Here is a 119,028-nt window from a genome sequence, read left to right as displayed (position 1 = left end):
AGTAGTCGGAATGATGAATGACATGTGAAATAACACATTGGGTTTTACACATTTTCATTGTCACAAGATGTCAAACTCAAGGCCCGGGGGCCAATTCCAAATAGAAAATTAGAGCAAAAATCATTGTGTAAATCACAGTGTAAATTGTGTTGAAATAACTCTAATTTCTTTCCAAAATTCTGCAATTTTTTCTCAAATTATTCCACAAAATCTCCCCAAATTAAATAAAAATTGGTCAAGGAATAAATATATCAAAGTACATTTAAGTATCTGTAACTTATTGCTTGAATATCGTTTATTATGTCTCATTTATAACTGGAAGTGTAAACTTGTGCACATAAATGCAGAAATAGTTTTTCCACTTAAAACCTGCAGCCCACTTGTAATTGAACTGGTCTGTATTCGGCCCTTGAACTAAAATGACTTTGACACCCCTTCTATAGAAGTTCTTGGGTTCAAACCTCACACTTTTGGTTCACTGATTTGTTTTTTTCTGAAGTTATCCTGCTCGTTTTGGGTTTGAAGTACCAATAAATTCTAAATCAGGGCAATGTGTTTGATACATACATTTACTCCTATTCACTGTAAAATAATCTGTATTTCAGCAGTTGTTGAAATCACTCAAAGTTCTGAGTGAGTTTCATTCTAATACGTGCTTTAGTGAAGCCAGTCTACAACCTGCTATTCTCATTTAAGTCAACCTGCATCAATGAGGTTGTTTGTGATGCTGTGCGTCACATCGTCTCCGCCTTCTGTAGAACTTCTCTATTAAAATCGCAAGAAAAAAATATTTTATATTTTGTTTTATATTTTCTGTAAACTTAAAGTGTAACAAACCCCCCTGGTTTTGGCTGACCTGCCACTAAGGGGTAGGGGGGAAATTTAAAAAATGCCTTGATTATGGGCGGAGCTCCTGGAGCAGTTAAGACACACATGGGCTGCGTCAGAATATTCCCTCCTATCTCCTTTCCTAACCACCTTCCCTTAACCCTGTGTATGACGTCACAGGGTTAAGGAAAGGTGTTGGGAAAGGCCATCACATTGTTTTGGCAATCAGACGCACTTCCACTAGGTGACGTAATAATCAGATGGCGGTGAAGGTTAGTGACGTCTGCCATGGTAAAAAAAATTCTGACAATGAACTACTAAAAGCACATTATAACACTTTCCCCTGTGCCTCTAACCGCTGATATAATCTCAAATATCACAATGTAAATCAAAGGAAAAGAGGCTACGAGGAAAAAAAGTGAAATTAAAAGAACGTCACATTGAGAATGGTTGCTCACACTCACCTTCCACTCACTAATCAACATTAATTCAAAATAAGTATGGGTTTATGAAATTGTTACATTTGTGCAAGATATAGGCCGACATAACGTTGTAGGAATACACATGTACAACCGCACAAAGCATTCCAAGGTGAATTAACTATGTTGAATAAAATATAATGTGGCTAAAAATGTCTCTGATACCTTTTTCTTGAACAACAGAGTGCTCTGTTTTATGTCATTCTGAGTTTCCGTGAACGCTTGGCTGATTGTGTCCCTTTAAATGTTATCGCCGCAAGGAATTGTGGGGCAGCGTTATCTGGTCTCCTTTGGTAAAGGATGCATCAGTGTTTCCTAGGCTAAAGGAGGTTATAAAGTAAGCATTGAGCCTCTTTTCCTTAGCTTTTAAAGAATTGGAACGCTCCTTATCATGGCCGCCACTTAAACACTTTTGGAGGTTGAAGAAAAGTGGATAGGAAAGGAGATAGGAAGGATTATTCAGATGCACCGCTAGTCTGTACTATAAAATCTCCAGAGGACAATCTATGCTATGCTAACTAACTATTTAAAACTCAATATACCACTCTATTTACAATTCTCTCAGTCCAACCACTCACCACAGATTGTAGAGCCCACAGGTGCTCGTTTTTACAGGAGGGGCGGAGCTAACAGTGAGGCACAGGGTCCAATGACATCACATAATCTTGCTCTATTGCATATTCCACCTATAGCCAGAAATGCCTAAGAAACATTAGAAGTAATAATATTCAGTTTTCCTTTGTGCTCTTTTGCAAAGTTTATATTGACAGTCTATCAAAATGAACCACTCGTTAACATGAAGATGTTAAGAAGAAATTTGTTTGAGCTCAACACAATATTTTTTCTGTTTCTGTTTTCATCTCTGTGGGATAAAATCCCTGCAGGCGTGACGTTCCCATTATAAAAGGCTTTGCACACTTGGGGAGGGGGGGGTGTAGGAGTCTCACACAGAAAGTTTCCCTCTGCAGCCAGCTGTGATGATGAGAGTGTCCATTCTCCTTGGTAGGTGGCGCAGTCATGCAGGACTCCCTTCAATGGATAACAAGCTGTTTTACTTTTATTCCTGAAAATACAGTGTGCTGCTCCCCTGAACAAAGACACAGAGAAAAGAGCCTGGGAAGAGGAGGGAAAAGCCTGTTTAACATGGATTTGCTTTGCTCTGGTTTGCATTTATCACATTGGTTCATTCATAAACATGGTTTAAAAAATAGAGTATCTAACCTTAGGTGAATAAAACAATACATTACGTATATGGGGCGCCGATTCTAAAGTTGTGCATGTTAAAATAAACAGCAACTTTTTGAAACAACTACGTTTAAAAATAATGTATGAATTTTACTTTGACCAGATTTACAGCAATATTTGTGAAATTTGTGATATATTTTCTCTCGTAGAAATACAAAGTCAATGTTAATTCTAAATGTTGAATCTAAATCTAAATGTTCAATTTCAAATCTAAAAATAAATGTTTGATTTAAATCTTAATGTTAGATTTTAATCTAAATGTTAAATATAAATGTTTCATTCAAATGTGTCTGAAATGATCACGGATAGCGTTCGTTTGTGTCAGTGAGCTTTTATTCTGGTACTTCCGGTGAATTTGCATATTGGCTAAATATTTCGTTTCACCCGTGACATTCAGATTTCACATTTAGATTTAACAATTAGATTTAACATTTAGATTTAGATATATTTAACTTTTAGGTTTAGATTTTTTTTTTTTTTCACTTGTCTGTACCTACTGTCAAAGGTCAACACTACAAGAAGTGCAATCATTATGAGATTTAGATTTAACTTTTAGATTTAATCACAAATTTCACAAATATTACTGTAAATATATTTAAAAGTAACCTAAAATCTGAGCATACATGAGCTGGCAGTGAAAAACTTACATAAAACCAACTCATTCATGGCTTCTCCTATCAATGTGTTTCTGTGGCCTCTTTGTTTTAGATCTTTAGAATTGATTCATCAGGGTTGACGAGAAATAATAATTTTACTTGTAGCCGCCATGTGCTTGTGCAGTCAATCCAAGCTTTCATCATAAAATTCCCATCTCCCTATTTGGATGTACAATATGGAAAAATTATCTCTTCACTCAGGCATGAAAGGAGTTGCAATTCCCAGCCTTGACTCCTTTTTTCTCAGGTTTCCACAATAAAACCCCTCCCTGAAGTTCCTAAGAACACATACTCCATCTGTTTCTGTAACATTGGTTCTAGGGAAGTCGAGGTGAGTTGAAATTAATCATGACATTAAGCATCATGTGAGCTTATATTGTGCTCACATGGCAGGTTGAGTATTATTTATGGGTTACATATTAGCTAATTAAGCTAAATTTAAAAAGCAGTGTAAAACAGCTAATAACCTTTTTTCAGGAAGTTTGCTTTGATATCCTGACAGTTCTGTCAGGCTGGCCAAGCCCAGAAAAAACTCACAAGGACATGTCAAAATTATCAGTTGACGCCTCTGAGGAAGACTGACAGTTCACAGTCAAAACATGTCAGGAGATCAAAGTAAACCTCCTTAAAAAGTTGTCTAAATAAATGAAACCTTGAACTTGCTGGAATTATTACGCGAAAGTCATGGACAAAACTGTTTCCAAGCATTTCGCCGAATGGAAAGGATGAAAAAAACACAAGCACGCTACAAGAATCACCTGGAATTCAACCTCCGATTCAGAGACGAGGGTATCACTCCACCAAAGCCTCAACATCACATCGAGATCAGGAGGCGGAGCTTCAACATCAACAGGGAGGAGGGATCATCTCCTACAACTGGGACTACAGGGGGCGTGGCTCGCCTTACAGAACTGTCAAGTTGGCTACGCCCATAAACAACTCATTAGGACACATCAACGTGATCAGCAGACACCTCTGAGGAAGACTGACAGTTGACAGTTGAAACATGTCAGGAGATCAAAGTAAACATCCTTAAAAAACAATGAAACCATGACATAATAACCATAATTATTCAGTGTTTTGTCATTACTGACAAGAGCCTGAAGGACAAACTATCACTAGAATAATTAGACGTTGTTAATTTGTATGAACATCAGAATCAATAGCTTTGATGCAAGAGAACATCTGGACATTTAGAGTTTATCAGAGATTTACTGCATTTATTATATTGGGTGACAAACTAGAACCAAATGCTATCAATCTTTGAGTTGGCTCAGAGAGATAATAATGGCTCACTTCAGTTTGAAATATTAGACAAGTTGGGTAATCAGAAGCCTGCCTGAATGTTATTTTCTCTACTGAAATAAAATTATTGATACAGCTGTGGATGAATGGATGATGCCAAGAATCCATCAGTACAACCAACACATCTGCTTTATTTTGGAAGTATTCAGATCTTGAAATGGTGCAGTGAAACAATCTTTCACAGGTGGAATTATTATCGTCACGCTGTGGAATTACTGTAATAAAAACCCAAGGAAAGCAAGTTTGGGTTCACGTGTTTGTCAGTTCGTTCTTAAGATAATCCACTTCCTTTTAAATGTTATCTTATTTCTAAAGAAACTGGAAACATGAGCTAGTATTATATATATATATATATATATATATATACTATATACTATATATACTATATATATACACACATACATATATATGTGTGTGTGTGTATATATTTCACAAATATAATATCAAAACATTCAAAAAGTTCCCGAGATTAATGCTTGTAGTTTTATAATTTGTTATTTTTAAACTTTTAAAGTAATAATTTTTTTTGTGAAACTGCATTGACTTTTTTATAGTTGACAGTTGGTTAAAGTAGAGTAAAGTAGAGATGCTCCACTTTTTACCTTCAAATCTTTGCAAACAAATTACAAACCATTCACCCTTTAACATGTTCAGCTAATACGTTCAACCCATTTCAACCTTATTTCTAATGTTAAGCTATTGCTAGGTTAAAGCCTAACTAATGCTAGGTTAATGCTATTGCGTGGCTAATGCTAAGTTAGTGCTAATGCTACGTTAATGCTAATGCTAGGTAAATGCTATTGCTCGGCTAATGCTAAGTTAGTGCTAATGCTTCGTTAATGCTACTGCTTGGTTAATGCTAAGTTAGTGCTAAGCTATGTTAATGCTATTGCTAGGTGAATGCTAATGTTAGGTTAATGCTTTTGTTAGGCTAATGTTAATGCTACAGCTTGGCAAATGCTAATGCTAGGTCAGTGTTAATGCTGGGTTAATGCTAATGCTAGGCAAATGCTAGTTTAGTGCTAATGCTATTGTTAGGCTAATGATATTGTTATGCTAATACTAATGCTAAGCTAATGCTAAGCTAAAGCTAAGCGAAACGGGCCAGCACCTGTATCCTCACTAGCATTTTCTTCAGGAAAAGCAAATACTCTAGTTAGAAATTAATTGATTTTTGGTGTAAGATCTTACAGCGGTACATTACAATAACAGGAACAGCCAATAAATACCTGAAAAGCATGGTTTTTGTTAACATTAGAATAAACAGATTCATACAATAAAGCCCCAGCAGAGTTGACAAAACTTCAAGGATCAAAAAAATACATAAAGTATAGTTTTTCTGCTTGAGTAATGTAATCAAATAGTGGGAAACACACAGTGATTATAACACACACTGTACATAAATCTTCTTGAACCTGTGCTTGCATACTCTGTAGATTTTGGAGCCGTTTACCTTAACAACTGAGTCTTATACACACAAACACACACACTCCTTCTCTTCTTCCACACCCTCCATGTTCCTTCCTGTTTCCTGCTTTGCTGTCCGCTCTACAGGAAACCTGCTTATGCTGCACGGCTGTGACAAAAAAACCTGTGAGTCACCAAAACTATAAACTTTGTCTTCAGGCCAAAGAAAAAAGAAAGTAGAGTCTTTCTTTCCCTGATCTCCATCTCCTACTATTCACTCTTGCATTGTTTCTCTAACTAATAACTCACGGGGTCTTTAACCTCATTACGGTAACAAAGCACATTTCTCCTCCAGACACACCCACCTGTTGACTCCGTATGTGAATAAACTCTTTCTAAGACTGTGTGCACCTGTTAACCATAACTAAACTCTGAGAAATCTATTCTTATTTTAGGAATCCTCCTCAAACTGTTCATAAATTTACTCCAGGACAATTTGTTGGCCCCTGTAGAAGCTCAGGGATCTGACCCCCACCCAAAGCAGGGAGGTTTCTGTTTCGAAGCGATCAGGCCAGGACGAGGGAGGGATGTGACTTTTGACTTCTTTGACCCGACACCAGCTTCAGGGGTCAAAGTTCACATCATGTGAAACAACACTATGGTGCACAGCTGACCTCTGCATAGATGCACGACTCTCAATGGTGACGGCACAGATCTGATAACATTGTGACACCTGAGGTGACCTTAGCTGATGGTCCAAAGCAGGTCAAGGTCACTCTTTCTTTTTGACGTATTACATCATTTTTGTGGTTTATTGTTCATTTGTGAAGGTTTTGGCACCAGACGAGGCTTTGCTGTCTATGTTTGGAGGTTTCATGTTCTCCCTGAGCATGCACGGAATTAGATAGATAGATAGATAGATAGATAGATAGATAGAGTAAAACAGTAGATAGATGGATAGATAGATAGATAGATAGATAGATAGATAGATAGATAGATAGATAGATAGATAGAGTAAAACAGTAGATAGATAGATAGATAGATAGAGTAAAACAGTAGATAGATGGATAGATAGATAGATAGATAGATAGATAGAGTAAAACAGTAGATAGATAGATAGATAGATAGAGTAAAACAGTAGATAGATAGATAGATAGATAGATAGAGTAAAACAGTAGATAGATAGATAGATAGAGTAAAACAGTAGATAGATAGATAGATAGATAGATAGATAGATAGAGTAAAACAGTAGATAGATAGATATAGATAGATGATAGATAGATAGATATAGATAGAATAAAACAGTAGATAGCTAGATAGAGTAAAACAGTAGATAGATAGATAGAGTAAAACAGTAGATAGATAGATAGATAGATAGATAGATAGATAGATAGATAGATAGATAGATAGATAGATAAAAAAATATTTCACTAGTGAAAATCACGATTCCTCTTTTATTCGTGAATGGATCGGGCTGTAATTTGGTAGTTATAATCTATGTATGTCTACGAAAAAAACGAAAGTCCATTTCTCAGTTATTTGTCAGTCTAATATTACGACAGTTGGCGGTCCTGAACCATTGGCACATACCAATATGTAAATGGGGCCCATTACTCCACGGGATCGTCAGGGGGCCCCATTTTTCAAATGGCTACTCCTCCATTAGTTCTCTTTAGATCAGAATGCAGTTTGGTATGAACACTCTATGAATTCATATGATGAGATGCTCAGAGCCCTTTTTTAAAATGGGGCCCAGGGGCCCACCCCCCATTTCCGGTAATTTCCAAATTTATGGGAAAAATAGTTGTGTGATATATCGTTTCAAAGGTAATTCAACTTAAATTACAATTATGCATCACACAATTTGACAATTTCCATTAAAGTCGTTTCCTCATTTATTTGTGAGTCAAATATTGCGACAGTTGGTGGTACCGAATCATTGAGACGTACCAATATATGAATGGGGCCCATTACTCCGTATGCGCCACGGGGCCCCATTTTTTTACTTGGTGGAAACGAGTCATTTGACTGAATTCTCGAGAATGTGGTTCGTGCTATTCGGCGCGGAGACGCTCTGCGGGCCTGGCTGTAGTTCATCCGATTTTATTACAACAAAACACGACGAATAGAAACTTTGACTAAAGTGTTAAGAGTTGGAAATGAATCAATCAACAACTACTTCATACCAAAATACATTTGTTTCCAGCAACAAATAAACCTGTATTAGGGGTTTAGTTACAGTCGTTTGTCTCCAAACTCACAGTGGGACAACAGCCAACAGCTAATGGGAATGATTGACAGGTAGCCATGATTCACTACTTTGTGAGCTAATTAAAGGTTTAGGAAACTCTCCATGTATATAAGTGGTAACTCAATGATTCAAATAAAAAACTTTAATCTGATTTCTGGTTTGGAAATAATAACACATTAGATTACTCGTTACTGAAAAAAAGTGGTCATATTAGAACACTAAGCACATAAGTTACCAGCATCTATGAGCTACGTAGGAAAAGTGATTTTTTTTTAGAAAATAGCCGAGAAGATTTAAAAATCCAGTGAATAACACCACCAGCTGTGAGGGGGTCCCGGGGGCCAAAGGTGACAAAGGTCAGAGGTCATTAAGGAGTTCTGCTGACAGGCTGAAATAAAGGCAGACCAACCTATACGTCAATGATCACGATGCGAGGTGAAGATGTGGAGTTTGGTGCCACTGTTGACGTGCAGGGATCGTGCGATGGTGGAGGAGAGAGATCGTGATCTCACAGCGTGATGGAGAGTCAGCTGGACTTCTTTGTCTCTGTGAAGCTAATCCGATCAGGAATCTGGGATTGTTAGAGGGAAGAGGGATGGAAACAGCTGCTACTGTTTTAGTAAAGTAGTAAAATGTGAAGTTTATCAATTGAAGGACGAAAAATCCTGTATATTCACTTTAAAACTGAAGAAAAGTTAAGTAATTAAGTAACGTGAACAGAGGTGAAAGTAACAGATTACTCACGTTACTGTAATTGAGTCACTTTTAAGGGTTCTAGTAGGTTTTTTTTAGTGTATGTTTCTAAATCAGTCATTTTACTTCTGCTTAAGTACATTTTAAAAGAAGTAATTTGCTACATTCCTACACAGATAATGGTTACTGTGTACATTTATTTTACTTTTTTCAAATGATTAACGGACATTCTGAAACAACAAAAAATTAAATGACCAGATAACAATCAGATGTATCACATCATAGCCGACCAATCAGATTAAACGTAATGCATTGCACCAAAACAGCATTGAATGCTGCTTATTTTCTCAGTTTTAGAGTTCATAAATGTAGCTATACTTAGAACATGAGAATTTTATTTTTTAATTTTGAATTGTATTCATTGGTGTTATATTATTTTTAAACAGAATTGTACATTTTGACAAATCTTTTATTTTATACAGATGTCTTTGTGGGAAATAAATTAAGTTTAAATTGTGAAAGATTAGTTTTTTTTTTTTTCCTTTTTAAGTTAATACATGAGATGTTTACTGTATGCAAGGGAACTGTGGGAATTTTTATTACCAAAAATAAACATGGGGGGGGTCAAAGTAACTAGTAACTTTTACTTTCAGTACTATTTAAATGAGCTAATTTTACTTGTACTTGAGTACAATTTCAATCACTTAACATTACTTGTACTTGAGTAGGATATATCAGTACTATTTACACCTCTGCGTGTGCAATATTGAATTGATAGATGTTTCTTTGTAGTGACCATGAATCAGCATCTTTAATGATCCTTTATTGGTTGCGTTTATGAAGCTAAAAGTAACAAAGGATGAACTGTTGGTAAGAAACTGTATCAGTTCTCGTCTCAAATCCTCACTGAGCTGCTCAGTGTTGAGGCAACACAATGACAGCAGGAGCCTGCCTTTGGGGAGATGTTTCTCTCTCTCTGTGTGTGTGTGTGTGTGTGTGTTACGGGCCTGCAGCATGCCACATTCCTCAGAAGCAGCGCCGCGTAAGGGCCCAGTGGCCCCACACCACCAGAGGTGCAGGCGGGGGGATGGAGAGCAGGTGGATGATGCACCACAGAGACACTGACGCTTTCTGCTCACTGACAACATGTCGTCATCAGGAAGGTGTGAAAGTGACTAAACGTACACACTGACATTCCTTAGTAGGCGTGTGCATTGCCATGAATCAGATAATACTATACACGATTTGCACGATACGATATATCCCGATACTAAACAATATGATATACATTGTGATATATGGCGATATCAACAATTACAAATTTCACCTTTAAAAGTAAAAAATGGTGTTAAGGTAAATATAATTTCTTTCTTTTTTTTTTACTTGCGAGAACAAGTAAATGGTAACTAAGTGTAATTCAAGTACAAATATCAAAAAGCAGTGGTATGTTTATCAAATTGTCAAATTACATTTAAAGAAAAAGTTTAACTTTTGCTCCTTCTGATTAGGGATGCCCCGATATCGGTCTGATATCAGCAAGAAAACGAATATCGGATTTTATCGGACTGCATCTGAAATCTCCAATAAATATTATATTATATTTATTCAATTGTAGAATACTGTAGATGTTATGTTACGTAATATAATAAATGGGTCAGTTTTTCTCATCTCTACTGTTGCTGACTATTGTTCTGTGTTAGAGTAACATCACTTGATCAAGTCTTTTCTAACATTCCACACTATAAAATAAGTAATACAAGTATGTATGATTCATGCTGATATCGCTATTGGATCGATATCGGTATCGGTCAATACTCAAGGCTGCAACATCGGTGTCGTATCAGAAGTTGTATCGGGACATCCCTACTTCTGATTCTGTTAAGTTCTTAATTTTCATTTATTTTTAAAGTAACCACCTACATCTATAAAAGATCCCAGTATGTTTTATGAAAATAAAGTACAATCAACTTCCAGCTAAAATGCATTAAGGAGTGAGATAGTTTAACAAGGTCTGATGTGGATGTGTCTCCCTCCAAGAAGGAGACCTGGAGGAAGACCCAGGACACGCTGGAGAGACTCTCAGCAGGCCTGGGAATGCCTCGGAAAGAGCTGAATAAAACTCTTCCCGGCAGAATAAAATCGACAGACTCAACGAAAAGGCCTGTGAAATATTTTTAAAAGTACAGCAAAAGTACAACAAACTACATCAGCTGTTCTTTCAGTCAGAGGAGATGCAAACTTTACTCATTAGAGTAAAACTACCCTGTCTAACAACAGTCTAAACCTAGGTCACCCAGCGGCCGGGCAGAGGGAAGTCTGGGCGTTCCTTGCTAAGGATGTTGCCCCCGCGACCCTACCGTGGATAAATGGTAGAATATGTATAGATGTTTGTTCATATTGAAAAAAATCCCAGCGTTTGGGTCACAACTTGTTTTCAGAGTTAAAATCAGTGAATAATTAATATACATTATTTTGTTGTGTAGCTTTATGATAAGAAGCTGGAAAAAAGATGGGATTGTCGGCTGAAGATGGTTGAACTTGAAAAGCACTCGTGTGTCAACTTGCAGCATTTCTTCTACACACACAAGGTTACTATGAGACACTTAAGGATATCAGAGTGTAATTGTCTGTTGATCCTGAAGGTCACCATCTCCTCCTGATCCAAATGTGATAAGAATCTCCTTTAGTCCACAGACTAAAGCCACTCCCTGTGGTGTCAGTAAATCACCACCTGGAGGCCTGGCCTACTTTCTATAATTTAAGTCAAGGTCTTCCCCTTTGGCCCATATGAGCTCAGGGGAGGATGTTATGATCATCAGCGCTGAGTGCTTTGATTACAATTAAGAAATGAGCAGGAAAAACAGCTGCTTGAGCAGAAACACAAGGATGTGCGTCAGGAAAGCAAAACATTAGATCAGCATTGCATAAGTAACATGCAATAACACAGTGTTCTCAAACTTTTGAATTTAAGTACTGTACACCCTTTGTCCGACCACATTTTACACAGAATTCTGTGAAAAAAAACAAACAACTATAGAGCATAATGATAAAACCATTTAGTTAAAAAGTGGAATAAAACAGTATTTAGTGCCTCCTGAATAGATTTATTTCTATAGTTTTCATCATGTATTGTCATCTCCCACATGACGTGGGACCAAGACTGACTTGTATTATCAGTTAAAAATCATATCTATCATCATTTTGTGTGGGTTTTGTGTCATTTTGTGTGTTTTTGATGTAATTTTGTGTATTCTGTTGTTTTTATTATTCAGTATACTTTTCTCTTATTTTGAGTGTTGTTGGTGTTATTTAAATTATTCTCTCTTTGTGTGTATTTTTGTTGTCGTTTGGTTGATTCTTATGTCGTTTTGTATGTTTCTTCGTTATTTTTTGTTGCGATCTTGTTTATTTTTCTCATATTTAGTGTGTCTTTGTTGTCGTTTTTGTGCGTTGCTGGTAATAGTAAGTATTTTTCTCTCTTAGTGTGTGTGTGTTTTTGGTGTTATCGTTTGTCTGTTCCTTTTATTATTCAATATATTTTCCTCTCATTTTGTGTGTTTTTGTTCTTGTTTTTTTGTGTTGTTGGTATTATCTAAATTATTCTCTCTTTGTGTGTGTATTTTTGTTGTCGTTTGGTTGTTTCTTAGGTTTTTTTTGTGTTTCTATGTTATTTTTGTGTATTTTGTTGCGATCTTGTTTTGTGTGTTGCTGGTAGTAGTATTTTTCTCTCTTAGTGTGTGTGTTTTTGGTGTTATTTTGTTGTTGTTTGTCTGTTCTTTTTTTTTTACCCAGTATATTTTTCTATTATTTTGAGTGTTTTTTGTTGTCATTTAGTGTGATTATAATTTTAAACTGAAAATAATCATTATAAAACTCCATATTTTTAATGCTTTCATTTGCCATTGCGTACACCCATTTGAGAAACACTGCAATAACATATTAAAATGAAAAATAAATAAATAAATAAAAATAGCATAGATTTAAAATGTATTTATTACGGAGGTTTAAATATGCGTAAGGCCCTTCTAATGAATACATGAACAGGGATAAAACACACATTTAAAAGCCAAACGTTCACACAGACTGTACAATGTACACATAAAAAAAATAAAATAAAAATAAAATAAAAACAAAAATAAAAGACCTGTTGATTCATTTCATATGTGAAGAGCAGAAGGCGTGAGCTGCAGTCCACTGATGTGTTTAGGACAGGAGTGTGATGAGTGCATCCAGAAACTTACTTCTGTCCTCTGTCTTCAGTTCAATAACTGTAGGGAAATAAACAGTTATATTATCAAAGGAGTCATTTCAACTAAAAGCTTCCAAAGCACGTGTTTAAGGCTAAATGTTTGGAAACAGTTGGAAAAAGAACTGAAGTAAGAAAACATTACCAGCTTCTTAAATGCAGACTTGAATGTAAAATGCCTACACTGCCATCTAGTGGCCACACACAAGTGGTCATCTGAACAAAGAAAACTATTTGATGCATTTTACTTTAGGGCAGTGTTTTTCAACCTTGGGGTCGTGACCCCATCTGGAGTCACCTAAAAATGTCTAGTAATTGGTTAAAAAGAATTACTGATTAAGCCCTTATTTTACCCTTGGGGTCAATTTGATTTTGAATTTCCTTTCAATTTTTATTCAACGTTTATTAGGGTGTCCCGATCCGATATCAATATCGGTCTGATATTAGCCTGAAAACAAATATCAAATTCAAATTTCCGGATTTTCCAATTATTTTTCTCTCTGTTTTTTATTTCCCAATTCATTTTTTATTTTAAGTTATTTAAATTATTACGTAACCATTTGGTTAATAATAAAAGGGTCAGTTTTTCTCATCCCTACTGTTGCTGACTATTGTTCTGTGTTAGAGTGACATCACTTGATCAAGTCTTTTCTAACATTCCACACTACAAAATAAGTCATTATTCTTATTTTTTATTAAAGAAAAGAGAGAGAGATTAAAAAAGAGAATTCTGTATGATTCATGCTGATATTGGATCAATATCGGCCGATACGCAAGGCTGCAATATCGGTATGATATCGGAAATAAAAAGTTGTATCGGGACATCTCTAATGTTTATCATTCAAAAAATAATAGTTTACTTTTTTCTTCATATTTCATGACTTTTCCTAATTTGATGAGTACAATTAATAAAGCATAACATTATCATGATGATATTTAATAACATTCAATTTACTTATCAAGGGGTTATTTATGTATTCAACAAATAAACACTTGGTTAACAATTTTGAGAAAATAATTTTCTGGAGACAAATATTCCTGGGGTCAGATTGACCCCGAGGGTTAAATGTGTTTGTAATATTTGAGTTAAATCATCAAATTATTATTGTTTTTTTATTCAAACACAACACACATTCTTAAACAACTGTATTCGACACTTTCACTTTTTCAGATATAATTCTAGTAAAAAAAAACTATACAATAAAACAATAAATCAGATATCAGCAGAAATCATAAAAACTTAAAAAATATATATTTTAAAGTGTGGAATATTAGAAAAAGGCTTAATCATGAATGAATGGATTACATACATTTCAACCTTAAACATAAGAATAATCTACAATAAAAAAAAATAATTTGGGGAAAAAACCCTCAATAAATCCATAAAAACAAAATGCAAAATAACCACTTGTTTGAGTACATGAGCTTATTCTCCATATAAATAGAATGAATAAATAAATAAATGAATGAATGAATGAATGAATAAAAAGACCCAGGAAAAAAAAGAACCTCAACAGATCCAATTAAAATAACATTTTCATTAAATGAAAACAATAAATAGATAATAATTAAATGAGGAAAAACCTGAAAAATTTAAACAAATCAAAAAAAAAAAAAAAAAATATATATATATATATATATATATATATATATATAAATTATATCAGATTTTAGATACATGCCAATATAATCCAAAATTGTTTTTTTTGTGTGTGTGTGTATTTTTGCTGATATCAGACCAATATTTAATATCAATATCAGATGGTTAGAGCGTTATTTAACTTACTTGACGTGTCAAAGTTGTCGTGGAGGGTCCTGGAGCTGGTGCTCTCAGCAGCTTTCTCAAACGCTCGGCCGAAGAAACTTAATGATAAAAAATGAAAAATTTATAAAAATAAATAAATAAATTACAATAATAATAATAATAATAGGAAGAAATGATGTTAGCCATTGAACTCTAAACAGACGATTTCACCAAACAGACAATGTGAGATGATCCATTTAAATGACAGAAGCTGTTGATAGTTAAAAACCTACTTCTTCTTGTCAGACGTCTCAGACTCCGGCGGGATTCCCACAACAATGACGGTTCCCTTTTCCACGTCTTTGGGAGCCGCCATGATGAGCGGGAGCAGCTTGCAGCGTTTATTTCTCGTCTAAGGTTACGATACAAAGAAGGAAAAACACTCAGCAAAAACCTTGATTTCAGCCCACATCTGGATTTACATCTGGTCGTTCTCAGTGCGTTGAGGTACTGACAGAATGGACGAAAGCCTTCAGCAGGTATTTAGAGAGAAGAATCAAAGCCATGGGTTTAGAAAAGAGCTTCACATCAGGCGTTCCCTGCATCGATAAAGAACACAGAGAGAATTCATGTACGTGAGATAGACGGAGGAGAACCTGACATATGTGCAGGGTTGGGGTTAATTATAATTAACTGATCATTGTAATTCAGTTCAGATAATTGACTTTGTAAATATAATTGGCATAAAAATTCTATAAAAACTGTTAATTACAATTTAATTGAATTAAATGCAAACCTGTGGAACCATGTTACACTTCTATGGCTTACACACAATCATTAAAATGTGCTTCATATCAACTTTTCCCACAACCTGTCAGTTTTTTTGAGGATAAATTGAAATAAATGTGAATCTTGGGGTATACGACAGAAAAAAGGCTCAAATGCTCACACCAAAAATAAGAATACTAATATTTACATGATAAGGAAGCTTAACAAAGGTAACCAAGAGATGAGAAACATATAATGGATATGATTTTTTTAGTGTATTTTACAGCTGATTTACATCATATCATAAGAGATGCTAACAAAAAGCTAAAAAAAAAACAAAAAAGTTTTATTTCGTGATTTATTTCAGGCTTAATTGGGATTAATTGAATTTGTACTTTAGTAATTGAGAACACAATTGTAATTGAATTTAGTGTTAGAGTTAAACAAATTAGATGATACATAATATATATTGTTAGTGTATTTTACAGCTGATTTAATAAGACATGGGTCAAAAAAAAAGATAAGATCTTTGAACAGTATCTGGGAATTTCTGCACATTTGTTGAAAATCAGAAATGTTTTTAATGGCCATGTACAGTTTTAAGGAAAATGCACATCATCTGACATTTTGTTAGAAATCTGTCCTTTTGTTTTTATCCTTTATATTCTGTATATATTTTAAAATCTTTCTACGGTGAGTTTACACCGTGGCTCAGAGAGAAACGTGTCATTTCCCTGATTTTTCTGTATGTTCAGCACATGTTGAAAAATTGACAATAAAGATGATAAGCTTTTTTTGTCCCACAAAGGGGACGTTTGTAGTGTTTCAGCATCAATAGATAAATAAACAGATTAACAAAAACAGCGTAATAAAATAAAAAAAATTAAAAAATGGAAGATATAAACACAAAACTCACCCGTTATCATAAGAGATGCTAACGGAAAGCTAACACAAGAGGAAGGTTAAGTTGTATGGGGTTATTTATTTCAGGTTCTGTAATTGTGATTAGTTGTAATTGAACTTGAGTCGTTGTAATTGACTTTCAGGGAGAAAATAATCATTTTAATTATAATCGGAAAACAAATGCCAGTAATTGTAATCATAAATGAGTTGTAATTGAACATTGATAATTTAAGACGTAAGTTGTAATTGACCCCACCCCTGCACACGTGTGCACCCCACCCAGGTACCTCCATGAGGTAGCAGTAGAGGAAGGGTCCCTGAGACAGGATGAGGTTGGTACAGATGCAGCTGGCCACCGTCTGCTGGATGGCCATCAGCTTCCGTTTGGCCAGGTCGATGCCTGAGTGCAGCCCGTCCAGGTTACTCCTTTAAAAACAGCAGCATTTTGCAATTACAATTACCGGTAATTCTTCATCCATGTTCAATTACACGTCAATTCTCATTACGGTGGCAGGCATTTTTTCCCCCCTGAAAGTAACTTACAATTACTGACGTTCAATTTAAAACAATCACAATTACTAAGCCTGAAATAAATAATCCATAACACTTTACTTTAAGTTTTATACATAAGGCTGACACTACGCTGTCATTAGCATGAATAAGGTGTCATGAAGGCTGTCATTAAGTGTCGTTTTCTAAATGATGACACCTATGGAGCTATGTTGGCATGTTTTGGGTTAGGTGGAGGGACTTAGTGGTGTTTGGTAGGGGTTAAGGTAAAGAAGGGTTGGGGTATAGGATGACAGACGACACTTAATGACATCATATTCATGCTAATGACAGCGTAATGTCAGCCTTTATGTATAAAACTTCAAGTAAAGTGTTGCCAAATAACCTCATAAAAACGTAACCTTCCTCTTGTGTTAGCTTTCTGTTAGCATCTCTTCTTATGATAATGGTTTTTTTTTTTTAGCTCTGTCATAAATCAACTGTAAAATACACTAAAAAATATGATCTATTTCTTAATTCAGTGGTTTTTAAACCCCCTTTCTCTTATTTCTGAATCAAGTATCCCCTTTGTTCGACTACAACATTTTGCTCAGAATATTATTAAAAACAACAACAATAGAGCATAATGATGGAATGAAATCTTAGTTTGTAAATAAGTGAATGAAACAGTATTTAGTGTCTCATGAATAGATTTATTTTTATAGTTTTTATCATTTCTGGTCATCTCCGTCCTGGTGTGGAACCAAGAGACTGACCTTTGTGTTTTAAGTATTTAAAATAATTTCAGTGATTATTTTGTGTGTTTTTCGTGTCATGTTCTGTATTTTCTTGTTGTCTGTTTTTATTTTTCAATATATTTTTCTCTTATTTTGTGTGTTTTTGTTGTCGTTTTTTGTGTTTTGTTGGTATTATTTAAATTATTCTATCTCTCTAATGTAAATATTGGTATTAATATTTTTGGTGTAGGCGTCTGAACCTTTTTTCTGTCAGTATACACCGAGATTTCAACTTTTTTTAAATGGTAAAATGATCCTCATGAGAACAGGTTTGCATTTAATTAAATTGTAATTAACAATTTTTGTAGAATTTCACTGAAATTCCATCAAAATGTCCATAGAATTTCGATTACAAAGTCAATTATCTAAAATGAATTGCATTTAATTAACGATTACGACAGCAACATATTCTTTAACTTACAATTTCAATTATAATTACACCATATTTGTAATTAATTACACGATTACAATTACACTTCTTTATTCATACGCTCACATCAACGCCTTCCAGACTGAAATGGGATCAAAAACGTCCCCCCACACACCTGGAGAGCGAGTCCAGAGCTTTGATGAAGTTGTCACCACCGCTATCATCCTTCTCCGTGCTCTCGAGCAAGGCAGCGGTCGCGTGGACCATGTCGGCGGCGAGGAAGCGATTCTTGAATCCAAAGTGGACGCCGAACGTCTGCACACGGATGTCTTTCATGCTGCAGATCAAAGGAAATAAAAATAAGGAACTGATGAAAGCCTTTTTAGGACAAAGTCTAATAAATCCTGCTTTGGTTTCGTACCCGTATTTATTGGAGGACTCTTCGATGACCTCCCTCAGGTTCTCTTTGATCGTCAAGTCCATGGAATTAAATTTCTGCCGCACTTGTTTAAGTGGCAGCCTGTTTTAAATCCCAAGCAAAAAAGGAAATAATAATATTTACAAGAAATGATTAGCAAAAAACAGCCTGTGAATTATTGTAGGTGAGAGCTGATTAATAAAGGTCTGTTTGGATTCATATAGCATGTTTAGAGACACCAATAACACTACAGTGACAACTAGGGGTGTCCCGATCCGATATCGGTCTGAAAACGAATATCGGATTCAAATTCCCAATTTTGATTTTTTTTTCCAATTCATTTTTTATTTATTTTATTCATTTGTAGAATACTGTAGATATTATGTTGAATGTTAAAATGTATGTAACCAATTGGTTAATAATAAATGGGTCAGGTTTTCTCATCCCTACTGTTGCTGACTATTGTTCTCTGTTTCTCACTTGATCAGGTATTTTCTAACATTCCACACTACAAAATAAGTCATTATTATTATTTTATTAAAGAAGAAAAAAAAAGAAAAGAATGCATGATTCATGCTGATATCAAATCAAAATCAGTATCGGCTGATACGCATGGTTGCAATATCAATATCACATTGGAAATAAAAAAAAAAAGTTGTATCGGGACATCCCTAGTGACAACAGTACAGATTTCATCAGTCACACTGATGGAGGTAAACTACATCTAAAGTTACAACTGCGTAGTGTCCGTAGAGTCTGACCTACACAGAACTAAAGTAAAATATTATTGCTATGAAACGTACTGTTTTACAGTATGAGATGATCAGAATCAGAAGGGTTTATTTTGCCGAGTACAGTTTAAAAAAAAAAAAACAGCAAAGGGGATTTGACTTGATAGTCGGTGCGTGGAACAAAAACACAAGCTAGCAGCAATAATACTAATAGTGCAGTGATAAATATAAGAATGAGGGACAAACAAAGGATAGAGGATAAAGAAAAAATAATAATAAATGATGCATCTATTGTTGTTGGTATATCTATATCAGAATATTAATTATAAATAAATTTTTTATGCATCTGGATTAAATGCTCTATTCTAGTATTTACCTTTTGATTAACAATAACCACAACTGTATTTCTAAACGTAAAGCACTTTTTTCATATTTAAAGGACTTGTCAATTGTTAAAAGTGTTCAATTAAAAAAATATTGAAGATGATTTTAAGAAGTCTGAATAATTGTGAGCTTTACAACGATTTTTACATTAATTTATTAAAATTTTCACATTTTAATAGATAGATATTGTTTATTGTTCCCCTAATGGTAAATTCAGGATTTAACTTTTCATTAACTTTGTTCTGTCAGTGTTTTTTTGTTATTATTGGGCTACTAAATCAAAGCAGTTTAATAAATACATATAACAAACAACTTCGTAATGTCCAAAATTATACAATTTCTTTTAACCCTATCTTGGTGCAAAGATACATTAACAGTAGATGCTTTGATCTTCCTATTAAAAAATTACACATTTTTAGTTTTGTTTCATCATTTCCCTGTTTATATGACTTTACTGGTCAATAAACTTCCCAAAATCATACCAGACATGCACAATATGGTTAATGGAGTCATCCACTGTTATTAATTATTATTTATATGCTTAGATAACTTACAAAAGTTACAATAAAATCACTACATTGAGAGAAATTTGACACCCGGTCTAAGAGAAAATTCCCAAGGAATGTGTGAATATGTCTATAATACAAATGAAGAAGAAGCCTATTAATTTAAATTCTGGTTATATAGTAAACAATGCAAAACTGAAAAACAGTTCTTTTTTTTTTTTTTAAAGTGCAACTAAAAATGTATTTTGTGCCTTAACAATTGGACTTTAAAAAAACAGCCCTTGCACTGTATTTACGTCAGATATTTGTTTGGACCAGCAGAGCGCGCTGGTAACTCAGTGGTCGGTTGGCATGCAGAAATGATTGCAGTGAAGAAGAGATGCTATGTGTTAGCAGACAGAGCTAATAGAAAAATGTGAGTTTTACAGATATTCACGTAATATTACAGATATTCTTTCGGTGCTAAAGGGGTAAGGAATCATTTATGAACATGTTTAAGAGTAGAAGGCGATTCTTCCCACCGCCAGCTCTTCTGGACAAGAAAAGGATAAATATATAGCACCATCTGCTGTTTAAAAAAAGTACTGCGATTCAATTTTCAGAGTATCGATATGAACCGTGATACCTATGAATTGATTTTTAACTGCCTTACGATTAATCGTTACATCCCTAGTAATATACTATAACTTTATACATTTATTTTTGTAAGAGGTCTCGTGCAGCTGTGTGATTTAGTAGTGAGATTTTGAGCGTAAACATGAGTAAAATTTGACATTTTTGTCTGTTTGTCACAATTTCTAGACATTTGATCACCTGTTTTAAAGGGGAAAAAAGCTGTAAATGTGTGTTATTGTCCAAAAACATGTATTTTGTGTCATATCGAGAGCTGATTTTTTTAAAAAAAAAAAAGAAAAAAAAAAAAAAACCTGGTTCAGATTGCTTTTTCCATTTCAGAATGTGAATTCTGCATTTTCCATCCATTTTCTGCGATCACAGAAAATCCGAGTCCCTAGAAAAGTTTTTAACACGCGTGGCAACAGTTGTCTCCCTGCGAACAACAAACGTACCCCATGTCAGCCAGAAACTCCTGAAGCTTCTTCTGACCGTTGAGCGTCCACAACTTGAAGCTGCAGGACGTGTAGCAGGAGTTACAGATGCTCTCGTACAGAGACCAGTGCTGGTAGAGCGTTAGCCGCAGACTGGAGCGCAACGTTAAAGTTAAAGAACCGCAACGACCCCACAGAGAGACAGAAAGCATGTTCACCTCCTGCTCTGAGAGGGAAAACCTGAAGGATACTCGTATTCAAAGCTGATCCTCATGCAGTCGATGGACAGAGAGTTTTCCTCGTCCTCGTTCTTGTGGTTGTGTCGGGAAACGTGTCGTTGCATCGTAGCGATGTCTGTCACGTATTTCATACTGAACAAAAAAAAAAAAAAAACAACAGCAATTCAACAACTTGTGCAAAAAAAAACCTAAATATATTCAGATCAGGGTTTGGGTCATTTATGTGGTAGTTAATCACATTATTATTAAAATGACAATTATTATTTTCCCGCTGAAAGGCAATTACAATTACGTTCTCAATTACTAAAGTACAAATTCAATTAATCACGATTACTGAGCCTGAAATAAATCACCAAATAAAACTCAACTTCTTTTGTTAGTTTTCTGATCAGGCTGTTCAATTTATCGAAATTTGATTACAATTTTTATTATTACACTCAACGATTACAAAAATAACATAATCAGGAAAAAACAATTTTGTTTTTCAATTATATATGTTTTATTCGCTAAATATTTTAAATTATACACATTTATTTATTTGAATTCAAATAATAATATATATATATATATTTTTTTTTTTGTTTTTTTTTATTTTATATATTTTTTGTTTTATGCAAAAGTGAACACACTTGATTTTACTATTTGAATGATTTTATTCAAGTTTAAAGAATGTTTTTCATTGTTTTGAACAAAAAATAGATAATTTTTTGGTTGACAAATAATCGTGATGTCAATTACGACTAAAATAATCGTGATTATTAACTTTTTTTTTTTTTTTTAATCGAGCAGCCATACTTTCTGTTGAAGTTAAATCAGCTTTAAAATACAATAAAAAAAAATAAAAAAAATCTATCATCTCATTTATTTTTCATTTCTTGGTTACCTTGTTAGGATTCCTAATCAATGGAAATATTGGTATTATATATATATATATATATATATATATATATATATATGTATGGTAAAATGATCCTGAAGAGAAGTGACGAGTAGTGGGAAAACTTGATCTGATAAACCTAATTAACTGATGAACTGATGTGTGTCAGCTATAGAACTGTACGATGATTATCCAGTTTTGCATTTAATTAAATTGTAATTGATTGTTTTTATAGAATTTCCATTAAAAAGTCAATTATCTGAACTCAATTACAATTCAATTATGATTACAACAGATCATGTAATTGGTAACTAAATGCAATTATAATTGTTAATGAAAAAGATGTTTCTGTTGTAATTTCATTGTAATTGAGTTCAGATAATTGGCTTTCTAATTGTAATTGGAATGTACATTCTATAAAAACTGTCAATTACACGGTAATTTAATGAAACGCAAACGTTACAGTTCTATGGCTTATACATACGCAGTTTTTAATTATTAAAATATGTTTCAGATCAAGTTTACCTGTCAGTTCTTTTGAGGATCATTTTACCATTTAAAAAAAAATGTAAATCTAGGGGTAAAAATGCTCAGATGCCCTTACCAAAAATATTAATACCACTATTTTCATTGATTAGGAAGCGTAACAAGGAAATCAAAAGATAAGAAATAAATTAGATGATGGATAATATTTTTAGTGTATTTTACATCTGATTTAAGACATGGGTCAAAACTGACCCGTTATCATAAGTGATGCTAACAGAAAGCTAACACAAGAGGAAGGTTACATTTTATGGGCTTATTTATTAAAGGCTCAGTAATTATTGATTAATTACATTTTAACTTTAGTTTTACTTTTTAATTGGGAAAAAAAGCCATTCACCGTAATCATAAATTAATTGTAATTGAACATGTATAATTAAAGACATACATAATTGTAATTTAAAAATGAAATTTAACCCCCAACCCTGCCCTGATTCATATATTTAAATAAAGGAGCTTTTATTCTTACTGTGTGATTTTATCGTGAACCCACTGGTCAGTCAGTCCGATGATGGCCCACCTGAGGAGAACAAGTGTGAAACTCTGCACATAGCATCTCAATGTCGTAACTAACACACACAAAAAAAAAAACCAGTCTCACCATAACATGTCCTTGGTGTCCTTGGTTAAAATCCACGCCAGCTCAAAAAACATCATCGCAGCCTGAAAGAGACACAACACGCATAAATAGAGTGAGAAAGGTCAGTGATTGGCTGTGATGGAAGGAGGAGGTTATGAATGGAGCTCACAGAGGTTCCGTGGTATTCGTACTGCTCGTAGTCAAACAGAATCTCCCTCCTGTGAACAGAACAGATGTGACGCAGGCGTTTCTCGCTAAAACAAACAAACATCTAAAAGTTCACCTGCGAGCTTCCCACTCTCTCCTCGCTCGCTGCCTCTCGATTCTCCTCTCCACTTCTCCCTGTCGCGACATGACAAAAAACACGTTAAAAACACCTGAAACACTCCTCCCTCCCTCCCTCCAGACTTCACTACTGACCCACATAGAGTCACACAAACAAATATTCATTTGACCTGGAAATGTTCCCGATTAATAGATATTTGAAATACAGATTATCTTTGCGTATCCCAGTAAAGTAAAAACTGTCTAGATCAGAGATTGGTGACTTTTATTACAGCGGGGCCACAAGAGGGTCACATTATCAACATTCATATCAGCATTTAGAATAATGAGCAATGTGAGCGTTAATATATGAAAGCACAATGGGCGACCGTGGCTCAGGTGGTAGTGGGTCGTCTTCTGATCGAGAGGTCGGGGGTTCGATCCCAGTACCTGACTATGTGTCGAAATGTCCTTGGGCAAGACACTGTTGTTCCCAGTGGTCGACTAGCGCCTTGCATGGCAGTCCTGTCCCACTGGTGTGTGAATGTGAGAGTGATTGGGTGAATGAGCTGATATGCAAAGCGCTTTGAGACTGCTTCAGTGTGGTGATAAAGCGCTATATAAATCAAGTCCATTTAAAATAGGTTTTGTAGTCAATTTGTGTATTTTTCTTGTTATTTTGTGCATTTTTCTGTTGTTTGTTGCTGTTTTGTATATTGAGCTGTTATTTTTGTTGTCACTTTCAATATATATATATATATATATATATATATATATATAAATAAATTTGCTGTAATTATGAAGACATTTTTGAATAATTGTTTTGTCATTTTGTATTTTTTTTTTGTCATTCTATGTATTTCTGTAGTAGTTTAATGTATTTTCTTCTAATTTTGTGCATTTGTTGTTGTTGTTTTGTGTAGTGATCTGTTGTTTTGGGTGTCAATTTCTGTATCTATGTGTTGTGATTTTGTGTTTTTAAGCCATTTTTGTCTCATTTCTTTGTCATTTTGTATATGTTTCTGTCATTCTGTGCATTTCTATTTTAATTTGTATATTTGTTTCTCATTTTGTGTGTTTTTTTAGTCAATTTGAGTATTTTTCTTGTGTGTTTGTTGTCGTTATGTATATTGGTTTGTTGTTTTGTGTGTTTTTGGTGTCATTTTCTGTATCTACAGTATGTGTTGTGATTATGAAGCCATTTTTGTGTCATTTTGTATATTTTTCCGTCATTCTGTGTATTTCTGTTGCAGTTTTGTAGATCTGTATATTTCTTCTCATTTTGTGTAGCTTTGGAGTCAATTTGTGTATTTTCCTTGTTATTTTGCATATTGATCGGTTTTGTGTATATGTTTATTGTCATTCTGTGTTTCTAAGTCAGGTTTTGTCATTTTGGATATTTTTTCTGTGTATTTTTGTTGTAGTTTTGAGTATTTCTTCTCATTTTGTGTGTTTTGGGAGTAAATTAGTGTTCATTTTCTGTGATTTAGTTTTTTTAAGAGTCATTTTTGTGTATTTTTAGTGTTGTTTTCAATTTTCTTCTGTGTTTCTTGAAACACAAACACTGACAGACCACTTGATCTTTGTCTCTTTTCAACACGCACCTCATCGAATCTTCTGCGTTTGCCTGATGGCTCCGAACCCTCCTCGCTCTCGTTTCCGGAGTCTCCTCCTTCCTCATTCTCCTCTTCATCCCGGAAGATGTCATCATATGACGGCACGCCCAGATCATCGTCCTGTTTGATGAGCAGTTTGATCTGGGAAAAAAGGTGGGACAGGACAATTAATGATTAACTGTTTTTTTGTTCCATTTTTTCTTCCCTCTCGAGTGCTGGAAATATTGAAGTGGACGAATCACATTACCTGAGTGTCATTGTAGACGTTAATCACGTCCACGGGCCGGTGAGTGTCGCAGATGAAGAAGACGGAGTCATCATCAGGCTGAAGCAGCTCCAGGAGGTCGACGTTTGCTCCACAGTTGATGAGAACAAAATAACGAAACTACAACACACAGCAAACAAAAAACTGACCTGATTCACAATGAAAACGTCCAAAGTTTCCTTAAATCCTACATTTTTATTAGACAATAATGAGAAGGCTGTGGTGTGCAGTGACAATAATACCTGCTCTTTGTGTTCCAGGAAGGCTGTGCTGAGGTCCTGCCAGCCCGTGACAGGAACGAGTGTGTATTGGATCTGATCGCAGTGAAAAAGAGCCTAAACCAATGAATAACAAGGCAAATCGTGATTTATTTCACTCAACTCTGCATCAGAAAAAAAAGGAAAAGTGCAAACAGTTTGACATGGCAACAGGTCACCCTCCTTCTAAAGTAAATGCACAAAATGAGCACAAGAAAATCCACAAAAGGACTATAAAATACACATAAATAACAGAAAATGTTAAAAAAAAACACAACAACAAAAAGACAAAGAATAACTTCAAAAACAAAAAAACGACAAAAAAAACACACACTAGAGTAACAGAAAATATACTAAACAACAAAATTATACAAAAATGATTCCAAAAACACCAATGGAAACGTAAATACAAAAAAATGACTCACAACACAGAATAAATTCCAAAAAACACACAAAACGATAACAAAAACCACAGAAAAATATACAAAATAATTATTAAAACACACTAAAGTGAACAAAAATACACAAATGACTCATAATACACACAAAAAACACACAGAAGAATGATTAATAATATTCAAAACAACAAAATTACACAAAATGAATGCAAAAAAACACACTAAACATGTTTTGCTTTCTTGTATCGATCCTCAGATTGGTCATTATTCTAAATGCTGACATGAATGATTATAATGTGGACCTCAGATCTGATACAATTACATTTTTGTGCCCCCCCCTCTGTGATAAAAGCTGTCTATCTCTTGATATATTAGTCAGATATGAACTGATCTGGTGAAAGTAAACTACAGTCTCTTACCTGGAGGATTTTACAGGCACACAAAGCATCGATATCTGCGGCCACCAACAGAGCCACTCTCTGAAAACACAGAAAGCAGCTGATAAACTCCTGAAAGCAGCAAAACCCGAACCAACAACCGCAACACTCACCTGGTTGGACACAACCTCGTAAAAATCCTTCCTTATGTCGGACACAAACATCTTAGAGTGCCGTATATAAACCTAAGTAGCTCTTAAATGAAACAAACAGCGAGTTTTTGCTGTTTTGCTGTCAGACTCGGAGCTTTATCGTTACGACTCTCTGTTCCTGTTGGAAATATGGCGCCAACGCAGCGAGGCTCTCTCCACCAATCAGAGGAGAGGATAGTGGTACACGTCACAAGAGACAGACCACGCCTTCTGAAGTAGCAAAACAAAGACGTACGGAAACAAACGCGTTTTTTAAGAACCAAATTCCGTTTATTATTATTATTATTAATAATAAATAAATACTTTTATTTATTTTCTATATGGTTTTAACGGAAAATCCAAAGAACGAACGAAGAATAAACAAATTCCTTCGTACTCTCATAAAAAAATAATAATTAAAAAAAATCCTCTGTGTTAGCAAATGAGCTCATATTAAATTACATCCATTATATCTTCCATCATCTAATTCTCAATTTAATGCCCAATATAAGTACTTGGAAAATTTAAATTTATTTTAGTTTTCTTTGTATTTTGTCCTATTGGGTTATTTTAAATCTGAGTCAGAAACCTCCAGTAAAAATGAATTCATATCTGTTTTGAGATACTTATTTTTTAATATGATTATATTTTTAATATTTGTATTATGTTTTTTTACATTTTGGATAATTCATGAGCAGTTAAAATATTGTATGTTGAATCAAAAATGTTTTAAATCATTTTTTAAATAATTTTTTTCTAATACACTGCACAGTTTAACAGTGATTTAACAGAAGTACTCAATACATTAAACATTCTATAGTTAAACATTTTTTTTTTAAGATTTCTTTTGTTTGCTTCCCATTATTTGAATTAATTTACTTCAAATGTCTGTAAACAATATTTTCAGCCTCACTGACCATGGCCTTTCTAAGCAGTTGGAGTTTGCATGTTCTCCTTCCTCAAGTGTTTGAGTTGAGTTGAAAATAGATAAATAAGCAGAGCATCTGACAATAGACATTATTTCCAGTTAACGCAGGAAATTAATTTGAAAACAAATATGTAAATGTCTGACACCACAGAATATTTGATCTGCTTTATTTCATGACATACAACTTTTGATCTTATTTTGTAGATTCAGTCCATCCTAACCCTAAACGTCGGTCTCACACACAGCAGGAGCCAAAAAGAGGGCATCCAAAAGGTCAAAAAACAACTAGTGGACAAAAGGAACACAGATCATTGCTAGAACACGACAGACAAGCATATACAAAGAAAGATACCCCCTCCCCCTACAAAAAAACCTCCTTACAATTACTGTAATCAATGAAAGTATGATAAATAAATTTCTCCACAGCTGGGTAACATGCAGGATTCTGTCAAAATGCAACATTGTGGAAATAACTCCATGAAAATCCATCAACCCACAGACAAATTTTCATTTTCTATAGATCACAACTTCAGTACAATGACTCATAATTCAAGTAGTTCTACATGCCACCCCCCCACCCCACCCCACCCATGGAAAAACCAAAAAAAAAAACATCTGTGTACCAAGAATGATTCAGAGTAATGTTCTTTAGGTGTCAAAGCTTGTTCTCTTTATGCACCGTCATTTGATTTCAAAAAATAAAGTTCATGTTCTGAAACAAAGAACTCAAAGTAACGGTTGGAAACTGAAGATTTACAGCAGAAATACAGAGTAAATACAATGAAATATAGTCAAATCTTCATTCAAGTGAGTGATGTCGGAAAGAAAAGGCACAAATTTATCCAACATGTTTGGTCTGCAAACCTTTCTGTGATACAGCGAGAAAAACAAAAGTGCTGCAGAAAAATGACTTTGGAGACGTTCAATCTTTAATTTGGTCTCAAAAAATACATAAAAAAAGGAAAATCTTGAGAAGAAAGGTTGTGAGTGGTGAGAAAGCAAAACCTGGCCTCGACTTTAAATCAAAGCATTCATAGAATTATTTTGATTACTGTGTCTGAACCATTTACATGAAAAAACCCAGCTAAAGTCCATCGTACAGCAAGTCTAAAGCCTCTGATCACAAAACATGCACCGGCTTTATTTTTTTTCCTCCAATTTCAGCTTTTCTGCAGGCACTGAAAGAACTTTGTAAAGCAAAAAGTTGCTCTGCTACATTGATTTCCAGCATGGTCCCCCTTTACTCAGTATTAGTTTACAAAACCATGAACTGGAAAAACTCAGAGGAGACTCAAGGAAGACAATAAGTAACAATGACCAACTGTGATGAGACGGGAATTACCCATGTGGTAGAAGAGGAATGCTAAAAGTCTAGAAATGTCTTCCAATGTGCCACAGATAACCATAGATGTTAGCAGCTGCCAGCATTAGCATTAAACCTTACTACTGTGACAAATAAAAATGAATATTTGTTTCATGGTTTGGATGTAAACATTGGAAAACATTTTTTTTCAGCCTTGCACAATGTTATTTAATCTGAATATGCTATTGTCCTTTATCCAACACTACCACTACTGTTAATCCTAAAATATCCAATGAACAAAGCACCATCACGTTAATTATCAGTGTTTCTTTCATGTATCACATTCGCCCCAACCATTCACCTTTTTAAATCTGACACAAAAAAAGAGATTAATATCCAAGCTCTGATCTTTTCCTATTTAATACTCATTGTGATCTTCAAAAGGAATGTTTTTTTGGTCTAAATGACATCCAATGATAATATGGTAACATTTAATTTCTTCTGACAAAAATTTTTCATGAAATTTACTTTGATCCCCCTGGCATGTTTCCACTGTCAACTGCAAGTTATCCTCAGAGGCATCAGCGGATCGCTTTGATGTTTCGTTGACTTCCGCGTAATAATTTCAGCAACTTTTACTTTCTGAATAATAAAGAAGACATCTTCAAAAAGAAGACAAAAATAATTTCTGGAATTGATACGTGGGAGTTAAGGAAACATCAGAGCGATCAGCAGACGCCTCTGAGGAAGACTTGCAGTTGACAGACGAAACATCATCTTCAGAGGCATTTGCTGATCACTTTGATGTTTTCTTGACTTCTGTGTAACAACTCCAGAAAGTTCTTCTTTTGTATGACAAAGAAGACGTTTTCAAAAAGAACTTGCTGGAAACATTACACGCCAAGGAAGTCAAGGTAACATCAAAGGCATCAGCAGATGTCTCTGAAGAAGACTGGCAGTTGACAGTCTGAACATGTCAGAAGATCAAAGTAAATTTCCTGAAAAATGTTTGAATGCATAAATTAGACCTTAACATATTATTCAAAAAGAACTTTTTGGAATTAGTGACATCCAATGATTATGTCCTGGGAAGTGTGCTTGTAATATATTAGTCTTTGAACTTGAAATAAATACGGTAAAATATTCAATTTTTATCACTTTACACATGAAGGAATTCAGATAAATACATTTTCACAGAAAGAAAGTTGTGTAAACCAGGTTATCTATAGGCACTAATACACAGTATGTGCAATGGACCTCTAATGAGCATTAGGGTGGGAATGGTTGACTATGGAGGCTAACGCAGCTCATAAATACATGATTTGTGTTGTTTTGAGGGGAAAAGTACCGTAATCCGACTGTAGAGTTAACAAAACACTGAATAGAAACATGCTGGTCAGCATGAAACAGTTACACAATCCCGTATCAAAGCGGCCAGCTGTCCTGGATTCACAGCGGCAGGATGTAGTTGGAGTTGGCTAGCTTGCGCTCCTGCGCGGCGGGAATGCTGTCCCTGTGACGTAGAGGCCTGTGGGAGTCCAGGTCCTGCAGTGGAGGATAGTGCTGTCTGTAGCACAGCCAGGCAAAGGAGAAACCCAGCAGAGAACCCACTAACACATCTGCACAAAAGGAGAGACACATCACATCACAGCACAGGAATGAAAACCAATACAAAGCACAGGATAACGATACAGTATGATTTATACTAAGGCATGAGCTATTCTTTGGTAATAAAGGGAAAAGTTCTTGAGCTTTTATTTCTTACTTTTTATTACGTCACACCTTTAACGATAGATATGCATAATTTGGTAGATAATTTGTTTAATTAAGTATTTTTTTCCGTGTTTACGACTAATCAAGTAATCAGAAGAAAAGTTAATGATTTTTTAAAGCACTTTTTCATCTTCAGTTAAGTTCCTAAAAGGAAACTCAATAAGCTAAAGGAGAATAGGGCAGGTTTTGTGAAATAATAAATGTTCTTTTTGAGTATTTTAATGCTAACGGGTGATGAAGTGTTCAAAACCAAAGAGAATGAGCGCGCGCGCTGTGTAATGCATTATTTACGCAGTCCTGCACGCGTCACGTCAAATGACGCTGAATGCGCATTCTCGACGGCTTGGAGACTGGAGGAAGACGTGCGGTGGACTAAACTACTGTTTGCTTCCGCGGAGGCATGTGCGCAGATCTTGCAGTAAACAGTCACGTGAACGGCGAGTAAATAAATAACCGTGTCACAGCATCAGCTGCACTGCTATGAAGAGCTTGGCCGATGGCTGCATTTACTCTAACGTCACTATGGAGTGTTTTTTCTTGATCCTGCCTTAGGCTCCCTTAAAGCTGTTGGAGACGATCATTTTTTATCAGATATAGACAAAGTGTAGAATTGATAGATCAATAAATCAAAGATCATTTGCTCAAAGAAAGATGTAAAAGGTAGAAAGTTTGTTTTGATCTCCACTGTAAACATGCTCTTATTGAAACTGTTGGAAAAGTTTCACGCATTGCATTGTGGGATGTGAAGTCCCGAAGATGTCCAAATTCAAATCTTTCCGTGTAAGCACCAATATAAACATTGGTCATTGTTTTGCCACAACGTTCACTCTATGAACAGTCCAGGAATGTGTTGGGAAGTCACTCTGGCAGAGTTTTTGGGATCAAACACAATAAATCACAGTAAGAATGAAGCAACAACACTTCTATACATTCGTCTACGGGACTCCACATCCCACAGTGCAATGCAGGAAACCTTTTCAACAATGTCAATAAACACTGTGGAAATCAAAACTAAACTTTTTTCAAGCTAAATGATATTCGATTTATTGATCTATGAGACCTACACTATGTCTTTATCTGATAAACATGTATAATCTATCAGTATTTTTATTAAATGACCAAATATTACAGTAACCTTTTCTAATGATGCTCGACTAGAATCCCCTCATGTTACCTTTAATTTAATAGATGGAAACAATTATTCTTAAAGTAAAAAGCATTACTCTGATCCCTTTATACGTTGGTTTTCCTGCCGTGCTTTTACCTTGCCAGTGGTGTTTGTAGTCACAGGTTCTGGAGAGGGCGATCACCGTGGCGACGAGCAGAGGGATGAGGAAGGTGCACAGACGCCACGCTCTGCCTTGCCCAGCAGCACTGAAGCAGCGCAGCTTCCCGGCCACGTACAACGCCGTGAAACCCAAGCCAGCGAAGGCAACTGGAAGCAACGACAACGACAGAGCAGGGTCTTGGTTTGGAGTTTAAAATATGCTTTCATATTCATGTTTAGTATTCATTACATAATTTTCTAATTTTGTTCATTTAATTTTATTTCAAAAATCAGTATGCTGTGTCTAATGTTATTCTGAGTATTTACTTTCATATATATATATATATATATATATATATATATGCGTACATTTAAAATTAGTGACCCTAATTTTTTTAAACTTATGGCTATCCAATATCTATTGCTGTGCTTGACTATTTATTTAACACTATTGTTATTACTCCTACTATTACTATCATTGCTACTGTTATTACTGTCAGTTTTCTTTTGTTTTGGTTTATCCTGCCTTTTTTTATTGTTGTTTGCTTTTTTTAAGCACACAATTACTGTACCAAAAAACAGTATATAAAATCCAACGCATTATTATTATTATTATTATTATTATTATTATTAAATGTAGAAAACTTTGTTAATTGAGTGCCAAAAATGTGTAGTAAAAAGAGTTTTGGTAAAAGAAGAACGAGTGGATCTTATTCTTGTAGAGCACATCACAGCTTGAGGGCAAAAATACACTCAGATTCACGTGAGACATGCTTGTTATTACCCCTCACTATACAAACATAATTGACCATCACAGGCTCTTACAGGACGAATGGCCGCTGGGGAAGCTCTTTCTACCCTCAATGACAACATCTGGGTCACCGCTGCATCGCAGCTCCAGGTTCATCTGACCGTCGGGGAAGCAGCGATAAAAGAAATCAGGGCGTGGCCTTTTTGGAAGAGTTAGAGAACAAACATTGAAACAGTTTATCATTCAACATCAGATCCCCGACACCACGTATGAAACGCACCTGCCCACGACAAGTTTGATGGCGTTGGTGAAAACTCCGTTCAGCACCAGCGTCAAAGTGGCAGCTGGATGAGAGGAAACACAGAATAGAATTATCAAAGATACAAAATAATGTGGGAAAAACTGTTTGTGCATGTGTGTGTGTGTGTCATACCCAGAAAAGCTTCTTTCAGGTCTCCACGCTCCGCTTTGTTGATGAATGAAAACACCAGGATCACGATGAGGGGAGTGAAGACCGCCACACTCTGACATAAACAAAAGTTCACAAAAGTTTAATGAATTCACATAATGACATTTCTGTAGTTTCTTCTTTCTGATAATGAACAGATAGTGTGTGTGTGCACGAGGAGTGTGAGCACTGGAGAGTTTGGCCTAAAGCTTTAAGACATTAAGGAAGCATCAGTCATTTATTTGTCTAGGAAACGTGACCACGTTGTAGTGAATCATTAATACATCTGACTGGACCTTTATTCTCCTAAATAATTTGCATTTTTTTTTTTTTTTTTTTTTTTTTAAAGGATTTTTTTGGCTCTAGTGGCCTTTATATGACAGTTGCTTGACAGGAAAGGGGTCAGAGAGAGCAGGGAATGACACGCAGGAAAGGGTCCCAGGCCGGGAATCGAACCTGGACCCGCTGCAGGTGAGGAACTATAGCCTCTGTACATGGGGCGGGCGCTCTACCCACTGAGCTAAACACCGCCCCATAATTTGCATTTTTAACACAAACAACCATTTTTAGAGCAGAGCAGCATCCAACAGGCAGGGGAGGGAAATATTAGTTAATAATAAATGAGTTTTAACTAGTCTCCTTCATGTCAGATTATTAATTACTTACACAGCCAATAACAAGATCTTTAAAAGTTTTTTACAGCCACACAAACAATATTAAGCAAAAACCTAAACTCAGGGTTACAATAATAAGTAAAAAAAAAAAGGGCCTCAGAGTTTCTATGAATGTGGAAAACAGATGGAAAAAAAAGATATCAATGCGACATGGAAAAAGCAATTTAACCCAATTTCTTTCTGTCTTTATTTAAAATTGGGCCAGAAAAAAACACGGAAATGCCTCATATATTTTTGGGACATTGACACATATACAAATATTTTTCCACCAGAAAACAGATGAATGAATGTCTAGAAAGTGTCACAAACGAAGAAATATGTTCAATTTTGCATGTGTTACCGTTTGTCTATTGACAATATTTATCCTGTGATTGGAAATAAATGCAGAGCTTCATCGGTCGTGTGTTTTTAATGTGTTTATTATGATTATTATGACTGCATTCAAATCTGAAAAGTGTAGGTTTAGTTTTTGGTGTATTAGCTGAACTGGTAATCATTTTACCTGGTGACACGTCATGACAGAAGCGCCTCAAATCACACGGCTACGTGTGAATCACGGATTGGTGGTAATTAAAGTATTCACAAATAATGTTTTGGGACCATTTCTATTACGGCGCATTAAAGTAAAAAGAAATATTTTCACTACGACTTTAACCTTGAAATATTACAACTTTATTCTCAAAATAATATGACTAATCTCATAAAATTACAATTTTATTAAGATACGACTTTATTCTCATAAATTTACGACGTCATTCTCAAAATATTACAACTTTAATCTCAAAATATTACAACTTTAATCTCAAAATATTACATTTTTAATCTCATAAAATTACAATTTTATTAAGATACAACTTTATTCTCATAAATTTACGACTTTATTCTCAAAATGCTATGACTTTAATCTTGAAATATTACGACTTTGTTTTCATCAAAATACAATTTTATTAAGATACGACTTTATTCTCGAAATGCTTCAACTTTAATCTTTAAATATTACAACTTTATTCTCAAAATTTTACTTCATCTCTAAATATTAAGACTTTACTCTCATAAAATTACAACTTTATCCTCGAAATTAATGATTTTATTCTCGTAGTGCTCAGATTTTTTATTTTGATTTTAATGTGGCCCTACTACGGCATCGTAAATATCACACATTTCCATGGGATTTTTCAGTAGTTGATTCTATTAACCCTATTTAGCATGTTTGGTACAAAGTCCGTTAACCAGTCACCTGTGACGCAGACATACTTACAAACATCAGAGAGGTGGGCACATGGTCTCTCTCCACACGATGGAACTTATAGAGCCACATCTCCTCAGGCTGGATCTGACGGTAGAAAGGAGGAAGCTGCTCCGTCACTCTGAATAAAACACAGGCTGTTTGGTCAAATGTGTTCAACCGTGATGATCTGTATAAAGGTGGAGAACACTCACAGAAACACCACCAACAGCACCAGTCTGACGGAGACCTCCGACAGGAAGCCCCTCAGCAGCCTCCGCTTCATTATAACTTATTAAAGGAAGCTTCAGTCAACTGCAGACATCTTTCCTTTAACTTCTCATAAGCAGAGCTGGAGAGCATGTCAACACATTTCATTAAATATTAAAGGTGTAAGAAAAGATCAATACCGCGATACATCGAAATATTTCACATCGCGATTATCGTATCAATCAAAAAAAAATTACAAATTGATTTTTTTAATCATGTTTTTTCATTAAAAAAACATTTATTTGTATTAACATATGCATAGCGTGTACATACCTCACTCCTCAATGCATTTTAGCTTGGAAGTTGATTGTACTTTATTATTAACATACTGAGCAGTTTTTTTTTGAAGAATTTAAGAACATAATGGCAACTAATATCGTAAAATATGAACGATAAAGTTGTAAATAAAAAAAAGACTTTCTTTGTTTTACCAATGTTCATATTAAACATCCAAAGGTCTCAATTGTCAGAAAATGCAGGCATGCTCATATTCCTATCTATATTTCATATTTAATATAAATAGAACACGTCCATATCTTCACACTTTAAATTAGAAAAATTGGTCTTATTTATGTGAACACGTATGTGACTATAGCCAGTAAGTATGTACTATGGTTATTTATCCAAATGCAATTTATCCTCTATTGTATCGTGTCGTAAACCTTGTCTGTCGTTCAGCTCTAATATTGACACATTCTAACCCTAAAAACAACAGCACCTTATTACTGAGTGTAAAGTTTATTAATATTGAATAAAATTAATAATCAAATCGTATTAGATCAGTACAAAGACTAGAATCTTATGGGTAGGTAGTGGTACTGGTGTGGACTTGTGGATGTTCTATAAGTAAGTAGGCCTATGAATAGGGATGTCCCGATACAGCTTTTTCACTTCCGATACAGATATTGTAGCCTTGGTTATTGGCCGATATTGATACAATATCAGCACGAATCATACATACTTTTATTACTTATTTTGTAGTGTGGAATGTTAGAAAAGGCTTGATTATATATATATAAAAAAAAACAGACCCATTATTATAAACCAATGGTTTACATATAATTAACCTTTTAGAATAAGAATATACTATGATTGAATAAAAAAAATAAAAAATAAAAAAAAACAGAAAATATTGAAAAAATAAATAAATAAATAAAAAACAATATATATTATATCGGAGATTTTAGATGCAGTCCAATAAAAGTTTTCTGGCTGATATCGGACCAATATCAGATATTAATATCGGAACAAGACACCAGTACCTATGAACGCTTATTTTTGTTTATAATTTGTGTGTATTTTGTTGTGTATGTATATATTTATATATGAATTTGCTCAAATGTTAGATTTATTTTGTTCTTTGTGAAATATAGCTTCCTTCTGCCTCTTCTCAAACATTGCTGGGGCTCTTTTTTGAAGTGAGCAATTACTGCTTTGTATGTTTTTTTGTTCTGTTTTTTAATTATTATTTTTTATTGTTTGAGATAAATAAATCAATCCAAATAAGAATGTGTTCTGTGCAGGTGTGATGATCCTGACGGTCAGAATTTTAAATGTTGACATACTTCAGACGGTGACAGTGGTTTGAAAATCAGAATAAAACTAATTATAAAAGTTCACTCATCCCATCGTGGGAAATATGGCTAAATTCAAATTGTATTTATTTTTATTGTATTTATTTCTATTTTATTCTACTTCGCAGTGACGCAGCATAAACAATAAACGTTTTAAATAAATTGTTGATGCATTCTGGGTATGATTTTATCAAAACTATGTTTTCTAAAATGCGTAAAAAAATAAAATAAATGATTAAATTAAAGCGATTTTGTTTTTATTTTGTTTTAAAGCAATTTAATTACGTTTTCGAGGAAAAGCAACGTGTCCGGTTTTTACCGGCAACGCAGTCGGAAGTCTGTCACCAGTTAAAATAATCACCGGTTGACGCGTCACACCACCGTCAAAGCTCCCAGGAGATCCTGGTTTTATCGGTGTACACTTCAACCAAACTAACCAGCCCAGCGGGACCAGAAAAACCTACATTACGGGACCTGGGACCTTACAGGCCATCATTATGCAGTGTTGTGCTGCTGTGAACAGGCTGAGCTAAAGCTAATCAGCAACATCTGGACTATTTCCGCATCCGTGCAGCTGGAGACTGACCTGAAACGGACCGTTTCTTCTCCTCAGCCTCCTTCAAACACGTCCTGGTTCCACACAGGATCTCAACATCCCCCATTAGAACCTGAGGAGCTGCAGGTCTCACTGAGCAGGACAGGATGCTCCCAGAGACAAGGAAGTACACGTAGAAAATACTGTCCGTTCACATCCGTACAGAATTTTCAAAATAAAAGTCAAAGGCATCAAGCTGAATGGAAGCTGTTGGTTACACTCCTGAAAATGTAGAGCTGAAATCTTTCTGGGTGGAATTTGCATGTTCTCCTCGTGCCTATAAACACTCTTCTTCCTCTATTTGTTTAAACATGTTTAGTTAATTTAATTGTCTAAATTACATGTAAATAAGGGTGTGTGAATGTGTGTGTTTTATGTTCAGGGTGTACATCAGAGATGAACAACTAAGGGCCACAAAAAGGTGATTATTTGATCTGAGGGCGACATTATCACAATTCACATCACAATCTGATTTCATACAGAAAATAACAAGGGTTTTGTTGTCATTCATTTTTTCTTGTCATCTTTGATTTTTGTTAATGTTCTCTGTGTTGTTGATGTTATTCTTTCTGTTCTTTAAGTATTTTTTTTTTTATTTTTTTTTTGGAATTTTGTAAATATTTATCTCATTTTCTGTGTCTTTGTGTGTTTTTAAAGTCATATTGGACTGGATGGACTGATCAATGAATCGCGGCTCAACTAGTCTGGGACACTCTGATGAACTATCCTTCTATCCTATTCTGTTGGTCCTTCTGTCCACTAACCCCAAACAGTCGACGCAGATGGCTGCCACCTCTGAACCTGGTTCCGCTGGAGATTTCTTCCCATTGTTGCTAAATGCTTGTTCATGTGGATCTTGTTGGGTTCTTTCTTTTTTACTATGGACTTTATATTTTGTTCAGCGCTTTGAGATTACTTTGCTGTATTTTTGCGCTATATAAATAAAGTTGAATTGAATTGAATATTTTGTATTTCTGTTGTTATATTGTATATTTCTGGAGTCAATTTGTGTATTTTTGTTTTCATTTTGTGTGTGATGAGTCATTTTTTGGGTGTTTTTATTTTTTGTTTTGTTTTATGGTCTTGTGTGTTTTTATGTAATTTTCTCTATTTTTGTTGTCATTTTGTGTATTTTTATGCTTATTTGTTGTCCATTTTGGTATTTTTCTGTAACAGTGTGTGGTTTTGGACCAATTTTGTGTGTTTATGTTTGGGGCATGTTAATGGCCCATGTCTGGTGTACATGATTAGATTACAAGATTACAATTTCATTTAGTAGATGCTCAACATCTCATGGTGATGACCCAGGTTGGATTAAAACTGGTTACCCATTTGCTTATGTAATTTCTAGTTTAATTATTATTTTGAATTTGAATGAATTTATTTTAATGTCTTTAATTCTTTTTTTTTGTATTTAAAATTTAAATTTTTAATCTCTGGAGCCAAACACCAAGGGCCTTATAGCGTTAGGCTAATAGAAGTGCTTATCACCAAACCACTGTGGTACAAAACTAGCTTCAAACTAAATGCAAACAAATCACAGACAAATTCACAAAAAAAACAGAATGTAGCTGTAACACTGTTACAAGATTTTACAATAAACTTTACAGCTTTTAATGTTTAATTTCAAAGCTTGAATTTGGACAATTATTAAGTATTTGTTAGCTTTGTAAACCTTATGAATGACAGATTAAGGTATTAGTATTATATTTTAATTTTAAACTAAGCACAAATATCCTGGAGAGGCCTGGAACTGTTTTTACACTCTAAACCACATGTGTCAAACTCAAGGTCCGGGGGCCAAATCCAGCCCTTTGAGCATCCAATGTGGCCCACAGGAGAAAGGAAAAGACAGAAAACATGAATCATTTTGTAACATATCTCAGCTCCTCCAAATACATGAAACTTCATAATATGGATAACAGTTTTCTCAGGCCAGTACCACATGATAACAGTCATTTTTTCCAAAGCCTTGCAATTTTTCTCAAATTATTCTACAAAATTTTCCCAAATGAAATCACAAAATTGGTTACAAAAATCAAGGAATGTTGAAATTTCTTGTTTAGTTTGCAGCCCAATTATGATCAAACTGGACCGAGTTTGGCCTGTAAATTAAAATAGTTTGACGTCCCTGTTCTAAATGTAAAATAAAACAAGAAAAACAAGCACAAAGCAGACTGAAATGTAACAAATATCATTGATCCCAACCCCAGCAGGTATGATTGACTGATTTTAAGGTTCTTGTGAGAGTTGGCAGAACTCGGCACTGTCCCCCTGGTTCCAGCACATCTGGACTCCTGCGTGGAGCGGCTCAGTGAAGGTGGTGTGCACTCTGTGGAGGAGAGTCATGGTCTCTGTGATGCTGTAGAAGCTCAGGATACCTGCAGAGTGGTCCAGGTACACACCTATCCTGGACCACTGAGGACCTGACACACACGTTTGGACGTTGTGAAAGAGGATGTACTTGTTATGAGTACAGAACAACATCCAAGACTTGTCGTTGTGTCCAAACACACACTCGTTCCCATTCCCTGCTCTACTGATACTCTTGTACGCGACCGCCACCCGAACCATTGTCCCAGTCCAGTCCACCTCCCAGTAACAGCGTCCAGTCAGAGCCTCGGTGCTGAGGGCCTGAGCGTAGACGGTGAACCTGTGAGGGTGATCAGGTCGACTCTGATCTCCTCTACTCACTGTCACTTTCCTGTTTCCCTCTGAGAGTTCTAGCATACTGTGAGCTGTGTTGGGATCCAGAGTGATGTCCTGTGAGTACTGGAGGAACCCGGCTCTGCTCGTGGGCTCCGGTGGAGGCACTGAAACATCCACGTTCTCCACGGTCTGACAGACTTTGTTCCAGTCGTCCATCAGGATGTGGAAGAGATGATCAGTGAGTTCTGACACAACTGCTGTTACCTCCTCAAAGTAGTTCTGAGGACCTGGTGGATGACAGGGTTAGGGTCAATTACATTTTGAAAATACAATTACATCTTCAATTATCCATGTTCAATTACAACTCAATTATGATTACGGTGAAAGGCATTTATTTATTTTTTAATTACAACTAGAATATTTGCATTTCCTGAAAAAAATACAAATGAGGATGCAGGCCCACGTCACACTGCATTAGCTTAGCATTAGAATTAACATAGCATTAGCTTAACATTAACTAGCATTAACCTTAGCATTAACATAGTATTAGCTAGCTTTAACATCAACCTAGTATTAGTATTAGCCTAGCATTAACACTAACCAAGCATTAACATAAACCTAGCAATAGCATTAGCAATTTCTTTTACTAACATTAACATTTTCAACTCAGCTAGGATAATGCTATTGCTAGGTTCATGTTAATGCTAGAGTATTGCGAATGCTAGACCGATGCTATTGCCAGGTTAGTGCTAATGCTAGGTTAATGTTATCGTTAGGCTAATGCTAGCGTAAGGCTAATGCTAGCATTAAGTTAATGCTAACGTTAGGTTAATGCTAATGCTATATTAATACTAATTCATTTTAATGCTAGCATAAGGCTAATGACAATGCTATATTAATGCTAATACAAGCTAATGCTAAGTTAACGTTAAACTAAGGCTATGCTAATAATATTCTAACTTATGCTAATGCTAGCTATTGCAAAAGATAACTTATGCTAAGCTAATACAGTGCAAAGCGGGCCAGCACCTGCATCCTCACTTACATTTTCTTCAGGAAAAGCAAATATTCTAGATACAATTACAAATTACATTATAATTGTAATTAATAAACAATTAAGTGATTACAATTATAACTGACCCCAACCTTGGTGGATGATGGAGGGGTGTGTGGATGTGCTGAGGGCAGACATGGAGCTGTAACTGAGGATGAACTGGAGGTGGTCCTCAGTGAGGAAGAGCCTCTCTAGCTCAAGGTCTCTCTTCTTCAGCTCAATGATCTCCTGCTCCAGCTCCACCTGAAGCTCTCGTAGTCGACTCACTTCAGTTTTCTGCTTGGATCTGACCTCCTTCTGCAGCTCAAAGCTTTTCCTCAGCGTGAGACGGATCAGCTCAGTGAAGATGTTCTCGATGTCCTCCACCGTCTGGTCAGCAGAGAGGTTTATGTTCTTCATCGTCTGTTCCAGCAGCTCCAGGTCTTCCTTTCGGTCCTGGATGTTCTTCTGCATCTCAGCTCGACTCTCCTGCAGCTCTCTCTGCTTCTCGCTTCTTTCACCCGCGGCTGAAACCATGTCGTGGTTTTTATGGTCCTCCATGGAGCAGAGGATGCAAATGCATTGCTGATCTGTGCGGCAGAAGATCTTCATCACCTCATCGTGCTGAGAGCAGATGTTCTCCTGGAGCTTCTTGGATGGATCCACCAGCTTGTGCCTCTTTAATGGAGCCACCTCATGATGAAGCTCGAGGTGTTCCTCACAATACGAGGCCATACACACCAAACACGACTTGGAGGCTTTTACTTTTGTCCTTGTGCAGAAATCACAAGCCACGTCTTCAGGTCCTTCGTAGGAATCATCTTGAATCCTGCTCCTCTCGAGCTCTTCCAGTAATTCTGCTAACCTGTGCCTCACCCGTACAGGCCTGGGGCTGGACCTCTTCTTACACTGAGGACATCTGTAGATGTTGTTTGCCTCTTCCTCCCCATCACAGAAGACGCTGATGCACGTCCTGCAGTAGTTGTGACCACATGGAACGATCAGAGGCTCCTCCAGAGGGTCCAAACACATGCAACAGAGCAGAGCTTCTCCTCCCTCTGCCATTTCACCAGCCTCAGCTTTAGTTTCACTTCCCGAGAAACACTTACTGATCACGCCCTTCCACACACTGTAGATCTGAGAGGGAGGAGCAAAGTACAGTGGCAGAAAACAGAAGGGGAGGGAACATTTAGTAGCTCTTTGAATCAGGAAGTAAAGTGTTTTCATAGAGATACTCAATTTAAAGACAGTTTAATGACTAATGAGGAGATATTTGAAGGATTTCAGATCAGAGATTAAGACTGACTTCATGACCACAAAAAAAAAAATCAAAGGATCAAATTACACACAAACTGGTAGAAGCCAGCAGAAGCTCGTGGTGCTGAGTGTTTATCATTAACCAGAGTTTTAGAGTTTTATCACAGCCAGGGCCACAAAATGCGATTGTCTGATCCGAGGGCCACGTTATCAACATTCAGGTCCACATTTTATTATAATAATGAACAATCTTTTTTTTCATCTTGCAACATACTTTTTTCTAATTTTCATTTTTCTGTTGAAGGAAAGGAAGATGATCACATTGTTCTACTGTTACACTGTCTCGGCTGATTTGTTTTTTTATAATTTTTTCCATCTGACTCAGGGACATGCACAAGAATTCCATTGTACCTGTTCTTTTTAACTTGTACATATGGCAATGAACTTCATTATATTCTATATACCTACACGGTCTCAGTAATAATGTTTTTTTTTTTTTTTTTTTCAATTTAAAGCAGATTTAACAATTTATTTATTTCAGTTTAATATTTAGCACTGTAATATAGGCTAGCATACATCTGCAGCTTGGTGAATTTGAAATGAGAAGGCAACAGAAGGCCTTACAGTTTTGATTATGTTTATTAATCATGTCATTGTCATAGTTGCGAACAAAGTTAACATCATCTCACATGGGATAAAATCTGGCAGTATAAACAGACTAACTTGTAGCTGCTCGACTAAATGAACTGTGCAGAGCATAATATTTAGCACTGTAATATAGGCTGCATATATATAGTGTAAATTATTATTCTTATTATTATTATTCACCTTAGTTACCAACGTTGCTCACCGAGGACACCTGCTGGTCAATACTTACGGGGAGTTTTTTTTTTTTTTAGTATATTAGACCCACTTTAGTCGTTTTTAGAAGCCCTTTGTGCAGTCACTCCTGTAGATTCTACACAGCTTTCAACTTATCCTGAGTTACAGTGACTACCTGTCAACATTGAGCTGTTCTGCAAAGCTGCATTTAAGACAATTTCATGAAATAGTTTATGAACGGCATCATTGCAGTCCTAACAAATCAGACGTTGCACACCCTTGAACCACGCGGCAGCAGCAGCCATGTTGAAAGTCTCAGGTCAATCTGAGCCTGAGTCGCAAGAGATATTTGAGGAACACACACACACACACACACATTCCTTGCTTTATAGATAAGATAGGTTTTTTGTAAAATTGAGCATCAATAGACCTGCTACGGGAAAGAACACATTTGTGTTGTAGTGTATGTATGTTTTTGGAGTAATTTTGTACATTTATTTTGTGTTTTTGTTGTTGTTTTGTGTGTTATTTTGTGTTTTTTGTTGTTATAGTCATTTAGGTGTGAAGCCTATTTGTTGTCGTTCTTTTAATTTTTGTGTGGCCAATATTTGTAGTTGTCGTGCAAGTTTTTGGAGGTATTTTTTTGGGTCTGGGTTACACGAGTGAAACTTTGCACAGTGTGTAAGGAAAGTATGAGTAGAAACTAGTAAATAACGTGGTAACTTACCCAGCTAGTATTGGAACAAAAGCCATTAAAGTATTTAATGAAGTTAATTTTCATTAATGCTTACCAGCTCCCGGTGTGTTTGCAGATTATCAGGTTCATTATTTAAACGTATCACCTGGGTTAAAAAACAAAAAACACCTCGTCATGTGAAAGAGCGCCATCTTTTGGTTGAAAACATGAATTTGCTGAATGGGCATGACAAAGCGTGACTGTGGTTAAATTGGCAAAAATAAGCATAGAATAAGATGAAAAGAGGTTAAAAGTGATAATCATGGGTCAAAATATGTAACGTTAGTTGGGAAAAGTGGTGTAAAGGGTTTATAAGTGGAGAAAATCTCTCGAAAGTGTAAAAACTGTGCAGAAAAGGCTTGAAATTTGATGAAATGGGAGTAATGTAGCAAAACTGCACTAAAAGAAGCCAAAACACGGCAAGAAAAAGTGATGAAAATAGGTTAAAATTTTGGAAAGTTTGATGTAGTTACAAAAAAAAAAAAGAAAGAATAACAGTAACAAAAATGGGGAGACCTCCGCTAGTGTCTCTCGACCCCATATTGGGGTCCTGATTGCAAAGTTGAGAACCCCTGTACTACACCATTTAGGCTCTTCATAACTTGCTTTAGTTAAAAATCAGAAGAAAAAAAAAAAAGGAAAATTCTTTTTTTTAAAGGTTTCCAAATTCAAAAACACACAATTTGTTTCTTATATTTTAAAGCAAAATGACACTGCTGTGTTTCACTGAGACAGAGTACAGCTTTATTAAAGTCAAACTTCAGGCATGTCTGAACTCTTTAAACTCAAGTTTAGAATGAAAAAGGACGTCCATATTTTCAAATAAAAAGACAGTCATGTACAAAAAGAGTGTCGTCTCCACATTCACACACATTTTGAAGCAGAATTGTACAGGCAACAAAAAAAAGAGCACACAACAGTTACATGAGCCTATGCAAGATCAATGCAAACTATTTACACGTTTTTCCAACAATATGTAGAATGCAGTAACACAGGTAATCAACATGGAAATTTGTGTTTGTCCACATCTTAATTGTAGCAACAAGAGTGATAGATATGAACCCAGCTAGTTACTGGAAGCTATTTCACTACATTATTTAAAAAAAAAAAAACAAAAAAAAAAAAAAAAAAAAGAGTTGAGTGCTTAATAGGTGAGTTCCTTTATTCCAACACTATTTGACAGCGTGTCAATTAAATATGACAGTAGGCAACATTGCACGAAAAACAAAAACACATCACAGTGAACTGAAACGGGCCCTTTGATGATCAAAGGGATGGTCCATCCTATACGGAAGGGGAAAAAAAATCTTCCTTTGCAGTATTTTAGGGTCACTTAACTGAAAACAAGTGTGCTGCCTCTTAAAAAATGAAATAAGAAAAAAAAAACATATATAAACATCAGGTAGTCAGAGTTACTAAAAACAGGTTAACAAACAACAAGGCCTAATATATTATAATACTGCTGCTGTTTCAGCCAAAAAAGTAAAACAAAGTGGCACGAGGAAATAATGGCGACCGGTCGATTTGTAGGTGCAAAATAAAACAAAAGGCTGTTCGGTTTCGATTCAATCTCTTAGCAATTAAAAACAAACATTAAAACAAAGAAGAAATTATCGTGATTTAGGTGGTCATCGGGTTTCCAAAGCATACTTTTAAGCCTTTATCATTGTGATCATGCAACTGGACTTAAATCTTTCAATGTCAGTCAAGACCACCGAGGCAAAAAAATAACAAAAAACAAACCCTAGTACATTATAATGGAATGTAGTCCAAGTCTTAACATTTGGCAAATGTTGATGAAATGATTATGAGAAAGTCAAAAGAGCTGGAGAATGAAACATGTGGAATTAACAAAAAAAAAAAAGCTTCCTTTACTTGTGTCTATCTTCAGTTTGTCCTATTATGCATCATTATTACACTACACTGAGTGACACAAACCTCTGCAATAAATTACATCACATTTGACGTAAACTTAAGCTTCTGGTGCAAAATAAAATCAAATAATGGTTGCATCTCCATCGTTGGGTGCGTTTTTAAGCAGACTGGCTTTTTCTAACCAAAAAGGAGGTTTTTCCCTGTTTTGTTTACATGTGACGCCACTTTAAGGTTTAAGATTTAAATTTTTGACAAAATGTTTAATTTCTTCTGTATTCCTCAAAGCAAATAAATGCACTTTACTCACATTTTGCGGAATAAAACTTGACACACATGATTAAAAAAAAAGTAATGTAGCTAATAATGAAGAACTTCAAGCTTCTGCAAATAAAAGAGTCTAAGTTGAGTGTTTTGAAAGAGAAAACAGCATTTTAAAGAGGATAAAAGAAACTAAAGCTCATAGCCACAGGTGGGTAATGTTTGGCGTTGGCTGAATAAGCACAAAATCCTATAATACTGAACTAATTCAATGAAATAAGACTGAGCATAATGCATACTTGAGATCAGCAGCTGTTACCAGATGCAAATGGTAAAAAAAATACGACTAAACACAGGAAAATTATGTAAACACTTTTCCTTAAATAGTCTGTTTCACTGACACCATGATGGCTGCTGGAAAACAATGAGTAATAAATACAAACAAAAAGCTTGGACTTGACCCATGAACGATTAGAAATACTGTACAGAAATTGGCATTTGTACACGACACTGGTACTGAAAGTTTGTTTATACCGTTTAAAATTTTTATAACATAAAGTCCAGCTTTAAGGATCGACCCCTGCTGGACACTGACATTGGTTCCTACTTGTGCCAACACAAAAATTCCTTAGAACATTACAAAGAACAAAAAAACAAACAGGATTCAGGCCACTTTTCTGAAGGAAAAAAAAAAAAAACACAAAAAAAAAAACAAAAAACACAAAAGAAGCTCCAACAAGCGAAGCTCACCACCATTTGGACCAAGAGGCGAAAGAAAAAGATACAACAGTTTAAATTCCAAAGTTACAACAAGAAGAGGTATCCATTTTTGAAACACTTGCCATGTGTTGTTTGTATATACATTTCTGTATTCTACCACACGCTGAGTGAAAGTGCCTTTTTTTTTTTTCTTCTTTAAGGTTTTTTTTTTTTTTTTAAGAAAAGTTTGGCGAAAGATGAAGGATAAAAATGAGAAGAAAATTAAACTAAAAGAATTAAATCAGATAAAGTACATCACTGTAAAACAAAATGTCTGCACTGCGTTGCGTGCGCAGCAGTTACTACAGCCAGAATCCTACAAAAAACTTGTCTACGATCCAAAGACCACGTACGACTCGGCAGAAAGGTGAGAAGAAAAGAAAAAAAAGAAGGATCGGTCGTATGTAGAAAAATAAAAGAAAAGCGCTTCTTTTTTTCTTTAGTTCAGGAAAACCCTCAGAAAAGGCGAAGCTCCGCCCCCTCCTGACCTTTTTAAGTACTTTACAATAACGTGAACCCCATTATGTACACAATGGCAAGTGATACTGGCAATATGAAAAAAAAAAATCACAAGTACTTCTGTAATGTCATACCATGACACGATATAGCATTATATATCACCTTAGTAGGACTATTTTCACAAAGAGGTCTGAGTGATGATTAAACACCGAAACAAACGTAATACACCACTCACCAGGATGAAGTGAGATCATCTGTCTGTAAACATTAACAAACATAGATATTGTATATAATTATATTCATCTCTACCTGGAAGTAGAATAAAAACATGTCGAAGGAAGGAAGGAAGGTTGGAATGTAGTGTGGGTCCTGGAAAACTAAAATTGCACTAAAAACGGCTCCTTTTTTTCCTGTCGGAGAACAAAACGGACGGAATCGGATGATGGAGAGAAGCTGCTTAGCTCAGTGAAGCAGGTATCCATGGAGACGAGTAGCAGCAGCAGCTTCAAATCTCCTCTTCCTCCTCTATTCCGTCGCTTTTCTCTCACAGGGTTCTTCAAACACCCAAATCCTCCACAGCTGTAAACAAACGAGGAAAAACTAAAGCGTGCTGAGGTTGTGTCTGTAGAACAGCGAGCTGCAGAGTGTGGAGAAGTGGGGGGGGGGAGGTTAATTCTGCCGCTGTTCTTGTCCCAATTAGCATCAAGGTCCACAGCACAAACTCACAGGGAAGGACACATATAGGGGAGGGGGGAGGTGCGGGGGTCTGTGATGTCACTCCACAGTCAGCTGGCCCCCCTCAGGTTCCTCTTTGACCCTGACGGGGCTGAGACCAGAGCGGCGCTGCTGGGTGGAGCTGGAGTTGGAGCCCAGGGGACTGAGCGGGTCGTGATTGGAGCAGCAGGGCCGCTCCTCCAGGGCTGAGGGGGTCAGAGCCCCCGCCTTGTGGTCCTGGCAGAACGAGCGTGGGCAGAAGTCGCAAAAAGACGAGGACGGGACCCCGCAGATGGTGCAGTCGTGCCACGGACACTCCCATCGCCCTGTGGGGGAGGGGCAGACGTTATAGACACTGTTTTAGTTACAACTGATATCAGAAACACACAAGGATGGCTTTTTAACAAGTTTGTTGAATGTTACTCAGTCTTCAATTTGACAGAAACTGGAGTGAGCGTAGAAATGTGGCGTACGTACGTTTCTACATAGTTGATGCTTTAGATTCTAAGGATTTATTAGGCACACCACTAAAATAATGCAAAATATTCACACATGATCTAACCTGAGTCAGACACATGTTGTTCACCACCTGTCAAAGCTCTGTGTGCTGGATCTCCTACAGGTGATCAGCCTTCCTCTGTAACACCAGACACTTACGTCTGAACACTTTAACGCTTTCAGTCCAGTGATCATTAGCAGACACACACACGCACACACTTTACCGTGACCAACCGGTGCGGTGGGAAAGTGTGAAAAATGTGCAGAAAAGGCACTGACATTTGATGAGGAAGTGGCAGAAATGGGAGTAATGTAGCAAAAAAATGTAATTACCACTCATTGTCACAGACGATGAGATTAAAAGAGAAAAGGCCGAAGCTGCTAATTGGTATGATTTTTAAGATCAACAAATGGATAAATTGCTCCTGAAATATAGCTCCTCATGTGTTCCATCCCTTTGGAAAATACATGTTTCCATGCCAGGCCCCATGTGCATCAGTGAGCCAATCACAGGTGTTGTTAGTACCGTAGGGAGGCTTGTTGAGGTTGAGACACAGCAGGTGATAGGCTTTAGGACAGTCCTTCCTGTCACACATCACCAGCTCGCCTCCTTCTCCACAGCAGAAACAGAAGAACTCGTGTGTGTGTTTGCTCTCCAGCTGCAGCTTCCTCTTCTTCGGCTTCATTTTGGCGTTCCTCGCCTTCTCCTCTTTCTCCATCACCACAGCGCTCTGAAGGAACAAAGTGTTAACTTCAGCCTCAGGGACGAGTTACAAGTGTTTGCAGCTGAAAGAAGTGAAATGTGGTCACCGTGGGCTGCACCCCAAGGTACCCAGAGCAGTTGTCTGAGCCGCAGTGACACGACGTTCTCCTGTTGCCCACACAGTGCAGGTTGTAGTGGAACGTCAACTCTGTGCCTGCAGAACAAGCAAAAGGCACCAGTCAGCTTGGTTACCATGTTATACACAGCACTAAGACAGAAACGTGACGTGAGCTCACCGGGCTCGATGTCACACAGCGTGAAGAGTCCGATGCGGACGTCCCCGTTTACCGTCCATTTCTGAGTTTCACAGTTTGGGCTACAGCTATGGTTTATGAACCGGGAGGAGTTTCCTTTGGGGCCCGCGTCGATGACACGATCCTGAGGAGACAGACAGGTGTTCAGTGAGGAAGTTAGAGCAAACTTACTGTAATCACTGCATTTAGACAAACTGAGCTCAAACTCCTGGTTCATCCAGTGGAAAAAAGTATTCAAAGTTAAAATTACAACAAAAACATTAATCATTATGTAAATCACCTCATCAGCTGTAGATGTCAGTGCCTCCAAATTCAATTTAACGTCACAAAAATTGCACTTGCAATTTCTGTCTGCATAATACATGTCTGCAGTAATATTTGATTTGGTTTCCATTTCTCACAAAAACACCACAGAATTCACATAAATTATATCATCATTTCTTAGAAATTAAGCCAAAGAGCTTCAGAAATGTTAACCTTCGACGTACTGACATTTGGGACTGAATGCTTTACATTTAGGATATTCTAAGTTAGTTTTTTTTTTTACGAGGAAATGGAAACTCGGACACAATACTGTTGTAAATTGCTCATTTTCTCCAGGAAAAAAAGAAAAACAGGATTTTTCCAGGAACGGCCCACTTGATATCAAACTGACCCAAAGCTCAACTGATGGTACCTTGGTTAGCGTGAGCATGTAGAAGTTGGTCACATGATTCTCATGAGCTCGTTTGATTCGCTGCTGGCACTCGTCTGAATCTATCACCTCTCCGACATACTCAATCACAAAGTCTCCCTGAACACAAAAAGCACAGAGAACACATTTAATGCAACAAAACAGGCTAAAAATAAAAGTTTTAGTCAAACAAAAAGAATTCAAACGAAGGCTCAGAGCTTCTGTGAAATCAACTGTCATGTCGTGGTGTGTTTATCAACTTTAAAAGCTCTGTGATGTTCAGTGAAAGGCTTTGTGCCTTTATCACACTTCATCCAGCCGTCTCTACACAAAAAAAACCAAAAAATCTGAAACTGGAAATCGTGCACAACATTTTAACTTCCTACTTTTTTAAAAAAATACACATTTTATGATCTGTTATGCAGAATTATTCAGAAACTCTGAGAGAACTTGATAATGAGCTTTAATGTAAATAAAACCATTAAGGCATCACCTTCCTGAGAGCCTGGTTGGTCCTGAGACCCCAGCCACGCCCTTCTGTCCGTATCACTTCGGTTTCTGCATACAGACGCTTTGAGAAACACTGATTCTCACAGTTCTCTCCTGCAGAACAAACCTGAGAATAAAGAGCAGAGGTTAGGTTTCCCTTTCAAACAGAATGAAATCCAGAGCTAGGTCAGCACACAGACCTGTGGGTGACACTCGTACTGCAGCATGCGGTTCAGACACTGGGAGTCCAGGCTGCACGGATGCTCTTCTGTTGCTCTACAGTTGCACCGCGGGATTTCTGACAAGTCCGCCATGTGCATTTGCACTTTTCCCACCGGCTTGTTGGACTAAAGCAAAAAAAGAAGAAAAAAAAATACCCAGGATGAGTGAACACACTGATGACCTTCAACCATGGTTGGGATCAATTACATTTTTCAACTAATGCCTTCAATTAACCATGTTCAATTACAACTCAATTATGATTATGCTTACTGGCATTTTTAAATTATAATTATTATTTTTCTTCTGAAAGTCAATTACAGTTACATTCTCAATTACAATTAATCACAACTAATGAGCCTGAAATAAATATTTCCATAAAACAGTTTTTATAGAAGTCAATTATCTGAATTATTAAAAATTATAATTGTAATTAATGATCAATTACGTGATTACAATTATAATTGAGCACAACTCTGCCTTCCATGGATTTAGAGCTGACCATACCTTAATCAGTTTGTAGGGGGGAGGTTTGCGTGAGTTGCGTTCCTGCTCCAAAGCCTCCCTGCTCTCCCTCTGGGCCTTTAGCTCCTGGAACCGCCGAGCTGCTTCTTCTAAAGCTAGAATTAAAAAAGGTGAGTTTAAAACAGTACTGAACACCACCCAGTGAGTGCTGAAGTAGGATTAAGCGTTACCTTTCTTGAAGGTTTTGTTAATGTTGATCTGACCAGTGACAAAGTTCTTGTCGTTCTCTACGTAAGGGAAGACGCGGCCTTGGTTGATCCAGTAGTAGTCGTGGGAACCAAAGAAGAAGACGGGGAAGTCGCCGACGTCGTGGCGAAGGCTCTGAATGTTTGACGGCACCAAGCGAGGGTTGCAGATCTCTGCTGGCCACCACCTGATGAAGAGAAACACCCAATCAGTGTTTATTCAGAGAACAGTGCAGTGGAGAAAACAGGATATATTACAAGCACTACTTTCATAACAGAAGCAATTTACAAAGGCTATAAGGCAATTGCTTCTACTACAGGGTGTCAAAATAGTTTTAGTTAAGGGGCCAAATATGGAGCAGTTTATCTCAAGTGGGCCGCAGATTTTAGGCTGGAAAATGAGTGATTTAATCAATATTGGGCTCTAGTTTGCACTTCCACGTATAAATAAATGATAAAATATGTACGACACTGATAATATCAAAGCAATAAGTGACAGATTTCAGTGACTGCAGGATCTTCACATTCAATTTATTTAATTTTGTGACCCATTTTTATGTAACGGGAATTTTTGTGGAATAATTTGAAGAAAATTGCAGGATTTGGAAAAAATGGAGTTCTTTAAGCAATTTGAGATTAAAAATGACTGCCATCATGTGATAAGCATGAGGAAAAATGTAGGCCCTGCTAATATTGTGGAGTTTCATTGAATTAGTTTCATTTGGAAAAAATTAACAGAGATGTAGAACTGAATTAGCTGGTAAATTACACAATGTTTCATGGTTTCTCTGACTCTTTTGCTTTCTGCTGCGGGCCGAATTGGATGCTTTAAAGGGCCGGATTTGGACCCCGGGCCTTGAGTTTGACATGTGTGCTTTAAGCCATTGAAATGAAAAATTGTTCTTATTAAAGCTACATTAAAAAAAAATTTTTTTTTTAGAATTTTCACGAGCTGACTGTGATTGATTAGGAAAAAATAAATGATAATGTAACCCAGTCGGTGATGGCAGTCCTCCCTAAACACCCTGAAACTCAGCATTGTGTTTGATGTATATTGTATTATAAATAATATATATATATGTATAAGTATATTTGATTAAACCTTTAATTTACAGTGTGAGGTTCTTAAAGTCAGCGTTGAAGTGAAAATGAAAGCAGATTGATGAAGTTTCTGATTCTGCTATAAATGGAACCAGCACAAAAATATACTTCAAGTGCAAACTTGAGACCTCCAGTTCTGTAATAAATAAGAAATAAAAACTCTTAATTAGAAAAATATCCCAAAAGCCTTTTTTTAAAAGTCTAAGTACATCCTAAAACCAGTTTATTCTGTTGAATACACATATGAATAGGTATGAAATAATGTAGTTTATTGATCCTAGTCCCACATTTTAGTCTAAGCATTTAAATTTAGCGTTTTTAGTTATAAAAGTGACTGACCTCTATAGGATGAAAGCTGGCTATTGCATTTGAACTTTGATATTGGCTGATATTAAATCAGTGACGTCACTAACCATCACTGTGTGCCCCACCCCTCCTATAAGAGATGGGAGGAGGGACTGGTTTCCTTCTCTCACAGCCCTCAGTGAGCATTGATTGACAGATCCATGCAGAACTGTGCAGCGCTGTGGGGGCAGTAGGGCTGCACGATTACGGCCAAAATGACAATCGCGATTATTTTGATCAATATTGATCACGATTATAATCACAATCCTTTATCAAGTTAGGGGGGAAAAAAAATCTGTTTTTTTATTACAGTACTTTTAAACAAACTATGTGTACAGTTTACAGTGCAAAATGAAGCTTTAAATAAGAATTATACTAAAAGAAATTTTAAAAAAATTGACCCAAGACGTTAAAATGTAACAAAATAAATAGATTATTACAGAGTGCAGAGCCCATATTTTAAATGTAAATATGGCAAACGATCAGATTTATTTAATCGTGGAAACCAAAATCGTGACCAAAATTCAAATTTGATTAATTGTGCGGCCCTAGTGGGTGGGGCTGCTGTTACTGGGCGTGTCTTAACTACTTTAAGAGAAAACGCCCGTAATCAAGATATTTTCAAAATTTCCCCCTAGTGGCAGGTCAGCAAAAACCTGGGGGTGTATTTACACTTTAAATAAAGAATGTACAACGAAATGTCAGGTTCACGAGCCTCTGGAGTCCAAAAAAAGGTGCTTTCTGCGTACCTGTAGTTGCCGAGTTTGACCCAGACAATCTGTTTGTAGTGAGGCTTCTTCCCCGCCCTGCAGTCAGTGCAGGACCAGGCGCCCTCGGGCATCTCCATCTCCAGACACTCCGGGTGGAAGGAAGCTGGGCATGAGTCGCAGCACAGCAACTTGCCTCCTACATTCATGTGGAAGGGTGTGTATGACGTGTCGTGAGAGTTGTATGCAGGTGTGTGTGTGCGTGTTTATGTGTGCGTGTGTGTGTGTTGCGTGTGCATGCATTGTGAGAATGAGTATGCAGAGAGAGGAGGAGGAGTGTATGATTAGGTGATGCTCCTTAACACCTGGACAAACTCTGAATCTCATTTGCAGACAAGCCTGACGGGAGTGTGAGGATCAGAAGCTACTAAATCAAATTAAAATACAAAACAAATGAGATGAAACTGTGGAGAGAATAAAAAAATAAAGACCTCCTCATATCTGAAGCAATCACAGTCACACATTTATAAGAAAAGAAAGGTCTTGCTTGTCTGAATTAGAATTGCTGGAAACACTCTTGAAAGGCTTCACAGGTTTTATTGTTTGTTTATCAGCGTGTCTGACAATCAGATTCAGAGCACTGTACCCAGACCAGACTAAAGGGGAAAAACATGCGGCAGCACCAAAATTAAATCAGCCAGCAGGTCAACAATGAGTCAGGGTTGGACTGGAGGGGAAAAAAGGTATTATTGGCAGAAAGCAGACATGCACTCCTGCCAGTGTAGCTGCTTTCATCCAACACGTGCCATCCTGCACGGACCAGCTTGCATGGAATCGTGTTTAAATGCTGATCGATGTTTTTAAAAATCAAAAACATCGAGATTATTACTTCACAAATAGAAAAAAAAAAAACAGGAAATTCTGTGGTTGTTTTTCTGATCGTAATCAAATAAGATTCGTATTCCATCCAAGGCAGGTCAAAGTTTGAGAAAAATCAGGGAAGGCAAAAAAAAAAAAAAGCTCAGTCGGAAAAATCCAAACTTAGCAGCAGCAGCAGCCAGCGAGACGGGGAGAGGCTGGAGAAATCCTTTCAAATCAAACTCAAGCCTTGAGTGTTAAGCAGAGAAGCAGCACAGCGACCCTGAACTGACCCAGAACCTGTTGGATCAGACGTCACACAGGAACAAGGCAGGCCTCATCATAGTTCCCACACTAGGATTAATGCTAATGTTTATACTCTGATTAATGAAGCTCAGCCAATCACTAAACGGGCCTCGTGCAAGAACCACCAACTGTGTGTTCCCTGTTGTTGACACATTGTAAAGAGAATGGAACCTGTCAGTTTATCTATAAGGCAGATACAACTAGGGCTGGGCAATATGGACAAAAAAAATAAATCAGATCTTCATATTTTTTCTCAAAATGGTGATACACGGTATAATTATATAAGTAAGTATAATTGTATAATAAGTTAAGGTTCAATTTATTCAGACAACATTTTTTCAGGAAATTTACTATGATTTCCTGACATATTTCAACTGTCAACTGCCAGTCTTCTTCAGAGGCATCTGTGGATCAGTGTGATGTGTCCTTGACTTCCACATAATGATTTTAGCAAGGTTTTTTTCTTCTTTTTGATTAATATGTTAAAGTTTAATTTATTCAAACAACTTCTTTTCAGGAAATTTACTCGGATCTTCAGACAACTTTTTGAAACATTAACATATTATTTAAAAACAAGACAAAAGGAACTTGTAAGAAAGAAACTTTATTTGTCCCCGAGGGGCAATTCAATCTCTGCATTTAACACAGCCCTAAGGAGCAGTGGGCAGACACTGTGTAGCGCCCCGGGAGCAGTGGGGGGTTAAGGGACTTGCTCAACATCCCATAATAATGGCCCGAGAGAGATTCGGACTGGCAAACCTCAGATTAGAAGTAACAAACGCAGCGACTCCTAAAACAAGTATATTAATATAAAATAAGCTATAACTTAAACATGAGCATATTCTACAATTAAATAGAATAAATAAATAAATAAATAAATAAATAAATAAAAAGACCTTGAAAAATCATATATGGATTTATGGATCAATAATTGAATAAAAACATAATTTTATATTTTAAAAGTGAAAAACAATCACTAGTTTTACAAACATGAGCATATTCTACAATTTAATAGAATAAAAATTAAAAGACCCTGAAAAACAAAAAATTAAAACAATTATGTATTGGAGTGCTAATATCCGAGATTTTATATGCAGACCAAAATATTCTGCAAATATTGATATCAGCTCTGGAAATTCTTAATTGTGATCATGCACAGAGAAAAAAATACTCTCATAAAGTGTGTGTTTCAGGCTTGTCAACACCTAGTAAAAAAAAAAAAAAAAAAAAAAAAAGGGTTGATTTTTGGTTTCTTTTCCACTGTCTCAGTCAGTCATGACAGAATGACGTTGAGATAATAATCTCTAAATTAATCTTCCTAGATGATTTAATTAATGGCTTTGACTATAAGTCTAAATAAATGTGTTATTATGACCAAATAACAACACAAGTTCACAAAACAGATGAAGTTCTTGCATGAGGCCCACAGAACAATGTTGAGACACTTTGCCTAAGAAGTCACTACAAAGCCACTCTGCGTTGGAATTAACGGCAAGCTTCGTTAGTTAATCAACTCGGCACTTTGAGGCTTTTGAAATGAAAGATGTGCACATAAAAGGGGTCAGAGAGGAAGCAGGCACGACATACATAAAGCAGTGGGACAAAGAAGAATAGGAAAAACGGTTCAGTTACCTTTCCCAACATTCTTTTTGGTAGCTGACGAAGGAGAGGGAATCATAGGTAATTTCAACTCAGCACGATTTGACTCAGTCAGAAGGTAGTGGGACTTATAGGCATATGAACTTAATATGGTGTCAGTAAGGTCTTGCACTAACAGCCCTACACAAGACACACAAGAAGAGACGGGGTGAGCCGCAATCCAACGCCAAGGTTACCCGAAAATTTCACAAAAAAATGAAAGACACACACACACACACACACACACACACACACACACACACACACACACACACACACACACACACACACACACACACACACACACACACACACACACACACACACACACACACACACACACACACACACACACACACACACACACACACACACACACACACACACACACACACACACACACACACACAGGGTTGGGGTCAATTAAATTTGTTATCATGTAATTGAAAATTAATTACAATAATGTTATAATTATATTGTAAAAATCTGTTGTAATCATAAGTGAAATGAAATTGAGTTCAGATAATTGACTTGTAATTAACATGGAAATGCTAAAAAAACTGTCAATTACAACTAAATGCAAACCTGGGGAACAATGTTACAGTTCTATGGCTTACACATCTGTAGTTAACATTTATAAACATAAGTTTTGTATAAACTTTGCCCACTACCTGTTCTACTAAGGATCATTTTACCATTTAGAAAAACATAAAATCGAGGGGTTATTAATGTCGGTATTTTCATTGATTAGGAAGCCTGACAAGGTAACCAGGAGATTAAAAAAATTGGATGCTGAATAATGTATTTTATTTCTGATTTAAGACATGGGTTAAAACTGACCTGTTATCATAAGAGATGCTAAAATAAAAATCTAACACAGGAGGAAAGTTACATTTTATGGCAGTGTTTTTCAACCTTGGGGTCACCCAGAATTAAAATGGGGTTGTCTGAAATTACTAGTAATAATTGGTTATTACTGATTAAATTTTTTTGTCTTTTTTTTCATATTAACACAATAAATATAAAACAACTGTATTCTATACTTAAACTATCTCAAATATATAGTTCAAATAAAATGCAGTATAAAAATATCTTGTCGATACTCTGTATTTCTAACACACTCTAATAAACATGATCAAAAATTAATTTTAGAAAGAAAAGAAAAAGTTCCCGGGGTCGCCAGAAATCAAAATGGGGTCACGACTCGAAGAAGGTTGGGAACCACTGTTTTATGGGGTTATTTATTTCAGGCTCAGTAATTGTTTTTAAGTGTAATTTCACTTTTGTAATTCAGAACGTAATTATAATTGACTTTCACGGGGGTAATAATAATTGTAATTTCAATAGTAATTGGAAATAATGCTCACTGTGATTGTAATTGAGTTGTAATTAAAAAATGTAATTAATCCCAACCCTGCCACACTCCCATAAACAAACGACAGAGCAAAAACAAATGTTTTGTCCTGACACCACGAGGCCACAGGTGCACTCTACTTTTAGTCAACATTGGGTTCTAAGCTGACTCAGGGTTTTTTCCTGCTTCGTATCGATCATGGACACATTTGGTTTATTTAAGTGGAGTGCAGTGTGACCGCCTGAATCATTCACACCATTAGTTAGTTACCATGTAACACGGAGATAGATAAACATGAATCATCCAAACAGCACAGGAGGTTTAAATCAGATCTAACAGTCTATGAGGTCCAGTAGAAACACTTCCAAAGGTCAGAGCAGGTGCTGTGGACGCTCGGAGTGTCAAGTCACAAAGTCATTCGTCACACAGATGAGGTCAGACCGTCACATGAAAACCTAGTGTGAGGACTCGTGTGTGTTTGTCTGGTTTGGCTTACTGTCAGGAAGGATTGTGGGTAATGTGTGCAGCTGAATGAGCTTACCTCTGGCGCAGAGAAAGCACCATCCCACATTGACGGGTGACGTCAGCAGGCCGTTCCTTTTGGCGCTGCCGTGGTTGCTGCAGATCATGATGTGGTGGGTGATGATGACGCTGCCGGCGGCCACACAGCCGTCGCCCGTGTGATAGGCCAACGGGCAGCGGATGCACCGAATGAGCCGACCTGGAGGGAGGGAACATTAGCACAGCCACACACACATCTGGTTCAGGAACTGGGATATTATAACAATCAAAATTACATTTGATATATTTTTCCACAAATAAGTATTAAATAATTTCTCATAGTTATACTCTTCGATTCATAGCTTTCCTCTTAGTTGTTCTGCATCCAGCCTTAGGTTGAGATTTGAGGGGCTGGCCTTTATAATAGAGCTTTTATCCAATCATATTCAGCCATTGAGTGTGTTGCCAGGCTACTAAAATCTGCCCTCAGGCTTTGAGAATCAACAGCGCAGCCACCTGTAGCTTAGAGTGAATGGATATTAAACTAAACCTGGTGTTAAACCAAGGTTTTTCCAACCGTATGTGGGGTCGCCTGAAATGTCTAGTAATAATTGTTTAAGAATAAATAAAAAAAATCTTATTTTTAACTTTCTTTATCAAATTAACACATCACACACAATAAATATCAAACAACTAAATTCTATACTAAACCTTTCTCATAATATAAATCTAGTTCAAATAAAATATAGTATAAAAATATCTAGATTTGTAACACACTTTAAGAAACATGTTTAAAAACTAACTCTCGGAAGAAAAAAATAAAGTCTCTTGGGGGCCAGAAATTTGTGACATCAAAATGGGGTCACGACCCGAAAAAGGTTGGGAAGCTTTGTGTTAACCAATCAGCTTTCGAGTTGGCTCTTGTGTGCCTGCTGCTTTTTGGAAACAGAAAGGAAAAAAAAAAAGAAAAAAAAATAACGGTGTCACCTTCTGAGTTTACCTCCGTACTGAGATTATAACCCTAACCCCAACATAATCCAATAAACAAATAAAACATGTGTCCGTTCACTTAGAAAACAAAAATAAACAAAAATTATAATTTTTTTTTGGGCAAAACTCAGTACATGACACCGGTACTAAAAATGGACTTTCAAAATAAAAGCCCCCGTGTCAGTTCACACCTGGGATACCAGCTGTTCACACCTGGGATACCAGCTGTTTTTAATGCGTCACATGAGGAAGTGGCAACAATGTTAAAAACTGCAGTGACACGACAAACAACCCATCAATCACACTTTTTTCCATGTAATGATGACAGTTTGTGAAGTAGAGTCAGGGTTGGTACGGTCCAGACGGATAATCTAATTGGGGTTGACTGGTGTAGGACCTCACTGAAGGTCCAGGTGTGAAAGGCACGGCCCGCCACTGCCATTATTCAAACCAGTGAAGAGGCTTCTTTACCTTTACAGGCTCGTTGCTGGTCCCTCTCCAAGCAGCAGGTGGAGCAGATATGCTGAGGGCAGCAGAAACCTCCACCCGGGTTGTTAGTGGTGCCCGGGAGCTTACGCACACACTCCTCGTGGTAGTAACATCCACATCCTGACACGGAGCACCTCGTTACCTCGCGACTCGCTGTTTTGCAGCTGAAGCAGGGATGATTACCTGGAGAAGAAAAGAAAAACATAAGTTTACTGTATTAAACATTTTAACCCATTGTGTAAGATATAATGGTACATAACGACACCCACCATTCCTACATTCCATGCAGCTATATCTGCCTTCAGGTAAGGATGACAGGCCGAGACACTCCAAATGAAATTGTCGGTTACATTCGCCTTCACACACCACCAACCCTTCTCCATACACCTCACAGATCTACACAGAAACAAAGGTCAGGGGATCACATAGCTTAATGCAGTGTTTTTCAACCTTGGGGTCATGACCCCATGTGGGGTCGCCTGAAATGTCTAATAATTATATATATATATATATATATATATATATATATATATATTCTTTTTCAAATGAAAACCACACACTGTATTCTGTACTTTCACTTTCTCAAATATAAATTTAAAACATATGAAATAAATAAAATACAGTACTAAAATATCTGAGCTGGCACATCTGTTAACTTTGTGCACAATTCCTGGTTACTCTGTATTTGTTACACAGTATAACAAACATGATTAACTCATTCAGTGCCATTCATGTCTATAGACGTGAATTGTGTTTTTCAGCTAAGGTTGCTAGGAGACAGTATGACAAAGCTCTCCGGTGAATATCTAACTTGTACAATGATGTAGTGACCAACTGGTGACATGTAGGTGGTAGCAGCACCTTTGGATGAGAGATTAGCCATTATGGCCAGAGCTCAGAGGGAGAGGAAAGGACTTTACAAGACAGAAAAAGGCGCTACGAGAGTTGATGCTGAAGTTCCCACCAGCTCACACTTGTAGAAGCATGTGTAGAACTAAGTGAACTATTGAGAGTGTGGCGATGGTGAGAGAAAACAATCAAAAAACGGGGCAAGCTCTGACACTCGGGATAAGGAGGAAGTTGCGTGTGTGCAGAATGATCGCACAAAAATCGCCAGTTTTTGTCACAAACTGGCGATTTGTCATAGTACAAAATATTCTGTGGGTCTTTAAAAATGTGTCAAAATGCTCTAAAACGGCTGGCACTGAGGGGGTAGAAATTTTGAAAATGGCTGGAACTGAATGAGTTAAAAACTAATTGTAGAAAAAAAAAAATCTTTGGGGTCGCTAGAAATAGAACGATCCAAAAAAGGTTGGGAACTACTGTAGCTGTGACCGTCACTGACCTGGCATACAGTGTCCCTTTTTCCAGAGTTACTGTCCTGACGAGACAAGCCAGAGTCCACAGACTGAGTGTCTGACGCGTCTGCATCTGCTGCTGCTGGACTGTCCAGACTCTTCCCAAATAAACCCTGAAGCAGAAAAGCAACAACATGAACCTGCAGCATCCAAAAACTCACCCTTCACATATTATTATTAATATTAAGACTACCTGTGGATCATTCAGGCCTCTGGAGTCAGAATCTGAGGTGTCTCTGTACTGAGATGAAGCCATCTCAACGTCAGTAGAGGCTCTGCTTCGCTTCTTCAGAGGTTTACAGGCATCTGAGATCTCACTGGCTCCTAAAGAAGAAATACATAGAAAACATCCTCATTCACCAAAGAAACCACGATCAGATGAGTGAAGTGGTTTATCAGATCTATACCTTTCTGTGAGCCTGTGCGAAGTGTGGTCTCTGGAGCCATCTCAGCCTGAGACGATACAGGAGGTGAAACATGAGCTTTTATACCATTTTATTGACGTGATAACTAATTCAAACATAAAAAAGTAAAGATAGTAAAAGTTTTTTAAAGAGGGAAACATCTCTTGATCTAATTATACATCTACTATAATTTGGAAGGCTCCCACTCCCAAATTAATTATTTGTTATTTTACTTCTACAATATGTTTATTGTTTAATGCTTGCCTGTAAATGTATGTTTTTTATGCTTTTTGGTCACATGATTGTCACATGATCTCTTTTACACAGCACATAAGCACCTGTTTTTACTTGTTTTAATCATGTCCTGATGAAGACTGTGAGATGAAACGTGTTGACATGACATTCCTGTATTGAATAAAGGATTTTGCCTCAGATCTATAGTTTTTGCTGCCGCCGCTGCTACTTTGTATTGTTTTTTTTTTTTTTTTAAATATTGGCGAGACAGATCACTGATTTGATTCTTCAAACTACTTTTGTCCACTTTAATGTGAGGAACACAAGACCCACCCCTGCTCTATGCTGTTTATGTTTGAGGCATGTGAAAACCGTTACCTGTTCCTTTTTAGTTTTCTTCTTTGGGACGGGATCATTTCCTCTCTCCGACTCTGATCGGCTCCTGACTGAACGCCGCTGTAGCTTCCTCTCCTGAGACGCTGTGGACAGAAAATGTTCCACCATCATATTCTAGTTACCCAACCACTCCATGCCGCATCGTCAGTCCCACCCACCTTGGGGGCTGTTGTGCTGAGAGCCAGGTGAGGAGGTCTGCTGCTGGCCTCCATCTTCGCTCTGCTGACTGGCGGGGGAGCCTCTCCTCTCCTCCCCTTCCTCCTCTCCCTCATCTGCATCTTCCTCTTCCTCTGGACTGGGCTCAGGTTTAGCTCTGCTGTCCTGCTGAAACCAACACTTAAACTCACGCACATAGGACGTCTCTGGCTCTGCTACATAATTCGTTCTGCACAACACTAACCTCAGGTGAACAGTATCCCAGGTCAGGTTGCTTGGCCTCTCTTTCCACTCCCTCTTCTTCCTCCTCCTCCTCATCATCCTCTTCTTCTTCTTCTTCCTCCTCCTCTTCCTCTTCTTCTTCTTCTTCTTTTTCCTTCTTTGGAGAAGGTGCTGCTTTTTTCTGCAGGAGAGGCCAGTCGCACTTAGTGATCTCCACGTTCAGCCTCTTCATTGTGATGGAGAGAGGCAGCAGCTTTCTGGCAGCGGCTGTTTTCCAGGCTCTGACGGGAGGTGGAGAGTCCTGTCGCTCCTGGGTGTCGGAACCTGAGTTCTCATTGGGTGAACTGGCCTTACGCTGGTCCGCCCTCTGCTTCTTCTCCTGATTCGAGCCTTCTGAGCTTTTCTTGTCATCCGTATGCGACACGCTGCACTGTCTCCTGGGCAGCTGTCTGCGCGGCGGTTGCTCTCTGCTTGGAGATTTCACACTCTCGTCCTCCTTCTTGCTGATGGAGCCGCTGGAGCGACGATTTCGTCTTTCTGCTCTTATGATGGGTTTCTTCTCGGGCGCGGCTTCGGCGGGTTCTGGATCCACATAAATGAAGGTGTAGTTGTCGATTCTCTCCTGACGCGTCATGGGAAAGGCATCCTCCGCATGGCCCACACCCACCTCCCACTGAGAACGCTCTCGCTGAGGGATCGGCTTCAAAAGCTAGAGGAGAGAATTCAATGAAAAAATGTAGATGGTAAAAGCGTTTTAGCTCAACTGATCTTAAACCCTAATGATTACTGGAGTTGATCTTGTCCGAACAAAGAGCAATTTTCACTATGTGTGTTTTCAAAAATAACACAGGGGTGAAAACAGTTACCGGATAGAGCTGCATTTGCATAACTAATCTTAACTTTTTTCTCTGAAATGAGATTTTCATTATATTTGTTATACTGCATTACAAATACAGAGTAGTAAGTACTGGTGCACAAAGTAACAAGATATTTTCATATTGCATTTTATTTGAACTAAAATTATATTTCAGAAATTGAAAGTATAAAATATAGTTGTTACTTAGTTCACCCAGGTTTTGGAGAAACCTGTCCAAGACATTCCCAAAATGGAATGCTAACTGTGCTTAAACTTGCATGGGGATGGTCTCTTTTGAAGAAAACACTGTAGGTATCAGTACAACTGAATTATTGTAAATATTTACTTTCTGCACTGTATGTCTGTTTCTGTGTATTGTTTTTTAATTGTGCAAAATAAATAAATACATTTAAAAATGTAAAAATATTATTTTAATCAATAATTTATTTTATTTTATTATTACTAGACATTTCAAGGGACCCATTTTATTTCCAGGCAACCCCACATTGGGCCATGACCCCAAAGTTGAAAAACCCTGCCCTAAAGGCTCATTTGTTTTGATGGTTCTAATCACAGCAATAAGAATTAACTTAATCATAATCATAAAAAGCATTAGAATGAATTACTTTCAAAGAAAAACTTAATTTTTTTTACATTTTTGTTTCGGTACTACAGGTCCATTTATTGTATTTCTATATTTGTTTCTGTCTGAGAGTGAAAGTGACATGCTTCAAAACAGAAAAACAACAAAAAATTTCAAATTTGTTCAAGGAATATAAATAAAACTTTCACTTCAAAAAAAAAAAAAACACCTGCATGACACACTGTTACTAAAATAACCAAAAGTTTGAATCTTTGATTGATTCTAACGCACCTTCTGTTTCTCTACTGGGTTTGTAGCTTTGCGCAGTGTCTCAGCCTGAAGCTCATCAAACTGCTGTTTGCCCTGATACACCACAATCCTCTTCTCATGGATCCAGGCTCGCTCAGCCACACTACCAAAGAACTGAACGTGGTACTCTCTGTGACCTGGACAGTCGGAGGAGAAAAAGTAGAATTTCAAACCCATTCGTGCATTTCTAAAACAGATGAAAAACAACAAAATAAAACAGGGAGAATGAGAAAATCACCTCTGGTGTTGATGCGAGTGTGAACCTTCATCTGTGGGTCTGAGGACACCATGCAGGGCCACCATGGGTAGGTGCCCACTTTGGACCACACCAGATCCCCGATGACAAACTCCTTACAGAAGCCCGTCTCTTGGATGACTGAAGGGTGATGGACCTTGGTGACCTAAACGTGATTGCAATAAGTTATTCGTCAGTTCATTTAAACAAAACAAAGGCAAAAATTGTTCCACAGATGTGAAAGCTGAGGTGCTGGGCTCTTGCCTTGGGCGTCTTGGGTTCAGTTTTAATAACGGTCTTCGGTGGTGGTTTCCCTGTGGCTGGTGGCGGCGTTTCTCCCGATGATGGCGGGGGCTGTACGTGGGCGTCCTCTGTCTGGGCCGTGGTACCCGCCTGTGTCAGACTAGGATCCAGACTCTGATCCTGGACCTGCAGCTGCAGCAGTCGGGCACTTTTTTTCCTTTTGTCCTTTTTCCGTTCATGCCTGCGCTGCATGTGAGTGGCCTCGTTCTTCTGAGACTAACAAACAAACAAAAAACAGAAAAGTGGCGGTGAGGAGTTTTTCTGGGACTACAACCTTTTCTTATGGTTAAACAAATCTATTAAAACTAAAAATAATGCAAAAGGATGAGCACATGCATTTCATTGAATATATGAATTTAACTTAGGTTGTTTAATACTTATTTAAGATAAAAATGCAGATATTTTCCAGCCTTAACCACATCCAAACAATTTGCATTAGTAAAGATAAAAACAAACTTTACAAGCTGTAATTTTTTTCCCAAGCAAATGACCTTTGATGCTTGAGGTCTACACGATGATATTATCTAACAAGAAATTATCAGGAGTAGCAGCTTTTAAAGTTTGTATTTGTATTTTTTTTTTACTTAATCCAAGCATTCTTTGTCAGAGATATATGTGAGGGGGGAAAAAAAATCAGAGCATTTGGAAAAAGGTAAATTAAGGGAGTAATTCTACTCGTCAATTTTCTAAATTACATATTGTAAAGCTTCTCAGGTCATTTATCTTTTAAGGAATTGAAATGTATTTTTCCCCCCACTAATATCTTTAAAACATATGCTGTTATTGCATTTCGATTAAAACAGATTGAGTTAAAAAATGCCAGTAAATCACTTACACAAAACCTTACAAGGAATGACTCCATAATAGCATTAAAAAGGCTGTTGGTGGCTGGATTCTACAGAAGTCAAACACATTTCTGTTTTTCTAACAGTCTTTGTCATGTCAAAAATATTCAATTTTATAAAATATGTAACAAGCGATCGTTAAAAACAGAAATTGCCAAACTGTCTTTTAAAAAGACTTAAAATACTTTCTTTTAGGATATATTGTACATAACTGTTATTGGTAAATTTATTGCTGTTGACTCATTGTTTTTATACAATTTTGATTTTGTGTTTTGTTTAAATTGACAACTGCCAGTCTTCGTCAGAAAGCTGATTGCTTTGATGTTTCCTTGTAATAATTACAGCAAGTTTCTTTCAGTCTTTTTTTTTTTTTTTTTTAAATAATACGTTGAGCTTTCAGCAGACGCCTTTGACAAAGACTGGCAGTTGTCAGTCGAAATCAAGAGATCAAAGTCGATTTCTTGAGGAACATTTGTCTGAATAAAGGAAGGCTAAACATATTACCCAGGATTAGTAGTTATTACCTTTTAGTAGTGACTAATAGGGATCCAAATACATAAATTAATCAATTAAGAGCTGAAATTGTATTTTTCTCAATTTGATAATAATTTTTACTTTAGTTAAAAAATTTGAAAAATTTAACATGGAGGACATAGCTAGAAAACTAAAGAAGAGAAAGCAAACAGAGTAGAGATTCGCTGTGAACGTTGTCATTGTTTGAAGGACATTAACTGATTATGCAGTAATCTAAGTGGACATTACAGTGTTCAGCACTTCAAAAATACATTTTCCCAAAAAAATAAAAAATAAATCAAGACAGTGCAAAAAAAAAACCAACGACTGTAAGCCCACCTCCGTTAGGTTAAAACCCATCCCGTCATCATAAAATATAATCCCACTTCATGTTGCTTTCTGGTGTTTATATTTGCACTGTGCAGAGCTTACCTGCAGTTCCTGCAGCAGATCTCCACACAGCGCTGATTCAAACAGCTCCTTCCCGTTCTGATACGTCTTTATGATCTTCAGCTTTATCTCTGGGGAGCTGGTTTTCTTCAGCCCACCACCCGGGGTGTTGGAGGGGGTGTGTGAGGGCTGAGATGACGGGGTACTGTCCACCAGAGAGGGGGGAGGGCTGGAGGAGGGCAAGTGTAATGGGGGAGGAGGGGGCAGGTTGTGGGTCATGATGTGAGGCGTTTGGGAGAGGTGGTGCTGGAGGGGCAGCGGCTGCGTCTGGGACGGAGGACTGTGTGTGTGTGTCTGTATGTGAGGCTGGCTGGCGTGAAAAAGGTGGGAGTGGTGAGCGTGGTGGTGGTGGTGATGGGGCTGATGGTGGTGATGGTGGAGGTGAGGGTGGTGCGTGGGCAGAGGGGGGGACACCGGAGACAGGGGTCTCTCCTGGAGGCCAGGGCCTCTCAGGACCGTACTCTCAGGCATGAGACCGTGCTCGCTGAAGCTCCGGATGGCTCCGTAGCCGTTGGCCGAGCCGTTGGGGAACTGCGAGTACAAGGAGAACTTGGGCTGCGGCTCGTAGATGCCCAGCCCCGGCGGGTAGCCGTTGGGGACCTGCGGCATGTCCTCGGAGGCCGAGGGCGGGTAGGAAAAGTCTGCATCCAGGGCAGCATCGTAGGAGGGACCACCATCCTCACCAGGGTCACTGCCGGTGTCGCAGGTGCCTTCCTGTCTGATGTTGGCTGAGTCAATGAGCTGAGGGGGTTGTTGAATTGTATTTCCCATGATCCCTTGCATGAAAGAGAAGGAGAAATCCATTGTTGGGCTCCTGCATCCTTAACTGTCTTTTTCTTTGACTGGACCTGTTGGAAAAAACAGTGAAAAACATTAAAAATCCTGTTCACAAGAAGAACTTTTCTGAATACATTCTCGCTCTTTTTTTATTTAAATAGTATATTTTTAACATATTATTTCAAAAAAGAAGACGAAATGAACTTGCTGGAAATGTTACACAGAAGTCATAAAAAAAACTGTCCAAGCATTTTTGCCGCCTGGAGAAGAGGCCTCTGAGGAAGACTGACAGTGCGCAGTCAAAAAAGAGAAAAGTACATTTCCTGAAAAAAGTTGTCTGAGTAAATGAAAAGTTATATTATTATACATTATATTCTTTCTCCAGTCGACTTTGTGAGCTGCTGATTTGGAGATTTGAAAGAAAAATAAATAACAAAATTGCACGACTTAAACAGTTTAACACCAGCGCACAGAGGTAGCGTTTGATAGAACCTGTGAGGAAAACACTTACAACTTCAAAACAGGCAGTGAAAACAAATAATCTAGCACAGAGTTTCTCAAATGAAGGCACGTGTACCCCTAGGGATACGTGATGACACAACAGAGGGTACGAGAGAGAGTGTGAAAAATTAACAAATGAAAGCATGAAAAAAGTGGGGATTTATAATATATATATTTTTTTTTTGTTAAAAATGATAGAGAGAACATATACTGAAAATACAAGGGTCAGTCTTGGTCCCACACCAGGCGGGAGATAACCAAAAGTGATAAAAATTGTAGAAATAAATCTATTCAGGAGGCACTAAATACTGTTTTATTCCGGTAAATCCACTAATTTATAAAATGAGATTTATTAAAAGGTGCGTTATCACTCATTCATTCCATCATTATGCTTTACAGTCATTTTTTCATATAATTCTGAGCAAAATGTGGTAGTCAGACAAAGGGGATGCTTGAGCCAAAAAAGTTTGAGAACCATTGATCTAATATAAAGAAATACATATTTAATATATGCAGAAATGGATCCTGACCAACAAAAAAAGCTGATATTTTATTCACGTCAAAATGTTCTATACTCACTCGTTTCTAGCATGATGTGAACGATGCTTTGAAAGGTTAATCATTAGGGTGGATGTGACTGAACTTTTCCCAATTACCATCAGGTGATCATAATCAGGTATTTGCAACTCAAGTGTTCTTAATTAAAAGCAAGTCCAATGATGAGTAAAGAGTCAGAATGTTGAAGTATGAAATCATCAATGAATGTCTAAATAAAGCCTATACATCATTAATATTAGAGGTGTCATTGCATAGAGCTTCTTAATAAATAAGTGTGAGCAGCAGGTTGTCCACAAAACCCTCGATCTAATTCTAATAAGAATAAAAATATATAATTATATGTGCAATAACTTTTAAACATGTAATTTGCATACATTGTTTCTTAGTTGGAACATGCAACTTAATTTATATATTCATATTTGACCAAAATTTAGCTTTATTTAGTTTGACATTTTCTGTTCATGCCAATGCATGGTTGTTGGTTTTTAATAATCCGCATTTGATATGAATTTTGGAATATAACAGCCCATCAGGTACAGACAAAACAAAAATAATGTCAGTCTGCAGTCAGTGGTTTGCTTTAGTGAAGGATGGAGGCTTTGTGAACAGTATGGAACACTGCTTTTACTGCGTGAACAGGCCGTGAAACGTGTGTGACTGACCCGCAGTGTCACACCTGTGGTGCGACTGTAGGGTTCAGATGTGCAGAAACATCTGGCTGCAGCTGCAGAAAGAAAGGAAGGAAGGCTGCGCAGACCAACATGTTTGAGCTGAATGAGCCCCACAGCTTCCTGCCTTGTTAGCTTCGAGCTACATCACATCAAACGGCTCGGTGTGGACGTGAAAACCGCTCAGACAGACACAGTTACCCGCACCATAAGCAGGCACACGGTGGATAGGGTTTAAATACACACATAGTATTGTTTATCCGTCAATGTGTACAACACATGGAGCGAGATAAAGCGGGGGGAGCTAATGTTGGCTAGGCTAACGCTCCGCAGCTGCCAATATGGCTGCCTGTGCCCCTTTAAATCAAATTGTCTGCCGTGATTAAACCTCCATCACCGGGGCTCTCTGGGATAAAATGCATCCAGAAAAAAGGGGGAAACAACGGCATGGTTGTGGCGGAAAGGGACCGGGAGACACGGGGCCAGAGCAGGCAGAGAAAGGGTGGAGGGGGCAGATATTTAACAGCTAAAGATGCAGGAGGATTAAAAAAAAAAAAAAGATGTCCTACCTTCAGCGTGTCCCATCCTAAACACATACACCAGCCAGCAGCGCGTCCTCGTTCAATCCACACGTAGAGAAATCAACGGTAACCCACTGGATAATACACTATGCTGGCTAGGATGGAGCCCGGGCCTTTTGCTTTTTCGTTTCAACGCAATTCTCCACACACAGAGAGAGCGAGTGAGAGGAGGGGGTGTTACGCTGCTGGTCTCTAACCAATCCCCGAGCCTGGCTCTCCTTTAGTCCGGGTCCTGGGTTACTTTCAGTCCTCATAAACACTCACAGCACTCAGTCCTCCTCTGCTCTAAACAACAAGATCTGCATCTGACAAAAACCACCCCGCTGTAAATAAGGCAGGTCCACTCTGTGTGGGTGTGTCGAGGCTCAACTGGTGACCATTTTAAACGGTGACCATCTTCCGAATGCGTCGCTGTTTGCGGGTAGTAAAGGGTGGCTGCTGGAAACACAAAAATAAAACTGAACTGACTCCGTTACCATATTATTAACTGCGACGGAACCAATTTCAATGATTATGTTCCTCCATCAGAGGTGCATTTGTATTACTGCTAAAAATAAATAAATAAATAAATAAAATAAAAAAACATTGGTATTTTAGGTTGTTTTTGCTACTTCTCACTATGTTGTGTCAATTTTTATTTTTCAATTTATTTTTTACTGACACTGATGGCCACTGATCACAATTTAAAGTGCGTTTAACTTTTTTTTTTTTTTTTTTACTGCATTCAAAGTTTGCAGTTTATAAAAATACAGTACATCATCAATATATATATATATATATATATATATATAAAATAAATAATCAACAGATAAAAAACAGAAAAGGGAAAAGGAATGAACCACTAGTGTGGCAGGCCTTATAGTGATAGTCAGTGTAAAATAAGAATTGTTACTAATATTCAACAAATTCACCTTTGTTGAATTTTGAATTTTGTATTTCTTAAAAATAATAATCAACCTCAGTCAGGATCAACTTAACAAAATGAATGTGAAATATCCCTAAAAATATATAGAGATTAATAACAGTACATAGTTTATTTCCATTAAATTCAAAACAGGTAATAGTTTTTTTCCGAATGTTGATTTTATGCGAAAACAGTTGTGAAGTTATTTCCCAAATGTATGAAAAACCTAGGAATAAATGAGTTGTGCTTTCAGTTTCAGTTTTACAAAATGTACAATTGTTATCGATGTCTTCAATGAATCTTATTTACTTTTTTCGTGCGTTGTTGCAAATCAGTGACGTATGCGGAAGTGTGCCACTGGTTAAATAGGTCACTATTTAAATTACAACGTGAGCTCAGCGCCAGACCACACACGCAGACACAGTTTAATGTGTTTCTGGATTTAGCAAAGAATGTTATTCCGAAAATAACCAAAAAGAAAACAGAAAACATTAACAGCCACACCTACGGCGAATGTAAAGCAGGCATTCTTGTTTTAAACTTGAACACTTTATTATATACATACAAGTAAAAAGCAGCATTTTTTAAATTGAACATTTAGTTAAATTAGTTATAATAACTGTTGGGTTTTACAGGTGATGTGAGGTTGTGATGGTTTATCGCCTGATCTACAGCCAAAGAGGGTAAAAATAAACTGATCTCCCACTCTGCCTCTGTTGTATACTTCACATTTAATCCAGGACTGTCAACAGTTTTCTTTGACCAAGAGTCTTTACACAAGAAAGTCATTTTTGGTAATAAATCTTGGCACGGTTTCATTACATACAGTAAACATCTCACATAACTATATATTATATATTATTATCTATAAAAGCAAGGAATCTCTATCTGTGTGCGTGTGTGTATGTGTGTGTCTGTTCCTAAAATATCTCTGCGAATCAGGCTCAGAATAACCTGAGACTTTCAACATGGCTGCTGCTCCTTGGTTCAAGGATGTGCAACGTTGGATTTGTTTGGACTGCAATGATACTGTTCATAAATTATTTAATAAATTTGTCTTAAATGCTGCTTTGCGGAAAAACTCAATGTTGACAGGTAGTCAGGTAACTCAGGATAAATTGAAAGCTGTGTAGAATCTACAGCAGTGACTGTTGAAAGGACTTTTAAAAAATGACTAAAGTGGGTCTAATATGCTAAAAAAAACCACTCCGTGAATATTGACCAGCAGGTGTCCTCAGTGAGCAACATTTGTAACTAAGATGAGAAATAATGATAAAAAATAATAAAATAAAATAGGCTTTCACTATACAGTATATATGTAGCCTATATGACAGTGCTAAATATTGTGCTCTGCACAGTTTATTTAGTCGACTAGTTACAAGTTTGTGTCAGAAAGTAGTAATTTTTTCACTGAACAGTAGGTATGGGCACTACTTGGCAAATGTTCTAATTTCCTGTCCTGCCTTTGTGAAATTGCCTGATCTAAATAAGCCATCCCCTTGGCAAACTGAGTAGACGTGACCTCTCTTTCTCTGCAAGCTGCAGATGTATGCTAGCCTATATTACAGTGCTAAATATTAAACCTCCCACTTTTCTATAGCAATATATACTTCCTACGGGCACTGCACTTGTAAACTTAAAAAGGAAGAAACCAAATCTTGCACAATTGGATCTTAATTTATTTAATACAAAGGCATCTGTATAAAATAAAAGGTTTGTCAAAATGTACAATTCTTTTTAAAAAAATAAAATAACATCAATTAATTTAATTCAAAATAATACATATATACAGTATATATATATATGTGTATCACTCTTGATATAGCTAAATGTATGAATTCTAAAAAAGTGCTCGGCCAAATTTCACATGTGGGTAACAACACAATAGGTAGAAACCCCAACCTGAATGTGTCTGGGCGTTGATAAGAAATGGAACAACTAGGAACATATGGATTATGTTCAATGTGCCATGAAACGGTGTCATGTAATGAGTTCACATTATACTGAGAATGGATATGCACATATATGTGCATACACGCACATGCGCACTACCGAAAAATTAATTTTTGCTAAAAAAAATGATAACATACTTTTTTGTTTATTTTTGTTTTCAAAGTGAACGGACACGTGTTTTATTCGTTTATTCGATTATGTTAGTGTTAGGATTAGGGTTATAATCTCGCTAAAGAGGCAAACTCAGTACGTGACAACGGAAATAAAAAAAACTAACAAAAAAAAATAGTAATTAATTCAGTAACGGTTGGGTGTATAAATGTAGAGAAGTACTTTATTTATTTATTTATTTATTTTTAAAGTACAAGTAAAATTACTGATTTAGGAAAATACCCAAAAAGTAAAAGTACTCATAAAAGCAACTCAATTAATGTAACGTGAGTACTTGTAATCCGTTACTTTTACCTCAGATAGATAGATAGATAGATAGATAGATAGATAGATAGATAGATAGATAGATAGATAGATAGATAGATAGATAGATAGATAGATAGATAGATAGATAGATAGATAGATAGATAGACTTCTCTGTCCATGTATAGACGATAATGGGCGTGGACTATGTGACGTCAGATTTGTACAGTGTGACCGTTCAGTGCTACTGCCTCCTTCCTGCAGTGGCTGCTTACGGTCGCAGCTCACGGGTCTATCTTTATCACTCGACTGCAGAGGACATTTAATTCATATAAACCCACCGTAAATGGGTTTATCACAACACCGGTCGTTATTCTCGTCTTTCCGGCCCGACTTTTTTGGATGGACTGTCTCTTTGAAGTGTCACCGAGAAGCCTCCCTACGCCCAGCCCGCAGCGGCAGCCATAGCTCGGTCTCTGACTCTGGAGGTGAGCGGTCTCGTCATCGGAGGACTTCCATTAGTTAGCATGACATGCTAACGTTAGCCAAAGCCGAGCTAAGCGGCTAAGCTAACGGAGAGCTGCGGTTTTAATGTGAAATTTTGTTTTGTTATCATCGTATAAACCTGTCATTACTTAATGTGACTACTCAAAGATTTAATCGTTTGATAGTTTTATATCTATCGACCTACAGTTTGTGGAAAATTACCACCACGATGCGGCTCGGCTGTCAAGTGTCAGGTTACAACCATTTAATAGTGACTAAGTTAGTTCAGCTTCACGTTGTTAAACTATTTAGGTTCACTATCACTATTTTATAATTAGACTGTAACCAAAAATGCCACTTTTAAACCAGAGGTGTCAGCCAAAAATCATGTATATAGTCTATACGGTGTGTTATGTAACGTAATGTATTGTTCACGTGTGCACTGTTGCTGTCTGTCAGTAACAAACTCCTCCACCAATAAGATCGTCCGTTCTCGTGGCTCATTAGTCATAACACGCACAGTTTATAACCAGTGTAATCAGATAATAACTTAAGTTTACCATCATCAGCATGTCTTTTTTCTCTTTTGAACAGATAATAGAAGTGTGTTCCTGAGATGTCCGTGTTCAGTCAACAGGTGCTCCTCGCAGTCACCAGATCAAGGTAAATTTATTATAAACATTTTTATTCAGAGGTATAAAGAGTACTGATGTGTCCTACTCAAGTGGAAGCACTGTTACTTGATTGAAATTTAATTCAAGTACAAGTAAAAAGTAGCTGATATAAATAATAGTCAAAGTTATTTGTTACTTTCACCTCCCACGTTTATTTTTGGTTATAAATGTTGTCATGGTTCCCTTGCATACACTAAACATTTCTTATATAAACTTAAAAAGGATGAGACCAAATCTTGCACAATTATTTGGAACTTCATTTATTTTCCACAAAGGCATCTGTATAAAATAAAAGGTTTGTAAAAATGTACAATTTTGTTTAAAAATAAAATAACATCAATGAATTCAATTTAAAATAGAAAACATTCTCAGGTTTTAAGTATAGCTGAATTTATTCACTTAAAAACTAAGTAAATAACTGGCATTCAATGCTGTTTTGGTGCGGTGCATTACATTTAATCTGATTGGTCGGCTATGATGTCATGCATTTGATTGTCGTCTGGTTATTTCATTTGTAGTTTCACAATGTCCGTTGATAATTTTAAAACAAAAAATGATTATTTACTCCGTAAAGGTTGGGTGCAAAAATGTAACAAAATACTTGACTTCTTTTAAAACATACTGATGTACATGTAAAATGACTAATTTAGAAATATAATCAAAGAAGTACTAGTACCCATAAAAGCAACTCAATCACAGTAACGTAAGTACCTGTAATCCGTCACTTTCACTTCTGTATATGATTCCACATCCACAGACAGTGGAATGTAAGTGAAAGATGCAAAAACAACAGCTGATCTAAGAGCAGCTACTGGTTGCAGGCTATCTGTTTACTTTGTCTTAGTTTGTACTCCACGACCTTATTCATGAACACGGAAAACTTAGCCTGGAAACCGTGGCCTGATCTGCTCTCGTGTATCCCTTCACGAGATGATCTCATGTCTCTCTTGTAACGATTTTTAATCTGGACGGGGTTAGGAAACACTTTCTCATTGACTAAAACTTCATGGGGTCAGTGTGCACGTTTGTTTCCACAGTCTACATCATATGTGTCATACTCAAGGCCCGTGAAAATGAGAGAAAACATTCTTCATTGTGTAAATTACCCATTACCAGTTGTAAACTGTAAACTCTAAATGTTTCCAAAATCCTGCATTTTTTCTCAAATTATTTCACAAAATCTCCCCAAATTAAATAGAATTGGGTCAAAATAAAATGAAAGGATATTTAAGTATCTGTCACTTATTGCTTAGATATTGTTGATGCCTTTCATTCTTTGTCTAATTTATGACTGGAAGTGCAAACTTGGGCACATTAATGTTGAAATTGTTCATTTTCTCACCTAAAACCTTCCCACTTGTCATCGAACTGGTCTTAGTTGTGTTTTCCTGATAATTTACTCTGCTTATTTCAACTTTAGTCTGCACTACTTAATTCAGACTTGAAGCTTAGAAGCCATGCTAGATTTTTAGAAGTTTTCTATTGTTAATACACTGATATAACATTATATTTATACACATTTTAATTAAAGGACCATATAATGGACTGTGGCCTGTCTCGCATCTACTCAGCATTTTCAACCTGATTATATTTGCATCAGCTTTAGATCCTTCTGACCTGAAACAAGAGCGTATGATGTGTTTTTAATCCATAATGATAATACATTAGAATTTGTTTCCGTAGCACTTGGTTTTCTAATGTTCATAATTCTCCTATTTTACAATTTTGATAATTAAACTCTCAAGGGTTTTAATTATCTTTAAATGCTGACTGTAGTGACTTGATGAAAAAAAAAAAAAAAAAACAGTCACTGAATGTGTGTTTTGATATTTTGCAAACAACGGCAATGCTTTATCAACCTGTTGTTGACCTGATTAACAAATAATCAGTAAATGATTAAAAAAAAACATGTTAAAAGAATTATCATTGGTGTTTATTTGACTTTTTTCTGTAAGATTTCTGCTCAGATTTTTAAAAGCAAATATTACAACAGGCATCTCTACAGCTATTTCAGTTTTTTTTTATTAAAAAAAAAAAAGAAAATTTTCAAAATTTAACTTGAAACAAGAAGGCTTTTGCTTGTTTGTCCATTATACCGCTCGTCAGTATCCTGGACTCCTACCTCTCTCCGTGTGACATAAGGCTTTGTTTGAAAGGTGGTACTTTACTTTCTAAGCTAGTTGATCATTAAACCAACAGATGTATCAGTGGAACATGTTATGCAATTGTCACAGGTGACTGTTTCAGTTCAAAAAAGAAAACAGTGTTTGTGCTTTCAGTTTTGTGATGAGCAAACAAAGACAAAGGGAAGGTTTGATCAAGACGAACAAGCCTGTTGGGTTTTGCCTTGTTGACATGATTTATCTCAATACCATTGGGGTTTTTTCACAACAACGTAAGGTGTTTTTAAAGTTTTATTATTGTTACCAATGTTATTACAGTAGCTTATTTAAACAATTCTTTAAATCCTGACTCAAACGTTTGGAATTTCTTAATGTTTTGCTGTTTAAGTAAGTGTTCTCATTTTATAAATAAAGCGAAAGTATTTGGACTTTGACACTTGAAATAATTACCATAAACCTTGTTATTTTTTACAAGCATTATTAATGGTTATAACCAAATATCTGTTTGTAGCTGTTTCACCTTGTCTTGGATTAGCTATATTTCTTTGTAATAAAACAGTGCAATTAACAAGCTGTAGTCAACAAGTGTTTTTAATAGGAATCAAATGAACCAAAAAAAATATTTTATCATCTTTCATATTTTGCATATTTTCTACACATCGTGGGAGGGACAAAAGTAAGAACTACAATTGGATTTTATTCTGTTAAATATTGTTTTGTTTTATGATGTATTTTTTATATTATCTGATTTTATGTTATTTTCATAGAATGTATAATATAAACATATGTTTGTGTGCTTTGGGATGGGGAGGGGCTCACAACAGCACAATGGCATATCTGCAGACAATAATTCGTTTTTCAAAAATGTTTTTTAGAACAATTAGGTGAAATTGAGTAATTTCCCATGGCACACCAGGACCATGACACACACGTGTGCTGCAGTACAATGGTTGAAAAACTCTGGATTACAGTACAGTTAGCTTAAACTATTCAAATACAAAAGTAAACACATATCTTTACTACCTCTAACATTATGCAATAACTGACACGTTTTCCTTGTCTCTGTTACAGGGGATCATATTTATTATCCAAGAGGCACTGCTGCTCCTTCCTGTCTTCTAAATCCTATCACCACATAGATCCTCCTCGCCACGTCAAGTCTACATTCCCACTCAGGCACTCCCGCTACGGCCACATTCACTGTTACCGTGGCCACACCGTTGGCCGAAGCTCTACCTTGCTCGCTCGCTCTTTGCACAGCTCAGGTGTTTGGCTCCAGGATGTAAAGCAGGATGAGACCAAGGCCTCCTCCTCCACCGTACAGGACGCCTCCTCAGTACCTAAAACAGACTCTGTGGCTGTCGCGTCAACGACGGTTCAACCTCCAGCTGCTGCCACTCCAGCTTCTACCACTAGCACAGCAGCCGCTGTCCCTCCCGTCCAGGAGAGGGCGATAGTAAAGAAGTCTCTGTATCAGAGGATTGTTGATGAGTTAAAGCATTATTATAATGGATTTCGTTTACTCGGCATCGACACCAACATCGCTGGCAGGATGGTGTGGAGGCTGCTGCACGGACAGTTGCTCACACGCAGAGAGCGGAGGAGGGTAAGGAAAACCCATAAGAACACTTAAACTTATCAACTTACATGTGCAAAAAGGAGTAGGAAGAAGTAAAAACGTATATAATCCTACCCCTTTAATCACTACCGATTTTGCTTTTTTAAGTACAACTAATGATACAATTAATAACCCATATATCATTAAACAAACAATCTACATATTCAAAAACAGTCCATAGCTAATCATCAAAACAGGAAAAAAACAACTGGTTTCATCTGTTTTTAAACTGAATTATGTTTGATTATTGTTTTAGCTCCACACTCATTCTGTTCCATAATTTTGCTCCACAAATTGACATACAAAAACTTTTAAAAGTTGTTGGGACACTTAAAACCTCTAAATGTAACTTTCACTTTAATTTGTAACCCCGCCCCACTCTCTCTCTCCATTTTTCAAAGAACATGTTTTGGATTTTATAAATCTGTGCAGTTTGTGATTTTCACCAAGAACTTCAATGTACTTTGTGTTTTAATGAGAGAACAGATTTAAGATTTAATTTGACTCTTTTAGCAGCCCAGTCAGTTATAGGCCTGTACAATATTATTTAATGTATGAGGGGAGAAGTTAAAACGTTTAATTTTTTTATTTTATATTGTGCATTGTTGGAATATACGTGCCAAATATATATTTACATATATTTTTAGTTTATTTATTATTTAAGAAGTAATATTAATTTACACAATTTCAATGTTTGAGTGAGGTTAGTACACATTTATACCATGTAATGGGACTAATAATTTGCATAGTTTCAGTTTTCAGCCTCTATTTTTTCACTTTCGGTTTCAGCCAAAAATTGTTATTTTGGTGCATCTCTAATATGAACCTGTGCAGTCTGCTTTTAGCTGCAAAGAAACCAGGCACTCCAACATCATTGATTGTTTTGTAATGTTACAAAGTTCCTTTGACATGAACTTATAAAATACAAGGGGTTAGTATTAAATGTAAATGATTGAATGATTTAAAATGCAGTAAAGTATTTTTTCCACATGTAAATAAATAAATAGCTATGTGGGGTATCCTGTAACCACTGCTAAAGAGATTGTTTCACTTGAAGAATATTATCTTTAATCCTTGATGTGAAATATGTTCTAATCTGTTCTTATATTCAGCGTGACCTTCTTCGTACTAGACACTGATTGTTACACTAATTCTTTGGGTACTTTCGGTTTTACAAAGTATGCGTGTCACAGCTCGAGCTTAGTCTGTGAACCGTGATAGTTAAGCTTTTCTATGACAACTCTTTAAATTCTTCGAATTAAAATTTCCGTTTTTCTTTTTTTACAATTTATTTTTTATTGATTTTAATCAATTGTAGAATACTGTAGATATTATGTTGAAGGTTAAAATGGGTCAGTTTTTCTCATACCTAATGTTGCTGACTATTGTTCTTTGTTTGAGTAACATCACTTGATGCCTTTTCTAACATTCCACACTACAAAATAAGTTAAAAAAAATTTATTAAAAAAAAAAAAAGTAATATGTATGATTCATGCTGGTATCAGATCAGGATCGGCTGATACGCAAGGCTGCAATATCGGTATCATATCGGAAATGAACAAGTTGTATCGGGACATCCCTACTAATAATGGCTACTATAGCTGCCACAGCAGTTTACCTAGTGTTGCAGGAAGTAGAGATTAACATATTTAAAATATCTTTATATACATTGACAAACATTAGTCTGTATTCAACAGGTTGACTTCTTGAGCTGCTTTTATTTTGAAATTGAACATGAAGAGACTCCAGTTGTGCACGTGCCATGGTTGAAGCTAAATGCAGACCTTTCTAGAAAAGGAATGACAGGCTCGTAGATAGAATTTCACAGTCACCTTGACGGCTCGCTCCCCATACTGAGTTAACGACCGTCTCTACTGCTAACATTTGCTAACACCAGCTCTGTTTTCTGTGTTTACTTTCAGCTGATGAGAACCTGCGCCGACCTCTTCCGTCTGGTGCCCTTCATGGTGTTCATCATTGTTCCTTTTATGGAGTTCCTCCTCCCTGTCTTCCTCAAGCTCTTCCCTGAGATGCTGCCCTCCACCTTCGAGACAGAGTCTAAAAAGGCACGCACGCACACACTGATAGAGCAAGTCAAAGGATAACAGCATATATCTGTGTGATTATGCAATGCTACAGACAACACTGTTGCAGTGAAAATAGCTGTGTGATGTAGTTAAAATAGATGTTTCTTGAAGTTTTAGTTAAATTTAACTCCTCATGTTGGTGCTGGTCTGGTTGAGCTGCTCTGTTCCCCATGCTGTTCTTTAGTATGGCTGAGTAGTTCACAGATATGGTCCTGAGCTCCTGTGATTATAGTGAAGCATTAAAGACAAGCTTTGATCTTTTTTTAACCTTAAACAAGTGAAAGTCAATATTTCTGCTTTGGCGATTTCTTCTAGAAAACATTGTGAGGGGAATGTTTCTGTAGCAATACAAAAATCTATCTAAAAATGTTGAATCTGGTGCCTTTGTGCAGGAGGAGAAGCAGAAAAAGGGTCTGGCTGCAAAGCTGGAGCTGGCCAAGTTTCTCCAGGAGACCATCGCTGAGATGGCCAGAAGGAATAAAGCAAAGGTTCAAGCGGAGGATGAGACTCAGCGTTTTTCCACATACGTTCAGAAGGTACATCAGTGCACGGATGACACTGCACACATTTTATAGCTTACCTTAATAGGAAATCACATTTTTTTATTTCAAGATTTCCCAAATTAAATTTCAAGGTTTACCCATTTCTCCACCACTTCACTGTTTTTTTTCCCGTTCATTATCTTTCCCAGTTTACATGACTTCAGTGGCTATTAAACTTCCCAAATTCATACTAAACATGCTGAATATGGTTAATAGTCCATTTTATATGCTTCAGATGATTTAGTAAATCAGGATGTTACGCTGAAAGAATGACATTAGCCACACTGCTAACCCTCAGCCACCTTGTTTAACACTAAAAAGTTCCATGGAAATGTGTGAAATGGTCCCAAAACCTTATTTGTGAAACCTTTAATTACCACCAATAAGTGAATAACCCTCACATTTTTCATGAAATCCCGCACAGCCGTGTGATTGTAGAAGCTTCTGCCTTGACGTATCACCAGGTAAACTCATCACCAGCTCAGCTAATACACCAACAGCTAAACCTGTCCTTGTACCAGAACCTTTTCAGATTTGAATGCAGTCATAATAACACATTGAAAATGCATGAAGAGCTTCACCTGTGTGTTTTTAATCACATGGTAAAAATGATCACTCCTCGAATCTTAACACGGAGCGTGAAGTTGCGCGGTATTGGACATTTTCGTCCATTTGTCACGCTTGCCTGACATTCAATCACCCGTTTTCCCGTGGAAAAAGCGTGCAAATTTGTGATATTATTCTGAAACATGCATACGAGACATTTCCGGGTCATTTTGGAACCAGATTTTAAATAAAACGAGAGAGAAATAAAATAAATGGGTTAGATGGATTTTTTTCATTGCAAAAAGTGAACTTCATTTTATTTGGTTAATTTTTGTTGGGCTCTAATGGACAAACTAATGCTGCAGAATATTTTCAGCTCAATAGATAAAATAATAGGTTGGGGTTTTTTACAGATGAAGAAAAACTGCAAAATAAAATGTTAATTAGAATATTACTGTTGTAAATCAATTTATTTCAGGGTTTAAATCACTTTCATCTTTTCCATCAATCACCTATGAAACATTTCCTGTTTTACATGAATTCATTGCCCCAGTGAGCTTTTAGAGTTGCTTCCCTTGGTTGATTTCATCACAGTGGATCCACTGATGCTGTTGTCATGGTTACACATTCGGCTCTTTGTTTTTCAGGTTCGTGGCACAGGTGAACAGCCCACCACAAAGGACATTGTTCGCTTCTCAAAGCTTTTTGAGGACGAGCTGACGCTGGAGCACTTAGAGCGCCCCCAGCTGGTCGCTCTGTGTAAACTGTTGGAGCTTCAGCCCATCGGCACAAACAACCTGCTTCGTTTTCAGCTCATGCTGCAGCTGCGAACCATCAAGTCAGATGACGAGGTGAGACGGAGGCTCCAAATTCTGGTTCATGTGCTCTTGTTGTTTATACGTTTTTTTGTTGTTTGTAGATGATCGCAGCAGAGGGAGTGCCGGCGATGAATGTGTCTGAATTACAGGCAGCGTGTCGTAGCCGTGGAATGAGATCTTTGGGTCTGACCACTGATCAGCTCCGTCAGCAGCTGCAGCAGGTGAGCAGCAGACATCTGGTGACGTCTCTTTTTCTCTATTGAAGTAAAATCTGTATGTTTGGTGGAAAATCTGAGTTTAAAATAGGACAAACTTGTTCTACCACATCTCTGATCTTCTTTAAATGTTTAATCCTCTTTATGCAGTGGCTGGACCTGCACCTGAAGGAGAACGTGCCTCCATCACTGCTGCTGCTCTCCAGAGCCATGTACCTGACTGACCTCAAACCCAAACCCCCCGTCATCCCACCTGTACCCAAACTGGAGGTAGGACTTTAAACAGCCTGCTTTTAAATCTCAAAACACGTTCTGACCTGTAGTGTGTTGGATTTAAAAGAACTGAGTGCACGTGTTCTCATTTGAATTAGTTCAATTAAAAAACCGTTGGTGGTATTTTCTTAAAGGAATGGGGCTTTATCTCTACCAAGAAGTGACCTGTAATATGTTTGTTTGCACTTTCAAGACAAAAATCTTATTTCTCTGCCTGTTTTTCCTTTTTATTGCTGAAACCGCAAACAAATACGTCTTTAGTCAAAGTGTATAGCAACAACAAATGATGAGGGGTTTGTTGGACGACAGCTTTGCTAATATATATATTCTGTGTTGATGTGATTTGCAGAAAGCTGCTCCTCCTCCTCCTTCTGTGGAGAATGCAGGAAAGAACACTTCTTCAGTCGCAGCGGACATGTTGACGGACCCTGCTCGCATCATCAAAGACCAAGCGGTTAGTGCAGTGTTTTTCAACCTTGGGGTTGTCTGCAAATAGAATGGGTTGAAATTTCTAGTCATTGGTTTAAAAAAAAAAAAAAACAAACTTTGATAAATACAGATTAAAATTATTTTTCTAAAATGTTTAGAATTATTATTTTTCAGATACACATCACACATAAAGACCAAATAACTGTATCCTGTACTTAAGCTTTGTCAAATGTGAATCTAGTTAAAATAAAATGCAGTATAAAAATATCTGAGGTGGTGCACTTCTCACTGTGCACCAATTCTGGCTGCTCTGTATTTGTAACACACTTTAATAAACGTGATAAAAAAAACTAATTCTAGAGAAAAAAATGTCTCTGTAGTCGCTGGACATTTGTCATATCAAAATGGGGTCACGACACAAAAAGGTTGGAATGGGAACCTCTGCGTTCGTGCCTGCATGAAACAAACAAACCAGTATTTTTGCATTTTAAACACACTGATGGTTTTAAATGATAGAGAATAAGACCTGATTTCAGACAGATTGTCTGAAATAATAAAACATTTCTAATCAGGCCTGTGTTTTCTTTCTGTTAGGTGGTGGAAATGAGAGACAAAGCTCCAGTGATATCAGACAAACCTCTGACTCCTGCTGAGGTCCTTCAGGTGAGCACGTAGACCTGCAGCAGTGACAGAAACCCACCCTCCTGTTGTTCACCCACTTTTCATATAAATACGGGGCGCCGCCCTTGTGGCGACTCACAGTTCTCCCGTTCTTGTCCTCACATGTTTTGTGATTGCCTTCATGTTTTTTTGGACGGGATGAAAGTGAAATAAAATTGAATTGCTCTGTTGCTCTGTAACATGTGCAATGACAAATAAAGCTGATTCTGATAAGGTGGAATTATCATTAGGATCTAAAGTCCAGACACTTCTACTCTTGGATTTGTTTGTCAGATGATCTAAAAACCTGAGTTTCTACATAATCAAACCATCTCTCTTACATGTAGTTACTGGTCTGAGGAGCTGGAGTAAGCCGTTTAGTGTTGTGGTATAAATAAACCCGTCGCTGTCATGCAAGTGTTACAAATGGTGAGGCCTAAAAGTGCTGTAACGTGACTCCAAGTGCAAGTCTTCAAAACACGTTTCCATTGACACGGAGCACGTTTTGCTCTGATTTATTTAATCGATTCTGTGATATGTCACAATATTTCACCGTGCAATTATCATATTGATCCAAAGAATGTCCAAATACATTTTTTAATCGTGGTTTTTTTTTTTTTTTATGAAAAATAAATTTACAGTAATTGCGTTTACATATGAACCACATCAGACCTTGTTAAACTACCTCACTCCTCAATGCATTTTAGCTTGGAACTTAATAGCACTTTATTGTCATAAAACATACTGGACAATTTCATAGATGTGATTACTTTTTTTTTTTATTAATAACTTAACAGAATCAGAATCTGTTGTAAAAGCAAAGGTTAAAGTTTTTAGAAAAATGCAATTTGACAGTTTGATAAACATACCACTTTTTGATATTGGTACTTGAATTACAGTTAGTTATCATTTACTTGTTCTCACAAGTTTGCAAAAAATGAATTAAATTTGCAGGATTTGAGAAAAATTTGGAGTTATTTTAATAATGTGAAATTAAAAATGACCACCATCATGTGATATGTGGGCCCTGCTAATATTGTCGAGTTTCATTGAATTTGTGTTTTATTTTGGTGATATCTACAGCTGAAGTAGTTGGTAATTTACTCAATAATTTATGGTTTGTCTGACTCACATTTTAGCTAGTAATATAAACGGACAAACAAAAAATCGGAACTGTGTTTGTTATGCAGTTACTGAACGGTGAAGGCACAAGTCAAAAGTTTGATGACGCTGTCTGAGCCTTACGTTACGGTAATGCCGTATATCGCGGTAAAATAGGTTTGATAGAGGTTTGACGGTATCAAAATTTGGATACCATCCAAGCCTCAGAACCACTGCTCTAAAGGGCGGGATTTCAGTTTTACACGTGGTGTAGCTGGTATCTGTTCTGATCTCCTCCTTTCTTCCACAGGCCAAAGCAGCCACAGAGGTGACCCAGAAGAACAAGATGAGTGCCAACGGTGTGTGAAGAGCAGCAGCCTCAGAGTCCTCAGAGGAGGAGGAGGAGACACACATATGATGGTCTACAGTTCAGAAAAGCTCAGCTGAAACTCTCCATAAAGTTTCATCAGAAGTCCAGCTCTCTGCTCTTATTGTGCACTCCCTACTCTGGGACTCTGGAAATTTCACTGCAGAAATTCATTCTGTCTCTAAACACTTTGCTCTTCCTCTCCCTGTTGTACATTTGTAAATAACGTGTAAATGTGTCTGCTCTACAGCACAGTAGCAGCAGCTTTGTACAGTTTGCTATGCAAAAAGCTAGATTATTCTGCTTCTTTCCCCTCCCCTTTTAGCGATTTCAATTTGTTTGATTTTCAGACTTTTTAAATTCGCAAAAACACTTTTCAGAAACTTTGACGTTCTTGGTTCAGTTGCTGCTGCCCCACACTCAGTTTAACTGAGCAAGTTCTCCAGACGTATCTGATGCTAACGCGCTAGCACAGTCTCTGAACGTGTCCTTGGCTCAGCAGGGTGACGTGAGCACAGTTTACTACCATTATTCCCAAATGACGGCTGGTGAACTGTCGTCTCTTTCCACCAGCAAGAAGCTATTAAAAGGACGATTTGTACAAAAGAGCAAAATTAGTGTTGTATTGTGTTTTAACCCTAAGATGATAACAATTTTAAGCCTAAATGAGGAAATACTTGATGTTGTCCATGTACTGATAAAGAAAAGCTCAAAACTTTAAAACTATAAATGACATTTAATGTTAATATTTGGGATCGTATGATCAGAACCTGTGTGTTGGACATCCTTCAGCATTTGTTAGCCGACCTTTCCCATCTTGACTTTTATTTTGTTTCAACATTTTACATCTTTACTGGTGATCTGATGGACGTGAATAAGGTGGAGTGACTGCTGTTGATGGTGAAGTGTGTGATCACTTAAACATGTGCCTAAAGTTAAAAATCTGACATTTGCATCACTGCGTTAGAGGAAAAACGTTGAATTTGTTGCCTGTGGTGTAATGTTTTTTTTTTTCCCCTTATTTGATCCATTTCAATCCTAACTACTCGTGCTGATGAAAAATTAAACACCTGACCACATCATTGTCTGTAACGGCCTTCTGGAGCGCAGAAAGATAACTGATCATATCTGTGTTACTGACACTGTGAGGAGGGATTACTCGGACATTTTTTTAAGTTTTCACCCCATGTCAATGTTTTCCTGCATGGCAGTGAGTTCTTGGGTGATAAAAAGCAAGAATTTGGATCATTAAAATTTTAAAGCCCTCTCAATTTTGTCTCTGTGTTTGTTATTCATACTGCAAAAGCAGATATTTTTCCTGATGTCTACATATCAGTCTATATATGCATAACAGTTCTGAAATACAATGAACAGATTCAATAAAAATCATATAACCACTAGAGCAGACATGGGCTTGTCTGTAAAAGGTCCCATTTACAGACCTTGGAGTCACCGTTAGTTTACCAATAAACAGGAAAAGATTCCCTGCCTTTATAAGTGCTGACTAGGACACTGGGAGTGAGGCCCAAGGCCAAGACAGGCTGACTTGATAATAATGTATCATATTTTTCTGCAGTCAGTGCCTTCTCCTCGTCCTCTCTCTGCTCTGTTTCAGGTGTCGTGAAGCTGATGATGGCAGTTCCTGATCTGTGGTTCACGGCTCAACTAGTCTGGGACACTCTGATGTTCTATCTCTCTATCCTGTTCTGTTGGTTCTTCTGTCCACTAACCAGTCGACGCAGATGGCTGCCACCTCTAAACCTGGTTCTAACGGAGATTTCTTCCTGTTAAAATGCAGTTTTTTTTCTTCCCACTGTCGCTAAATGCTTGTTCATGTGGATTTTGTTGGGTTTTTTCCTTATTATTATGGATTTTACATTTTGATAGCGCTATCAGATGATCTTTGTTATCTGCACTATATAAATAAAGATTGATTGATCGATCATGCCAGCTTTCAAAAATCACCTACTATCTTTAAACAATCAACAATTTGCTAAACTTTACAAATAAATGAACAAGAAATGCATGTGTCCATGCTAAACAATGTTAAAGACCAAGTATCCCGATTACTTTGGAGTGAATTGTCCAAGCAACAGAAGTTTATATGAAACCCGTGGTTATATTTCGTGGTTCTTACCATGAGCTGTTCATCCACACATGTAAATAATCTTTGCATCAAAGTTCAGTCACAATTGAAGGGGAAAATTAAAAACCTATTTCCTCTGTAGCTGCTAAGCAAACACTGCCATTGCTCCCAGTTCACCCACAGTGACTGATTAGTGTCATTAAAAGAATCAGGTGTGCACACTCATAAGTGGGAGGGGCTTCAACCTGGCCCCTCCCACTGCTTAGCAGGAGGAAGGAAGGCAGTTTGGCAGAACAGTTGTTTTGTCTGAGTTATCTTTGTTATTGTGGTTGGCATTTTGTGTATTTAATGTTGTGCCATGTATTTTTGTTGTCCTGCATTTTTCCTGAGTGGTTTTGTGGATTATTTTTTATATATCCTACTCAAGTTGAAGTACAAGTAAGTCATATATAAAATTCTCAAGTACAAGTGAAAAGTAGCTCAATTAAATAGTACTCAAAGTAAAAGTTACTAGTTACTTTCACCCCGCACGTTTATTTTTGGTAATACATCTTGCCACGGTTCCAGTAAACATCTTGTGTATAAACTTAAAAAGGAAGAGACCAAAATATGCACAATTGGAACATAATTTTTTTTTTTTCATAAAGGTAAAATAAACCTTTGGTTTGTCAAAATGTAAAATTATTTTTTGAATAAGATAACACAAATGAATTCAACTTAAAAAAAAAAAAATTCTCAGGCTCTAATTATAGTTACATTTAAAGCAGAACTAAGTAACTTGCGCTTAGCGCTCCCCCTAAAGGTTCCTTTTGGTTATGTCACTTTACTAAAAACTCTGGCCCCGCCGCCTGCCCCACCCCACAGCGACATTGCTCTTTAAAGACGGTAGCAACCGATCACTGTAAAATCCTAATACAACAGTGGCACTAAGGGCACTTTCACACATATAGACCCATGTGACCATGTGAACAGTAGGTAGGTGGATGGATGGATGGATAAATGGATATCTGTGTGTGTGCTGCCTGATGGAGCGCTGGGTTGAGAGTGTGTGCGCGTGCCTGTTGCGCAATCACACACACTACGACGACAGTGTGTGTGATTGCTGTGTGTTGCTGCTGAGCTGTCGCTACATGGAGTTGCTCTGTTCCTCGGACAAAGGTCTTCACTGCCTTTTTTTTTTTTGCTGGCTCCGCCATGATTTAAGTTTGAGAAACATGAATTCAATTAAATTAAATTAATTTGTAGACAACGTGTGTGTTTTAAAATGATCAAGTGTGCAACATCGGATTTGTTTGGACTGCAATGATACCGTCATTGCCTTAAATGCAGCTTTGCAGAACAGCTCAATGTTGACAGGTAGTCATGGTAACTCAGGATAATTTGAAAGCTGAGTATACAGGAGTGACTGCACAAAGGGCTTTTAAAAATGACTAAAGTGGGTCTAATATCCTAAAAATCACCCCGTAAATATAGACCACCACGTGTCCTCAGTGAGCAACGTTTGTAACTAAGGTGAGTAATAATAATAGTAAAAAATTGCGTGTGTATGTGTGTGAGATTCAGGATTAAATTTGCATTAGGAATTGAGTCTTTATGAGGTCAGTTTAAAGAGGATTTAACTTATATTCTGACTGCTCAAAGGACTGTTAGAAAAATAGTAGGTATAGAACTAATATTCTTCAAACAACCCGTAAACATTGACCAGCAGTATTGTCAGTGAGCAAAGCGCTTTGGAGCCACTTTGTCATAAAAGCCCTATTTAAATATTTAATGAGTGCAGTGGTTCCCAAACAGGGGTCCGTGCACCCAGAGGGGTACAAGAGCACATTGCAGGGGGTACTCGGAAAGATTTAACAATTACTTTAAAAGTAATTGGGAAATATTCCTAGTTCCTTTATAGGCTATTTTTTTAGACAAATTCACCAGTATTATTGCTCAATAAAAGACTATATTTCTTGTAATTTATTGAAACAGGGTAATTTTTATGCTGTCGAGGCCATTTTCTCTCACTTTTAAAAAATAGGAGACAATAATCAGATACATTATACAAAAGAGACCGTATTTACTTACTGTTGTAATCACATTTGAAATAAATTCCACATTAAATTCCACTCATTGTTTTGAATTTGGGAACCAATGTTGTTGACACATTTAGAGGTTTAGGGGAGCCCTGTTCCAGAAATGAAAAAAGCAGAAGAAATTATGGAGAGTTAATTATGATTTGACAAAAATGTACACAGGACAAAAAAGATTGTTATAGCCTTACCTCCGAATTACAGTGTTTTTCACATTTTTCATGCCTCACTGCATCTCAACCCCAGTTTATATGTGCTCATCATATTCATTGCGTCAAGTTGTTGTAACATGTTATTCCTATTTTTTTAGTAGCTTTAACTAATAATTTTTGAGTAAATGTAACTACATTTGTTCATAAGTAAGCGTAACTTAAAAACACAAAAAAGTACAACTCGCCAGACACCCATCCTTTTAAGTTGTGGAAAATTTTAACTTTAAGTTAATCAACTTAAAAAAAATTTGAGGCAATTGATTGCCTTAATTTTTTGGAATTCTGGTACTTTTTCAGGTTTAAAGTGCAAGTAAAATGACTGATTTAAATATACTCAATTACAGTAACGTGAGTATTTGTAATCCATTACTTTCACCTCTGCATGTGATGAGCTAATCTACTGCTGCCTTTCACAATTGGAAACCACACCTTTATTGTCATCGTGGGAACTATTTATAGTGACCATCCGAGGATTTTTGAAATGTAAGTCTGCTTTATTTAAATCAGCGTTTATTTGGGGGAGATGGTGCTGAGCAGGTGTTTGAAACTCTGCCCACACACACACACACACACACACACACACACACACACGAGGAAGAGGAGGAGGATGGGATATGAGTAAGAAAAGAGAAATTACATTGTGCTGATCAAACCAAGCAGCTTTTAGGGGACGCAACACAAGGTCAGTGCATGTCACCGTGTATTTGACTTTTCTCTCCTGTGAGTAAAGGTTTAAAGCTTTGATAAAACTAACAAACAGTAGTAAGGAGTCAACATGTGAATGCCTGCTGTCTATTTTAAGCCTCTCAGCTCTACGGAACTCACATTAGTGGCAGGTCAGCTACACAGAGTGATGTCATGTGTATGTATTATAACATGTTTACATGGCTAAAATGTCCAGATTCAGTCGTATTCAATACGTTTTTCTTTTAAAGTTTGTGCATTTGTTTAAAAACATAAGAAAACAAATATTGCACTCTCTATGTCTACAAAGCTGTTTTTTGAGTAGATGTTTATGAGTCCAACTTGTCTCATGAATTACAAAAGTTTGTCATCAACATTGCTGAAGATTCAGCTGCTTCACGACAGATTCCTAACAAACCTGTTGGCATGATAAAATGTACTTTTAGTATGACCATAAATCAGATGTTCTCAAACTGCGGTCTGAGGACTGTCAGGGATCCTTTAGCTGTAGCTCTGGGGTCCGTGAATTATATATATATTTTTAATTCAGAACTATCATTCATGTCATATAATTACAAAAGTGTATAACTACATATGGGGACCAATGTACCAATAAAACAAATGTACTTTACTTGTACAGTTAATGATACTGGACATGACGCACTGCTGCATCACTGTGAAATGCAATGGTGTTCTCAATGGCTTCAAAACTGTGCAAACACATATTTTGTTTATTAGTCATACATTTAACACATTTTATGTTACATACAAGGCTCGTACAGGTACGATATATTTAAGTTGAAACGTTTAAAGCACATATGTCAAACTCAAGGCCCGCGGGTCAAGTTTGGCCCGCCAGAGCATCCAGTCCGGGCCCACAGGAAGATTTTGTTTAAAGTAAAAGAAATACAGTAAAAACAGGACTTTTTGTAAAAAATATATATATATAAAATACGATGGAGGTTGCAGTACTATAATTTACAGTGACATTAAATTGCAATTATTTTCAAAAGCCTGGAAAGTTATCTCAAATTATTTTGAAAAATTCTGGCAAATTACGTTGCAAATTTCCAAAAAATTAGTTGCAAGGTCAGGGAATTCTAACCAATTGTTAAACATTCAGGTTTTTCTTTAAATTTGTGCTTTTTTCTTCACAAAAAAAATAAATAAATAAATCTAAAAGAGATTTTTCTCCTCTGAGGTGTCCATGGATTCAAAAAGTTTGAAAACCGCTGCCATAAACAGTCGAGAGCTACAACAGCAATGTAAACAAGTAAAACCATCATATGCACAAACTGTATTTCCATGTTCTCCCACAGTTCTTTCCTGGTTCCCTCTCTATGGTGGAAGATGAAGCTGAACGTACTGGTCGCCCTGTGTCTGTTCCTTCTTTTGATTATTTCAAATGAGTCGCTGGGCACCCGGAGAGGAAAAATTGGCTGGTTACCAAAAGTTTTTACAAAACCCTCCAAGACTAAACCAAGACATGACTCACGGTCTAAGGAATCCATTATCAAGAAATCCAAAGAACGCTCCCAGTCCAACCAGGAGAGCTACAATCAGCAACCAGGTGGTTACCCTCAGCAGCCAGGCAGAGGAGGAAGTTACCCTAACCAAGGAGGTTACCCTCAACAACCAGGAGGTTACCCTAACCAAGGAAGTTACCCTCAACAACCAGGAGGTTACCCTCAGCAGCCAGGCAGAGGTGGTTACCCTAACCAAGGCAACTACCCCCAACAACCAGGAGGTTATCCTAACCAAGGCCACTACCCTCAACAACCAGGAGGTTACCCAAACCAAGGAAGTTACCCTCAACAACCAGGAGGTTACCCAAACCAAGGCTACTACCCTCGACAACCAGGAGGTTACCCAAACCAAGGCCACTACCCTCGACAACCAGGCGCTTACCCTCAGCAGCCATATCAAGGGGGGTACCCTCAACCAGGGTACCCGGCAGGTGGTTACCCACATATGGGAGGACATGGTTACCCTTGGGGAAACATAAACCACAACCCTAACAACAGAATCCTTAGCCCTCATTACGGAAGCAGCTTTGGTTACGGAGGCTTTGGTGGAGGCGTAGGTGGAGGTTCTCCTTTCTCCAATTCGGCAAAGGCAATGGGCTTCGCTCCATCAGATAAATCCAAAGGCTTTGGCCGCAGTGCAGCGATGGCTGCAGCAGGAGGCGCTGTGGCAGGAATGGCTCTTGGTTACGGTTTAGGACGGTTCCCTCGGCCTCATTTCCACTTCCGAAGTCCTCAGGAGGAGTATTACTACAACTACTACATGTACCAGAGGCACAGCAGCAGTAGCAGCTCCTCTGATATCAACAACTACAACAGAGACTACCAACACAGACCACCACCCGTGACCTTCCACCAGTACATGGAAGCCTGTATGAAGAGGTCCGACCTTCTGCCAGCAGAGAGTCCAAGGAAACAGAAACCTGCAACACCGAGTGCAAGACCTACAACAAACATCAACACAACTGTTCCCTCAGTGCCAGCTGGAGGCAACAACACAACAAGTAGCAACACAACAAGTCCTACACTGGCCACTCTTCACCCTGAAGTCCATCCTACAGCTACTGATTCTGTAAAGGTGAACACAACTTCAGTCCCAGTCACTAGCACAAGCAACAACTCAACAGCAACACAAAATGCAACATCTTCTCAGCCTCAGTTTGAGCTCAGCAAAGTACTTCAACCTGTACATGACCTCAAAAATGCTGCTAGTGACGATGATGATGACACGGTTAGCATCATGGAGATTGGATATCCAGCCTTGATTAAGCAGATGAAAGTGAAGAGGTGCACAGAGATGTACATCGTCTACACTGAGAAGCATTTGGAGAATGAGAAGAAGAAAATCCCCCAAGTGAGAGGTGGAGCACAGGGACTGGAGATGGATCCACTACAAGGACTTCTGATTGAGATCAGTGGCCTCCTACTGATGCTACTGAGTAACAACATGCCACTGCAGATGCACGGAGGCTTTCATTAGCAAATGGAGAAGATTTGGAAAAAATGCTCAAATGACTGAAAAGATCAAATGTATGGATTGATCCTCGTTGTTGTTGTTGTTGTTCTTGGTTAATTTTGTGTTGCAACCAACTTGAATGGGTGCATAGTGCCATCTACTGTCCTGGAATGTAACATCTAAGAAAGCTACGTACTAGTACGTTAAAAATCTTGACGCAGTCCATCATTATTGCAAGGCCCTAACATTTAAAAAATAAAAATAATTTTAAAAAAAGCAACATCATATTCTTTTACCCAGTCCTTTTACTTTCATGAAGTGCAATAGAACCCTAAGGCACTCTATCCTCATCATCACAGCAAGCTCAAATATCAAAGTAGAGGATGCAGACGCGTTTGCATGTTCTCCCCTGCGTAAGTTTCCTCCGGGTTCTCCGACTTCCTCCCACAATCCAAAAACATGACTGTTAGGGTGATTGGAGTCTCTAAATTGCCCGTAGGAGTGAATGTGAGTGAGTGGTTGTTTGTCTGGGTGTTGCCCTGCGATGGACTGGCGTCCCGTCCAGGGTGTATCCCCGCCGAGGGCCCAGTGTGAGCCGAATATAGGCACCGGCAGACCCCCGCAACCCTGACAAACAGGAACAAGTGGGTCTGAAAATGGATGGATGGATGGATGGATGGATGGATGGATGGATGGATGCAGACACAATTTTTAATGTTCAATGTGACGAGTGTTTTGGAGAGTGACGAGGGAAAGAAAACAAGAGCTAAATGATTAAAAATGGTGTTAAACTCAAAGCCCAGGGGTCAAATCCGGCCCTTTAAAGCATCCAATTACGCCCGCAGGAGAACGTTAACATGAATGAAAAAAACATGAATCATATAGATATCTCAAATTTAAAAATAAAAAACCTCCACAATATTGCATTTTTTAACCACAAAATCTCAAAGAAAAAAAAAATCTAAATGTTTCTAAAATCCTGCAGTTTCTCACAAACAATTGCACAAAATTCCCACAAAAATTACACAAAGATTTTTCACAAAATCAATGATTTTCGAGGTGAAGGTCCTGCAGGGACTGCTATCTGTCATTTATTGCTTGAATATTGCATTTCTATGTGGAAGTGCAAATTAGGGCACAATAAAGTTGAAATTGCTCATTTTTCAACCCAAAATCTGTGGCCGAGTTTAAGCAAAAATGAGTCGAACAGCCCTGGTTTATGGCATCAACATAAAGAAGAAATGAGTATGAACACAAGAAAATGTTTGTTTAAAAAGCTTGAATACTTTAAATATATGTATGAATAATCTAGTATTTATTAATCAATAGACCGTAGCTGGTTATGACTTCTCTATTTTAATTGCACTGGAGGATTGAGTGCTTGTGAGGCGTTGATAAAGGGTTTAAAATGAGTGTTCTTTGTTATTTTTTTTTGTTTTTTTAAAGTTTATTGTAATTTCTGCTTTGAAAAACAAGCTGTATACATTTATATTTTATTGTATATTATCCTCACAGACTACATCATACATTTGATTTGTTTTTATTATTACTGGCTAAACTTTATCATTCTTTTAACTTGTATGTGTAAACAAATATTTCTGTTGTTACAAGCTTGATTTAATAAAGATAAAATGTGTAACTGGGTAAGAATTGTTGTAATACTGATTGATTTTTTAAAGTTTATGTAATATTTATTGGAAAACACCTTCATTTGGGGAATGTCTGACTTTTGTAAAGGATAAAGGGAATGAATCAGGAGAAAGGAGAAATTCTTAAAGGGTTACATTGAGGTATTTTTTTTACTTGGGTGTTAGTAAATATATTAGACCAGACAAGGATAACCTGTGGTTTGTGTGGTCATTAAACAAAATCAATATTTTAAAAAAAACCCATACAAAATTACACAAAAAAAAAAAAAATATTAAAAAAAGAAAAGAAAAAGGAACAACAAAATGATAACAGAAACACAGATAAATGACTGGGGGAAAAACACAACAAAAAAAGACAAAATATCAACAGAAATACACAAAATGCATGAAAGAAAAATCCAAAACAAAAATACACAAAAAAAGAAAATTTTCCATAACAAGAAAAATACTCAAGCAAAATGGCTCAATCTGAAGTATTTAATGTGTGAATGGATGACGTGACAAAAACACTTTAAGATGACTATAAACCAAACAAACACATTACAGTAGGGAGAATATTCTGTTATTTTTTAGACCGATTCTAATCCATACTCTGGGATTATTACAGCAGTGTCCACTAGAGGGCGTTAAACAGTGTGTGTGACTCCAGTTTAATAAACAGCTTCACACGTTTATTCTTCATTTTATTTGAGCGTTAAAGCAAAGATCAAAAGAACAACCAATTTATAATTATTACATTACAAAATCATACATTATGTAATACATTTAAAATGATATATTCTATATAAAATCAGACTAAAAATAAGCAGCTTACAACATGCAGGTTAAAATATGTAAAAATTTACAGACTAAAACACTGAAAAATGGCAACGTATCACATACAGTGTATTAACTTTAACTAACATAAATCCATAAAATACAATCTTTACCAGCACTAGTATAAAAAGTATAAAAATAGGAGCTACAGTATGTGACTAAAAAAAATAATTATTGATCCAAATCTGACTTTATTCACATTAGGTCAGGGGTGTCAAACTCATTTTAATTCAGGAGCCAAATGTGGAGCAGTTTGATCTCAAGAGGGCCACAATATTTAATGTGGGAAAATGAGTCATTTCAACATTATTGTTCCCTTGTTTGCTCTTCTACGTATACATGAAATACAAAATATGTAAAAAACTGACAATATCCAAGCAATAAGTGACAGATTTCAGTGCCAACAGGATAATCACTCTTAATTTCCTACATTTTGTGACCAATTTCTATTTAATTAAGGGAAATATTAGGTAATAATTTGAGGAAAATTGAAGGTATTTTAAGAATTTGAGTTTAAAAAACAAAACCAAAAACAATTTAACATTAATAATGACTGCAATCACTAGAAAACACTGGGGAAACTTTGAGCCCTTGCAAATATTTCTATCATTTATACTTCCTGTTTGCTCCAAAAGGCCGGATTTGGCCCTCGGCTCATGAGTTTGACACATTAGGTGGTAGTTTTTTATTTTAAGGGGATGGGACTTAGATAAGCAAACTGCTTCTCTCGTCTCCTTTTTCGGCATGTGCAAAAACAAAAAAAAGTGAATGTAACCATGTCGTAAATAAACTGAATAAATATTTGTTAAATGCTTTTGTACAAAAAGGTCACGTCACACTGATATTAGGGTCAGGGATGAGGATCTGAGTCTGTTGTTTGTGGAACACATCCTTCACCTACAGCAGGGCTGCCCAGTGACCCATGAGCAAAGACATGATGGAACCAATGACCACAATGATGCTGTTGTAGATGGGACCGCTGGATGCTCCGCTGTAATACTCCATGTCTCCGGACCCCTCAGGCTCATAGCCGGGCCTGGAGCCATAGCCGCCACCACCATAGCGGGGGTAGCTGCCATACCCTCCTCCATAGCCTCCTCCGTACCCCCCATAGCCTCCATAACCCCCCCCATAGCCGGGGCGGCTCAGTGCAGAGCCAATCATGGCCCCTCCAATGGCCCCTGCAGCAGCTGCTCCAGCCACCTTTCCTGCACTGGGGCCCCTGTTCTGCACCACTACAGGAGCTGGTCTGTAGGACTGGCCCCCCCACCCTCCTCTGCTGGAGCCCCCTCCTCCTCTACCAAAACCTCCTCCAAAGCCTCCTCCACGACCACGGCGGGCCTCGGTGCTGGGTACCACGGTGGTGAGGAGCAGCAGGCTGAGGGCCACAGAGACAGGAAGTGTGTTCACACCCACCATCATTAGAACCTGGAAGAGAAGTTCAGCATTGGTCACTTTTCTGTTCTTCAAATCTGGAATCATAAAATATTTTTGCTTATTGGATTTCATACAAAGCAATAATGGAAATATTTCTAATGTGCTGCCTGTGTCATTTTTGAACATTTTGTGTTATTTTTTGTAAATATCTATCATATTTGTAAATTTGTATTATTAATCATACTTTATTTTGTTACTACTGTAATGTGTGTGTACTGATCCTTATTATTAACAGTATTTTAGTTAATTATACACTTATTTAATGTTTATTCTTTCTTTTGTCTTTGTTTTATTATTTTATTTGTTGATTTTTCTGTAACGTAAGAAATTTCCTCCTGGGAATAATAAAGGAATTCTGATTCTGATTTGTCAGATGGAATAAAAGCAGGAAAACACTCAACAAGTGTGTGATGTTGTGTTGCAGAAGTGAAAGTAATTACAAGTACTCACGTTACTGTAATTGAGTTGCTTTTATGAGTACTTGTGCTTTTTATATGTACATTTCTAAACCAGTAATTTTACTTGTACTCAAGTACTTTTTAAAGAAAAGTAATTCATTACATTTCTACACCCAACCATTACTGAGTAAATTATTATTTTTTTGGTTTTAAATGCTTAATGGACATTGTGGAACTAGAAAAAAATGAAATAATCCATCTGTTCTTAGTCGTGCTACAGTATTTCTGATCAACACTGTGGTTTCTACCTATTATGTTGTTTCCCACATGTTTTTATAAATGTAGCCATACTTAGAGCCTGATCATTTATTTTTATTTTATTTTGAATTGAATTAAATGGTGTTATTTTATTTACAAAAATGATTGTACATTTTGACAAACCTTTTATTTTATACAGATGCCTTTGTGTTAAATAAATGAAGTTTCAATTGTGCAAGATTTGGTTTCTTTCTAATTCTTAAATTCATACATGAGATATTTACTGTATACAAGGGAACCGTGGTAACATTTATTACCAAAAATAAACATTGAGGGTGAAAGTAACTAGTAACTTTTACTATGAGTGCTATTTAATTGAGCTACTTTTTTTTACTAGTACTCAAGTGTTTTATGTAAAACTTATTTGTACTTGTACTCGAGTACAACTTAAATCAAGTAACTGTACTTCTACTTGACTAGAATATATCAGTACTTTTACACGCACATACGAGATGTTCCCAGCTTATGGTATTTATATGACCTACAAATTTACTTAATCCAGCTTTAGGAAACTCATCTTACACAAGCTGTGCAGCACCGTTTAACAACACATTTCACACACTAGGCAACTCAATGTGATGATTAACGTTGAGATTTTAAAGATTTAGAAATCAAAAAAAGATTTTAGAATGAAAGTAGACAATTATTAAAAACATTGAAGTGTTTGAAACAAACATAAAATAATGAAAAATCTCACTCAGTCATAAGTAGACATTTGAGTCTTTGAACAGATGCAGTGAAAGCGTTACTGTTGTTATTCTAATGTTAATGGTATGAGTTACTGACACATTATTACATAAATGACAAAAGCAGGAAATATAAATAAAACTAACTAAGATTTAACATGAAAGTACACTAAACTCTTCCCCACACATATTGAATTAAAATGTAGTCATTGTAAAATAACAAATGGACATTTTAATTTACATTGTTATTAATACAACACATCAAAACCATTACTAACAAATAATATAGACCTAATCAATAAAAAAGTACATTATTGGTTTAATAATACATTTTAAATTAGCATGATGTTTTAGATTTATTTTGAAACAAAAATGTAAAAACATTTTTTACAAATATGACTTAAAAAAAGGGCAGGAATTAAAATAAACTTGTTAACTCCCAGTAATTATTACAATGTTACTATTACATGCTATTCTGGATTTAATATACAATATGTATCGATGCATAATCAATCAACTGCATCATTAAACAGTATCTAAATATATTATATACATCATTAACTTCATTACAATAAATACATATGTTGGCAATTACTAATAAATAAATAACTTAAGTTTGATGAAAACAAACACTATTTCATGAATTTGGGAAAAAGCAAATTTACAACTTGAAAAACTAAACTAGTCACAATCAGAATGAGAATTACTGTAATAATCCCAAAAAATTACTTTTGTTACAATGTAAGAAATTATAACAAAGGTGAAAAGAAACAATAGACAAAGGATACATACAAGATTACAATTATAGAGACCAAAAACAGTGACTATATCAACATGAAAATAAGAGTAGGGATTAATTACACATTCAGATATTATATTCAATGGTAAAATTATAAAAATACCAATGGAAATTTCCACAAATCTAGGAAATTCTAAACTATGCAGGCACGATAAAAAGCTACCGTTACTGCCTTTAAAGGAGGTTTTTTTCCACACATTTATTCATATGAATCAAATGTTTGTAATGTAATAAAAAAAAAAGCAATGGAGGACACAGACATAAATGCAGAAAGTCACAGTTAAATTAAACTTTACAGTGTCATTTTGAGATAACTTGATTGTTTTAGAACAAACTCACCTGCAGGTGGATGTTTGGGGATGAAAAGCAGAAGCTGATGATGATGATGATGATGGTGGTGATGCTCGTCCACTGGAAGCGTCTGTGTGAAAGTGTGTTTCAGGACCAGTCTGTTATCTCTCTTAGACAATCTCACTCAGGTGGAACGAATCGCTGCGCAAACGACGATTGGCCGACTCACAATAAGCTGCTGTACGACATAAATACCTGTGAGTCAGGCTGTACGTTGGCGTTGCTAAATGTGTCTGAATTATCTAAGCTCTGAGTGAGTGAATAAACCTGGACGGCTAAAGAGCTTTACCCAAGCTTCTACTATATACGACTAATGTACAGTTTAAAATAAACACACAGTTACCTAACGATGACCAGGTTTACGCAACAAACATTTAATGTGTTAAAACATCAAAGCCATCAGCAGACGCCTCTGAAGAAGACTGGCAGTTGACATTTAAAACATGTCAGGAGATCAAAGTAAATTTCCTGAAAAAAAGTTTCCTGAATAAATAAATAAAACTAACATATTATTCGAAAAGACGACAAAAAAATCTTGCTGGAATTATTACGGGAAGTCAAGGAAACATCAAAGCCAGCAGACGCCTCTGAAGAAGACAGTCGAAACATGTCAAGGGATCAAAGTAAATTTCCTGAAAAAATGAAATGAAACCTTTACATATCATTAAAAAAGATGACAAAATTAACTTGATAGAATTAATAAGAGACATTTAACTTCAGCTTTTATTCTTTAACAAATCCTCGTTTGTGACAAAGACGACAGTTTCTTCTTCATGTTGTAAAAAGACATTACAAAAAGGCAGAAAGTCTCTCCAGAAATAACATGCACGCTCTGGGGGTCACGAACAGACCTTAGACTGATGAGGAGGAGGAGCCTGTCTGCGCTGCAAATACGACAACATTAGGAAACAAAGAGAAATGTAACACGACCTCTAATTATCATCTTATCTTCCTCAGTTTCTCTCTTAAAAATCAGCTCAGAGAGCATTTGTAATATTATGGTACAAACAGGTAGAAGAAAATAGGACCTAATGGACATAATTAAATGTAAAAAATGTCATTAATCATCATTGAACTTAAGCTTCACTTGTGCTTTCTTCACATTGATAACATGAGTAATGACACTTATTGCTCATCAATTAAAGCAGGTGCGTCTGTCAAATTATGAACAAAAATATTATTCGAATCATTGTGTAAATGTGTGTGAATAATATTGTTAATTTTTGTAATAAAATATTTATTAATTTCCAAGCTGCTTGTTGCTATATATGTTAAGGTTTCATTTATTCAGACAACTTTAGCATATGATTTAAAAAAAAAAAAAAAAAAAAAAAAAAATAGATCCTCTCGTGGAAGAAAAAAAAATTCTTTTTTGTCTTGATTTTTTTTCATTTAATTTTTTAGTCTTAATCTTTTTTTTGTTTTGTTTTTTTTTAAAAATCTTTTTTTCCCAGTCCATTTCTCTTTTTTAATTTTCATGATCAAGACAAAAATAAGAATAACCATATGATTTAAAAAGTGTTCTACAATTGTGATTTTTTTTCTTTTCTTTCACTATTGGATCTGTTTTTTGTTTGTGGCCTCAAAATAAACAGAAGTTTGACACACCTGATGGAAAAATACTAATACTGACTGTCCAAATTGGCTTTATTTTATTTTCCTCCAACACTGCCTTCTACTCTAAACGCCTTTATTTGTGCTTTTATGTCCTTGTTATCTAACCATGCTAATGGTCACACTCTAAATGAGCAGTGATGATAATAATAGATATCTAAATGTTGACAGCACATGACCATCCCTTTAATAAACTGTCAACACAATGACTCAATGCAAATTAAATGCAGTATTGATGACACTGTCATTACGTATGTACGCTAAGCCCCACCCTCTAACAGTCATCACAAAAGATTACTCGTTGTTAATCACTGTTGATGGGAAGTAGCTCTGTCCTAATCTCCTTTATCACTAAAGCTTACACAAGTCATTCATAAACAGCAGTACCTGAAATTAACTGACTTTTGTTTTTCCATTTGCTGCATTTTACAGCAAATTCTGAAGAAATTGCTAATTTTTAACTTCTTAGAATATCTGATATTGACAAAATGAGTGATAAAGGTTAAAATATGTTTGAAAAAGCCACAGAATCCCAGGAGGAATTATTAAATGTACAAAAATCTGCCCCAGCTCACCTGTTGTACCTGCACGTGCAAATTTCTACGCTATTGTATAGCATTAGAGGAGCTAAATGTTGTGTTTGGCATCATTGGACAAATCCCACATGAATGTTTTCATTGCCACAAACTTCCTTTTCAAACCTGAGTTATGTGCAAATGTGAAACCGTTCATTATTTTGTGTTTTGTGTGGAAATGTCCTTTTTTCACAGGCACTTCACTACAATCATAACATGACGTGCTTCAAACAGTTTGTTTCATGCTCGTTCTGCACAGTAAAGGCTCCCATCACCAGGAGCTGAACCCAGCTCGTGCACCTCCGGTCAGTCACCGTGCACGTTATACACCATCTCTACCCACGGGCACACATAACGCAGCACGTAGATGTCCAGTGTGTGGATGGAGTGGATGAAGTGGAGACCAGTTTCATAGGAAAGTCACATAAACAGGTGTTGGTGCAGTAGCTCTGCTCAGAGATCCTCACCATCAGCTGGTCACATGCACGTTGGACCCTCTGGGAAACAGTCGAGCTGCCGCTCAATGATACATCGCAGGTAGTTATACCTGCAGAGGACAATCATACGGTTATAGAAATAGAGATTTGATAGATGTAATCAGGGATGAACTGGGACAAATATTCAGCCCTGGTATTTTGTGCCCAGACCAGCCCACCACATTATCAGCAACACCACATAGAAGCCCTTAATAAGTCAGTGATTCTCAACCTGTGGCTTTCTGTCTTCATTTTAATTATTCCCCCAGAAAATCTTAAAAGGGGAAACTTTTTAACCCCTTTTTACCTATATTCTTTGACCATTTTGCAACTACCTTTGTCTAATTTTCAAAAGGTTGACACTTTTTCAGATTTTAGCTTCCTTTTGTCAATAAATACTTTTTCCCTATTTTTTGCAAGTTCTTTTTGACACTTAACCAATTTTTGTCTTTTCTTTATTTTTTTGGCCACTTTTTTATCCAAATAAGCTATAAATATCACTTGTTTCCTTTTCCCCCTACGTTTTGCCTCTTTTTGTTCCACATTTTGCCCATTAAAGTTATCTTTTCTCATTACATACCACCCGGTTCCTCTTAATTTTGCCCTTTTTGGCCACTCTTGACTGCTTTTGGCTCATTTTAGTCACTTTACACTTTTTCTTGCCATGTTTTTGCCACTTTTGGACCATTTTTAACCACCTGTTACAATGTCTGCGAACACTCGCTCGTCAAAAAAAAAAAAAAAACTAAAAAAAGGTAGCGGACCGGGCAGACCTACTTTAGGTTGACTGCCTAATCTGCCAGATGGCCAGTCCACCCCTGGATATATAGATATAATTCAGTGAAAAAGATACAATTAACTTTGTTCTACCTTCTCCTGAGTTTCTGCACTTCTCTGTCCTCCTCTTCTTTAAGCTTGGTAATGAAACTCTTCAGGACGGGCATTTCAAACTTAATGTACTGCGCCACCTAGTGGAAAGAAAATTAGCAATATTAATCAAAGGAGGGAAGCAAGAAAGATTTTTCTTAAAGAAAACAGAGGTACACTTTAAAGTTGAGTCAAGTTTTCAGGTCTTCAATACAAACTTTATAATAAAACAAAGTGCTGACATACGTCGTACGTGACTTCTTCTCCCAGATCTTCTTCCATGAGAAACACTTTGCAGACCTGCTCACACGGGCCCTGGATCACTCTCAGCACCAGAGGATAGTCGGTGCGTTTTAGCTTTGCACGCTCTGAAACACCAACACACACGTTTAGCTAATGCTACTGTTTCTAATATTTTTATTAGGAAGCAGAACAGGATCAGCCCAGCAGCAATCCATGTCCAGACAGTACACATAATAAGCAGCTTATTATCTTTCTAAGAAGGTGATCATTTGTCTCCAGATCTTCTCATATTCCTCCAACCTGTCTACAAGCAGTTTTCTATGATGGCGTGCGCCATAATAGAAAAGAACCCGAGAACGCAAAGCACGATGGGTATTTTTCACATTGATTATTGTTTATGAGGCTGTTTGAACTTTGTATATGATAGCGTTTTTTCTATTATGTATTCTATTCTATTATATTTCCGCTAGAGCTGTTAGCATTGGAAGCTACTAAAAGCGGCGCCCTCTGAGAACGCAAGGCATGATGGGTAATTTCGACTTTGAGTCTTGTTTAGGGATGGACAGTCAACATGTGTATCAAATATGAGACGGTTTGAACTTTGAATATTAGAGTTATATGCATTTTTCTATTATGGCATGCCATAGTTGCTAACAGTGAACATGGCGCCAGTCAAAAACGCAAGGCATGATGGGAAATGTTTCAAGGCAGTCATGAATAGGCTTGGGCAAATGTCATTTGTATGAAATTTGAGGCTGATTGAATTTTGTGTGTCAGAGTTTTGGGTTGTTTGAAATTGTGGCGTGCTTCAGGAATTAGCATAGCAACTTTGCGGCGGCGCCACGACCAAACCTCTAGAGATATACGCAAATTCTTCAGATTTTTAATCTTCAGTGGGTCCTAAGTGTTAGTGGCCGAGTTTGAAGCGAATGGGATAAAGCCCCTCAGACTAGTTTGCGCAAATGCGTTTCACCATTTTTGACCTTTGACTCGAGATGGCTGACTTCCTGTTTGTTTTGGGCGTGGTCATAATGTAACTATTTGCGCATCTTGGGGTCAAGAATACATGTGGTGAATTTTGTATGAATCGGGCAAACCTGCTGGTCGTGCGGTTCCTTCGCATTTTTGGTGTCTACGGCCAGTGTGGCCTTCGGACCCTAATTACAATAAAATATATAAAAAAACACATGGATAACAGAATCTAAAAAAATAACCAACAAAAAAAACAAAATGACAATATAAACACGCACAAAATGACTCAAAACACAAAAACCCGAAAATGTTCAGAATGACTCGACAAATACACAAAGCAACAACAAAAACACAAAATCACAAAAATACACAAATTGTCTCATAACACACACAGACAGTAAAAATACACAGAAAGATTCTAGAATCACACAAAACAAACAGAAAAAAAACACAAACCCGTTGTTCTCTGTGTTAATGTTCAGATTAGTCATGTTTCTAAATGCTGACAAATGTTGATAATGTGGTCGTTTGATTAGACAATCAAATTTCTGTGGCCCCCGTTGTGATAAAAGTTGTCCATCTCTTTGATCAAACAAACAAACGGACACACTCACCTCCACTTGCATGAACGAGGTACAAAGCAAAGTCATCTGGGCTGTTCTCGATTTTAAACTTGTTGAGGAGAACTCGCAGCACCTGAGGCGTCGTCATGCAGCTGTTGATCCGAACGTTAGTGACTGAACCGTAGGCTGGAGTGAACACGGCCGTCTACGAGATAAAGGAAGAAAACAACTTAAACCGGCCCTTGTACTTTCAACTCCAACTATTTCTGATTCCTTGACGTAAACATAGCTGACGTCACCTTGTGGTTATAGAAATGGCCGTTGATTGAAAATCGGTGGCGTCTGATTTTCCTTTGGTCGCTGGGCGACCTTCGCTGACCTCGTCTCAAAACCGCAGCATCACTCTTTGTCCTGAGAAGCTGAACGCTGCTTTCATTGTCCTCTAGTCAACGGAAAATAAAAACACGACCATCAAGCTACGACATCATCAAGATTTATTCACATCTGAAGCCATGAGTTCATTACAGTAATCCAACAGAATAGGCTGATGGTTCATTAACCTTCGGCCTGTTCCTCTGTCGCACCGTTGTCCTCTGATTGGTTGTCTGGTGGCGTCACCTCCACTGAGGGCGGGCTCTGCTGTGTGGGCTGCTGACCATCTGTGTTGCCAGGGCAACTTCAAAAAGAGAAACAAAGAGTTGGAAAACAAAGAGACAAAAGAGGAGAAGACAGTAGGAATTGTTCACATGCAGCTCAGATTTAAACTGTGAACACTGAAGAAAAATGATCTGAATTCATTTCCATTTTATGTGAAAATGTATTGTGTATAAAATAAAACCTAATATTTTAAGTATAAACATATGAGACTGTGGTTTGTGGTTGCCATGCTGCCTAGTTTCCCAAACAGGGTAGTGTTCGAAATTGAATAATGATGAACGATAAACTACACACTTAATGAGTATATACAGTACTGTCTACTAGGGATCGACCAATATCGGTTTTTAGGGCCGATGCAGATATCGATTTTTTTTCCTTAGCCGATGACCGATACGGGCTGCCGATTTTCTTGAGCCGATACTACTTTCTCTCATAAAAATTACACTATGATGATAAACAAATGCTACAAGTTTCAATAAAAAAAAGGAACATTTATTGAAATTAACAAAAGTGAGGTAGAATGACACTAAGTAAAAAATATTTAACATATAATAAAAACAGGTGATGTAGAACAAGAACAAGTAAAAAATAGAGTGAGACATCTCATGAAATATCATAAAAGAGAACTGTTCATCCTTGTCCTGAAAATAGCTTTGACAAAAGTTGGCCTGACTGAAGATATATTTTATTAACAGGATTATTGAGTATAAAGACACAAAATTATAGTATTAAACACACCAAAAAAACATGAATAAAATCCATTCAACACAACCCCAGAACATAAATTAACAGAGGAAAATAACGTGATGTCAGATGTGCATTAAGCAATAAACTGTTCAAGTTTCTGTTCTAAATTACATCAACAAGAATAAATATTCAAACTAGTGAACTGCTTCTCAAAGTTAAAAACTTCTCAGCGCAGCACTGAGGCAGAGAGAGTGAAAGACACACACACACACACACACACACACACACACACACACACACACACACACACACACACACACACACACACACACACACACACACACACACACACACACACACACACACCCCACACACAAAGTTAAACAGTTAAAAGATGCTTTGAAAGTTTAAGCTTGCTTCACGCTCTGCTAGTGGGGGGAGGGGCTCTGCAGCCTCTGCACTATCCAGTAACAGGAGCAGCTTGCAGCAGCCGCTCTGTTAATACAGTGGATCGGCGAACGCAGCAGCGCGCATTGGCCGATGCGGATACACGTAAAACACGCAAAAATCGGCTGATTAAATCGGCCAGCCAATGAATCGGTCGATCACTACTGTCTACTATATACTATAAGGATTATTAGGATGACCAAGTACAATATCAAAATGTGCTCATTTGATCCATAAAACTCACAAAAACACATTTCATGCTGATATTTCAGAGATTTTTGGAGATCCTCCATTGTGCTACTGACAACATTTTTGATTAACTTCAAAACAAGAGCCCAGTTGGGCCTCAGTGTCAATTTTAAAAAGAAGGGCCTCAAACCCTCTCAGGGTCACGACAGTGCCTCATTGTCTTGGCCCCTTGGAGAGACAGGGATTTCCTTTTAAGAGGCGTCTCACTGGGCGTGGCCCAAGGCAGCCAAAAAAGATGCCATCCTCTCCAGGTGGCACAGCACAGGATAGTTCAAGGATGGTGGTCTGTGCAGGACAGCACCGATCACATCAATGTGCTGGAACTGCGAGCAGTGCACCTGGCTCTCTTGTGACTTCCTCTCCTGTCAAAAGCCTCCACTGAGAGAGTGGCGCCTCCACCCTGAGGTGGTGCGCATGATTTGGAGTCTTTTTGGCAGAGCAGGGGTTGATCTCTTTGCCTCAAAGGAATCAACCCACTGTCCCCTTTGGTTTTCCCTGAGGGAAACCACCAGTCCTCTGGGCCAAGATCCGCTGGCGCACCATTGGCCAAAGGGCCTCCTTTACTCCTTTCCACTGCTACCTCTGATTTTGCCGACACTTAAGAGGGTTCTTCAAGAGGGCCACATGTTGCTGGTGGCCCCCTTGTGGCAAAGATCTGCTGTCCCAGCAGGGGGGGTCAGGTTTGGCATCCCAATCCTCACCGCCTTCATTTATGCATTTGGCCACTGAAAGGCCCAAATCACTACTAAGCAGAGGTGCAGAACCTGTCAGGCAGACCATCCTGAATGCCAGAGTGCAGTCCACTCCGCTACAGTATGCCAACAGGTGGAAGTTGTTTGTGGAGTGGTGTGAAATCCATGGGGAGGACCCAGTGCTTTGCTTGGTACCCAAGGTTCTGGAGTTCTTGCAGTCTCTCCTCGATAAGGGTCATGCTCCATCTACCTTTTAAGTCTATGCGGCTGCAAACCACAACCCTGCATCCCCCACTGGGATATGCGCCCCTGCCCCGTTTGTCCAACTACAACATTTTGTTCAGAATATTGTGAAAAAACAACAATAGAGCGCAATGATGGAATAAAAGAGTGATAATGCACATTTTAAAGAATCTTTTTTTATAAATAAGTGGGATCAAATATTTTTTTTCTATAGTTTTTAAGACTGACCCGTGTTTTTAGTTAATGTTCTAAACATTTTGATCATCTTAAAAAATACTAAAATAAACTACAAAAACCCTATATTTTTAATGCTTTCATTTGTTAATTTCCCATTCCCTCTCAAGTACCTCCTGTAGTACTAGCGCGTACCCCTAGTGGTACAGGTACCCCAATTTGAGAAACACTGCTTTAGAGAGTCCAATTTGGCCTGCAGTAGAAAGCAAAACATTCAGAGACCATGAATCCTTGTTTAAATTACCAACACAATTTCAATCCACATCCAAACCCTTATCACATGATGGCAGTCATTTAATCTCAAATTGTTAAAAAGAAGAAAAATAAATAAATAAACAAATAAATTATTCAGATATCCTGCAATTTCCTTTAAATTATTGCACAAATAAAATGGGTTGTACATTCAAATAAGTTGAAAGTGAAGGGACTGGTATCTGTCATTGATTGCTGTGATATTATCAGTGCTGTACATATTTTATAATGTATTTATACGTGAAAGTGCAAACTACTGCACAATAATGAATAAATTACTCATTTTCTCACCACTTAAGATAAACTGCTCCATATTTGGCCTCTGAACTAAAATGAGTTTGACACCCCTGCCATAGTATACTTTGGGTATTTCTGGCATACGCAATCTTCCCATAATATCTAATGTGAACGCATTACATACTCATTTTGACGTCAGACTTAGTATGATGAGTTGGTTAGTATGACATTACGAACACAGCCTAAATCCAATTTTAATCTAAACGTGGATGAAAATACTCTGCAACAAATATTTACCCAACTAAAACACATTTATAATAAAAACAGTGTAGAAACTGATCCATACTTGCCCCCACCGACCCACTACTACATATTGCCAGTCACTGAGACGTAATAGGATCTCTGAGTTTACCCTTGACTGTCCAGATTACAACCAGAGTGCCAGGATGTGGAGGAAGGAGGCGGACGGATTCGCTCGTGGTCGTCCTGCATCTGAAGCCTGATTGGTCGCCGAAGGCCCCAAAAGATGTTCAGCAAGCCCTCCACCACCAGCTCGCCCTCTTCCTGTGAGGACACACAGGCTCGGATCAATGCACGCAGCACGGGAGAACTACTTAGTGCTCCTCAGGGATCGAATGCGTAACATACAATATGCAGAGGAAATGCTTTTCTGTTGCATTAGAAAACGTTGAAATATAAAGCCAAAGATAAGTGACACGCACTCACCTCTCTGTGTCGCAGCTGTAGATTCTGTCCGTCATAATAAAGGTTGTACGTTTTCAGATGTGATAAAACTGTTACCCTGATGACAGAGAAGTATTGTTAGACACAAACAAACCTATGACGTAAGGGGGTTTAAATACTAGGTCTGAAACCTGCAAGATAAACACAGATCTGAAACACATCTACATCAGTGGTTTTTAACTTTTTCAGCGCGCAACCCCCAAAATAAACATGGATGGGAAGGTCATTTTTAAAGTAGGAACAATTAGTTTAGACTAGCAAATAACGGGCACGACAAATTGTGAATGTGGTTAAAATGTTAAAATAAGCAGGAAATATGGTGAAAAGAGGTCAAAAACGACGATAATGGGTCAACATATGCAACACGAGGTGGGAAAAGTGGTAGAAAGGGTTTATAAGTGCCAGAAATATCTTAAAGTGGAAAAAAATTGCAGAAAAGGCATTGAAATTTGATGGACAAGTGCCAGAAATGAGTAATGTAGCAAAAAAAATTATTAAAAGCTGCAAAAATATGGCAAGAAAAAGTGATGAAAATAGGTTAAAATCTGGCATGTTTGGTGTAGTTGCAGAAAAAGGGTAAAAATAAGCAAAAATTGGCTTAAATTGTTCAAAGAATATTCTTAGTTTCTTGAAGGCATCTGGCGAACACCCCTGACCTAAATGACAGGAATGGATAATGAGGACAATCATTTAATATATCTTGGTTTTGTGAGAACTTGATGTAGTGAATAGTTTGATGGATTGCATTGTGTGATGTGGAGGTGTTTTTACTCCATTCTTACTGTGATTTATTGTGTTTCTTATCTAGACAATTAGGAGAGTAATTGCCTTGGCAACATTTGTTCTAGTTTGTTCCCAGTATTTCCTGCAATCACCTCACTCCTCTAGACATTCAATTTCACCCAGATTTTGATATTTCTGTGTAAATCCCAAAATCGCATTTTCATTTAGCAGCCGCTTTTATCCAAAGCGACGCACAACACGAGCAGTTGGGTTTAAGGGACTTGCTCAACATGCCACAGTGATGGCACAGGTTGGAAGCCTGATTCCTTAATCATTATACCACGATCACCAAAATAAACATCCAACATTATAAATAAGAGGAAAAAGGGCTTTTTTCACCCTTCTGAAAATAAATGGTTAATTTGACCAGTTGTGCACATTTGTGGCACCTACAACAGCACTTTTAAAACTCTATCCATTCAAGACGATTAGAGTGACACCCATTAAGGTAAATTATAACACTGTTTGGCTCACCAGGTGAGAAAATTATCCCAAACTTCCATAAAGTTATCTGAAATTTTTTTTATTTTAGGTCATAAAATGTTCCAAAGTTCTTCAAATGCCTTGATTTATATCACTGATGGTCTCTTACGTCAAATAAATCCATATAATGAAATTGGGTTGGAATTCAGGATGCATATTTCAAGAAATGAAAAAAAAAAATTTTTTTGGGCGGTTTTCGGCAAACAAGGGGTTAATTTCACATGTTGTACACAGAAGCTGAAACTACAACATAATTTTTCAGAAACTACACAACCTCAAAATGATACCAACTTCAACTTGTTATCACAACTTCTACGTTTGCGTCTTCAAGTTATCAATCCATGAGGCCTAGACTATGTCTTTATCTGATAAAAACAAAAACATCATCTCTAGCAGCTTTAGTTGAGTGTGTACGTGTGTGTGTGTGTGTGTGCGTAGCCTTACTTGCTGATGAATTTCTTCTCTCCTATCTGAACCCCGTACTGTGTGTCATCCATTCTCAGTGAGCATTAGAGGAGCTGCAGGAAAAAGGAGGAACACAGAGTGTGAATGCATCAGTCTCATGACTCCAGTCCTCATGACAGCAGCAAAGAAGAGAAGTTATTGAACAGAAGGACGAATAAAAGTCACTCTAAACCATAACAGAAGATCTTATCAACCACCACAAACCTCATCATGTTGGATCATCTACTTTTAATCAATAACTCCCTCTGTTTTCACGGAACTATTGCGCGTGCAGCTGTTTTCCGTGGCATTCTGCCATCTGTGGTCGGCCTTTTTGCTTTGCTGAATGAGTGAACGTGTGTGTGTGTGTGTGTGTGTGTGTGTGTGTGTGTTGGATTTGGTTCAGGAAACTAAAGCCTTCAATAAAGAGACAAACAGGTGCAGGAAGCAGGGATGACTTACTACTTACAAACAATTTCAGCTGTTTAAACATTTATCTCTGAGGTCATGTTAAATGTTTTAAAGGTGCAGTCCGCAACCCTCAGATCCCTCCCTCCCCCTCCCTCCCCGCTGCTCTCTTGCCCTGCCTCCAAACTTTCCAAAGTCCCTCCCTCAGAGGATCTAACAAGCTAACGTTAGTCCGACAGCAACATCACAGTAACTCTTATAAAAGTGACTTTTTGTCATATTTGCTAAAGCTGTCACTATGTAAGGACAGATTTACATCAAACTAGTAGTTTGTGTGAAAAAAACAGACTCATTGAGTCCATCCTGCTGCTCGTGAAGCCTTTGGCAGATTACCAGAATGCACCGCGACCAAGCAAAAAGAACCATTCAGAGCCAGGATTGTGTTTGACGGACTGTCTGACAGCAGTTGCTCACAGTCCCCGCCCCTTTCAGGTGGCTGGAGAGCCATCTTTTTTTTTTTTTTTTTTTTTACAGTGTATGGTCTGGAGGATTACAAAATGGAATTGGTGACTTTTCTGCCTGAAAGGTAATTACTGCTGCTTGATTTACATTATGTTTGTGTAATTGTTACACTAGAACTCTGTAGTGCATGTGTTGTTCGTGTGGGCTGCTGTGAGTGACAATGTGTTGCTGCAGCTGCTGCAAGACTGGTGTGTGCAGTGCACATTGAGAGAGAGAGAGAAGTGTTGCAGTAATATGCTTTTAATAGTGCATGTTATATTACTGTGATGTTGCTGTCGGGCTAACGTTAGCTTGTTAGACCCTCTGAGGGAAGGACTTTGGAAAGTTTGGAGGCAGGGCAAGAGAGCAGCGGGGGAGGGAGGGATCTGAAAGTTGCGGACTGCACCTTTAAGGAAAGATATGCAATGTGCTGACATTTGTGCCACTAGAAACTAAATTTCAATAGTTGGTATTGAATTTAAAAGGAACAACTTCAAATTTATTTTACTGTTCTGAAACTGAATTAGTAACTTGAATTTGTATTTTTCCTGTTGAAAAAAATTAATCTTAGTATGGTACAATCCAAAAATGTAATATTTCTGCTTCTCAAATTCAGATTCATGTCATGTGATCCTAAATATTCCAATAGCTGAGCAGATTATGAGTCTTACCTTAATGAGGACGCTGAGATGTGAATCCAAACAAACAGATTCCTGTGGGAGGAAACAGGGAAACGGCAGGTTTAAATGCACATCAGCGTTTATTTTTTTGTCTTGAATGTGACTGAAGAGACGAGTAAGAGTGTTGGTGACTAAAGGAAGTGTTCGGCTTCCGTTAAAATCACTTCCTCCTTCGCTCAATCAGTCACACAGGAAACCAACAGTGACCCTTACACAGAAAAACTTCCTCAAACGAGCTCAAAAAGAATTATCACAGGGTTTATTACAAATGAGTTTAAACACTCAAACTGAATGCATGTCAATCACTGAAAGAAAATGTGTTCAGGTATCAGGGATGCATTAAATATTAAAGGCTAATCAGCCCAGCCTCATGCTAAGGTCTATCAATATTTCAGCATCTATATTAGCCGTGTCAGAATCCCAAAGGATCACCATTGACCCACACAATGAAAATCATTAGTCTTTAATAGCACAGCCACAGTGAAGGAGCCGCTGCTGTGCAAGTACAAGTAAGTCGTACATAGATTCTGGAACAGTTTGGCCGATGGAAATTGAAGAGTGTACAAAAAAATCAAGCAATTTAAAAGAAAATATCTTTACGTTGTATGACAATTTTGAAAGTGTGTAATATGTTTTTTGTGTGCATTTAATTAAAATCTAATAAATATGAGACAAAATTAATCTATTAACACCAGCAATGGTTAGAAAACAGGATGTGGAAAATTGATTATTTATTACTGTAATGTAGGAAAAGGGGTGGGACTAATATGTTCATACATCCACCCACTCCCTTCTGAACACAAAAAGTACATGTATGCAGTAATATCAAAAAACATTTTTCAAAAATCTGTCTCGCAAGACAGATTTTTAACGCGACGAGAAATCTTGTTGAGTTTAATCACAGCCCTACTATATAGTGATACTGTAGTGCAGCGATTACCAACCTTTTTTTGGATCGCGACCGCCTTCTGACATCACAAAGCGTTTTATTTCCTTCTTCTAGAATGAGTTTTTGATCATGTTTGTTTAACTGTGATAGAAATACAGATTAGAGGGAAAAAAGAAAAGAAAAGAAAGAAAAAAAATTAAGAAAAAAACCAAGAAAAAACCTAAAAAAAATACATATTGGCCAGGATTAGTAATTGTGTGTTTTAATTCCAAAAAATATTAATTAAAAAAAATTCTGTAAAAAAATATTCATTTATTATTTTTATCAGTTGCTAGACATTTCAGGTGACCCCATTTAAATTCCCCACATAGGGTCATGACCCCAAGGTTGAAAAACACTGCTGTAGTGTATGAATACTGTCTGAGACACAGCTGACGGTGTGAAATACGGAGCTCATTGACTGACTCAAGTCCCCCGTGTGCCCTCACAACGTCAGCCTGCATCGCTTTCATATCTTTAACACTCATTTGGCTTCATCAGCTCGTTTGGTTCACATACAATTTTTAAATTGATTTTAATGAAAGAACATTATTTATGTTTCCCTGTTTCCTCTGTAACTGAACTAAAAGCCCTCTGCAGCATCCATGATATTAAAACCATAACTTTGACACGTCTCCTTTGTTCCTCTCTCTTTAAATAAAACACAAACATGCAGTTGGGCTTTGTGCTTCTGCTGAACATCGTCAGTAAATAATGTCTTAATCAACCTCAGCAGCCTCCACATGATGACTGCTCTGCATCTCTCTCTATTTCTATTGTTACCGTCATCATAGCAACACCAGAAACATCTGAGCCTAAAACACGAAGCCAAAAATAGTGAGTGTGACTCTCAGATGTTTCTTGTTAGTTTCACCCTGGCTGTCACACTGGGATTAACTTTGAATTCATGCCTCTAGGTTCCCTGTGTTGAATCAAACAAAGTGTTACTTTATCGCTATTAATCACAAATAAAGATGTATACGCAGATGATATCACGTTAATCTACTTAAGGATGTGGAAACGATGCTGAAAGTCTGGCTCGTTTCTGCCTCAGTTAAACGTAATAATTAAATAAGTCTGACTTTCATGGTGGCATATGTGTGATCACAGAGCTGAAGGGTTTAACTGCAGGATAAAAGGATCTGTCTGATTTTTCAGCTTCAACACTCACTTTCTGGCTCTGCCTCTCACTGGCTGCTTAATGCATGAGAAGAGGAATTTTAACTCTTTCGTGTTTGTTACATAACGTCTGCTCTACTCCCTCTGCAAAGAGCAAACGTGGGTTGGTTTTCGTTGAGAACGCAGTTTGTTTGCAGCAAAGATGGGCAACTTTGATCACAACAGGGCCTGCAAATCTGTGATGGACTGAACCAAGGGTGACATTATTAACATTTGTCAGTATTTAGAATAATGACATTTAGAATCTGAGCATTAAAACGTAGAAAAAACAAATGGTTGTGTGTATTTCCCTGCTATTTTGTATTTTTTCTTTTCATCTTGTTTTATTTTGTGTGTTTTAGGAGTCCCTGTCCAGGGTGTACCCACGCCCAGTGCCCAATGAGAGCCGGAGATTGGCACCGGCAGACCCCCGCAACTCTGACAAACAGGAATAAGTGGGTCTGAAAATGGATGGATGGATGTTTTAGGTATTAATTTGTGGATTTTTCTTTTGTTGTCGTCATTTTGTGGATTTTTCTACAATGTCCCAAATGTTTTTTTGAGTCAGTTTATATATATATATATATTGTAGTTTTGTGTGATCTTGGAGTCATTGTGTCTAGAGATATTTTGTGTATTTTAGTTGTCACTGTGCATTTTTCTGTAATACAGAAGTTTGAGAGTGTTTAAACAAGAGAGAAATGTTAATTCCTGTCTGATAAGTGTATAAAGTGTGTGTTGAAGGGTTTTACAGCCTTAAAACATGTATAACAGTAAAAAATAAAGCTGAATACATCGCGGATTTCGCCTATTGCGGGTTATTTTTAGAACGCAACCCCCGCGATAAACGAGGGACCATTGTATATGTATTTTGTAGTTACTTCATGTATTTTTACTGTAGTTTTGTGTGTTTTTGGAGTTATTTTGTGTCTTTGTGTTGTCAGTTTGTGTATGTTTCTATAATATGTGTTTTCAAGTCGCGTGTTTTTTTTAAATTGTAGTTTTGTGTGTTTTTGGAGTTATTTTGTGTATTTTCGTTGACACTTATTTTTTTAAATATATGTAATTTGGAGTCACCTAGTGTGATTCTATTGTAGTTATGTGTGTTATTGGGGTCATTTTGGGTCTTATGTAGCCATTTGATGTGTTTTATGAGTCATTTTGTGTAGTTTTTTGTTATTTTTTGTGTTTATGGATTTATTTTGTGCATTTGCTTGAAGGGCTGTGCAAAATATACAATATGTCTGACTACTGTAACCCTGGTGATATTTTCCTACATTGAACGGCGAGCATTTATTGAAGTAAATGTCGCTATGCTAAGACTTGCTGATGCACAGGCAGAGAGAAGGCTGAGCAGTGTCAGTAAATGACAAATGTGTCCACATGCTCTGCGTGTCAATTACTGCTGCTTTGAAAACTCAAACAATGGAGCCAAGACTCAAAAGGACCCACGAATGCAAAGCCCCCAGCAGGCAAAGTTCCCTCAGTATCTATAAGAAGAACTTTTACATCCATGAGATACGACCGTATTGTCATTATCAGTCAGTGAGTAGAAATTATCCAACAATAGAATGAAGTCAAAACATCTGCAGCAGCATCTGTTGGAAAGCCATCAAAGCTTCTAAATTTACGACTTTGGGTTTGTGAGGGTTGACTTCAGACATGGGCAACTGGAGGCCCCGGGGCCACACGCATCCCTCAGTCCATTATTGGTGGCCGCTGCCAATGTAAATGCCCAGAATGACTTAAAAAAACACACAAATATACAAAACTGCAAGAAAAAATATACTAAATTACAAAACAAAATATACAAAATGACAAAAATGTATAAAATGAGAACAAAAAGGCAGAAAAATATACAAAATTACAAAATGACAACAAAAATGCAGAAAAAAACATAAAATGATGATAAAAATGCAGAAAAATATAACACAAACAAAAATATACAAAATGACAACAATTACACACACAATATAAAAAAATGACAGAAAAATACATGGAACGATAAAAAAACACAAAATGTCTTCCAAAACATAAAATTATAATGACGTTTACATTTGATCAAAAATAAACATAAATATAATAATTAAAATCAAAGCATTTTGAACAAAGACAATTAAAATTATTTAAAAAAAAAAAAAAAAAAATCGGTGCAGGCTGATGTGTCCAAATAAAATCTATACTTATTAAAAATAAATTAATGATTAATTTTTTTTTTTCTTCTTCTTCAATTAAATAGGGTTCTGTGAATGAACTGATGATGCTTGCAGGGTTCAGTACCTCCAAATAAAGTTCATAAAAAAGATCTGCTGAGGGTGTTTGAGGTAATGCTGATTTTTTCCGTCTATTGATGAGACTTTGTAACATGATGGTGGTCATAATGTTATGGCTGCCCAGTGTTGAGTGCTGTACTGTGTGCCATTACATCCCTGCATGTTCATTTGACACCCCAGCATTTGCATAAAGTCGTGTTTTGTGTGTGTGTGTGTGTGTGTGTGTGTGTGTGTGTGTGTGTGTGTGTGTGTGTGTGTGACGGAGCTTTATATAAAGTAACCGAGTCTTGTTTTTACCAACACGTTATCAAAGTGCTACACGCTCCTGTCACTTCATCCACCCTCACCACCGACCCTCCGCTCTGACTGCAGCCCACGGACGGACGCCCTCTCCGGGCTTACCTGCCTCGACTCCCCTCGGTCCACGCTCCGGTAACGACACTCGCTCTCCGGTAACGACACTACTTTCCTCCGGTAACGGCAGGCTCGTGCTTCTTCCTACGCTGGAGGAAACAATCAAGGAGGGCGCGCGCAGCCGTGTGTGTGTGTGTGTATGAGCGTGAGGTCCTTGTGCTGCGGAAGCGTCACGCTCTGGGGTTGGCAGCCAATCAGAAAGCGCCGCTGGCAGCGCCTTTGTCCGCGCGGCGTGTCGAGATGAATGAAAACACAACAATAGGAGAGCGCGCGGCGGGAGCGCGCACACGATCCCGTGGTTATTTATTATTTATTTTCTTTACTTAAGTAGTTTTTTTTTCTGGTATCCGTACTTTACTTGACGATTCATTTTTTTGGGCGACTTTATACTTTTACTCCTTAGGGTTTTAAACATATCTCTACTTTCTACTCCATACATTTAGTTTTATGGTTAACATTTTCAAGTAAAAAACAAAACATGAAAGCTGCTCTGGGTTAAGTTTTTTAATTTTTTTGAAACATTTTATTTACAACTTGAATCTATAATGAGTGTTAAATTATCCAGGTGCTCATAAAGGGTAACAGATTTAAATTATTTTCATGTACCAGTTTTCTACAAGTTCTTAAAAATGTTAAACTCAAAGCTGCTCTGGGTTTTATTGAGGTTTTTTTTTTTTCTCGACACATTTTATTTGCTAATTTTATTTATGAGTGCTAAATTCTCCAGATGTTCAAAGGTAACAGATTTCACTTTTTTCTTTGAACCAGTTTTCTACAAGTTCTTAAAAAAAAAAAAAAAAAAAAAAAAAAAAAAAAAAATATATATATATATATATATATATATGGAATTTGCTGGTTTAAAAACCCTGTCTTGTTATTGAATAAACATTTGTTTTACTCTGCTATAGCCTTCCTTATTATCTTACCCTCTACATCAAGTGAAACCGGGAACATTTAGTATTTAGGAAGTGCTTTTCTAACTACTAACCCTTTGGACCTAGTAGCTCACAGTTTCAGAAAGGTTGGTGACCCCTGCCTTAACATATAATATTAGATGTTCGGATGCTTTATTTGAACACATGTAAACATTACATCCACTGAAAACAATGGAGGTGGTTGGCTATTAAAATACTGTTAAACTAGGGATGTAAAGATTACTCTTGCTGCAATTGAAAATCGATTCAAAGGTGTCACGGTTCACGTCGATACTCTGAAAAGTGAATCGCAGGACTTTTTTAAACAGCAGAGGGCGCTATCTACTTATGCTTCTCTTGTTTGAACTGAGTGAGAGAGCCATGAGGGGCACAGACAGGAAAGGGAAAAACAAGAGACAGAGAATGAAAACCATAGTTTCTTTATTTATATTATTTCTTTGATTTGGGATTTGTTTTAAAGTCCATTCAGGGCTCGAGATTCC

At 37.1% G+C, this 119,028-nt stretch overlaps 8 protein-coding genes across 21 annotated transcripts; 2 read left to right on the top strand and 6 right to left on the bottom strand.

Moving 5' to 3' along the window:
* Positions 1 to 12,949: 12,949 nt before the first annotated feature.
* On the bottom strand, positions 12,950 to 27,012 carry cdc45 (CDC45 cell division cycle 45 homolog (S. cerevisiae)). The gene is made up of 18 exons (XM_028457304.1): positions 26,856 to 27,012; positions 26,725 to 26,784; positions 25,893 to 25,985; positions 25,633 to 25,770; positions 25,374 to 25,526; positions 23,789 to 23,847; positions 23,675 to 23,723; positions 23,527 to 23,588; positions 23,395 to 23,445; positions 21,518 to 21,637; positions 21,288 to 21,419; positions 18,603 to 18,701; positions 18,357 to 18,518; positions 16,813 to 16,951; positions 15,370 to 15,453; positions 15,148 to 15,266; positions 14,897 to 14,973; positions 12,950 to 13,132 (listed from the first exon to the last, which is right to left on the bottom strand). The coding sequence occupies exons 1-18, from the start codon at positions 26,904 to 26,906 to the stop codon at positions 13,068 to 13,070; spliced, it is 1,713 nt and encodes a 570-aa protein (XP_028313105.1). The 5' UTR covers positions 26,907 to 27,012; the 3' UTR covers positions 12,950 to 13,067.
* Positions 27,013 to 28,431: 1,419 nt separating this feature from the next.
* plpp5 (phospholipid phosphatase 5) lies at positions 28,432 to 37,829 on the bottom strand. 2 transcript variants are annotated; one of them, XM_028457340.1, is made up of 8 exons: positions 37,673 to 37,829; positions 35,458 to 35,594; positions 35,276 to 35,384; positions 33,329 to 33,419; positions 33,176 to 33,239; positions 32,970 to 33,094; positions 32,142 to 32,312; positions 28,433 to 30,723 (listed from the first exon to the last, which is right to left on the bottom strand). In XM_028457340.1, the coding sequence occupies exons 2-8, from the start codon at positions 35,526 to 35,528 to the stop codon at positions 30,554 to 30,556; spliced, it is 801 nt and encodes a 266-aa protein (XP_028313141.1). In that variant the 5' UTR covers positions 35,529 to 35,594; positions 37,673 to 37,829; the 3' UTR covers positions 28,433 to 30,553. The 2 variants fall into 2 exon arrangements, with proteins under 2 accessions (XP_028313142.1, XP_028313141.1); XM_028457341.1 differs by lacking the exon at positions 37,673 to 37,829 and having other exon boundaries at positions 28,432 to 30,723; positions 35,276 to 35,350; positions 35,458 to 35,532.
* Positions 37,830 to 39,271: 1,442 nt separating this feature from the next.
* On the bottom strand, positions 39,272 to 42,452 carry LOC114469625 (tripartite motif-containing protein 16-like). 2 transcript variants are annotated; one of them, XM_028457305.1, is made up of 2 exons: positions 41,471 to 42,452; positions 39,272 to 40,617 (listed from the first exon to the last, which is right to left on the bottom strand). In XM_028457305.1, the coding sequence occupies exons 1-2, from the start codon at positions 42,426 to 42,428 to the stop codon at positions 39,914 to 39,916; spliced, it is 1,662 nt and encodes a 553-aa protein (XP_028313106.1). In that variant the 5' UTR covers positions 42,429 to 42,452; the 3' UTR covers positions 39,272 to 39,913. The 2 variants fall into 2 exon arrangements, with proteins under 2 accessions (XP_028313106.1, XP_028313107.1); XM_028457306.1 differs by having other exon boundaries at positions 41,477 to 42,452.
* A 5,726-nt stretch (positions 42,453 to 48,178) lies between these two features.
* Positions 48,179 to 70,439, bottom strand: nsd3 (nuclear receptor binding SET domain protein 3). Of its 4 annotated transcripts, none has more exons than XM_028457282.1 (25): positions 70,076 to 70,439; positions 66,985 to 67,850; positions 65,156 to 65,410; positions 64,895 to 65,057; positions 64,639 to 64,793; positions 62,931 to 63,617; positions 62,689 to 62,854; positions 62,513 to 62,613; positions 61,904 to 61,949; positions 61,690 to 61,820; positions 61,484 to 61,609; positions 60,408 to 60,534; positions 60,121 to 60,321; positions 58,700 to 58,879; positions 56,799 to 56,945; positions 54,045 to 54,201; positions 51,835 to 52,037; positions 51,647 to 51,759; positions 51,121 to 51,267; positions 50,925 to 51,047; positions 50,435 to 50,551; positions 49,741 to 49,882; positions 49,552 to 49,658; positions 49,268 to 49,472; positions 48,179 to 48,569 (listed from the first exon to the last, which is right to left on the bottom strand). In XM_028457282.1, exons 2-25 carry the CDS (start codon positions 67,804 to 67,806, stop codon positions 48,304 to 48,306), a joined length of 4,887 nt encoding a protein of 1,628 aa, XP_028313083.1. In that variant the 5' UTR covers positions 67,807 to 67,850; positions 70,076 to 70,439; the 3' UTR covers positions 48,179 to 48,303. The 4 variants fall into 4 exon arrangements, with proteins under 4 accessions (XP_028313083.1, XP_028313085.1, XP_028313084.1 ...); XM_028457284.1 differs by having other exon boundaries at positions 56,799 to 56,822; XM_028457283.1 differs by having other exon boundaries at positions 62,689 to 62,851.
* Positions 70,440 to 73,611: 3,172 nt separating this feature from the next.
* letm2 (leucine zipper-EF-hand containing transmembrane protein 2) lies at positions 73,612 to 86,568 on the top strand. The gene is made up of 11 exons (XM_028457316.1): positions 73,612 to 73,846; positions 74,439 to 74,507; positions 77,713 to 78,247; positions 80,182 to 80,325; positions 80,739 to 80,882; positions 82,082 to 82,285; positions 82,354 to 82,473; positions 82,618 to 82,737; positions 83,090 to 83,194; positions 83,764 to 83,832; positions 85,241 to 86,568. Exons 2-11 carry the CDS (start codon positions 74,461 to 74,463, stop codon positions 85,295 to 85,297), a joined length of 1,545 nt encoding a protein of 514 aa, XP_028313117.1. The 5' UTR covers positions 73,612 to 73,846; positions 74,439 to 74,460; the 3' UTR covers positions 85,298 to 86,568.
* Positions 86,569 to 90,205: 3,637 nt separating this feature from the next.
* LOC114469626 (SAC3 family protein A-like) lies at positions 90,206 to 93,613 on the top strand. Of its 7 annotated transcripts, none has more exons than XM_028457311.1 (4): positions 90,206 to 90,352; positions 91,674 to 91,996; positions 92,036 to 92,062; positions 92,102 to 93,613. In XM_028457311.1, exons 2-4 carry the CDS (start codon positions 91,705 to 91,707, stop codon positions 93,355 to 93,357), a joined length of 1,575 nt encoding a protein of 524 aa, XP_028313112.1. In that variant the 5' UTR covers positions 90,206 to 90,352; positions 91,674 to 91,704; the 3' UTR covers positions 93,358 to 93,613. The 7 variants fall into 7 exon arrangements, with proteins under 7 accessions (XP_028313112.1, XP_028313114.1, XP_028313113.1 ...); XM_028457313.1 differs by having other exon boundaries at positions 91,674 to 92,062; positions 92,102 to 92,179; positions 92,219 to 93,613; XM_028457312.1 differs by having other exon boundaries at positions 91,674 to 92,062; positions 92,102 to 92,215; positions 92,255 to 93,613.
* Positions 93,614 to 96,301: 2,688 nt separating this feature from the next.
* Positions 96,302 to 99,976, bottom strand: sprn2 (shadow of prion protein 2). Its single transcript, XM_028456901.1, has 3 exons — positions 99,957 to 99,976; positions 99,776 to 99,857; positions 96,302 to 97,226 (listed from the first exon to the last, which is right to left on the bottom strand). The coding sequence occupies exons 1-3, from the start codon at positions 99,974 to 99,976 to the stop codon at positions 96,696 to 96,698; spliced, it is 633 nt and encodes a 210-aa protein (XP_028312702.1). The 3' UTR covers positions 96,302 to 96,695.
* Positions 99,977 to 101,241: 1,265 nt separating this feature from the next.
* rassf2b (Ras association domain family member 2b) lies at positions 101,242 to 117,848 on the bottom strand. 3 transcript variants are annotated; one of them, XM_028457329.1, is made up of 12 exons: positions 117,600 to 117,848; positions 113,783 to 113,868; positions 112,830 to 112,871; positions 111,250 to 111,323; positions 109,522 to 109,597; positions 109,208 to 109,359; positions 105,658 to 105,773; positions 105,397 to 105,539; positions 105,149 to 105,302; positions 103,566 to 103,687; positions 103,323 to 103,420; positions 101,242 to 102,523 (listed from the first exon to the last, which is right to left on the bottom strand). In XM_028457329.1, the coding sequence occupies exons 4-12, from the start codon at positions 111,300 to 111,302 to the stop codon at positions 102,454 to 102,456; spliced, it is 984 nt and encodes a 327-aa protein (XP_028313130.1). In that variant the 5' UTR covers positions 111,303 to 111,323; positions 112,830 to 112,871; positions 113,783 to 113,868; positions 117,600 to 117,848; the 3' UTR covers positions 101,242 to 102,453. The 3 variants fall into 3 exon arrangements, with proteins under 3 accessions (XP_028313130.1, XP_028313129.1, XP_028313131.1); XM_028457328.1 differs by lacking the exon at positions 113,783 to 113,868; XM_028457330.1 differs by lacking the exon at positions 113,783 to 113,868 and having other exon boundaries at positions 117,604 to 117,848.
* Positions 117,849 to 119,028: the final 1,180 nt, after the last annotated feature.

The sequence above is a fragment of the Gouania willdenowi genome, chromosome 9 (assembly GCF_900634775.1).
Source record: "Gouania willdenowi chromosome 9, fGouWil2.1, whole genome shotgun sequence".
Taxonomy (NCBI): Eukaryota; Metazoa; Chordata; class Actinopteri; order Blenniiformes; family Gobiesocidae; genus Gouania; species Gouania willdenowi.
The sequence above is the reverse complement of the archived record's forward strand: the minus strand, read 5'-3'. Positions and strand labels throughout refer to the sequence as shown.

What these genes read in the sequence shown, in the direction of transcription:
- cdc45 (XM_028457304.1), bottom strand. Translation starts at nt 26,906, where the DNA reads ATGTTTGTGTCCGACATAAGGAAGGATTTTTACGAGGTTGTGTCCAAC. An exon ending in TCCTGGAACACAAAGAGCAG is followed by an intron (nt 25,771 to 25,892) that starts GTATTATTGTCA and finishes TGTGTGTTGTAG; the next exon opens with TTTCGTTATTTTGTTCTCAT. An exon ending in AACGCAGAAGATTCGATGAG is followed by an intron (nt 23,848 to 25,373) that starts GTGCGTGTTGAA and finishes ATGTCGCGACAG; the next exon opens with GGAGAAGTGGAGAGGAGAAT.
- plpp5 (XM_028457340.1), bottom strand. Translation starts at nt 35,528, where the DNA reads ATGAAGCGGAGGCTGCTGAGGGGCTTCCTGTCGGAGGTCTCCGTCAGA. An exon ending in GTGCTGTTGGTGGTGTTTCT is followed by an intron (nt 35,385 to 35,457) that starts GTGAGTGTTCTC and finishes TGTTTTATTCAG; the next exon opens with AGTGACGGAGCAGCTTCCTC. An exon ending in TGCCCACCTCTCTGATGTTT is followed by an intron (nt 33,420 to 35,275) that starts GTAAGTATGTCT and finishes TGTTTATGTCAG; the next exon opens with AGTGTGGCGGTCTTCACTCC.
- LOC114469625 (XM_028457305.1), bottom strand. Translation starts at nt 42,428, where the DNA reads ATGGCAGAGGGAGGAGAAGCTCTGCTCTGTTGCATGTGTTTGGACCCT. An exon ending in CATCATCCACCAAGGTTGGG is followed by an intron (nt 40,618 to 41,470) that starts GTCAGTTATAAT and finishes GTCATCCACCAG; the next exon opens with GTCCTCAGAACTACTTTGAG.
- nsd3 (XM_028457282.1), bottom strand. Translation starts at nt 67,806, where the DNA reads ATGGATTTCTCCTTCTCTTTCATGCAAGGGATCATGGGAAATACAATT. An exon ending in ACCCAGTAGAGAAACAGAAG is followed by an intron (nt 63,618 to 64,638) that starts GTGCGTTAGAAT and finishes TCTCTCCTCTAG; the next exon opens with CTTTTGAAGCCGATCCCTCA. An exon ending in CAAAAAGAATGTTGGGAAAG is followed by an intron (nt 54,202 to 56,798) that starts GTAACTGAACCG and finishes ACATGAATGTAG; the next exon opens with GAGGCAAGTTGCTGTGCTGC.
- letm2 (XM_028457316.1), top strand. Translation starts at nt 74,461, where the DNA reads ATGTCCGTGTTCAGTCAACAGGTGCTCCTCGCAGTCACCAGATCAAG. An exon ending in TCGAGACAGAGTCTAAAAAG is followed by an intron (nt 80,326 to 80,738) that starts GCACGCACGCAC and finishes GCCTTTGTGCAG; the next exon opens with GAGGAGAAGCAGAAAAAGGG. An exon ending in CTCCTGCTGAGGTCCTTCAG is followed by an intron (nt 83,833 to 85,240) that starts GTGAGCACGTAG and finishes TTTCTTCCACAG; the next exon opens with GCCAAAGCAGCCACAGAGGT.
- LOC114469626 (XM_028457307.1), top strand. Translation starts at nt 91,705, where the DNA reads ATGAAGCTGAACGTACTGGTCGCCCTGTGTCTGTTCCTTCTTTTGATT.
- sprn2 (XM_028456901.1), bottom strand. Translation starts at nt 99,976, where the DNA reads ATGTCGTACAGCAGCTTATT. An exon ending in ATGTCGTACAGCAGCTTATT is followed by an intron (nt 99,858 to 99,956) that starts GTGAGTCGGCCA and finishes ACTTTCACACAG; the next exon opens with ACGCTTCCAGTGGACGAGCA. An exon ending in CCCCAAACATCCACCTGCAG is followed by an intron (nt 97,227 to 99,775) that starts GTGAGTTTGTTC and finishes CTTCTCTTCCAG; the next exon opens with GTTCTAATGATGGTGGGTGT.
- rassf2b (XM_028457329.1), bottom strand. Translation starts at nt 111,302, where the DNA reads ATGGATGACACACAGTACGGGGTTCAGATAGGAGAGAAGAAATTCATC. An exon ending in GAGAAGAAATTCATCAGCAA is followed by an intron (nt 109,598 to 111,249) that starts GTAAGGCTACGC and finishes CTCTGTCATCAG; the next exon opens with GGTAACAGTTTTATCACATC. An exon ending in CCTCGTTCATGCAAGTGGAG is followed by an intron (nt 103,688 to 105,148) that starts GTGAGTGTGTCC and finishes TTGGTGTTTCAG; the next exon opens with AGCGTGCAAAGCTAAAACGC.